Here is a 144179-nt window from a genome sequence, read left to right as displayed (position 1 = left end):
GCCAGCTCTGTGAGGTTAATTACGTCTCTTCCATAGAGATGACCTTGGAGAGTCACTTTTCTTCTAAAATGTTGTACCTGAATCCTCTCCCTCCATCCTTCCCTCTCTTTTCTCTAAATAAAATATTTATTCTATATCTACCACTTCTTACAATAAGGAACCAAAGTGAAAAATTCCTGAGTTTAGGGAGCTTATAACTTAGCTGGAGAAGCCCAGATATTTAACAACTAGTTTCTAAAATAGTCATACAAATTTTAAGTGTGATAACTGCTTCAGAGACAGATTTACCATAATGGAGAGGGGATGTTTTAGATAATATTTTATGCCCTTTTTTCCTAACTGTTATTTCCATGTATTAAAGGGAATGATTCAGCCTTTTATTTTCTTACTGCAATAAAAGAGATATTTAGTTGCTAAGGGGCCAAGATTTCTATAAAGAAAATAATACTTATAATGCAGTATACTTTGAACTCTTCTTAGACTAACTTTAGGACTCTTTTAAATATATTCTTTTAACAAAATTAGCTGCACTTTTCCTAAAAATTTCCTTTGCACTATTCTAGGAAATAGATTTAAACTTCTTTCAGTGTCATGTATTTAAGAATTTCAGATGTTAGCTATGAGTTGTTTTATTCATGAAGATGGTGAACTCAGAGGATTAGGTGAAATACTCTATTGCCCTAGATTTCTTATTTTTTATGTGAACTTTCTTCTCTGAATTTTAATCCAACTGAAAATATTTTTTTCACATAGCTTGTTGTAAAACAAAATTAAACAATGCAGTAGTATGTAAAATTAGAAAACTTTCCCCCTTCAAACAATCCAAATTCCCCATAATGGTAGATTTTCTTGATTTTTTTTTTCCTGCAGACATACATAACGTTTACATACATTTTTTAAACAGCAGTGTGATCTTATGATATATATTATTCAGTAATTTTGCATATTTTCCTTAATAATGTATACTAAGTATCTTTCTATGTTGTTACACAAATTCCGTTGCAGTCTAAAGCTATGTAATTACTACACTAATGTTCTGTAATTTATTAGTCAGATCCTTGGGTACTATTGGCTGGTTGTGTTATATCTAGCTTTCTGCTCTTATAATTCTCCACTGAAATCTTTCTGAATCTATATTCCCTTTTTTCTATAATTATTTCTGCATATCACTTATGAGAAGTTAAAAACTTGAATTTTCAAAAGGTATTTTGATAGGTGTTTCTAGTTTGTCCTCCAAAAATCTGTTCCAGTTTACCCTTCTTTATATAAATTTTATGCACTCCTGCCCTTCCCTTGGAGAAGGAAATGGTGACCCACTCCAGTATCCTTGCCTAGAGAATCCTGTGGACAGAGGAGCCTGGTAGGCTGCTGTCCTTAAGGTCACATAGAGTCGGACATGAGTGAAGCAACTTAGCATGCATGCATGCGTTGGAGAAGGAAGTGGCAGCCTACTCCAGTGTTCTTGCCTGGAGGATCCCAGGGACGGAGGAACCTGGTGGGCTGCTGTCCATGGGGCCGCGCAGAGTTGGACACGACTGAAGTGACTTAGCAGCAGCAGCAGCCCTTCCCTGCCTTCTGGCCAGTCCTGCATATTATTAACATTTGCTAAACTCATAGGACATTATTACACTATAGTTGCTTTATTTTTGCATTTATATGTTTATAAGTGATAAAATCTTTGTTAATGTTTATAATTCATTTATATATATGAATCCATTCATTCATATATCATTGAAGAAAGTAGGGAAAACCACAAGACCATTCAGGTATGACCTAAAATGCCTTGCAGTAGAAGTGACAAATAGATTCAAGGGATTAGATCTGATAGACAGAGTGCCTGAAGAACTATGGAAGGAGGTTCATGACGCTGTACAGGAGGCCATGATCAAGACCACCCCCAAGAAAAAGAAATGCAAAAAAGGCAAAATGGTTGTCTGAGGAGGCCTTACAAATAGGCGAGAAAAGAAGAGAGGTGAAGAAAAAGGGGGAAAAAAAAGATATACCCATTTGAAGGCAGAGTTCCAAAGAATAGCAAGGAGAGGTAAGAAAGCCTTCCTCAGTGATCAAGGCAAAGATATAGAGGAAAACAATAGATGGGAAAGACTAAAGATTGCTTCAAGAAAATTAGATACCAAGTGAACATTTCATGCAAAAATGGACATAATAAAGGACAGAAATGGTATGGACCTAACAGAAGCAGAAGATATTAAGAAGAGGTGGCAAGAATACACAGAAGGACTGTACAAAAAAGATCTTCATGACCCAGATAATCATGATGGTGTGATCACTCACCTAGAGTCAGACATCCTGGAATGTGAAGTCAAGTGGGCCTTAGAAATCATCACAAGGAACAAAGCTAGTGGAGGTGATGGAATTCCAGTTGAGCTATTTCAAATCCTAAAAGATGATGCTGTGAAAACGCTGCACTCAATATGCCAGCAAGTTTGGAAAACACAGCAGTGGCCACAGGACTGGAAAAGGTCAGTTTTCATTCCAATCCCAAAGCAAGGCAATGCCAACAAATGTTCAAACTACCTCACAGTTGCACTCATCTCACATGCTAGTAAAGTAATGCTCAAAATTCTCCAAGCCAGCCTTCAACAATACATGAACTATGAAGTTCCAGATGTTCAAGCTGGATTTAGTAAAGGCAGAGGAACCAGAGATCAAATTGCCAACATCTGCTGGATCATCAAAAAAGCAAGAGAGTTCCAAAAAAAATATACTTCTGCTTTATTGGCTACAACAAAGCCTTTGATTGTGTGGATCACAATAAACTGTGGAAAATTCTGAAAGAGATGGGTATACCAGACCACCTTACCTGCCTCCTAAGAAATCTATATGCAGGTCAAGAAGCAACAGTTAGAACTGAACATGAAACAACAGGCTGGTTCCAAATTGGGAAAGGAAAATGTCAAGGTTGTATATTGTCACCCTGCTTATTTAATTTATATGCATCATGTGAAATGCCAGACTGGATGAAACACAAGCTGGAATCAAGATTGCCGGGAAAAATATCATTAACCTCAGATACATAGATGACACCACTATTATGGCAGAAAGAGAAGAAGAACTTAAGAGCCTCTTAATGAAAGTGTAAGAAGAGAGTGAAAAAGGTGGCTTAAAACTTAACGTTCAGGAAATGAAGATTATGGCATCCAGTCCCATCATTTCATGGCAAATAGATGGGGGAAACAGTGGAAAAAGTGACAGACTATTTTTTTGGCTCCAAAATCACTCCAGATGGTGACTGATGCCATGAAATTAAAAGACGCTTGCTCCTTGGAAGAAAAGTTCTGACCAACCTAGACAGCATATAGAAAAACAGAGACATTACATTGCCAGCAAAGGTCCACCTAGTCAAAGCCATGGTTTTTTTTCAGTAGTCATGTATGGACGTGAGAGCTGGACTATGAAGAAAGCTGAGTGCCAAAGAATTGAAGCTTTTTTTTTTCCATAAATGGAAGAATTTATTTCAACATTAAAAAGAAGAAAAGAAATACCATTATAATAAAAGAGAGTCTCTGAGAATAAATCAAATTATATTCATGAAAAATTCATGTGTTACACTGAATTGTAACAATTGTAATTGTCAGGACTGATTTTGAACTGTGGTGTTGGAGAAGACTCTTGAGAGTCCCTTGGGCTGCAAGGAGATCCAACCAGTCCATCCTAAAGGAAATCAGTCCTGAATATTGGAAGGACTGATGCCGAAGCTGAAACTCCAATACTCTGGCCACCTGATGCAAAGAACTGACTCATTGGAAATGACCCTGATGCTGCGAAAGATTGAAGGCGGGAGAAGGGGATGACAGAGGATGAGATGGTTGGATGGCCTCACCGACTCGATGGGCATGGGTTTGAGTGAGCTTCAGGTTTGGTGAGGGACGGGGAAGCAGTCATGGGTTCTCGCAGAGTCGCACGTGACTGAGCAACTGAACTGAACTGAAATTTTCATATGGACATGGATCTTTGCTTGACTCTCGTGTTTCATTAATCCAATTAGTGAAACAGTGACATACTGTGACTGGGTCAGTAACATACTGTTTTACTCAGTGAATCTTTATCATAAATATTTATATCTGGTTGGACAAATGTATGGGCTTCCCTGGTGGCTGAGATGGTAAAGTATCTGTCTGCAATGCAAGAGACCTGAGTTCGATCTCTGGGTCAGGAAGAATCCCTGGAGACAGGAAGGGCTACTCACTCTAGTATTCCTGCCTGGGAAATCCCATGAACAGAGGAACCTGGTGGGTTTCAGTCTATGGGGTTGTGAAGAGTTGGATAAATGTATACTTATTATTCATTTTTGATAATTTCTTGCCTCTTTTTATTGACTACTTTCCCACATGGATTTAAGAATAAACTTAGTTCCTTTCTCTAAAATTAGGATTTTGATGAAAAATTTTATGTATTGGTTTGAGGGGAATTGATATCTTTCCATCAATGAGATTTCCTATCTAGGAATAAGATTCATTTCTGTTTTTAATGAGGACTTCTATGTCCAGTGGTACAGTTTTTAGTTTTCTTAAATAGGTTTACATGTTCCCAGTTAAATTTATTCCAAGGTAATCTGTAGCTTTTGTTGGTATTATTATGCAATCGTTTTTAGAATTACATTGTCAATTAAAGCTCTTAGACTATTGATTTTAATACATTGACTCAGTTTAATTGATTCTCATTTTATTTCTGTCTTTCTAAGTAACTATCTTCTTTGTGTGCATGCATGCTAAATTGCTTCAGTTGTATCTGTCTCTTTGCGACCCTATGGACTTTAACCAGCCAGGCTCCTCTGTGCATGGAATGCTCTGGGAAAGAATATTGGAGTGAGTTTGCAAGCCCTCCTCCAAGGGGCAGGTTCAATCCCTGACCCAGGGATCAAACCTAGTCTCCTGCATTGGCAGGTAGGTTCTTTACCACTAGTGCCACCTGGGAAGCCCAGCTATCTTCTTTAAATAATGATAATTCATTTCTGTTGTGGAGTGAAAATAGTGATAGAGTTCACTGCAAGTTGTGGAAGCATTTTTCTTTTCATTTGTACTGTATGGAGCAGGTCTGCGTGGGGATTCTCCTCTGTTTCTTCTTTGGCTCTGAGACCCAAAACCTGCTGCAACTTTGTCCAAAATAGAGTCTTCACAGTTGCCGCCTTAGTTCATTAGACAGACAAGTTATTTTGGTGAACCCCCAGAGTATTCTAAAAGCATTCTCTGTTCCTAAATTATTCCACTTAGCCTGTGGCTTACTCCTAGGCCTGCTCTTGTTTTCAGCCTCTGCTGTCTCTGAGGATGGGTATTTTCCCCAGCACTGATTCAGAAAATTGGTATACCTTCTTCTCTGGATACTACATTTTTTTTCTTTTGAATTTTTAATTTATTTTCCTTTTCATTGGAGAAGGCAATGAAAATGAAATGGCAACCCACTCCAGTATTCTTGCCTGGAGAATCCCATGGATGGAGGAGCCTGGTGGACTATAGTCCACGGGGTCGCAAAGAGTCAGACATGACTGAGCAACTTCACTCACTTTATCTCAGTGCTTTATTTTTATTATTCTTATATAATACTTGGTATATACAGTTATGTACATAATCTATGTGTAAATTGTGAAACAAAATAATGAAATGGTCATTGATGAATCCCCCCCTCTACTTTCAGAGCTATACCCAAGCTATTCTAAATACCATTGAATCTACCAATATGTTTCTTTCCTATCTTTCCTGCCTTCCTCTTAGAAATAAATTTTATCTTAGCCATTTCCTTTCCTAAAAAAGATTATCAATATGATGCATACCAAAACAGTACGTGTTTTAGTTTGAAGCTGTCTAAAACATTTGACCACAGGTTGGCATAAGTTAGGGTTTGCTCAGAAGCAGAACCCATATAAGTGATATAAAGTCAGGTATTTATCATAGGAATTAGAATTTAGGCAATTATGGATCCAAATAAGCACTGTCTGTAGGTCTTTTTTGCCCCACTCAGTTGGAAGTCGAGTAGATCTGTGAAAGTATTAGTGTTAGTTGCTCAGTCATGAGTGACTCTGCAACCCCATGGACTGTAGCCTGCCAGGCTCCTCTTTCCATGGGATTCTCCAGGCCAGAATACTGGAGTGGGTATTCGTTCCCTTTTCCCAGGGATCTTCCCATCCTAGGGATCGAACCCTGGTCTCCCACATTGCAGGGAGAGTCTTTACCATCTGAACCACTAGGGAAAACCTGGGTCTGTAAGTGAAACTATACATGATGTGGGAGAGACCAAGGACAAACAAGAAACGTCTTTGCTTCCCATGGCCTCCGATCTTGATAAGGCAGATGACCTGTAGGATAAGATGACTCTTCTGACCCTGGAGCTGAACCACAGTCAGAATCAGAGAAGCTGAACAAAACCTGGAGGGATTTGGGGGCGGGGGTGGGGCTGCAGGCCCAGCTGCTGTCCTTTGCCAAGAACAATGACAATGCTTGTGAATTGCAACTGCACTTGAATGTTCTGGGAGTTAAAAATTTCATCTTGCAAAGTTAGGAATAAGTTTGTCTTGTGGCAGTCTTAACTAAAAAGCAGAAACAGTATAATTCTGAGACACATAGTTTCAAATTGGTTGACTCGATGTAAAAAAAAATTATCCACTCTTTATAAATTTCTGTGACTTTTTTCTCTCAATATTTACTTTCTGAGGTTTTTCTCTCTTCTTTTGTATTAGCTATATATCCTTAATTTTATTGGTATATAATAGCCCAGTATGCATAAAAACCTCACAATTTATCCATTCTACTGTTTTATGGACATTTAATTTGTTTCCATGTACAATTGTTGTTATGAATTGTAATTCATAACAATTACATTATGATTTTGTAATGTATGTATGATTTTGTAATGTAATGTAATGTAATGTATGTATTTTGTAATGCTGCTGTAGACATTCCCCTGACATAATTATAAAAGCATTTTTCAATGGTTTGAAAATAGGAGGATGTAGAAAACATGAATATCTGGCTTGATAAAGATGACACCACCCTTATGGCAGAAGGTGAAGAAGAACTAAAGATCCTCTTGATGAAAGTGAAAGAGGAGAGCGAAAAGTTGGCTTAAAGCTCAACATTCAGAAAACAAAGATCATGGCATCTGGTCCCATCGCTTCATGGCAAATAGATGTGAAAACAGTGGAAACAGTGACAGACTTTATTTTGGGGTGGGGGGCTCCAAAATCACTGCAGATGGTGACTGCAGCCATGAAATTAAAAGATGCTTGTTCCTTGTAAGAAAAGTTATGACTAACCTAGACAGTATATTAAAAAGCAGAGACATTACTTTGTCAACAAAGATTCGTCCAGTCAAAGCTATGGTTTTTCCAGTGGTCACATATGGATGTGAGAGTTGGACTGTGAAGAAAGCTGAGTGCCAAAAAATTGATGCTTTTGAACTGTGATGTTGGAGAAGATTCTTGAGAGTCCCTTGGACTGCAAGGAGATCCAAACAGTCCATCCTAAAGGAGATCAGTCCTGGGTGTTCATTGGAAGGACTGATGCTGAAGCTGAAACTCCAATATTTTGGCCACCTGATGCAAAGAGCTGACTCATTTGAAAAGACCCTGATGCTGGGAAAGATTGAAGGTGGGAGGAGAAGGGGACAACAGAGGATGAGATGGTTGGATGGCATCACCAACTCAATGGACATGAGTTTGAGTAAACTTTGGGAGTTGGTGATGGATAGGGAGACCTGGCGTGCTGCAGTCCATGGGGTCGCAAAGAGTCGTACACGACTGAGCGACTGAACTGAACTGGCTTGATAAAATGAATTCAAATTGTTTGTTAGAGTGATTTTACCAAATTTATTCTCCTCCTGCTGCTGCTAAGTCACTTCAGTCATGTCCAACTCTGTAAGATCCCATAGACGGCAGCCCAGCATACTCCTCTGTCCCTGGGATTCTCCAGGCAAGAATACAGGAGTGGGTTGCCATTTCCTTCTCCAATTTATGCTCCTATCCATGCCATATAGTACTTTAATTGAACCACATGTTTGTCAACACTTGGCTTTATCATTCAGTTCAGTTCAGTCACTCAGTCATGTCCAACTCTTTGCAACCCCAATGGACTGCAGCACGCCAGGTCTCCCTGCCCATCACCATCACTCCTGGAGTTTACTCAAACTCATGTCCATTGAGTCAGTGATGCCACCCAACCATCTCATTCTCAGTTGTCCCCTCTCCTCTTGCCTTCAATCTTTCCCAGCATCAGGGTCTTTTCAAATGAGTCAGCTCTTTGCATCAGGTGGCTGAAGTATTGGAGTTTCAGCTTCAGCATCAGTCCTTCCAATGAACACCCAGGACTGATCTCCTTTAGGATGGACTGGTTGGATCTCCTTGCAGTCCAAGGGACTCTCAAGAGTCTTCTCCAACACCATAGTTGCCAAAAATTGATTTTTTGGCATTCAGCTTTCTTTACAGTCCAACTCTCACATCCATACATGACTACTGGAAAAACCATAGCTTTGACTAGACGGATCTTTGTTGACAAAGTAATGTCTCTGCTTTTAATATGCTGTCTAGGTTGGTCATAACTTTCCTTCCAAGGAGCAAGTGTCTTTTTAATTTCATGGCTGCAATCACCATCTGCAGTGATTTTGGAGTCCAGAAAAATAAAGTTAGCCACTGTTTCCACTGTTTCCCCATCTATTTGCCATGAAGTGATGGGACTGGATGCCATGATCTTAGTTTTCTGAACGTTGAGCTTTAAGCCAACTTTTTCACTTTCCTCTTTCACTTTCATCAAGAGGCTCTTTAGTTCTTCTTCACTCTCTGCCATAAGGGTGGTGTCATCTGCATATCTGAGGTTACTGATATTTCTCCCTGCAATCTTGATTCCAGCTTGTGCTTCCTCCAGCCCAGCGTTTCTCATGATGTACTCTGCACATAATTTAAATAAACAATATTATTTAGTGTGAAAAAGAAACAAGGTATCAAGCCATGAATAGAAATAGAGGAAATTTAAATGCATATTACTAAGTGAAAGCAGTCAATCTGAAAAGGCAACAGACTCTGTATGATTCCAATTAAATGACATTCTAAAAAGAACAAAACTATGAGAATAGTAAAAAGATCAGTCATTTCAAGGGGTTAGAGTGGAAGCAAGGGATGAAAAGGCAAAGAACGAGAACTTTTAGGGTAGTGGAAATTTTCTGTATAATAAATAATGATGTATACATGTCATTATACATTTATCCAAATCTACAGAATGTACAAAACCAAGAGTGAACCCTGAGGTAAACTGTGGACCTTGGATGATAATGATATGCTAATGTATTTTCATCAGTTGTAACCATTCTGGTGGGGGATGTTGATAATGGAGGAGGCTATACATGTACTTGGCAGGTCTATGGAAAATTTCTCTACCTTCCCCTCCATCTTACTGTGAGCCTAAAAGTGCTCTTTTTTTTTTTTTTTTCCAAGCACTTAGATAATCCACTTTGGTCAGAACAGTGGATCTGGGACCATTTTAGTCCTGTCCAAGGCCCTTCCCTGAAAAGTGAAAGTAAAGTCGCTCAGTCGTGTCTGACTCTTTGCGACCCCATGGACTGTAGCCTACGAGGTTCCTCAATCAATGGAATTTTCTAGGCAAGAGTACTGGGGTGGATTGCCATTTCCTTCTCCAGGGGATCTTCCTGACCCAGGGATCGAACCTGGGTCTCCTGCATTGCAAACAGGTGCTTTTACCATCTGAGCCACCTTTAGATTATTTTCTGTTTTGTTACTAGCCAGAATTCCCAGTGGTGATTTTTGCATTTGCCCTCAGGGCATCTCTGCCTCCTGAGGATTCTGTTTTGGCCTTCCTTTTGAATTTCAGCAAACTTTAAATATATATATGTATTTTAGTCATTTAGAGATTTTCCTCAGATTTTCAGCAGCACATGATAAAAATAATATTTTACTGAAGCTTTTTTTTCACTAGTGACAGTACTAGTGTACCTAACATGCAGTTCTTCCAGAAGTGCAAGGCTTCCAGTTTTCTTATGCTGCAAACGTAAAAACTCTGAGCTAAAAATGTCATAATTTAAGTTGACTGATGACTCCTGAAATGGCATTTTTTATTTGTGAATTAGGGTCAGTGAAAGTGACTACACACCTTAGCTTCTGCCATTAAAATCAACTGACCTGGATTCATATCCTCTTTCTCTACTGTATGTTATCACCAAAGTTGGAAATAATTGTGTACCTAGATAGCTGAGAACTCTCAACCTTCTTTCTCTCTTATTTAAAAACTATAAACCAGAGATTATTTGCTCTCCAGATGGGGATATATTAATCAATAAGAGTAAAAAACCATGCCGAAATGAGAGGAGCAGTCAAGAAAATCTCAATATTAGTAGTTTGAAAGTTGCTCAATCGTGTCCGCATATAGTCCATGGAATTCTCCAGACCAGAATAATGGAGTGGATAGCTGTTCCCTTTTCCAGGGGATCTTTCTAACCCAGGGATTGAACCCAGGTCTCCCACATTGCAAGTGGATTCTTTACCAGCTGAGGCACCAGGGAAGCCCAACAATACTGGAATGGGTAGCCTATCCCTTCTCCAGGGGATCTTCCCGACCCAGGAATTGAACCAAGGTCTCCTGCATTGAGGCGGACTCTTTACCAGCTGAGCTACCAGGGAAGAACTTTAGAAAAACAGTCCAGAAATAGATACATCTGGATCTATTCTTCCAAAACTAAGAAGTCTCTGAAGTAAAGACATAAAGCCAGATTATTTTGTTGACCTCTTATTCAATGTCAGGTTTCCTTATGACTCTAGGGTACTTCAAATTAATTTTAAAATTATGAATTGGAAGTCTGACACTTAAATTCTTAGCCAGACCTTACTATCAATATTTGTGCTTTCCATAATCATGCAGTAGCAGTTCACTAACATTTTTACATACTATAATTTGGATGTAGTTTGGCTTTTAGCTTTGAGATGTAGCTTTATAAGGCTGAAACAAGAAAGGAGTCATTTCCATGTTTCAAACAATGTCCTCACCAGAGAGACTGGGTAGAAGGATGCTAAGAGTACAGGGTTTGGAGCCAGACACCTCTGACTTCACCTCCCAATATACAATCTGAGGGAAATTCTTCTAGACCCTGTGAAACTCAGACAGCCCAGCTTCCAAAATGGAGATTACAGGTCCTTCTTTGCAAGGGCTGTGTGAAAATGAAGTGAAATAATATGTATTTTGTACTTGACAAATAATAGGCATTCATTAATAGTAGCATATATTCTCCACTATAATTATTAGTATGTACTTCCTAGTCTTGTGTAATTCAGGAGAAATGTACATCTTCTTAAAGATAATTAGCTAATAAAAGGAGAATGATAATTTTTATTTCATCTTAAGCAATATCTACCTTTTATTCAAGGAATGAAGAGAAGGAAGTAAAAGAGGATGAGCCTGGGGATCTCATTTACTAGGTTGGCCATCAATATGAATCAAATTTATCACTTAACTTTCTTCCTCATTTATTATTGGCATAGACTTCAAGTAAATAATTTAATCATCATGTAGAATGTATGAAGTTATATATGAACTGCTTTCCCTGTAGCTGAAGTTTGAATCCAAATATTATTAGCAAAGTAACTCAAGTGGAGCCAATCTATTTTAGACCACTTATAGTGAAGGTTGCTGCCAAACTAATCTTTCCTAAACAGTGAATTTATCAAGTCACTCTCTTTGAATTTATCAAATCTCATCTTTCTTATGTCCTGGTTCATCAAATCTAAACTTCTGCCAAGCTTGAAAGCTTGAATCTCTCTACACTGGCCCTGCACTTTCAAGCCAAATATTCTTAGTTCTTCCCTTACACTGCTCTCTGCTTTAGGGTGACCTACTCCCTGCCCACAAATAGATTCTTACCAGGCTTTCCTCCCTTCTCATTTCTCATACTGTTCTCTTTGCCTGATGCAACATTCACTAAGGCTTCTATCTACTTAGATCCAGCCCGGGATTCATATGTCCATTCAGTGCTTTTCCACCATGAGCATTCTCGTGTCTAACAATCCCAAAACTCTTGCAGAAACTTTTACATGGCTTAATTTAGCTCATAACTGAATGTTGAATTTTGTTTACAATATTATTTCATGTGAAATAAAGTGGTCTATCCAATTAGAATATGGAGTCTTTGAAAACTGATTGTCTTACAGTTCTGCATCTCTTACAATCCTTAGTATTGAACATCAAGCTTTGATACCTGTTCATTGATTAGCTATTCTATTATAACTAGAATTTTTATATTTGCCCACATTGTGACTTTACCCATGAATAATATCTAACTTACTCAGTTAGTTATGCTACAAGCAAATTAAGATCCTGATTGCAATTTGTGGTTTTTGAAATATTTTTTAAATCTTGGTGTTCAAAGCATGAAATTTGAGGGTGTAAAAGAAAATGCAAATTACATTTTGTTAGACAAAAGTATATTTATAGTATCTTAATTAATCTGAATTATTTAAGAAAAGGAATATATTCCCACTGAGTAAAAGTTCTCTCAGGGATAGGAGTCCCAATTTATCAGGCACAATCAGCTGATTAATCTTTGTGTGTGATGACTTTTAAGCACTGCTGTAGTTAACATCTATCTTGAGAATTTTAGAGCAGTGAGAGAAAATAAACCAGTTTCTTTTACTGGTTTATAATACTATAAGATAAATTTTTAGTATTTTTATGTCATCATGGCTTACCTTCATTTTCTAAGACAAAATCGTAACAATGTCTTCAAAATATTTGTTTTACACTTTTTTCTTAAATCATTGTCATTAACTATTCTAGTATTATGTACTTTCGAATAGCAAAACTTGTTACAGTATTTTGCTAGAGTTGTATGGTATACTTTAACTTTCAGTAGGATATTCCATTACACAAAGCAGGCTTCATGTAATTATATTAGGTGGCATTAGCAAAATTGTCTTGCTAGCCCAGATCTTGTTTCCAGATTCAGAGGGAAAATGCACTCCACTGACTCACTCATCATCTTTTTAAAATATGAATCTCTCATTGTGCTCATGCTGTGAAATTTTAATGGTTTAGTGACAGTCTGGGCAAACAGGATAGAGTGAAACAAGTATTATTTTGAAGGCTTGAACAGTGAAATATATAGTGACCAGCAGGTGTCGCTGTTACACAATGTAGTTGAGATTCTGGAGATTTTTTTTTTTTTCTAACGTTGACCCTATTTTACATCTAACTAAATCGTTTTCAATTTTTTATATTTAAATTTCCTTTCGTCTTCCATACCACTTAAAGAAAACCTTACTCCTTACATCTTTAATCTTGGCTAATTTTTATTTTCCTTAATATGCTCTATCCAAAATTCATCTTTAGTGCCCGACTTCTGCCTTCTTTCTCTAAGTTTGTCTTGTACATTTTTTTTAGAATGAGAATTGGATTAAGATCTTTAGAAGCCCTCTGCACTGAAAAGATTGTGTATCGCATCTTCAAGTATGTAATTAAATCAAAATACAGTAGATTGTAAATTATGGTAAGGAAGCTTGACTAAATTGCTCTTTAAAAAAAAATTAACTGTAAGTTCAATAATAACTATAACAATATGGCTACGTTTCCTTAATATATCAAATACATTTTTTTTCTTAAAATTTTAGGTCTATGTTGAGGGATTTCTAAATTAGGTCTGTGTTATATAAAATCCTATCATTGTGTAAAAGAAAAGGCCAAGATGAAACCTAAAATTGGGCAAAGGCCTCAGCCAGGAATTTTCATGGACCAGACAAACTGGAGTGGATAAGGGGGGACCAGGGAAAGCCATCTAAAAGCAGAGGAGGGGTAAATGCACACTGCCAAAGGGAATGTATTTTGTGCATTCTTTCAGATGAAAATCTAACATTTATCCATTATTTATTATGTTCTAAACTTTGATAGCTCAGTTGATAAAGAACCCGTCTGCAATCCAGGAGACCTGATTCAATTCCTGGGTGGGGAAGATCCCCTGGAGAAGGGATAGGCTACCCACTCCAGTATTCTTGGGCTTCCCTTGTGGCTCAGCTGGTAGAGAATCTGCCTGCAATGTGGGAGACCTGGGTTTGATCCCTGGGTTGGGAAGATCTGCTGGAGAAGGGAAAGGCTACCCACTCCAGCATTCTGGCCTGGAGAATTCCATGGAGTGTCTAGTCCATGAGGTTGCAAAGAGTCGGACATGGCTGAGCGACTTTCACTTTCAAAGTTTCTATGTTTCCCTCATTTTTTTCTTACTATAGCCCCAATCAGTGCTGATGAACATCATCCTGACATGAATGAACTGAAGCTTAGAGAGAGGCTTTGAGAAGTTCTGCGATGGGGTTTGCTAGCAGTCTTCACTCCTGTAGGTTTTCAGAAGGCAGTTTGATACGGCTGTTCTTGTGGCTCAGGTGGCAAAGAATCTGCCCACAGTGCAGGAGACCAGGGTTTGTTTCCTGGGTCGAGAAGATCCCCTGGAGAAGGGAATTAGCAACCCACTCCAGTATTCTTGCCTGGAGAAATCCATGCAACAGAGGATCCTGGCGGGCTACAGTCCCTGGGGTCACCTCACAGAGTCAGATGTGATTGACGTTTGACTATATATATATATATATATATATATATAACCTAAAATTTTGCATACTCTTTGGCTAAGGTTTAAAGACATAAAAGTAGATAGGTGCAAAATATATCTACAAGGTTTTTTTTTTTTTTTTTTTTTTTAGGGACTTTTATAACGTTGAAATTCTTAATGTTACAGAATCAGTTTTCCACAGAAGTTTGTATCCAAGGAGACTTCTTGGGCATCTCCAGAGGGATGGGAAGCTGATCTGATGGGGATCAAATTATCAAGAAGGAAGAGGGAGGAAGCACAGTTACCGTCCTGTGGCTGGCAGACCTGGTCCAGATGCCCTCACAACTCTAGCAGACATTACCACTGTTGGGATTAGCAATCTCTAGCATTTTCTTTCCACATTTAATTTAAAGTTCCAGTTAGGAAGGCCCAGGAGAGGGCCTCTCACTGACCAGATTTAAGTCACATACCAACATCTGGTTGTTTAACCAGGAGAGATCATGTCTTTCCTTGGGCTTCTGTAATAAAAGACAGTCTCCTAGAATTTTTCTCTCCTAAGACTTAGAACAAGGTAAAAGAGTTATTTCCAGAAGAGTTACTTCACTCTTCAGAAATTAGGAAGCTATTGGGGAGAGGGAATGAGGCTAGGAAGATTAAAAATAAAAAACAGACAAATGAACACAGGCTACTTTAAAAAGGAAATATCCAGCAGTGGAGGATTGATGGATTCATTATATCAGTCTAGTTCAAATGAAGTTGTTGAAAGACTATTTCTTGATACTGAATGATAATCATGATATACTGGTAAATTAAAATGAAAATAAAAACAATATGTAATGTATTAATCTTCTCTTGCAAAAACACATACAGAGTCATAATATGCATTTCTTTATTTGGAATTAGGAAACACTAATTCACAGTTAGTGGAACTTAGTACTTTCCTAAAATTCCCATCATCTTTTTCTTTTGCTTAGTAGTTGTACTTCCTTTTCTCGTGACCTCTTTAACAGATCTCCTATCACTGATCAGTTCCAGTTAATCTTGAGTGAAAAGTGTGGGGTGTGTGTGTGTGTCTGTGTGTGTCTGTGTGATCTTTTAGAATTATAACTTTTCCCTTCCCTTTGTCCTTTGGTTTATGTGTTTCTGTCTCTGTGTAAATAGGTGCAGAGGCCGATTAAAGCCATGTGGACTTAGCCAGGGAATCGTTTGAAAATCATTGAATAAAAATGATTATCATATCATTTGAAATAATTGGAAAATTTGGGTGGTTCTAATTTCTTTCCTTATTTCATAAATTTACATTACTTTCTCTAAGAGGGAGAAGTAATCATACTATTTACTGAACTTTATTGAAGGAGTACTGAGACAATGAATAAGAACATTTTTTAAATGTGTTTTAGGAAAATTTTACTATAAAAGCATTAGATAGTAATGATAAATTTCACTTGTAAAGATCACTAATTTTCCAGCATCTAATTTATAGCCATTTTTTTAAATATCATTTGATCTTGAAAACACATCTGAAAAGATCTTGAGACACAATCTGATGATCATGTGGGATCATGCCGTTGCTTGTTGAATGGCTCTTCTAAGGCAGTCTGGACTACTAATCACTGTAATGCCTCATCATTTAATTATCACCCCCATTGCCCTAACATGTGACTTGTAGCTGTCTAGGTGTCTGATTAGTGTAAAGAATTATTTGTTTGGAGTAAATATAATTTTGAGCCTTCTTGCTGTCCCTGCTCAGCTGAGAATGATCTGATTCGCACAGACTTCTTTAGTGCACTGTAAGTTGTTCCACAGGTTACAGCTGAGCATGTTTTGAAGTTAGATTATAATGTCAATGAGGTCAGGGATATAGACTTTATAGTCCAGTTAGTTTTGTTGTGTTCCTATCCCCAGTGCCTTAATTCCATATAATCATTTGTCAGATACCTACTCCAGGAGAAGTAGGTTGAAGTTTTCCTTTGGATTAGCAGAGATCAAGTACCTGTAATAGAAAAAGGAATCAAGATGCACACTAACTTTCTTATGCGAAGCTCAAAGCATTTTGTGAAACAAATTATTCAATAATTTTGAAAAAAAATTGCAAGAAAATCCATTTCTTGAAAATGTTAATACTGACTAAGAAGTGGCAATTTAAACAGTTTAGTTGTTAGAACATTTTAGAAACAATTTAAGAATGAAAAATCTAGAAGTTCTTGAAATCTCATTTGGGCCATATATTCCTTTGTCTGCCTGGAAGCAAGACAGAGGCAGCCATCCTAGGAATTTTCTCTCTCTTCCTTTATAATGCTCTCATACTTCCCTAATAATACGTTGCAGGAAAATAGATTCCTGTTTTTGTTTTGAACAGTTGCGATTAAAATAATGAAGAGGAATGAAATAGATTTTCACTCATTTTTGCATGTATGTTTCTTATAGTGTTTCAGTTTATCATTTTTTTCAAATTGCGTTTTTTAGGAACACGGTTAAATGAAATCACAGAGCACATATGTTATATACTTGAAAGTAGTTACTAGTTTAAGCTGGTCACTTAACCAATAATGTGTAACTATATGTTTCTATTCCAACTGTATTAATTAATATGTATATAAATGTATTAAAATAATTTATACCACCTTGAGTATGAATGAAATATTGGAACAAAATATATTTGAACACTTTTTTATTTTATTTAATTTGGAACATACTTTGTAGACTATAGCCTGCCAGGCTCCTCTGTTAAAGGAATTCTCCAGGACAGAATTCTGGAGTGGGTAGCTGTTCCCTTCTCCGGAGGATCTTCCCAACCCAGGGACTGAACCCAGTTCTCCTCCATTGCAGGCAGATTATCATCTAAGCCACCAGGGAAGCCCAAGAATACTGGTGGATTGAACCCAGTTCTGCTGCATTGCAGGCAGATTCTTTACCATCTGAGCCACTAGGGAAGTCCAAGAATACTGTTGTGGGTAGCCTATCCCTTCTCCAGGGGATCTTCCCAACACAGGAATTGGACCAGGGTGACCCAGAAATTGAACCGGGGTCTCCTTCATTGCAGGTGGATTCTTTACAAGCTGAGCTACCAGGGAAGCCCATTTTGTAGATAATTTCTGCAGTCCTTATTCTTTGCCTCCACATAAAATCCCTTCTTACAGTTATAGTAGTTTGTATTTCAGTGTGGAAATAGGGAATTAATAGGTATACCTCTTAAATTTCAATATGTAACAGGTAAGGAGGATGATTCCAGAAGGACTCCTAATTAAAATAAACAAATATGTGATTCTCCTCCTTTTGCAAACATCGATAAAATAATTTGTGAATGCACAAATGAGTTCAAAAGAAGAAAGGGAAGTGCCTAGGTGCCAAAACTCGAGAGGCAACTGATCATTACAGTGCTAAGTGCACTAATTCACCATGCACTTTATGGAGATCTTAATTCTTGTAGAAACCAATGAGTTGAATTTTAAGATTCACATGACAAATGGACATGAGGCCTGGGATCTTATAAGCCTTTTGAGCCAAGATCACTGCAAAAGCCAAGACCCCTGAAGAGCTATGCTATTGAGAGAAATAATATAATAAGGGGAAAAAAAATCCGTATCCAGCAGCAAAGGAGCTTTCTCTGAGACCTGAGTGAAAATAAAAGTGAAACACAGCAACAATAGTCTTTTCTGAGAAATCAGAATCCCTAGTTAATCATTTTACAAGTTAAGAAGTCAAATTTATACTCTATAGCTGACCCTGAAACTCCAAAATGAGAGATTAACATAAAAATCAGCCCCATGTGGGGATACTCTTGACTATCTTGTAGAAACCTTTGCAAAATCACCCTGGAATTAGACTACATAATCGAGGTCACACAGAAATCCACACAAAAATGACAAAACACAGGAGATGACTAATGAGAGGAGCAGAATCTCCAGAACTTTGTTTAATAGAACAATCTAAAAAGATTGAAAAAGAAATTACTTGAAATCATGAAAGAAATGGAAACAAAGAGAAAAAATATGATTTTAATAAAAATATGTTATATAATCATATATAATATTTATATATAAATAATAAAAGTTTATAATAATAGTAATATAATAAAATAATAATACCAAATTGAACTTTTAGGAAAAAACGCACTCCCTTGTTTGTAATAATAACAGACAGGTAAAAGAAACAATTCACCAGAACACTATAGCAATCTTGAACTAGTATGCACTGATAATATAGCCTCAAAATATATGTGTTTATTTCCTTTTTTGTGTCACATATAATGAAGAATATTAAGCCCCATTCAGTTAATAATATGTTAAGCCAATGAAACATTAATTAGACTGTAGAAGGCTTGAGCATTTCAATTAACCTTCTTAACCCATGGAATTTTACAGAACCTGTACTCAATATTTTAAAAATATATGTTCTTTTCAAGAAAACATGGAAAATACAAAAATTAATTATATTCTCATCCTGAGAAAGTCTTAAAGGTGCAAGTACATCAATATTATGCAGATAATATTCTCTGATCAGGTAAACAAAAATAATGAGGTAAATAAAAATTAATATCTTTAATACAAAAATATAATCAAAATACTTTATACATTAGGAAATTATCACAATGCATTTCTAAATTATTCATGGGTCAAAGTAGAAATCAAAATGTAAATTAGAAAGTATTTAGTACTGGATAACAATGAATACATTACATAACAAAACTTGCCAGATGCTGCTTAAACACTAAAGGAAATATTTGAGCTTAAATTCATTTGAAAAGGGATCAGAGTGATTAAAAATAATTGAGGCATTCAACTGAAGAAGTTAGAGAAAACTAAAATAGAAAGCAGCCTCATAGGATATAATAAAGATTAGAAAGCTAGTGAAATGAAATAGAAATAAATAATAAAGACCATTAAAAGTCATATACTGAGTTCTTAGATCTACACAGGTTTGTTTATATGAGTTCTAATGTTTTCTTCTTTTCTCTTTTTGATCTATCTCTGACATTGTATTAGTTGCACATTATTATAAAAGCTATTGTAAGCAAGACAAAGAAAGCATTCCAAACCAGTAGAACAAGGATGGACTATCAATAAATGGCACTGTAATGTTTCCATAGCTATACCTATAAAACTTCTCACCATGTACAAAAATATGTTCCAAGTATATATTGTTGCCCTGCTTATTTAACTTGCATGCAGAGTACATTATGTGAAATGTAAGGCTGGAATCACAACCTGGAATCAAGATTGCCAGGAGAAATATCAATAACCTCAGATATGCAGATGATATCACTCTAGGGGAAGAAACTGAAGAGGAACTGAAGAGCCTCTTGATGAAGGTGAAAGAGAAGCATGAAAGAGCTGGCTTAAAACATTCCAAAAACTAAGATCATGACATCCGGTTCCATCGCTTCATGGCAAATCGATGGGGAAAGGGTAGAAACAGTGATAGACTATTTTCTTGGGCTCCAAAGTCGTTGCAGGTGGTGACTGCAGCCATGAAATTAAAAGACGCTTGCTCCTTGAAAGAAAAGCTATGACAAACTTCACAGCATATAAACAAGTGGAGCCATCACTTTGCCAACAAAGATCCGTATCAGTTCAGTTCAATCGCTCAGCTGTGTTCAACTCTTTGCAGCTCCATGAACTGCAGCACCCCAGGCTTCCCTGTCTATCACCAACTGCAGGAGTCTATCCAAACCCATGTCCATTGAGTTGGTGATGCCATCCAACCATCTCATCCTCTGTTGTCCCCCTCTCTTCCTGCCCTCGATCTTTTCCAGCATCAGGGTCTTTTCAAATGAGTCAGTTCTTCGCATCAGGTAGCCAAAGTATTGGAGTTTCAGCTTCAACACCTTCCAATGAACACTCAGGACTAATTTCCTCTAGGATGGACTGGTTGGATATCTTTGCAGTCCAAGGGACTCTGAAGAGTCTTCTCCAACACCACAGTTCAAAAGCATCAGTTCTTCGGTGCTCAGCTTTCTTTATAGTCCAACTCTCACATCCATACATGACCACTGGAAAAACCATAGCCTTGACTAGATGGACCTTTGTTGACAAAGCAATGTCTCTGCTTTTAATATGCTGTCTAAGTTGGTCATAACTTTCCTTCCAAGGAGTAAACACCTTTTAATTTCATGGCTGCAATCACCATCTGCAGTGATTTTGGAGCCCAGAAAAATAAAGGCTACTCCATTTCTTCTAACGGCTTCTTGACCAAAGTAGTAGATATAATGGTGATCTGATTTAAATTCATCGATTCCAGTCAATTTTAGTTCACTGATTGCTAAAATGTTGATGTTTACTCTTGCCATCTCTTATTTGAGCACTTTCAATTTGCCTTGATTCATGGACCTAACATTCCAGGTTCCTATGCAATATTGCTCTTCATAGCATCAGGCTTTACTTCCATCAACAGTCACATACACAACTGGGTGTTGTTTTTGCTTTGGCTCCTTCTCTTCATTCTTTCTGGAATTATTTCTCCACTGATCTCCATAGCATACTGTGCACCTACTGACCTGTGGAGTTCATCTTTCAGTGTCCTATCTTTTTGCATTTTCATGCTGTTCAAGGGATTCTCAAGGCAAGTATACTGGTTTGCCATTCCCTTCTCCAGTGGACCACGTTTTGTCAGAACTCTCTACCATGACCCGTTCATCTTGGGTGGCCCTAAACAGCTTTGCTCATAGTTTCATTGAGTTAGTCAAGGCTGTGGTCCATGTGATCAGATTGGTTAGTTTTCTGTGATTGTGGTTTTCATTCTGTCTGCCCTGATGGATAAGGATAAGAGGCTTATGGAAACTTCCTAATGGGAGAGACTGACTGAGGGGGAAACTGGGTCGTGTTCTGATGGGCAGGGGCCATGGTCAATAATTCTTTAATCCAATTTTCTGTGGATGGTTGGGGTGTGTTCCCTCCATATTTTATATAGATATATAAAAGTGTATGTCTTTTATATACCCGCCCAAGTATATAGATATATAAAAACTCATTGATCTGTACACTTAAGATTTGTACACTTTATATTTCATGAAAAAATTAAAACCAAAATCTTTTTTCATTGGTTTCACTAAAAAACTAAAAATACAAGTGACAAAAAAGGTGACAATGTTTGCAACTATGTAAGCTGAGAAGATTGGTTTCAAAATTCTATAAAGAACTCCTAAAAATTAAAAAAAAAAAAAAAAGCACAAGCAATTCTGGAACAAGTAGGCAAAATATTCAAATGGGCAGTGATTAGCCAGGGACCATCAAACTGAAAAGCTGTTCAAACTAACTAGTAATTATGAAAGTGCAAATTAAATTGAAATATTTATAGATTGTAAAGAATTCACCAGCCAATACAATGCACAAGACGTGGGTTCTATGCCTGAGTTGGGAAGATCCCTGGAGAGGGAAGTGGAAACTTACTCCAGTATCCTTGCCTGGATAGTCTCATGTCCAGAGGAGCCTGTTGGGCAACAGTCCATGACTTAGTGAATAAACAACAACAATCCTAGAACGGTTTCTTCTAGGAACAGTACAGTAACTGGGACCAGAATCATCCAGCAGCTTCTCATTCACCTGTTGCCCCTGAGCTGGGAAGACTCTAACAGCTGAGGCTTTTCATGCATCTCTCTCTGTGTTCTTCTTGTTTCTCTTCAGTATAGAGTCTTCAGAAAGGTTGGAATTCTCACATGGTCATTCAGAGCTCTGAGTCCATGTTCCAATAAACAGCTAGGTGGAAGTCTTATCTCTTTGTGACCGAGACTCAAAATCCATGTAGCATCACTGATGATTCTGTTGTTTAGAAGAGTCACCAAAGTCAGTATATATCCAAGGGGAGAAGATATAGACTTTGCTTCTTGATGAGAACACTGTCAAAGAACTTGCTGACATGTTTTAAAATCACCAGAACTGCAGTCTGAACTGTGGTAATTTTGTTGCAGGAAGGGGGACCCCTTCCAGGGTCTGAAACGGGGCTCTCGTCTAACACTCAGAAATGAATTGTCCAAGGAGACACATGTGCTGACAAAGCAAGAGATTTTATTGGGAAAGGGTGCCCGGGTGGAGAGCAGTTGGGTAAGGGAACCCAGGAGAACATCTCTGTCACATGGCTTGCAGTCTCGGGTTTTATTGTGATGGGATTAGTTTCCGGGTTGTCTTTAGCCAATTATTCTGACTCAGAGCCCTTCCTGGTGGTGCATGCCTTGTTCAGCCAAGATGGATGCCAGAGAGAAGGATTCTGGGAGGGGGTCGGACATGTGGTGTCTCCTTTTGACCTTTCCCGAACTCTTCCGGTTGGTGGAGGCTTATTAGTTCCGTGTTCCTTACCAGGACCTCCTGTAGTAAAACAACTTATGCAAATGGTTACTATGGTGCCTGGCCAGGGTAGGAGGTTTTAACCAGTGTGCTTCCCCTAACAGTTTTATTTTATGAGGTAAATTCCTAGAATCCATTGGTTTAGAGAAAGACATCTGGTGGCGCCCTCTACTTCTGACAGCAGCCTTGTGGCCATTCTCACAAATAATTCTACAGATAGTCTCCTTTTTGGTACTTAAAGAGGCAAAATGCTCATTCTCAAAGTCCTCAAAACTTTGTCTCTCCTCCTCTAAGCCTACAGCACTCCCCAGGGACTGTTTTCTATGAGCTCAAAGCCGTTTCCATTCTGAAGTGGGGATAGAGTTTTTATAATAAAAATATTGTTTTTCTTGTTGTATTTTGCTCTTTCATCAATATTTACCATGAATTATTGGTGTTACTCATTATTGTGCTGAACACTTTTTGGCTCCTTATTCAGCATACCCAACATGTGGGTCTCTGGAGTGCACTTCCTTTCTTCAAAGCCAATGACAGAGGAAAGAATATAAATATCAGCACCATTGTTATCATACTGCATGGACAGTTGTGCCTGAAATAGTGCTCCTAAATGAAAACAGACTAAATACTGCTTACCTCAAAGTGGTGTGCACCAGGCCTCAGGGTGCATGCTGATCAACTATTTTTGTTTCTCCTACTGTCCCTTTGAACTACTGAGTGAAGTAGTTCAATTTTTTACCCTATCTCAGATTCGTCTCCTAATTCTATTCTTTCTGAGTATAAAAAAGCTCATGCTTTCAAACTGAAAAACTGCCTCACATCAGTGACAGATTCCATCCATTGTATTCATACATTTAGAGCTAAATCCTACATTTAGAGCTAAACAACCTCTCTCAGCTCTGGCGTGGTCAACAGGTAAGCCACAATGTGGAAGAGGTGAGGGCTCTGTTGGTGGAGTTTTCTCCCCTTTCCCGCGTTGAGCTTTGCTCTCTCCTCCTCTGGGTTGTCTCTGGCTCTTCAAGGTTGGGAGGAGGTAGGGAAGAAGGTGAGGAGGAGGAATACATGGGTACACTTCACTTTTGGGGTTTGAGGGTACTAGCGTTACACTCTTCCTCCTTGTATTCCTGTCACTGTTCTCATCTGAAATCTTCCTGACCTTTGTACACAACTAAGACATTTCACGTTGAGTAATTTGTGAAATGATAGATTTAAGGAAGTAGAACTTCTAGGCCCTGTGGACACGGTGTTCTCTAAGCACCTGGGAGTTTAGATAAACATGAAAGAGAGAAGAAAGCATAGGGTAAATTTTTTTTTAATTAAAATGTTTTAAATTGGGGTATAGTTTATTTACAATGCTGGGTTAGTTTTTGCTGTACCTCAACATGAATCAGTTCTCTCTCTCTCTATATATATATATATATATGTATATATATATATATATATATATATATATATACATATTCCCCTCTTTGATCCTCCACCCCCATCCCACCCCTCTGGGTCATCACAGAGCACCAGGCTGGGCTCCCTGTGGTAATACGGCAGCTTCTTTACTAGTTATCTGTTTTACACATGTCAGTGTATATATGTCAATACTACTCTCTCAATTTGTCTTACCCCTCCTTCCCCTGCTATGTCTACAAGTTCGTTCTCTATGACTGCACTTCTATTTCTGCCCTGCAAATAGACTCATCTATACCTTTAATCTAGATTCTATATATATGTATTAATACATGATATTTGTTTTTCTCTTTCTGACTTACTCTGTATGACAGATTCTAGGTTCTGACCACCACCACCCCCCCACTGTAAATGGGTTTGGATCACTGAGATATTGGGTTTTCGAGTAAAAGAATAACGGGTCCCTAGAGGAGAGGAAGCACAGGTCATGAAGAGTGGAGTCTGAGTAGGCCAGCCCTGGGTGCGGAAGTTGTGCACACTGCCTGGACCCACATATTCTGCTTTCTGTCAGCTCTGGGCTCCCTCAGTCATGGCCATAGTTTAATCTGGCTTCTGCTTATTTCCTCTTTCATGTAAGAGAAAAGATCATGAAATATGATGAGACTTCATCATTGCCAAGTTTTATATGATGCCTAAACTTAATGAGGAACAAAATATTTTTTACAAAACTTTTACACAATTAGAAGCAAGGCTTAAATGCAAATTTCCCAAGAACAATTATAACAAAGCCATTCATAGTCAAATGTCAACCATTAATATGCAATCATCCTTTGAAATGATGGTGGAAGGAGAGAAAGGCCACTGGACTTCTGACTTCCCCATGGGTGGGAGATAACAACGTCTAACATCTAGGTTGGAAAATGACTCACAGATGTTTAAGGAGACCAAGACTGGCTCCTTTTACCACAACTGCCTTTGGAGAAGTAAAAGCTTTTTTTCTGAGATATGTGATATTTTACATGGTTCATGCCCCCAAATGTTTTGTCTCAAAGTACACAGAAAAGGACTTAAAAGGAACAGGGGATCTGGATTCCCTGTGGACTGTAATTCTGATTCTGAAGAACACATGCAGTTGCTCAACCACACTGCTGGATTGAGAAATGAGGTCTTGAGAATTAACCAAAGAAGTGCTTTTCAGATAATAGAGCTTTGCAGTGTTCCATCGCCTGCAGGGGAACAGCAGGATGGATGGCTTTCCTCTACAGGACTAAACCTCTAAAACCCAACCATGATGGAACTGAGGCTTTGGAGTTGTTTCAGGGGAACGTTATAAAAAGTAAAACTCCTGTCACAGTTCACATCACTTGAGGCTTGACATTACTTGTGTGCATTTGTTTTTTATTTAGTTTTGGTGACGTTGGTACATATCACTGGAGGGATCGCACCTTCGTATCAGGAGAAAAGTAGAGAAGTGAAGTTACTACATGAAGAATTTGGCCAGATTTCCAGCTCCTGCATCCATTAGCACAAGCATTTCATTTCAAGAAGCTGGTAAGGCACTGACAGTGCTGAGAAACTGCTTTTGAAATACTTCGAAGTAATTTGTTCTTTTTTTTTTAAACCTCCAGACTTTTCATGATTATTGGTTTCTTTGTTATTTGTGATTTCATTAAAAATTTCGAAAATTGCAGATGTTGCAGCTCACTTAAACTTCTGAATTTTTTCACCTTCAAGTCAGGCCTCTTCTAATGTTTACTTACCTGATGGAAAAGCCAAACTTTAATTTAAGGGACATTATCTTTTGTACTCACCTCTGTTGCCAGAGCTGTTTTTGGTGGTCCTTTGGCCTTGGTCTGCTCTGGTCCCTGGATCCTGGCATAAATCTGTCTTGGAAACCATTCTCAAGTAGTTTCCCTCCCCCTCCCACTCAGTAAATAGGTATGGAAAATGGTGGTATTCCTATGTTTAGCACTAGGTGAGAATGTTTATATTTGATTTGGGAACTCCAGAATAGAATTTTGAAGCAAAGATAGATAGTGGTAGAAGTGGCAGATGAAATTACATAGAGTCCTACCTGCTGCCCCTTTAAACAATGACACAATTAAAATCATTATCCTCTTATTAGTTTTTAGAGGGGAAACCCGCTTCATTATTTCATTGTTTGGCTGTGATTTGTGGTTACCTAAAAAGACAGAGATTCTCATTCTTCATTTAAGGTAAGACTATAGTTGGAATAGTTGGAAAGAACTAGAAAATGGTCAGAGTATATTAACAAATCAATCATTTGGAATAAATGTCCAAACATGATAAGTAGGAGGTCTCCTGGAATCATCCAGATAACCTTTTCAGGATTCCACTTCTTGTTACGATGACTTGGCCTCATCAATTTGAGAATGTTACCAAACAAAACAAACAGGCATGAGAATGACTGTAGTAAAGCAAATTCTTTGTGTTACAGTTGTCACCTGTTTTATTAAAATCAGTAGAGGTAAAATTATGCTGAATTAAGTCTCTTTAAGATAGAATTATGAAAGGTGTTCTGTTTACTTGGTTTTTACTTCCTTTGGAGAATAGATTAGTGATCCTAATAGTTAGCAAAGATTTACCTGATCTGGGTTCCCTAGAAAAATAATTGTAAGATTTTCAGTTCAGCTCAGTCGCTCAGTCATATCCAACTCTTTGAGACCACATGGACTGCAGCATGACAGGCTTCCTGTCATTTACCAACTCCTGGAGCTCACTCAAACTCATGTCCATCGAGTCAGTGATGCCATCCAACCATCTCATACTATGTCTTCCCCTTCTCTCCTGTCTTCAATATTTCCCAGCATCAGGGTCTTTTCCCATGAGTCAGTTCTTTGCATCAAGTGGCCAAAGTCTTGGAGTTTCAGTTTCAGCATCAGTCCTTCCAATGAAGTTTCAGGACTGATTTCCATTTGCTTGCAGTCCAAGGGCAATGGCAAGCCACTCCAGTACTCTTGCCTGGAGAATCCCATGGACAGAGGAGCCTGGTAGGCTGCAGTCCATGGGGTCATGAAGAGTCGGACACAACTGAGCAAATTCACTTTCACTTTTCACTTTCATGCATTGGAGAAGGAAATGGCAACCCACTCCAGTGTTCTTCCCTGGAGAATCCCAGGGACAAGGGAGCCTGGTGGGCTGCCGTCTCTGGGGTCGCACTGAGTCGGACACGACTGAAGCGACTTAGCAGCAGCAGCGGCAGCAGTCCAAGGGACTTTCAAGAGTCTGCTCCAACACCACAATTCAAAAGCATCATTTCTTTGATGCTCAGCTTTCTTCATGGTCCAACTCTCGCATCCATACATGACTACTGGAAAAACCATAGCTTTGACTAGACAGTCCTTTGTCGGCAAAGTAATGTGTCTGTTTTTTAATATGGTGTCTAGGTTGGTCATAGCTTTTCTTCTAAGGAGCAAGCGTCTTTTAATGTCATGGTGGCAGTCACCATCTGCAGTGATTTTAGAACCCGAGAAAATAAAGTCTCACTGTTTCCGTTGTTTTTCCATCTATTTGCCATGAAGTGATGGGACCAGATGTCATGATCTTAGTTTTCTGAATGTTGAGCTTAAGCCACTTTTTCATTCTTCTGTTTTACTTTCGTCAAGAGGCTCTTTAGTTCTTCTTCGCTTCTTGCCATAAGGGTGGTGTCATCTGCATATCTGAGGTTATTAATATTTCTCCCAGCAATCTTGATTCCAGCTTGTGCTTCATCTAGCCTGGCATTTTGCATGATGTACTCTACATATAAGTTAAATAAGTGGGTGACAATATACAGCCTTGACATACTCTTTTCCCAATTTGGAACCAGGCCATTGTTTCATGTACAGTTCTAACTGTTGTTTCTTGACCTGCCTACAGATTTCTCAGGAATCAGGTGAGATGGTCTGGTATTCCCATCTCTTGAAGAATTTTCCACAGTTTGTTGTGATTCACACAGTCAAAGGCTTTGGTATAGTCAATAAAGCAGAAGTAGATGTTTTTCTGGGACTCTCTTTTAAAATTTTGTGTGTAACATGATACTTTGTGTTATACACAAAATTTTAAACTCACTCAGAATGTTTAACCATTAAAAAGCTTTTCTTTATCCATTCCCATCCCACTTCAATTCCACTTCCCTGTAATCACTGTAAATTATTTTGTGATTATATACTTTCAGATATTTTATTCAGAGGGTTTCTTTTTATTCTCATCAGCCTTTTCTTCTGGAAATCATACTAGATAGATGTTGGCCTCTTGGGAATTTTCCTCCCTGTCTTTTAATTCTTTTTTCTATTTTTAAATTTTAGGCACTTTTGAGTTGTTCTGGGAAAATTCTTCCATCTTTTCTTCTACTGGGTTTCTCTTCAGCTATGGCTATTAAGGGTATATATCAAGTTTTTTTTTGTTTATTTCAATAAATATATATTGTTTCTTTTTCATATTCACCTGTCCATACATCCTAGATGAAATACCTGCATCATATTAAGGGTAATTAAATTTTATTTTCAGTATCTTTTCTGATTGCATGAATAATTATTTTTACTCCACATCAATTCCTTTTGTGTTTTGTTATTTTCTTTCTCACATGGTGTTGGTTTTCATCAAAACTCATCTCTATGGTTGAGAATTCCAACTAACTTGTCAGTATCCAGCCTGGAATGAAGGGTAAAATCAGATGCCAAGGGCCTATAGTTCACTTGCTTTCAGCTAAAGTGAGGCGATGAGAATAATGTCCTAGGAACTGTTTTTCTGGCTCTGACATCTCCTAGTTCTCTATGGTGTCACCAGTTAACTGGGTTACTACTGTGTCTCTCGATCTACACACTGTTCATTGCAAACCTTACCGCAACTGCAGGGGCATGATGCCTGGTGACAGAGGGTGTGCGTAATCATCCAGTCTCAATGCTCTCCTTGCTGTAGCCTAGCAGTCATGTCAATGGGACCATGCTCTATGGAATAGTTGGAAGATTGCTGTTAGTATTTGACAGGATATTCATGGTATATTTCCAGGTTACCCACCTAACTCTTTTTAATGACTGCATATTATTACATTGTGGAGACACATTATGATTTAATTACAAACAAACAAGATGGTTAAATTGTGGATTGTGTAGTTGCTTCCAGTGTTTCCCTATTGTAAACAAATTTTTAACAGTGTATTCTTGCTATTATTTTTAAAGAATAGATTCTTAGAAGTATGATTGCTGGGTTAACATTTTTAACAGTTTATGCTTCCATAAACAATATAAGACAGTGTCTGTTTCTCCACTTTTAAATCAACCTTAAACCTTTTTTAAGGAAATGGCAACCCACTCCAGTACTATTGCCTGGAAAACCCCATGGACGGAGGAGCCTGACAGACTACAGTCCATGGGGTTGCAAAGAGTCGGACACGACTGAGTGACTTCACTTTCACTTAAACCATTTTAATTTTGTAGAACCAATAGATGAGAGTGGTATCTGACTTATTTTGACTCATATTGCTTCTGTTATAAAAAAGTTCTCCTATATTTTTTCTAGTATGGTTATAGTTCTGTTGTTTTCACATTTACATCTTAAATGATCTGTCATTTATTATGGTGCACATGTGATGTAATAATTCAACCATTGTTTTTCATATGACAATTACTTTAATACTATTAATTGAATAAAACATCATTTCTCCATTGATGTGAAATGCAAAATGTATCATATGTAGGTTCCAATATAAACTTGCATTATTTCCGAACTCCATTCTAGTCCACTGAACTACTTCTCAACTCTTATGTGCCTATGAGACTTTATATTTACAATAATAAGGAGATACATTTTAATATCTGGCAGGACACATCCTTTCTCATTTTCTCATTATCTTTTTCAAAATTTTCTTCATTTTTTTGTATCTACTTGTCAGATTGAAAAAAGAAAAAAATGTCAAACTTCTGTTTGGAATACTATTAAATTTATCTAATAATATTCCCATCTAGCAAAGTGGTATGTTTGTTCCTGTATATTCTTTAGTTAGACTTCATAGGTTTCTCCTTATAATTTTTATTATTTCCTTGTTAAATACATATTTAGGCATTAACACATTTTGTTGCTAACATTTATTCTTTTCTCTGATATTATTTTCCAACTTAATTTTTATTCATAAAACTATTAATTTTTGTGTTTTTCCCCATATAGAGCAACTTTATAGAACTTAATTGTTAGTTTTAAAATTATTTTAGCACAGCAAAGGGTAACATATTTACAAATCATACTTCTGAGAAGGGGTTAATAACCAAAATATATTTAAAAACTCACACAACACAACAGAAAGAAACAAAAGCCCAAACAAATAATCTAATGAAAAAATGGACAGAGGATCTGAATAAACATTTTTCCAAAGAAGACATAGACTAACAGGTATATGAAAATGTGTTCACCATCATTAATCATCAGGGAAATGCAAATCAAAATCACCATAAAATATTCTCATACCTGTTAGAATAGCTATTATCAAAAAGACAAGCAATAAGTGTTGGTAAGAATGTGGAGAGAAGGGAACCTTGTGTACTACTGGTAGAAATGTAAACTGGTATAGCCACTATGGAAAATAGTATGGAGGTTCCTTAAAAAATTAAAAATTGAGCTACCAAATGATTCAGCAATTCTGTTTCCGGATATTTATCTGAAGGAAATGAAAACACTGGCTTGAAAAGAGATGTGCACCTCCATGTTCATTGCAACATTATTTATAATAACCAAGACACAGAAGGCCTTCCCTGGTGGCTCAGACGATAGAGAACCCGCCTGGAGTGCAGGAGACCTGGGTTCTGTCACTGGGTCAGGAAGATCCTCTGGAGAAGGGAATGGCAACCCACTCCAGCATTCTTGACTGGAGAATTCCATGGACAAAGGAGTCTGGTGGGTTACAGTCTTTAAGGTCGCAAAGAATCGGATGTGCCTGGGTAACTGAATACACTTTCAAGACATGGAAGCTACCTAAGTGTCCATTAATGGATGAAAGGATAAAGAAAAAGTGATAAATGTGTGTGTGTGCATGTGTGTGTGTGTGTGTGGTATAAGTATATATATACATTTCTGTTTATAAATGTGTATATGTATATATATATATATATATATATATATATATATATATATCAGTTCAGTTCAGTCTCTCAGTCATGTCTGACTCTTTGTGACCCCATGGACTGCAGCACACCAGGCCTCCCTGTCTATTACCAACTCCCAAAGTCTGCTCAAACTCATGTCCATTGAGTCGGTGATGCCATCGACCATCTCATCCTCTGTCACCCCCTTATCCTCCTGCCTTCAATCTTTCCCAGCATCAGGATCTTTTCTAATAATCTGGCTCTTTGCATCAATCGCCAAAGTATTGGAGTTTCAGCTTCAGCATCAGTCCTTCCAATGAATATTCAGGACTGATTTCCTTTAGCATTGACTGGTTTGATCTCCTTGCAGTCCAAGGAACTCTTAAGAGTCTTTTCCAAAACCACACAGTTCAAAAGTATCAATATATATATCACATTTTTAAAATCCATTTATATATATATATGTTATATATATCATACAATGAAATACTTTCTGCTATAAAACAAGAATGAAATCTTGCCATCTGCAACAACATGGATGGTCCTTGGGGATATTATGCTAAGTGAAATAAGTCTGATAGAGAAAGACAGATACCATGTGATACATTTATTTGTGGAATTAAAGAAAATACAAAACTGAACTCGTAGATGCAGAGAACAGATTGGTAGTTGCTAGAGCTGGGAGGGTGGGAGTGAGCAAAATGAGTGAAGGTTGTCAAAATTTACAAACTTTGAGTTATAAAATAAGTCAATCCTGAGATAAGGGCTTTCCAGTTGGACCTAGCAGTAAAGAACCCATCTGCCTATGCAGGAGACATAAGAGACTCAGGTTCAGTTCTGGGGTTGGGGAGACCCCCTACAGGAGGGCATGGCAATGCACTCCAGTGTTTCTTGCCTGGAGAATCGCATGGACAGAGGAGCCTGGTGGGCTACAGTCCATGGGGTCGTACCGAGTCAGACACCACTGACGTGACTTAGCATGCACATACAAGATATAATGTATAGCATGGTGACTATCATTAACAATACTGTGTTGTGTATCTGATCGTTGCTTAGAAAGTAGATTTTAAAAGTTCTCACCATAAGAAAAATAATGTAACCATGTGTGGTGATGGAAGTTAACTCGTTAGATTCTGTGGTGATCATTTCATAATATGTACAAATATATTGTTATGTTGTACCCCTGAAACTAGTATAATATTTTATGTCCATTGTGTCTCAATTTAAAAAAAGTCAATCCAACAGCTGTGAGTATAATTGATTAGAAGGGAAAGAATGGAGTTGTGGCAGTAACCCAGAGAGAACCAGACTCATGATCCAGGTTAAAACTTTAAACTTTGATAACTCCTCCTCCCTTGCTACCAACATGCAATCAATCATGATAGGTTCTAACCTTTATACTTTCTGATACATGACATCCTATTTCTAAAAACAAAAAAATATTTTTAAAAAACCAAAAATATTTTAGTTATTTATTTTGGATTCCCTAGACATAAATTTATATCATTTGCAAATAACAATAGTTTTATCTTTTTTTCCCAAAATTTAATTAACAAATTATTTTCTGAAATTTGTTATATAAGCTTAACTCTCCAAACTATTGGTGCTCCTCAATCATCTTTCTCCTGGCTTTATTATGGGTGCTTTTAGTATGTGACCTTTTAATATTTTCTGTTAGTTCCTAATAAATGATATAATAAGTGCTTAAAGATATTAGGAAATTATCTTTTTTTATTTTCATATTAGAATAATTTTTTTTTTTTTTAATGAGAAGTAACTGCCACATTTTATTAAGATTTCTCTGTGAAGAACTGGGGATGGTTCTACATCATCTGGGGAAATACTTCTAGCTTGGCATGGATTCTTTTTCTGCGTGCCTAGTTTTTCTCTTGTCCCAAGTGAGCTTCACTGGAATATTTGCTACTTGAATTTTTATTATTATCTTTTATTATATGCATATGTATTTAATCAGAGTACACAATATATTGAATCATTCTCAACTGATTTTCAGCATACTTGCTTTTGTCCAAAAATCTCACCAAACCCTCTCTGAGGCCATGAGATAAACTGTCACTGTCTCATGCCTCAGTCTTCAATTTGGATCTATGCTCTCTGGCAATTCTGTTCTCTCGGTGGTAGCAGCAACCTCAGTGGCAACAGGAGAGGGGAGATTTTACATCGTCTTTGGCAAGAATAAACACTTCCTGCCTGGAGTCCAAAATGAGAATAAATTACCCACTGTGCAGAAACATGGAAGTCATGATATTCCCAGTGAAACATGTTTAGTCTCTGGGCAGTCATGTTTTGGGGCGTTACTGTTTACAATACCGTAGGGGTTACATTTCCATGAGATTTTGAATAATTTAGGAATAAAATACAAATTGTTCATTCTGTAATGTCTATCTTTATTTTACACTGTTTACACTTTAGCATTTTAATAGCTTTGGGGGATGGTGTCCAGGTAATTTGCATCTTTATTTCTGTCATTCATGGGGGGAAAGAAAGCATGGAAGTGACTTGGGCAAATCAAGCAAGTTGGCATTGTGGATGATTACAGTTATGATCCTCAAGATAATTCTTAAAAATGGGACCTTTCTGCACTCAAGTGAAACTGGATAATTGGTATGTCGCTGTGTATTTTCTTTTGTTACTGTAGGTTCTACCAGCAAGAGCTCTAATGCATTGTATTTTATCCTTTGCTTGCTATGTGAAATAGTTCTAAATTTACTATCTTCCCTTGACCTTTTACTGTGCTAGTTGTTTTGCTTTTCTCATAACTAAGATTTCCCCATCCTCCCAACCCTTCTTTATTTACTAAACTTTTTAATTTGGTAGCTATTCTCTGAATTTCTTCCAGTTTCTTGGTGTATTAATACTTTAACAAAGAAAACCCAGAACTCTGAATGGTGAGGGCTTTTAAATGCCAAGTAGGGCAGAAAAATTGCCTCATTTGTTTTCACATGTGATACTCCTATTAACAACAGTTCAATTCAGTGTTTATTTTTCTGGCAAGAATATTCATTATTGACTCATCCACTCTATTCCTCTCCTTATAACCTTGAGGGCAAAACACAATGAACAGAAAATAAAATTTAAAGCATGGAGCAGAGATTGGGGGTCATGGGAATGTGGCATTATGCTTTCTTAAAATTAGTTTAGCTTTTGTGATATTTGCTAGGCAAATAAACTTTGGGTATTAAATCAACAATATATTGGCAATTATACAAAATTCAAATGCCAATCTGTACCTACCTGACTTCAGCAGTGATGTAAATAGGATCCTATTAAACATTACCATTGCTGATGTTATAATGTTGATTTAGTTCCTACAGGTAGTTTTCTAGCTTTTATTTTTACACACTCAGCTAGTCAACTCCTATTGTCACTTTACTTTTATTCCAGATAGAAGTCTATGCTTCCTCACCATAAATATGAATTCAAGGATATTTTATAGCACTTCATAGTTTGCTTAAAAAAAAAAAATCTTTCATGTATATGATCTCACTTGATCTTATAGCTTTTTAAGGTGGACAGAAAATAAATTCTTATTCCATTTTACAGATTGAAAATCAGAGTTCAGATTACCAAGAAGCTCTCTGATGCATTAGCACATGTGGCTAGTTGCATGGATACTCATTAGCACTTGGGCTAGTGCACAAGCCTTTTGATTCCTGGTCCATCATTTGTTCAAGCTAGAGCTCTACCAGAAAAGTTCAGCTATTATTTCAACTCTGTTTTATAATTGAGCTTAGACTATGCCCACAACATATCAATGGCAGTACTCAAATGCAAATGGAATGACCATGGATCACAGAAGTTAAGAAGGAAGAAACAAAGAATGTGAGTCAAGAGAGGAGGTAGAGGAACTTCCCTGGTGGTCTAGCGGTGAAGACTCTTTGCTTCCACTACAGATGGACCGGGTACAATCCCTGGTCAGGAAACTAAATTCCTACATGCCCCAGTGCGCAAACAAACAAACAAAAAAAACCAAAACAACAAGAGAGGAGAGATGAGGTAGAGACAGTAGTGTCATGAAAATTGTCTCTGGACATTCCATGGTACTGTTGTTGTAGATCATCGATCCAAATTTTGTTTTTAAACAAAATTTTAAACAAAACATCTATCTGAGCCATTTAATATTGATTTAGGGCTTCCCAGGTGGCTCAGTGGTAAAGAATCTGCCTGCAGTGCAGGAGATACAGGAGATGTGGTTTCAATCCCTGGGTCAGGAAAATCCCCTAGAGAAAGAAATGGCAACCCACTCAAGTATTCTTGCCATGGATAATCCCAAGAGGAGCTTGGTGGGCTTCGGTCCATAGGGTCACAAAGAGTCAGACGCTGCTAAACACACACGCATACTATTCACACATGCTATAAATTATGCTAACAAGGGCATATATGGATATCTGATACTCATGTAACTAGTATTTCCAGTGTTTGTGTATGTGTGTGATTTGTGCTTGTGTTTGGAATAATAACAAAAATAACCATTGCTACAACAAATCCTTCTCTCTGAACTCTAGACCTCAGAGATCCCATCTCTTCTTTTCTCAAAGGCCTCACACTCACTTTGCTGCCTCAATGACAGTGTTCCTCCCCCTGGTACAGATGTTGGCAAATTTCAGCAATGAAGCTCTTGCCATGGGGCTTCATTGCTATGTGATAGACTGCCGAGCCTCACCCCACATAATCTTTCAGCTTACCTTGTCAGTACAGACGTTGCAAACTTGGAATCAAAAGGAAAGTCATGACCCATATCAGGTAGTGCTCTTATTTTTAAAAGTGTTTAGAAATCTGAATCCAGAAAGTCAAGTGCTGAGGTTCCCTGGAAGTAAATTGTAAAATGCAATAACAGAAATTTCAGGTTTTTAACTTTTCTCTCATTGCTCTTTAACTTCTAATCCTATGATAATTCCCTCAGAATATTCTAGAATTGTCAATGCATCTAATCTATTTCCCTAGCATCTCTAGCATTCTAGCATTGAATAAGTTAGAATTATGGGATACTGTGGTATTAGGCATAGACTCACCCTCCCTCTACTATCCTGGCTTCCATTTCTGGCTCACTGCCACTCTCTCCTATGGCAAAGACCCAGAAGCCTGGGAATGGAAGAAATACACTATCAGTTCTCATCACACCTACCTGGCTTTTTGCCACACTCAGCTGAGAGCACCTGAAAAATAACAACTAGGTTAGCTGCCATTTTATTGACTTGTGGAAAAGGAGGAAGCCAAATGGGCTTAGTATTCCTGATTTAAACTGAATTCAATTCAATGCATCACATATCTTTGAGAGCACCCTCTGTGACTGGCACAGAGCACACAGAAATGAATAGGAGTTTGTTTCAGATGAGGCAGACGATTACAATATATTGTGATAAGGGGGCTATTATTTGTAGGTATGAATAAGCAATAGCACTGGGTGGGAGGGCATTTATCGTCCCAATGAGAGGCTTACTCATCCATTTGCATTAGACCCCTCAGCCCCTAGCCTATCACTGAAGGTGGCAATGGACTCCAAGTGTTTGGTGCAACTCGCTAGGACTGACCACCCATGGGAAGTGGTGGACTGTTGTAACTATCTTTCCCCCTTGGAACAGCTGACAGCCAATGGCATTAAAAGGTATTAAAGGTCTCACCCTTTTAAGTTGTGACGTGGCAGGGGACCACTTTAATAGGACAAGCAACTAGCACAAAAACTTTTTTTTTTTTTAATTATCAGCAGCAAACCAGTGTTAAAACCTGTCATGGCAGTAAGACATCCTTGCAGACCAGGGAACACAGGAAGTAGACTGAAACATATCGAGATAATATTGTCGTATTGAATTACACCAGAGATAAAAGCATTGATTCATCCCAGAAGGATATTGTAAATAATGAACAGTTAATTGTTGCAGAAACTCTGAAAATAAATCGATGAAAATCAACAAGACAGATCTGGGTGACTCAAGGAATCTGGTTTTTTAGAAAGCTCAGCTGAGTCCTCTGTGGTCAGGGTTAATGATATATTTGCAGTTCTGTCTGCTAGGAGCTTTGAGAAAAATTGTGGTACTGTTGTGACCTGGGTGTGGACTCTCTGAAGTCTCTATGCTTTCTTCTTTGCTCATTGTTTGTTGCTCAGTTGCTAAGTCATGTCCAATTCTTTGCAACCTCGTGAACTGCAGCACACCAAGCTTCTCTGTCCTCCATTAGCTCCCAGAGTTTGCTCAAACTCATGTCCATTGAGTCCGTGATGCCATCAATCATCTCATCCTCTGTCACCCCCTTCTCCTCCTGCCTTCAATCTTTCTCAGCATCAGGGTCTTTTCCAATGAGGTGGCTCTTCATGTCAGGTGGCCAAAATATTGGAGCTTTAGCTTCAGCATCAGTCCTTCCAGTGAATGTTCAGGGCTGATTTCCTACTGAAACCTTAAAAACAACAAGGCTGACAGAAAAACACGTGTTAAAAACCTCACGGGAAAAAATATCCTTTAATATTTATTTTGATTGAGGAAACAACCAGAGGTCTCTGGTGATGAGGTGGGGAGCTGGGGTCTATCGGTTTAAAAAGTGACCAGGAGAGATCTGTTTTTCTGTCTCCTGCATAGCACTTCTGTAATTTGCATTTTCCTTTTCTCAAAATGCAAATCACATTCGTTGCCTTCTCTGACCCTCCAGCTCTGTTGTCACTCCTGTGGTCATGTTGAGAAAATGACATCTTTGTAAAAGGTCAAGTATTTGTCATGTAAGAAAACTGCATTCCTGTTTCCCAGAATTATGATTTCAAGAAACAAAGGCAAGAAGTTAGGTTACCACAGTCCTTCAGTCAAGTTTATTTGTTTGAGTCATAAGGAGTGTACCCACTTTATGGAAGCTTTAAATTACTTATGTGGAAGTAAACCTTTATTAAAAGTTTACATCCTTCTTTACTCTGTCATCTCTTTGATCCCCTAGTGTGGATATGAAACCTAAGCAGTTTTCCCCCTGCTTGAGATTGTTTTCAAGATATAGTGAAGTTATGAGGCAATTATTCCAAACAATTGAAAAATAACAGTATCTTCAAAAACATGTGGATGTAAGGGAAGGTGATGGTTCAAAATTAACAAATTACTACCCCTCCATTTTTTTTAAAACTCTAAATCAGAATGAAGATCTTCATCTTCTGGTCAATTTAAGAAAAAGAAAATGAAGTTGCTCGGTCGTGTCCGACTCTTTGTGACCCCGTGGACTGTAGCCTGCCAGGCTCCTCCATCCATGGGATTTTCCAGGAAAGAATACTGGAGTGGGTTGCCAATGCCCTCCTCCAGGGGATCTTCCCAACCCAGGGACTGAACCCGGAAGTCCCGCAATGCAGGCAGATTCCTTACTGTCTGAGCCACCTGGGCAATTTAGAATGACTGCAAATCATTTTGAAATGCTTATTCTTATATCTATCTTTGTGATAATAGCTTACATACATGGAATGCGTCCTATGTGCTCCTGATCGGCATTGTCTTATTTGATGCTCACCAGGAGCCTGGGCGGTGATCCTTCTTAACCCCTCATTTTACGGGGAAGTCAGCCATCCCTTCACCTCACTTACATCATCACCAGCCCTATTGATTTTATCCCCAGGATACAGTTCAAACTGTCCACTTAGCTCCTCATCCAGGGTCAACCTGCTAGTTTAAGGAACTATCATCCCTCACTTAGCCTCCTGCAAAAATGGTTCTCCTTTCCATTCTGGCTCTCATTCAACCTCCATAGTAGCCAGAATTACCTTTCAAAAATGCATATTGATCACATTGCTTCTCCCTGAAAAATCGTGGTCTCTGAAATGCTGTGGAAGCTGACTGCCCCCATACCCTGCCTGTTCTGAATCCACCTGCTTCCCCAGCTCATCTTTACCATCCTCTCCTTACTCATACCATCCATGCTCATGACAGTCTTTCTTTTCTCAACTTCAACTTCTCAACTTCCCAACATGCCTCAACTTCAAGTGTGCTGTTTCTACCTAAGCTGCCTAAGGAGGCTTTCCTTCAGAATCTTCCTGACTACTCCTACTCCTCACTTAGATCTCTGCTAAAACATTGTTCCTCAAATTCCCTCAACTCATCCATCTAAAGAACTCTTCAATTCTCTGTTCTTTTTTTTTTTTTTTTTTTTATTTTTATTTTTTTTTTCCAGTGGGTTTTGTCATATATTGATATGAATCAGCCATGGATTTACATGTATTCCCAATCCCGATCCCCCCTCCCACCTCCCTCTCCACCCGATTCCTCTGGGTCTTCCCAGTGCACCAGGCCCAAGCACTTGTCTCATGCATCCCACCTGGGCTGGTGATCTGTTTCACCATAGATAGCATACATGCTGTTCTTTTGAAATATCCCACCCTCACATTCTCCCACAAAGTTCAAAAGTCTGTTCTGTATTTCTGTGTCTCTTTTTCTGTTCTGCATATAGGGTTATCGTTATCACCTTTCTAAATTCCATATACATGTGTCAGTATGCTGTAATGTTCTTTATCTTTCTGGCTTACTTCACTCTGTATAAGGGGCTCCAGCTTCATCCATCTCATTAGGACTGGTTCAAATGAATTCTTTTTAATGGCTGAGTAATATTCCATGGTGTATATGTACCACAGCTTCCTTATCCATTCATCTGCTGGTGGGCATCTAGCTTGCTTCCATGTCCTGGCTATTATAAACAGTGCTGCGGTGAACATTGGGGTGCACGTGTCTCTTTCAGATCTGGTTTCCTCAGTGTGTATGCCCAGAAGTGGGATTGCTGGGTCATATGGCAGTTCTATGTCCAGTTTTTTAAGAAATCTCCACACTGTTTTCCATAGTGGCTGTACTAGTTTGCATTCCCACCAACAGTGTAAGAGGGTTCCCTTTTCTCCACACCCTCTCCAGCATTTATTGCTTGTAGACTTTTGGATAGCAGCCATCCTGACTGGCGTGTAATGGTACCTCATTGTGGTTTTGATTTGCATTTCTCTAATAATGAGTGATGTTGAGCATCTTTTCATGTGTTTGTTAGCCATCTGTATGTCTTCTTTGGAGAAATGTCTGTTTAGTTCTTTGGCCCATTTTTTGATTGGGTCATTTATTTTTCTGGAATTGAGCTGCAGGAGTTGCTTGTATATTTTTGAGATTAATCCTTTGTCTGTTTCTTCATTTGCTATTATTTTCTCCCAATCTGAGGGCTGTCTTTTCACCTTACTTATAGTTTCCTTTGTAGTGCAAAAGCTTTTAAGTTTCATTAGGTCCCATTTGTTTAGTTTTGCTTGTATTTCCAATATTCTGGGAGGTGGGTCATAGAGGATCTTGCTTTGATTTATGTCGGAGAGTGTTTTGCCTATGTTCTCCTCTAGGAGTTTTATAGTTTCTGGTCTTACATTTAGATCTTTAATCCATTTTGAGTTTATTTTGGTGTATGGTGTTAGAAAGTGTTCTAGTTTCATTCTTTTACAAGTGGTTGACCAGTTTTCCCAGCACCACTTGTTAAAGAGGTTGTCATTTTTCCATTGTATATCCTTGCCTCCTTTGTCAAAGATAAGGTGTCCATAGGTTCGTGGATTTATCTCTGGGCTTTCTATTCTGTTCCATTGATCTATATTTCTGTCTTTGTGCCAGTACCATACTGTCTTGATGACTGTGGCTTTGTAGTAGAGTCTGAAGTCAGGCAGGTTGATTCCTCCAGCTCCATTCTTCTTTCTCAAGATTACTTTGGCTATTCGCGGTTTTTTGTATTTCCATACAAATTGTGAAATTCTTTGGTCTAGTTCTGTGAAAAATACCGTTGGTAGCTTGATAGGGATTGCATTGAATCTATAGACTGCTTTGGGTAGAATAGCCATTTTGACAATATTAATTCTTCCAATCCATGAACACGGTATGTTTCTCCATCTGTTTGTGTCCTCTTTGATTTCTTTCATCAGTGTTTTATAGTTTTCTATGTATAGGTCCTTTGTTTCTTTAGGTAGATATACTCCTAAGTATTTTATTCTTTTTGTTGCAATGGTGAATGGTATTGTTTCCTTAATTTCTCTGTCTGTTTTTTCATTGTTAGTATATAGGAATGCAAGGGATTTCTGTGTGTTAATTTTATATCCTGCAACTTTACCCCTGAAATCAGGAACAAGACAAGGGTGCCCACTCTCACCACTACTATTCAACATAGTGTTGGAAGTTCTGGCCACAGCAATCAGAGCAGAAAAAGAAGTAAAAGGAATCCAGATAGGAAAAGAAGAAGTAAAACTCTCACTGTTTGCAGATGACATGATCCTCTACATAGAAAACCCTAAAGACTCTACCAGAAAATTACTAGAGCTAATCAATGAATATAGTAAAGTTGCAGGATATACAATTCTCTGTTCTTATAGCTGTTTATAGCTATTTATCTCTATACACATCTCTCCCTCGTTGCTGTGTTTATATCCATCTCTGTGTCTATCTGTGTCACATACCCTGTCCTTTCATCTGTGTGGATAGATTTTGTCTCAGACCCTTGCTGACTTTTATGTAGGTCACGACCTGTCATAATTTTTCACCAGTCCAAAATCACTTACCATTTATTGAAAATGAAACCAAAAAATTTATAAAAACAAAGCTAAACATTTTGGAAGTGCTTTTTAAGATTTGGAGGCCTTTCTCCTTGACTTGTAGTTGGCTGAGTTCTCTCTATATTTTCACAAGGTCTTTTTTCTTCAAGTGGTGTGTCCTAATCTCCTCTTCTGAGAAGACACCAGTCACACTGGATTAGGGTCCACACCAATGGCCTCACTTTTGGTTATAGGAGGCACAATTCAGTCCAAAACACATAGGTAGTGAATTAAGAGTCTGAAGTTCAAACATTGGACTTTCCGACTCCAAAGTCCAGGTCTTCCCTTCCACATCAAATCTGCCTCTGTGTCACTAATTCTCTTCTGCACTGCATACATTCCATCTTGTTAAACTCTGCTTCCCACCATCCCAAGGAGCTGCTCCTTGCTAGTAAGATTTTGAAGAAATTGAAGTCCTTCTTCACTAGAGAGAATGGAATGGGTGAGCTGTTAGGAAAAGAGCAGTCAGGAAGAAAAATGCTTGAAATATAGATTAAGGAGGTTGTATAATTATTAGCCTGAAAACAAGACACTTATTGAATGAATATGGATTATTTGCGAAAGATGAATTGAAATTATTCTCCACTAGTAGGAACTAGTTTCAGGAGAAGATAATAGGTTTTGTCATTATTTTATTTGCTCCTCACCATAACCTTGTTAGGTAAAGAGTTTCTTTATTTTTATCATTGTGGAGAGCAAGGAGTTGAAGTTCCAAGAGTTTGTGTGACCTGCCCAAGGGGTAGAACAGGACCCAACCCGCTTCTTTTGATTCACAGTGCGTGGCCTCCTACTTGTGTTGGCTGCCTCCTGTTCGGTGTACCCACAGGATGCTGTGTGAAGTTCTGCAGGTAACTTGTAGATTCACCGCAGGAAATGCTCTCAGAGAACTTCCTTTGCGAAAGATCAAACTATCAGACTCCATGCGCGCTCAGCCCTGTCCCCTCTACCCCAGAAGCCCAATGGCACACGACTGGATATGCTCATCCACACTCACAAAACCATATCTTATACTTATGAGGGTGCATTTTCTGAATGTGGAACTTACCCAAAGGGGAGTGGGCACTAACCATCACACGGTAGGATTGAAAAGTTCAAAAGCTCACATCTGCCCTCAGATATGTCTGTCCAGATTCTATCCTGCCTCCTCTTAACTGATTCTAACACCTCATCCATAAGAAGAGCTAATTTGGTAAAAGACAAAATGTTTCAACTGTCCCCATAACAGTGATTTTCACTAGTGAGTTATGAAATAAATTTTGTGGGTCAAGACCAGCATTTCCAATATGAAGTAGAATAAAATAAAATAGAGAATATCAGAATACACTGCATGAAAATGAGAGGAAATATTGTTTCATGAAAATTTGTTTCCATTTTTTTCTGTGTATGAGCCTGTATACTGGATCCTTATGAAATTTATTTCTTGATCAATGGCAGTGAAAAAAGAAAGAAATAGTTCTTTAAAAGAAGCATCTTTTTATAATTTTGAATTGAGGATTCTTTTGCTAATATGATAACAATATGGACTCTTTCCCAAGGTAAATGCACTCAAATTCATATACCTATGTTTTGGATGCCGTTTTTAAGGACCTATAGACCATATGAATCTCACCTACTGATCTCAGGTTAAGAACACTTGTTCTTGTTAAAATGGCATTCTTCCTGGAAAGGGGGAAATGGCCCTAGAGATTGCTTCTGTGCCCTTTTCTTCAATATTTCCATATTTTAGCTTCAATACCTTTAGCATTTTAGAGCTAAGAATCTAGCCTAAAGAGGATGAGAGAATTTATTCAATATTTAGTGCATTATCTTTTACTGAATAAAATAGGTCTGGCAATATAAGGGTTTTCAGGCCATACCATATCAGCTCCACCGAGCTTAAGTTCCAAAAGGGGAGAGAGCCAATACACAACTGAGTGTGATGAATTCAGATAAAGTTAAGTTTTAAAGGAAATGATTAGGGTGATGTGATGGAAACAGCTGGAGAGAAGATGGGAGAGATTGAGGAAGGCAGTTTATTTTTAATTGGGGTTCAGGGAAAGTGTCTCATTTATTAACTTGGATTGCTATACAAATATTTGTGGTTGTGCCTCCTCTATTATATTTCACTCATCAGAGTGCTTTACAATATTTCAAAGCACTTCATGAATATTGATTGATTGTTAATTTAATTTTTTTAGGGAGAGATGGAGAAAACAGCATATTTAAGAGTATGGATTCTGGCATAAGAGAGCCTGAGCTTGAATCCTTGCTCTGTCCTTTACTAAAAATGTGGTTATGGGCAAGTAATTAATCTCATAAACTTTAGCTTCTTCAGGTTTATCTCTAAAATGGGGCGAATAGCATTCTCTACATGCTTAGACTATTATGAGGCCTAAATAGGTTAATAAACATAAAGAACTTGCATATGATGTTTTCTGATGTCCATCTCAGCTCTTAGTGACTTTGAAAACAACCATTTTGTGGTAACTCACAATTTTGTGGGTCAGGAACATGGGCAGATCGCAGTGAGATAGCTCGTCTACTTTGTTCTGCTGATTCATCAGTTAAAGTCACTTGGTGATTTTTAGCTTGTGGATGAACTAGTCAGAAGCATGGAAGCAGGGAGTGAGTGTTCCAAGTGGCTTCACTCACATGTCTCTCATGTGGTGAGATGAGTGGAAGGCTGGACTCATATTACAGAGCTCCTATGTTCAGTATTTAGATACATGTCTTTCAGGATAATCAGATTTCTTATGTGGAGGCTCAGGGCTCCCAGAGAGAGTGTTCTAAGAAAGAAGAAATTGGACTCAATGGCTCCCTGGAGTCTGGGTCCAAAACTAACAGAGAGATGCTTTTGCCATATTCAAGTGGTCAAAGTTATCAAAGAAACAACTGGGATTCAGGAAGGAGGTATAGAGCCCACCTTTCTAGATATACCAAAGAATATGTAGCCTTCTTTAACCTATCACAGTATCCATAGCACCTAGAAGGTACTAGATCAGTCTAAGCTAAAAATTCTATCCTGTTACACACTTTCAGAAAGTATACTTTTATGTTTATTTCAGACTGTTGTAGCAAAATCAAACTTTAGGTTTGCTCCTTCTTCACCTTACCTTTTCATACTTCTTAAAATAGTCCTCATCAGTAGGTGGCAGTTGAGATTTAAAAATTAGTGCACCTACACAGACCATTGAGCATTAACTGTGGGAATTTCCCTCCCGTCATAGCAACGGTTTTTATATATGCCACAAGTCATACAGAACTCGGTTTCGGTTTATTCACTGGTTGCCCATAATCCCACTAATACCACCACACAGTTGTGTGTTTCCTCTCCAGAGGCCAAGGACTTCGAAAAAAGGGTGATATCGAAGTACATTAAAATTCATTGGTAAGCAATCATATTTTCCTTGATTGACCTACTACTAGGCTGAACCCCAATAGCTGAACCCCAGTAGTTCACCAACAAAATCTAATATATGAAAAGAGAAGAAATTAAAAAAAAACACATAAAAAGTTGGCCAAGTTCACAGTTTAAAATTTCTTGTAAAAGACCGATGTTGTGTGGCATTTATCTAAATAGACGTTTCCTGTAACCACTTACACTCAGTAACGAATCAGCAGCTTAATGGGGGTTGTACATTCTTATCTATTGGTTAGGCTGTCTTACTGAGAGTCTTTATTTGCTTTTTCCAACTCTGCCTATCCCACCCTGCTTTTTATTTACATTTTTTCCAGATTCAATACTTCCCCGAGGTACACAAAAGTACTTTTTGGTTTTCAAAGCTCAAGGTCAATTTAAAGACTGGTCTCTGAAGAAATGAGCATTTGTGATGGGGTCATCTATTTCCGTGAATCTGTTACAGCTTTTGAGATATGTTTGAGGAGGAGAAAAACAGATAAGCCAAATTGGTTTTTGAGACGAGGGGCACCTATAAATGGAGCGCTACTGACCATGAAAATGTAGCATACCAGTATTTATTTGGAGAAAACATCTGATCATTGTGTTCTCTGTCTTAAAACCAAAATGCTTATGTACTGTTTTTATTAAAAATGTCATCATAATGTAAGCCATCCCTACCCCCTTCAGCCACACCCCAAACCACTCAGCCCCAGTTCTGTCTATGAAATGCATTCCATTTTAAGGTCATTATTTTCCCTAAGATTCCCAGAATTACCACACACACCCCCTCCCAAAGCTGTTTTAATTTGTGTAGCCAGGCTCTTCCAGAAGGGATATTTGCTAGCAGGGATATTGATTCTGTAATGGAGTTGCAGTTCAATTGTGGTGACAAGAAGACTGATTTTATTTTTTTTTAAATTTCTTTAAGGATCATCAAGATAGGTAGTCTCCAGAGGATAAAATCTGTTCATAAAATCACCAGATCTTACTTGTGCCCTTTCTTTATACCACTTAGGCAATACACTTGTCTTAGCACTTTGCTGGAAGTTCACACATTTGCACCTTTGAAATACTTTCAAAAAGAAGGACGTCATTGCCTCTTTTGAAAATAAAAATTGCCTTCTAACAAGTGGGAAGTCAATATTCCCCCTGAGACCACCAGTCTCCTCATAAGTGACAATATTCCCATTGCCATGCTGGGACTCTTACTGACTTTATCTGAAGCGCAGTCTGCTGGAGGGAGGACTAATTAGGAGCCAGGAGGACTAGATCTGATAGCTGCTGAAATTGGACCTGTACTTAACCTTTGTAGGTATCCTCTTCCTCTGCCATTTGAAGCAGGAATGAGGAACCCTGTGGTCTTATGGGTCCATTTTAGTTCAAAATGCAAAAGTACAACAAGCCTAAAATGTTTAGCTTTGTTGTGAATTTAGAATGAACAGTGTCAGAGGAAATACTTAAAATCTTTTTTCTTCTGTTTAAATGTACTCCTTAATGTGGATTTATATGACTGATTTCTTTCATCTGAGATTTTTTTAACCAAGAGCTGGTCCTATCTGCCTTGCTTCTCTGATGGGCTACTCAGAGAACCTGCACAAGAGGTGAGTATGGGCAATGCTGAACTGCTATTCAAGGCTCACCTTCACTCCACACTGCGGCATTTCCAATCAGACTCATGTTCACAGTTCTATTTCTGGCAGCAAACTGCTTGGCTACAGGGTTTGTACAATTTTTCTCTTTTTTTCCCCTCAACACAGCACTTTCCCAGTTCATGTAAACTCTGTGTTAATTATTTTCGCTGTTAGCTGAGAAAGAAGACAAGCTCCACATTTGCTAAATCAAGAATGACGAAGTGGATTCAGAAGTGCTCGCTCTACAAAATGGTTTACACTCTGGAACTAATGCAGACTCTCTTTGTTTCAATGTGTTGCACACAAATATCGATTAATCATTTTTCTTTATTAGTTTATGTCTCCTTGGTAGTATAATGCATTTGACATTCCTTCCATCTTGTAGAAGGGGTGGGATGCTATCAACCCAGGCTGACACCGTCAGCAAAAGGATTTCAGCAGTTTCCAGAGGTGGGGAAACAGATAATTAATGCTAGTCTCCTCTGCTAAAAAGTAGAAATGTCAGAGAGGAATGGCGTTTTTTCCCATATCCTATAAAACTTCGTGTTGTGAATAAGTGACTTACAGAGAAGTAGGGGGCCCTAGTGGCATCATTCAGTTCAAGATTCGAATGTTTCTGTTAGTTCCACCCTGCTCCCTCCGCAAAGATTTCTGTGCCTTCTGAAGAAGGACCAGAGACGAGTCCTAAAATGTGCTCAGCTGTCAGAGGAACATAAGTGTCTAGGCAAAGGAGAGAGTTTTCATGAGGTCTTTCCTTTAACTACCTAAGAAAGGTGTATTTTTAGGTGCGAAGGAGAGAATTAAACTGCCTTTTTAGGTCCCAGTTGGTAAGTACAGTTTTAACAGTCAGAACTTGCTGGCTCTGAGTTTGGAAAAGTATTGAGTTAGTTTACACATATAAGAAGATGAACTTCGGAACCAGGAACTGGGATGTTATAAAGACCCGGGACGTATCTCTCTGTGCATCTGTTTTCTTCTCTCTTCTTTCACACTGACTTTTGTTATTTAGTCAACACTGTGGGGAATACAAACACCTCACAGCTCCTAGGATCCTGCTGTCTTACAAAAAACAAAAATAAAAAAAGCAACACCAATGAAAAACAGATCATTCTCTGCTGAGGGTCTTTTAGTCTCAACTCCGAAATAAGGAGAGAGGAGTTTTTTCTGTCTTAGCTCATGTTGGTTGAATACCCTTCTGTAAATTAACCGTGGTAAGGGGGGTTGGTAAGGAACACATATCTGGCTGTTTGGAATGTCCTCCCCCCGTGTCTTCACCTCCTCCTCCATCGTGCAGCAGAGAAGCCACTCAATGTAATTACCTAAGGACTTCTGACCATTGACAAAAACCTGAACTTACTCACACTTATGAAAATAAAACCCAATGTCTGTTCTCCACTGATGTGCTTATAAGAGGGGCTTTTCTTTTGTGGCCAAAAAAGAAAATAAAGCTGAAGACAAGACAAACTTCTATTACTATTTTTTTGAACTTTAGGCACTATTTATTGACCTTCCACTGTGGAGGAGGGGACTTCTGTTCTCTTTGACTCCCAGCCTCTCTACCACATAAACATATATGCCTCACTCGTGGACCCCACACAGCACTCTCACAAAACATATTTCCTATCCTTGCCATAGAGTTATAATTTTGGATAGAAGAATCATCACTGTTTTTATTATTATGAACATGCTTTCACACATGTTCATATCACAGTAATGGACAACACCAGAATCCTAATGGGTTTTGCTCATGCAAAGTCCATTCCAGGATTAAGTGACTCTCCCAGGTAGTTGTCCTTCACACACTTACAAGGCAGTCCACAGTGTCCTCACCTTGTAACTGTGCCAGCTCAGTTAACAGTCCAAGACAAAGAAGAAAGAATGGAGGAGAAAACCCAGGGGCTTTTCATTGCTTCAGACCAGAAGTGATTATGTTTTTAATGTATGCCACACTTGCTTACCTCCCTGGCTGAGACTAGTCACATGACCTGGTTTAACTGCAAGAATATTGGGATGAGGAATTATTTTTTTTTAGTTGAGTTATATTTGATTTACAATGTTTCAGATGTACATAACAGGCAAGTTTGGCCTTGCTTTAAAAATAAAGCAGGGCAAAGGCTAACAGAGTTTTGCCAAGAGAATGCACTGGTCATAGCAAACACCTTCTTCCAACAACAAATAGAAGACTCTACACATGGACATCACCAGATGGTCAATACTGAAACCAGATTGATTATATTCTTTGTAGTCAAAGGTGGAGAAGCTCTATACAGTCAGCAAAACAAGACCTGGACCTGACTGTGGCTCAGATCATGAACTCCTTATTGCAAACTTCAGACTTAAATTGAAAGTAGGGAAAACCACCAGGCCATTCAGGTATGATCTAAATCAAATCCCTTATGATTATACAGCGGAAGTGACAAATAGACTCAAGGGATTAGATCTGATAAGACAGAGTGCCTGAAGAACTATGGACAGAGGTTCATGACATTGTACAGGAGGCAGTGATCAAGACCATCCCCAAGAAACAAAAGTGCAAAAGAGCAAAATTCTGAGGAGGCCTTACAAATAGCTGAGAAAAGAAGAGAAGTTGAAGGCAAAGGAGAAAAGGAAAGATAAACCATCTGAATGCAGAGTTCCAAAGAATAGCAAGGAGAGAAAAGAAAGCCTTCCTCAGTGATCAATGCAAAGAAATAGAGGAAAACAGTAGAATGGGAAAGACTAGAGATCTCTTCAAGAAAATTAGAGATTCCAAGAGAACATTTCATGCAAAGATGGGCTCAATAAAGGACAGAATGGCATGGACCTAACAGAAGCAGAAGTTATTAAGAAGAGGTGGCAAGAATATGCACAAGAACTATACAAAAAAGATCTTCACGACCCTGGAAACCATGATGGTGTGATCACTCACCTAGAGTCAGACATCCTGGAGTGCGAAGTCAAGTGGGCCTTTGAAATCATCACTGCGAACAAAGCTAGTGGAGGTGATGGAATTCCAGCTGAGCTATTTCAGATCCTCAAAGATGATGCTGTGAAAGTGCTGCACTCAATGTGTCAACAAATCTGGAAAACTCAGCAGTGGCCACAGGACTGGGAAAGGTCAGTTTTCATTCCAATCCCAAAGAAAGGCAATGCCAAAGAAATGTTCAAACTACCACACAACTGCACTCATCTCACACGCTAGCAAAGTAATGCTCAAAATTCTCCAAGCAAGGCTTAAACAGTATGTGAATCGTGAACTTTCAGATGTTCAAGCTGGATTTAGAAAAGACAGAGGAACCAGAGATCAAATTGCCAGCATCCATTGGATCATCAAAAAGCAAGAGAATTCTAGAAAAACATCTACTCAGCAACCGGCTCCAGTACTCTTGCTTGGGAAATCCCATGGATGGAGGTGCCTGGTGGGCTACAGTCCATGGGGTCACAAAGAGTCAGACATGACTTATCAACTAAACAACAACAACAAGATTATAAGGAGGAAATTTGATTCGTTTTCAGATTTGTTCACTGCTACCATAGGATTTAGCTTCCTATGATTTCTAAAAATTAATTATGCATTCTGCTATTCCAAATTTTGTGGCTTTTTTTCATGTACTATGTTATTTGTGCATTTAAGCTTAAAAATTCTTATGTTGACACAAGAGTTTTATTACGGAATTTTCAAACATGTGCAAAAGTAAATATAATGTACAATAAACCTCCAACTTTCATCATCAGCTACAATAAATACAAATATTATAGCCGATGTGACCTCAGGTATTCTGTACTCTCTTCTCCCACTACTCCAGCTCCTCACTAAAATATACTAAAACAAACCCTGGATTCATATAATTTCATTTGCAAATGTTCCTAATGCTAATGTAACAGATGAGGACTTGAAACGTATTTGAAGAACAATTATCACACTAACCAAATTAACAATAATCGCATAATATAATCTAATGCCCAAATCTATGTTCAGTTATTTCTGACAATCAAAAAAAGTTGTTGTCCTCACATTTTTTGTTTGTTTTGAACAGAACTTGCATACTATTTGGTTGAACAGTAAATAAGCACAGTTGACTCATTCATCATGCATGAGGAAATATGACTGCACTATTTCTGCCTTTTCTGTGCAGGAGAGGCGGAGGTAGGCATGACCACATATCCATGATCACTTTAGACAGCCATGGCTTAAGCCTTTTATACAAGCAAAGTAATTATTAGTACCCACGCTCATGCTCCAGAAGTGTCCTGGTTTGGGCAAGAAATTATGTGGTCACCTTAAGCGAAGGGACGGGTCTTGTCACCAAAGGAGATGCCTATATTGAATTTCAGTCCTTTAATTATTTCCTCTACAAGTCTCAGGTCTTCAAAAGACTTTACTTAAAAAATAAGATAGGGGGTGGTGCTTAGAAGGATCACTCTGCGGGCTTTCCTCAAGATCTGAGTGGGGGATAGCATACACCCCTTATAATGAGTGCACTTGTTCTCCAAGGTACAAGACTCAAATTTTTCAGTCCAGAAGTTCAGTCTGGTTGTGGAATTCTCATTCTACCTCTCTGTACTTGGGAGCAGAGATTCAGTAATTTGGTGTTGGGAAGAATTCCTGGCATAGCGGTTTAAGCATTCTTTGTTTAATTATCCGGACAGCTCCCCATGGCCAGCACCGTCTCTCAGAATAGGCTCTTTGTTCTTTATGTGACTTGGTGCTTGGAAAAAACTCATCTATTTCGAGCTCCTCTGTGGCTGCCTAGGATTTATAGTTCCTCAGCTTTGTTAGGTTTGACTGTCAGTCTCTCCCCACTTGTTTTATAGTATCTTCCAGGGATTCTTCACTTTTCTGGTTTTTAGTAGCCTACCACCCAGCTTTCAAGTGCTGTTATGGATTTATTTTTATCATTTAAGTTCTGTGTTATTAGAAAAGGGATTTGAGGGAGCAGGGAAGTTAAACTCAAGAGCCTTTGGTAAGCCATCTTGAGTGAGAGCCTCTATGTCTTTTTTTCTTATTATTCCATATAGAATTCTTGAAATGCTTCCCTGCTTCCTCGTCCCCCTTTTCCCAAACATGATTTAAAAAAAAAAAAAAAAAAAACTTGCAGAGACAAATTTCTAATGTAAAATCTACTGAATATGGCAACAAATGTACATAGACCCAATCCATGACTACTCAAATTCCTCTGCTAAGGAGGAAGATAAATTGTGACTGTAGAGATAGGTTTATTCTTTGTTATTATAAGAAAGAAATTCTACCATAAAATTGAAGTTCTGCTCCTGGCAAGATAGGTACAAGTGATGTGATTCAGGAAAATGCAAGTAAAAATGGTAATGAATTGTACACACATCAAAACAACTAAAATGAGAAGACTGATGTTATCAAGTGTTGTCAAGGCTATGCAGCAACTAGAATTCCTTTACCACTCCTTTCATGATGATAATGAAAACTAATAAAAGCATTGGTAAAACTGGTATTATCTGCTAAACACGCACATACACAAACATATAACCTGGAAAATTCACTTTCAGGCATACATTCAGTAGAAATGTATATACAGCTACAGCTAAAGACCTTTAAGATAATGTCATATCAGTATTATTTTTGGTTTTTCCAAAACTGGAAACAACCTAAGGCCCAACAATCACCAGAATAATGTATAAATATATTGAAAATACTCATATTGGGCTTCCCTAGTGGCTCAGTTGTAAAGAATCCACCTGCCAATACAGAAGACATGAGTTCTCTCCCTGGGTCGGGAAGATCCCCTGGAGAAGGAAATGGCAACCCACTCCAGTTTTCTTGCCTGGGAAATCCTATGGACAGAGGGGCCTGGCAGGCTACAGTGCATGGGGTCGCAAAGAATTGGACATGACTTAGTGGCTAAACTAAAATAACAACTCATTTATTACTAGTGGTATATACAGCATATGATTCCTGTAGAGCAATGAAATTGGCAAACTGCTGTTACACACAGATCAGTTTCACAAAAGTTACAGTGGACAAAAAAAGTCAAATAGAAATGGATATGTATTGTATGATTTTATTTAGAGAAAGTTTAAAAGAAGCCAAACTAATCTATGGCATTCGATTTCAGTATGGTGATCACCTTTGGGGAAGAAGAAGATGAGTGGGTGATCAGAATGTGTATAAAGTGAAACTTAGATTGCTGGAAAGGTTCTATTTCTTGACCTGGGTGGAGATTTCATGTGTATGTTCAATTTTGGATAATTTATGTTGTACATTGATTAGTGCACTTTTCTGAGTATGTACAATACTTTGATTAAAAAGTTACAAAAGAAACCACCCTGCTTGAAATAAATTCCCAATGTCTAATATACATGAGCCAACCCTATCTCTAAATTATTATATTTCTATAGATACAGTAGTGATACTCTTCATTTGTATGATATTCAAAATTTTTTACAGAACTCTCAGATTATCTCATTTGACTTCATGAAATTATAGTGAAGTATCCTGCAAGTAATCTTTGACTTGTTGAGTTAGAATAACTCAGAAAATTGTCTTCTGCCACATGTGGCAAGTAGCAGAACTGAGACTGAAACCCAATGCTAATGGCTCTTCATTCAGTTTTCTTTCATTATATTTAAGGACTCCACCCTGGAATCTTGGGACCTTGGAAAGATTTTTTTTTGTTTGTTTGTTTGTTTTTTATTTTTTCCAGTGGGTTTTGTCATACATTGATATGAATCAGCCATGGAATGGATTTACATGTATTCCCAATCCCGATCCCCCCTCCCACCTCCCTCTCCACCCGATTCCTCTGGGTCTTCCCAGTGCACCAGGCCGGAGCACTTGTCTCATGCATCCCACCTGGGCTGGAAAGATTTTTTTTTCCTCATCTTTCATTCCCTAATGAGTCTTTCTGTTTCATAACTATTCGAAGAAACTAGACAATTTTTTTTAGTGATTGTAAGAGTTAACTATGTTTTAAAAGAAATCATAGAAAAATTTTCTCACTCACAGGTGAAATCAAGCATGATATTATTTGATCACAATCGTGAGGAGTACTGTGATTTTTGCTATGTTACTTCAGGTGTATGGCCTTACTAACACATTATAACAGTTAATGGTCATGTGTATGTGTAGACTCAGGTCTGCTTGTAGGGAGCAAATCATCCTCAAATGAATACCTTTGTTACTCTGAACGCTGTAAGGTACCTGACCTTTTCCACTCCAAACACCCAAAGTATAGAGTGAAAGAAGTCGTAGTCGTTTAGTTGCTAACTCATTTCTGACTCTTGAGGCTCTGTGGACTCTAGACTGCCAGGCTCCTCTGTCCATGGGATTCTCCAGGCAAGAATACTGGAGTGGGTTGCCATTTCCTTCTCCAGGGGATCTTCCCAACCCAGGGATCAAACCCGGGTCGGGAAAGAGGTCAAATACAGAGGTCCACATCTCTAGCCATCCTGCTCCAGGTATACTTGGACCTTAAAAAACCATTCTTCAATTTACATTTAAGTTAAAATATCTGATATGAGGTGATACTAAGAGAGGATAGAGAATATACATCCTAACTTGGGATGAGGTTGGGAATGCTTAGGAGGTGGGATATCAGAGAGCAGGTAGACATGAGGAGGCTGGGAGGCTATATGATACATAAGAGTTGAGGTTGATACATGGATACAAATAAATAGATTTATACTTATGCAAATAAACTAGGCCTATGGTGGGGGGTGGGGGGGGGCAGTGGGAAAGAATGTTCCTGCCAATGCAGGAGATGCAGGAGACTCCAGTTTGATCCCTGGATTGGGAGAAATCTCAAGTAGAGAATGGCAACACACTCCAGTATTCTTGCCTGGAAAATCCCATGGACAGAGGAATTTAGCGGGCTATAGTCCATGGTGTTGCAAAAAGTTAGGCATGACTGAGCAACTGAGCATGCACACAAAATAAACTAGGGTTTATAATTGTACCGATAACTCTTCTAGATATTAGGAGACAAGTACCATTGTCCTTTTCTTTACATTCCAAGTTCCTCTTCTCAAACTTCAAAGTGTTCCATCGTGTCCTGTTTTCCTCTTTAAGATTTTCTTTGATTCCTCTGTTTCATTGTCTTCATGTGCATGGTATGTCCCTGCTATAGTTGAATTTGCTTTAGACTCTTGGGAGATACCTGAATTTAACAGTATTTCTGACTTAGGAAATTTCCAGAGAAAGGCTTAAAGACAACTAGGCAATGGCTTAAGATGATCAAAACAAGTAGATGCATGGTTAGGCATTGGTTTGTTTTGTTTATACTCTTCTACCCCTCATCAAAAATTGTTTAAGGATCATTGTTTTATAAAAGAAATGTGAACTAACAGTTTTATAATGCTTTGTAAATTCTACAAACAGGAAAGACTTATTAGAAGTGTAATTCAGCCTGTAATATTCAGAATCAATGCCCATGTGATTTAGTCAGATTAATGACATAATCAGAATAACAGCCTACAAACTAAGGTGGGGCGTAGAAGAGGGTGGAGGGGAGGTTAAAAAGGAGGGGACTTATGTATACCTATGGCTGATTCATGTTGATGTATGGCAGAAACCATCACAATATTTTAGAGCAATTATCCTCCAATTACAAATTTTAAAAAAGAATGAATCTTAACCTTAAATACTACCTGAACCTTATGTTATCTGAAGCACATTTTTTACTGCTTTAATACTGAATGTTTTTTTTCTCAATCAACCTCTGAAGCTCTGAAGAAACCATTATAACTTTATAAGTAAAAAATGTTTAAATCTAAGTTCAATGTTTATTCTCAAATATAAATTTGAGTCTTAGCATCATCATTTTAGTCTGATTAAATGTGAATTTCTCATATTTAGTTCTAGATTAAGAAATACCTGTGAAATTGCTTTTTTCCCCTTAGTCTCTTCTCCCTTGTTAAATTATAGGAAAGCAATTAATTGTAATTTGTAAATAGTGATCATAGTGATTCAAAGCATGAGAAATTCAAACTACTCACATACCTTATTTCTATTTTGATTTCTTACAAATCAGCTTTATTTTAGTATCAAATTTAAAGATGAGTTTGAGTTTGTGCAAACTTCGGGAAATAGTGAAGGATGGAGAAGCCTGGCGTGCTGCAGTCCATGGGACTGCAAAGAGTCAGGCACAACTTAGCAACTGAAAAACAACGCTAGAGACTACAAAATAGAGGAAGCGGAAAAAGATGAAACTCCATGAACTGTACTTGCCTTCAAAACTTCTGCCAATGCTAGCCGCTCCAGAATCCTAAATTCCTTGGCAGTTTCCAGCCCTTCTGTGGGTTTTGTGCCTAATTCAGGACAGGAGAACAGAGATAAAAGGGTGAATTCTGCTTTGTTTGGCTCAAACTGTGGCAGACGAATCAATGAGAAAAAAATAGACAAGCTTATCTTTGAAAAATTATTCTTACTGTAAAAGAAATAGATGTTCCCATAGAAAAACTCAGAAAAGTCTAAAAAAGAAAATAAAAGAAATATCTATAACTTATGTCCTAGAGAACCACTGTTGACATTTTTAAAATTTCTGTGCAGGTTCTTTTTGTATGTGTGTATATATATATATATATAGTACATAATGTATCTATATTTCATATATATATATATATGCACATATATAGGACTTCCCTCATGGCCCAGATGGTAAAGAATCTGCCCACAGTGCTGGAGACCTGGGTTTGATCTCTGGGTCAGGAAGATGCCCTGGAGAGGGGAATGGCTACCCACTCCAGCATTCTTGCCTGAGAAATCCCATGGAGAAAGGAACCTGGAGGGCTACAGTCCATGGTGTCGCAAAGAGTCGGACACGACTGAGCGACTAACACACACATATAGGCACATATACACACACATATATGCATTTCTTCAACTATACATTTTTTATCATTTAAATAAATTATTAATAAATAATGGATATATTCCAATATTGTTATATACAGTCTAAATAAATTAGCTAACCATTTCTAATTGCATATTTTAGGTTATTACACATTTACTATGTGTTGGATCTTTACTCAGTGCTGAGGATACAATTTTTGCTCCAGAGAGCAATCAAATTAATAGAGTAAACAGACAATTTTGCAAGAGTGATACTTCTGTAGTAGAACGCCCCGGATTATATGAGAGCGCAAGGCAGGCGCTGTGATTTACTCTGAGGGTGTGCAGATTGTCCTTTCAGAGAAGGTTAACATCTGAGCTAAGTCTCAAAGGCTGAGTAAGAGTTTCAGTAAAAGGAGTGGGTGTGATATATGGAAGGGAAGTGGATTAGTTCAAAAAGTATGAGAAAAAACCACATTGGAAAAACTGAAAGCAATCTCCCAACACCAGAGGATTGGGTAATGAGGTGGGAGTGGTGGAGTGATGAATGAGAAGGCTGGAGAATTAGGTAGGAGCAGATAATTAAAAATCAGTTTAAATGTTTGAATTTCATTTGGAAAGTACTTGAGAGCCAGGGAAGAATTTTCAACTGGGGAGCGGTGTAATCAGATTTGCATTTTAGAATGTAGTCTGGGGAATGAATTGGAGGAGATCAAGTATGGAGTTAAGTTAGAATCCTGATGATAATAACTCTGTGAAAGGAGATGAGTCCAGGTCTGGAGGCAGTGGAAGTGGAGGTAAAGCGGAAGGAGGAAACTTGGAGAGTTATGCTTTGGCACTAATGTCGATGGGACTGGGTGACTGACTGTGTGTGAAATATGAGGGAGAGGGAAGAGTCAATGGTCTTTTCTGGATTTTTAAATGGATAGTGGAGCTCTGAGTAGAGGATAAGATTTTGGAGTGAAAATGAATTTAGTTTTGAACAGGCTGAGTTGGAGATTCATGTGAGACACTGAAAATAAGTCATTGGATAGAAAGTCTGGGCTGAAAATTTAGAGTGGATAGAATCACTGATATCAATGGAAATATTTTTTTCAATGTTGGATACATACCTAGGAGTGGAATTACTGAATCATAAAGTAACTCTATACTTAACTCTATGGGAACTCTTTTTGAAGAACTACTAAACTGTTCTCCAAAATAGCTACACCATTTCACATCCCCACTGCAATGCATGAAGGGTGCAGTTTCTCTGCATTCTTAACATTTTTATCTGTCCTTTTGATTTTAGCCACCTCAGTCAGTGTGAATTAGTATCTCAGTGTAATTTTGATTTGCATTTTTTGAAAACCAATGATATTGAACATGTTATCATGTGTTCATGGGCCATTACATATCATCCTTGGAGAAATGCGTGTCGAAATCTTTTGTACATTTTAAAAACTGAGTTGTTTCTTACATTGTTGAGTTGTGAGAATTCTTTGTATTTCATGGATACAAGTCCATTACCAGATATGTGATTTATAAATATTTTCTTCCAATCTTGGTGTTGTCTTTACGTTTTCTTCCTGGTATCCTTTGTAACACACAAGTTTTTGGTTTTGACGAAAACCAATTTATCTATTTTCATTTTAGTGTTTGTGCTTTTTGTGTCATATCAAAGAAACTATTGCCTAATTTAAGGTTTGGAAGATTTACTCCTATGTTTTCCTCTAAGCATGTTATAGTTTTAGCTCTTGCATTTTTGGATATGATCCACTTTGAGTTAGTTTTTCTACATTGTGTCTTGTAGATTCAGGCTCAATTTTATTCTTTCCATGTGGAAAGAATATATAGTTGTCTAGCATCATTTGTTGAAAGTAGTATTCCTTTCTTATTGTATTGCATTAGCACTCTTGTTAAAAATCAAGTGGCCATGAATAGCAGCTTCCCAGGTGGTGCAGTTGGTAAAGAATCCACAGTTGCTCAATGCAGGAGACACAAGAAATGCCAGTTCAGTCCCTGGGCTGGGAAGATCTCCTGGAGGAGGGCAAGGCAACCCACTCCAGTATTCTTGCCTAGAGAATCCCATGGGCAGAGGAGCCTGGCAGGCTACATTCCTTGGGGTTGCAAAGAGTCAGACACAACTGAACATGCACGCATGTGTGAATGTTCTGTTTGGACTCTATATTCTACTCCACTGTATATATATATATACAAATGTATATATGTACATATACATATGTACATATATATATGTATATATTCATATATATTATATATGAATATATAATCTTATGCCAGTGTTGTGAAGTCAGGAAGGGTGAGTAGCTCAAATCTGTTTTTTTTCAAGATTGCTTTGTCTATTGTGTCAAAGCAATAGATGAAGCAATTTTCATATGACTTTTAGAATCAGTATTTTTGCATGACTTTTAGAATCAGTGGGTCAGTTTCCCCCTAAATGGTAGAAGGTATACTGCTTTGGATTGCACTGGTTGCATAGATCATTTGAGGGGGGTTATTGCCATCTTAACCATGTTAAGTCTTCAAATCCACGAATGTCCATATATTTCCATTTATTTAGGTCTTAGTGTCTTTCAATGATGTTTTGTGGTTTTCAGTGTACCTATCTTGCACTTTTTAGAAATTAATTCCTAGGTATTTTATTCTTTTTCACACTATTACAACGGGAGTAGTTTTGTTAATTTCATTTTTAGATTGCTTATTGTTGGTGAATAGGAATGCAATTGGTTTTTAAATATTGATCTTGTTTGCTTCTACCTTGCTGAGCTAATAAGTTCATTCCAATACTTTTTAATTTTTTGGTAGATTTCTTCTGTGTGTACTCAGTCTGTCAGTCATGTCCAGCTCTTTGTGACTCTGTGGACTCTCTAGCCTGTCAGAATCCACTGCCCATAGAATTCTCCAGGCAAGACAAGTAGATTTCGTAGGATTTTCTGTATAGGAGAACAGGTCATAGGCTAATAAATACAATTTTACCCCTTTCAATCTGGATGCCTTTAATTTTTTTTCTTACCAAATTATCAAACTCCTATAATAATGTAGTATTGAACTGATATAGCAAGAGCAAATATCCTTGTCTTGTCTCTGATCTTACGAGGAAAGAGCCTTCTATCAGTATATGTTCAGTTCAGTTCAGTTCAGTTCAGTAGCTCAGTCGTGTCTGACTCTTTGCAACCCCATGGACTTCAGCATACCAGGCTTTCCTGTCCATCACCAGCTCCTGGAGCTTGCTAGATTCATGTCCATCGAGTCAGTGATGCCATCCAACCATCTCATCCTCTGTCATCCCCTTCTCCCACCTTCAATCTTTCCCAGCATCAGGATCTTTACAAATGAGTCAGGTCAGTTCTTTGTATCAGGTGGCCAAAGTATTAGAGTTTCAGCTTCAGCAACAGTCCTTCCAATGAATATTCAGGGCTGATTTACTTTAGGATGACTGGTTTGATCTCCTTTCAGTCCAAGGGACTCTAAAAAGTTTTCTCCACATCACAGTTCAAAAGCATCAATTCTTTGCGCTCAGCTTTCTTTATAATCCAACTCTCATATCCATACATGACTACTGGAGAAAACATAGCTTTGACTAGATAGACATCTTTTGGTAAAGTAATGTCTCTGCTTTTTAGTATGTTGTCTAGTTTGGTCATAGCATTTCTTCCAAGGAACAAGCATCTTTTAATTTCATGGCTGTAGTCACCATCTGCAGTGATTTTGGAGCCCAATAAAATAAAGTCTCTCACTATTTCCGTTGTTTCACCATCTATTTGCCATGAAGTGATGGGACTGTATGCTATGATCTTGGTTTTTTGAATGCTGAGCTTTAAGCCAACTTTTTCACTTTCCTCTTCTTTACCTTCTTCCCTAAGGGTGGTATCATCTTCCCTAAGGGTGGTATCATCTGTGTATCTGAGGTTATTGATATTTCTCCCGGCAATCTTGATGCCAGCTTGTGCTTCATCCAGCCCAGGATTTTGCATGATGTACTCTGCATATAAGTTAAATAAGCAGGGTGACAATATACAGCCTTGATGTACTCCTTTTCGTATTTGGAACCAGTCTGTTGTTCCATGTCCAGTTCTAACTGTTGCTTCTTCACCTGCATACAGATTTCTCAGGAGGCAGCTCAGGTGGTCTGATACTCCTATCTCTTGAAGAATTTTCCACAGTTTGCTGTGATCTACCCAGTCAAAGACTTTGGCATAGTTAATAAAGCAGAAATAGGTGTTTTTCTAGAACTCTCTTGCTTTTTCAATGATCCAACGAATGTTGTCAATTTGACCTCTAGTTCCTCTGCCTTTTCTAAATCCAGCTTGAACATCTGGAAGTTCACAGTTCATGTATTGCTGAGGCCTCCCTTGGAAAATTTTGAGCACTACTTTGCTAGCATGTGAGATGAGTGCAATTGTGTGATAGTTTGAGCATTCTTTGACATTGCCTTTCTTTGGGATTGGAATGAAAACTGACCTTTTCCAGTCCTGTGGCCACTGCTGAGTTTTCCAAATTTGCTGGCATATTGAGTGTAGCACATTACAGCATCATCTTTTAGGATTTGAAATAGCTCAGCTGGAATTCCATCACCTCCACTAACTTTGTTCATAGTGATGCTTCCTAAGGTCTACTCGACTTTACATCCCAGGATGTCTGGCTCTAGGTGTGTGATCACACCATCATTTTTATCTGGATCGTGAAGATCTTTTTTGTATATCTCTTGTGTGTATTCTTGCCACCTCTTCTTAATATCTTCTGCTTCTGTTAGGTTCATACTGTTTCTGCCATTTATTGTGCCCATCTTTGCATGAAATATTCCCTTGGTATCTAATTTTCTTGAAGAGATCTCTAGTCTTTCCCATTCTATTGTTTTCCTCTATTTCTTTGCATTGACTACTGAAGAAGGCTTTCTTATCTCTCCTTGCTATTCTTTGGAACTCTGCCTTCAAATGGGTGTATCTTTCCTTTTCTCCCTTGCATTTACCTTCTCTTCTTTTTTCAGTTATTTGTAAGGCCTCCTCAGAAGCCATTTTGCCTTTTACGTTTCTTTTTCTTGGGATGCTCTTAATCACTGCCTCCTGTACAATGTCATGAATCTCCGCCCATAGTTCTTCAAGCACTCTGTCTATCAGATCTGATCCTTTGAATCCTTTGACCTCTGGTTCCTCTGCCTTTTCTAAATCCAGCTTGAACATCTGGAAGTTCACAGTTCATGTATTACTGAGGCCTCCCTTGGAAAATTTTGAGCATTACTTTGCTAGCATGTGAGATGAGTGCAATTGTGTGATAGTTTGAACATTCTTTGGCATTGCTACACTCAATATGCCAGTAAATTTGGAAAACTCAGCAGTGGCCACAGGACTGGAACAGGTCAGTTTTCATTCCAATCCCAAAGAAAGGCAATGCCGTGTTGTTTTTGCTTTTTCTTTGTCTCTTTATTCTTTCTGAATTTATTTCTTCACTATTTTCCAGTAGCATATTGGGCATCTACCAACCTGGGGAGTTGAGCTTTCAGTGTTCTATCTTTTTGCCTTTTCATACTGCTCATGGGATTCTCAAGGCAAGAATACTGAAGTCATTTGCCATTCCCTTCTCCAGTGGACCACATCTTGTCAGAACTCTCCACCATGACCCATCCATCTTGGGTGGCCCTACATGGCATGGTTCATCATTTCATTGAGTTAGAGAAGGCTGTGGTCCATGTGCTCAGTTTAATTAGTTTTCTGTGATTGTGGTTTTCATTCTGTCTGCCCTCTGATGGAGAAGGATAAGAAGCTTATGGACCCTTCCTGATGGGAGAGACTGACTGCAGAGGAAACTGGGTCTTTTTCTGATGGGTGGGGACATGCTCAATAAATCTTTAATGCAATTTTCTGTTGATGGGCAGGGATGTGTTCCCTCCCTGTTGTTTGGCCTGACACCAAACTATGGTGGAGGTAATAAGGATAATGGTGATCTCCTTCAAAAGTTCCCATGCATGCACTGCCACACTCAGTGCCCCTGACCCTGCAGCAGGCCACCACTGACCCACACCTCCGCTGGAGACCTCTGGACACTCACAGGCAAGTCTGGGTCAGTCTCTTGTGGGGTCACTGCTCCTTTCTCCTGGGTCCTGGTACACACAAGGTTTTGTTTGTGCCCTTCAAGAGTCTGTTTCCCCAGTCCTGTGTAAGTTCTGGCAGCTCTATGGTGGGGTTAATGCAGACCTCCCCCAAGAGGGCTTATGCCACACCCAGGTCTGTTGCACCCAGAGCCCCTGCCCCTGTGACAGGCCACTGCTGACCCGTATCTCTGCAGAGGACACTTAAGCACTCAAAGGCAGGTCTGGCTTATTCTCTGTGGGGTCTCCAGGTACAGACAAGGTTTTGTTTGAGCCCTCTGAGCATCTCTGGCAGGTATGGGGTTTGATTCTAAACGTGATTTGCCCCTCCTACCATCTTTCTGGGGCTTCTCCTTTGCCCTCAGATGTGGGGTATCTTTTTTTGGTCTGATCCAATATTCTCCTGTTGATGGTTGTTCAGCAGTGAGTTGTAATTTTGGAATTCTCGCAGGAGAAGATGAGCGCACATCCTTTTACTCTGCCATCTTGGATGTGATGTGAAGTTTGCTGTGGGATTTATATAAATGCTCTTTTACCATATTGAAGAAGTTCCCTTCTGTTTTTAGCTTAATGAGTATTTTTTATCATGGAAGAGTTGGATTTTTTTGAATGCTTTTCCTGTTTTTGTTGAAATTATTGAAAAAATTTTTTTCATTCTATTAATTTGATCTGTTACACAGACTGATTTTCTTATGTTGAACCACGCTTGCACTACAGGGATAAATCCCCCTTGGTCATGGTGTATAGTCTTGTTTATATACTGCTGGGTTTGTTTTGCTAGTGTTTTGATTGAGGATTACTATCTCTATATTAGTAAAAAAAAAATAGGGCTGTCTTGTGGTACATTTTCAGCTTTTGGTATAAGAATAATTCTGTCCTTATACAATGAGTTGGGAAATATTCCATTCTTTTATTTTTAGTATAGATTTTGGGAATATTTGTATTAATTAGTCTTCAAACGTTTAACAAAATTCACTGGTGAAGCTATCCTATTGTGGACTTTTCTTTGTGGGAAATTTTTGGATATTAATTCAGTATGTTAGCTTGTTATAGGTGTATTCAGGTTTTCTATTTCTTCTAAAATCATGTTTAATAACTTGTTTCTCACTAGGAATTTTTTTTCATTATGGTCAGAGAGCATAATTTGTATTACCTTAAATTCTAAATTCAATCTAGTTTGTTTTACCACCTAAGTGTATAATGAAGAATGTTCTAACTGCACTTGAGAAGCATGTGTAGTCTGTTTTGTGTGGAGTGAAAATATATTTGCTCTGAGATTTTGAAAACCAGTTCAGTTGTCTCTGGTGCACTATTTACATGGTATCTTTTTCCATCCTTTTACTTTCAACCTGTTTGTGTCTTTGAACTTGCTGTCTTATAGACAGCATATTGTTGAATCATATTTTTAATCCATTCTGCCAATTGCTGTCTTTTAATTACAGTATTTTAATGATGTATTTAATAGACTGAAATACACTGATTTCAGTGATCTAAAAGGCACTGTGATCTTTGTTTGAGCAATTGCAGTGGTGGGTCAAATTCCTGACTATGGTGAGTTGTGCCATAATTGGAAAATAGAAAGGAGAAAACAAGTTTAGACAACTCTGAAGAAACTGGGCTGTGTAAGGAAAAAGAGATAATATAGGCCAGTCACTGGAAAAGAATGTGGATTCAAAAAAATTACTCTCATCCAAGATTCAGTTTAACCTCTTTATTTATTATTCACAGATTTCTCTTTTGTCTTCCACCTTAGAACACAGGGCCATCACTAGTGGTTTGGATTCACAATGAGAAGGATGACCTTTTTCACATGGGATATGGAAAAGAAATGTGATCCTACATAGAGTAATGATGCCTCAGATCCTCAATGAAACTGTATGACTTATATTGATGAAGGGCATTGAAGTGGAACATACATGAATTCTGAGAAAACTGATATTAAACCTCAGTTCCACCAATTTACTGATATTAACTATGTGACTGAGCTGAATTACTGTATTCTCTTAGCTTTACTTTCCTCTTATGGGTAATACCAGTCTTTCAAGACTGTGTATGGAATAACTGAGATAAAGCCAGGCAGTATTAGAGAATCCAAGTTCTGCCTCTTGGATGCTATTTGGAAATGGAAATGTTAGCTTTGGTTTTCTTATCCATAAAGTAAAATAGTTGGATTGTATAATCTCCATACTCCCTTCCAGCTCTAACCAAATAGCTGTTGTTCAGTCCCTAAGTTGTGTCTGACTTTTTGCAACCCCATGACTGCAGCACACCAGACTTCCTTATCCTTCACTATCTCCTGGAGTTTGCTCAAACTCATGTCCATTGAGTTGATGATGCCATCCAACCATCTCATCCTGTGTCACCCCCTTCTCCTCCTGCCCTCAATCTTTCCTAGCATCAGGGTCTTTTCCAATGAGTTGGCTCTTTGCATCATGTGGCCAAAGTATTGGAACTACAGCTTTAGCATCAGTCCTTCCAATGAATATTCAGGGTTGATTTCCATTAGGATTGACTAGTTTGATCTCCTTCCCGTCCAAGACACTCTCAGGCATCTTCTCCAGCACCACAGTTCGAAAGCATCGATTCTTTGGTGACGAGCCTTCTTTATGATCCAACTCTAACATCCATACATGACAAAAATCATGGCTTTTACTATATGGACCTTTCTCTAACCAAATAGGCTTCCAATATCTTTTAATTTAGTATTATTTTTCAGACACTTTGTGGGCTAGAATTGATCTGGAACTTAAACCAATCTGTGTAAGATAGTTTACGTTAGAAAAGACATCTAGAATTCCCAAGGATTGACTTACAAATAAACTTTGGAAGGTAGCTCTTCTGAGCTGGCATATACTTTTAAACAGATGAACTCATCCCAGAACATATAAGAGAACACTTAGCAAGGCATGTTTTAAGATCCCTTAGAAATGAGCTTTGAGGAGAGACACATCGATCATAACATCAGATCCCAAAGATTAGGTCTGTGTTTTGGGGGCTCTTAGATTGATTGTTCTGCCTGAAATATTTGTAAGGGTTTTGTAATTTCTGGGTTTTGGTGGCCAAGGAGACTTTGAAACAATAAACCACAAGGTGAAAGGCGGGCTGGAAATAAACCAGGTGGTGTTCAGGGAAGAGGTATACAGGGGAAGTGAGAGCAAGTCATTGGATGCAGGAAGATTGGTGAGACCAACAGAACATAATGAGACCAGGATTAGATAAGGGACTAAGAGACACAGGAAAAGGGGGAACTGGAGGCCAATTAAGGCTGAGCTGGGCTGGAAAGGAAGAACAGAACAAAAATTATTTTTCTCCTCAGAGACTGATTTCTTTGTCCCACCAATTCTCTCAGCTTGTTTTGTCAAATCCAATGATATATTTTGGTATAATTTATTTGGGTAGACATAGTCAGTATGAAATTTAACCTCTCATTTCAAGGTAAGAATCAAAACCTTGCACATTTTCTAATAGATTAGTGCTTTGAAAGTTAAGGAAAATCGGTTCTGTGTTTTAAAGACGAAATGATGAGGAAATAAGAATACTTGAATGTAAAATCATGTTTATTGTGACTTTATTAAAAATTGTTTTCCATACAACTTTTAACACATGGTGTCTCATCTGTGGTCTCTGCCAAAACTGTGAAAGAATTGTGAAAGAATTTTTTGCTCTGATTTTAAACTCCCCCTGCTTATTACTCCCAAGTGGCCTGTGCCATAACTTTATTTTTAAAGTTAAAAGTGAATGTGTTAGTTGCCCAGTCATGTCTGACTCTTTGTGACCCCTTGGACTGTAGCCCACCAGGCTCCTCTGTCCATGGGCTTCTCTAGGCAAGAATACTGGAGTGGGTAGCCATCCCCTTCTCTTGGGGATGTTCTTGACCCAGGTATCAAACCCAGGTCTCCTGCATTGCAGGAGGATTCTTTACCATCTGAGCCACCAGGGAAGCCCATTGAAGATGGTTGGCAAATTTTCCTTCAGGGATATTCCAGTTCCACAGTACTTGAGATAACTGGAACTGTCTAGAGTGACCTGGGAATCCCTCATCAAGATTGCCTGCTTTTAGAGGCTACATATCCACTCAAGATACTTTGCTCACTTTTGCCTTTTGGCACGAGAGGATGGCTGGCAGGTCATTGGACGGCCTGTTGTCTAAGTGGACTCGTTGGATGGGACCTTCATCACTGGGTGCTTTGTATGTAGCCAGGCAGCACTGCAGCTCTAGAGAGCTTCCTTTGCAACCTGCAAATGACAGTAATATTATGAAAGATTTCTCCAAAGACAGACATTTTCAATTAGCCAAATTACTCTAGCGGGGCGTAGCTCAGGAAGATTTGAGGCAGAGCTGGTTGCTGTGCCAGCCAAGAGGCCTGCTCTGCCAGTTGAAAGGCTAGCACATCCTCCCTGCCAGCTTGCAATGAAATGATTCTTGCAGTGACAGCAGATCTACTCTGCAGGTGTGATTTAGGGCCTTCGATTACCATACCTTTGTAATTATCATCAGGCCATGATGAATCCTGGGGAAAGCATGGGTCTTAAATGCAGGGATCCAGGAGCCTAATCAGAATGCAGTGTGTAGAATGAATCTTTCTTCTTGATGCCTCACCCCTTATCAACCAATTGTTCTTGGTTTGAGTAAAACTGTAACACAACTCTTTGCCAGTAATTGTGATTCATCTTCACTTTGCTAATCAAAATGTTATTTCACAGGCTCTGATGGTGTTCAAAACACCTTATAGGAGGTATGATATTTCTTTAAATTGGCTAGCATAGATCTAGTATTTTACATGAAGTGGTGGGAAAATTTTTAAAGCCTCCTGTAGCTCAAAAACCCTTTTATTCTGGCATAGCACACTCACAAGGATTCTAAAAGGCAAACATTATATTGCTGATATGTATATATATATATATATATATATTTAATTTTTCTGTTACTAAGATCAGTGATATCTGGACTAGTGATTCTATTTCCTTCCTACTTAGTGATCATGTCTTATTTAGGAAACACATTTCAGAGGGTTTGCAAGTACTAGAGAAGTTGCTTGGTACTGATGGGCCATAACTTCAAATAGCATATATATGTTAAATATATGTTAACATATATATGTTAAATATCCAACTTTGTCCAATGACCTGTGTTTCACCTCGGGTGAGGCAGAATAGTATGAAGGAAAGAGAGTGAACTTAGTTCCAGAAGATCACAGTGCAAATCTGAATTCTTCTTATTTGTGAATAGGTGTGACCATGGATCTATCTCTTCACCCCTCAAGGCCTCAGATCTTTTCTGTAATGTGATTACATTGGCATAGATCCTCTCCAGGACCTCTTCATCTCTGATATCTATGATTCCATGAAAACAGGAGTCCCTCTTCTTGACCATCAGCATTAAAGTACTTTGTATGCAATTTTTGGATGACAATTATCTATGATACTCAAGTTACTAATGCTTAGAAATTCTTTTCTCCCAGGATTTCAGCCTTGTCTTATATTATTGCAGATAATGGAAATTTGGGGAATTTGAAATCAGAGAAGGGTATGTCAGCATCATTCCAATGTTCACAGTCAGTGAAAAATGGAATTGATTCCTTGTTGGTTTGGGAATATTATAAACATTGGGACACCTAGTTCAACAGAATTCTTTGGCCACTTTGTATAAAGATACAATAATTCAAAGAATTATTATATTGCATTTAAATCCCGACTCCCCAGTTAAATGATAAGTCCCTGAAGGTCTAGAATTTATTTTTGGTCTCTAAATATCCCTAGCACCTACCGTCTAACAGGACTCTATAACTAATCACTTAATAAGTTATACAACATAATTTTTAAAACCTTATGAAAAAAATTATATAGGCTGAAAATATCCTAATTACTAAAAAGTAAGCAATTTTCCACAAAACTCAATGAAAAGGGTATATAGAAATGAATCGTTGATCTTCTATTGTAAACTGAAACTCATTCTGGTGTAATTAGTGGTTATTTGATTTTTAATTGACAGTACCTCCCATAAATCGTATTGTATACAGCTAAGTAGTTGTTACTTCAGAAATAGCTTAGCTAGTATATGATCATATTTATTACAATTTGACATATTCTGAATTTTTTTTTTCCAATGCATGCCCAAAGGTTTTCATTTTATTTTATTTTATTATTATTTTTATTTTTTTTTTCCAGTGGGTTTTGTCATACATTGATATGAATCAGCCATGGATTTACATGTATTCCCAATCCCGATCCCCCCTCCCACCTCCCTCTCCACCCGATTCCTCTGGGTCTTCCCAGTGCACCAGGCCGGAGCACTTGTCTCGTGCATCCCACCTGGGCTGGTGATCTGTTTCACCATAGATAGTATACATGCTGTTCTTTTGAAATATCCCACCCTCACATTCTCCCACAAAGTTCAAAAGTCTGTTCTGTATTTCTGTGTCTCTTTTTCTGTTCTGCATATAGGGTTATCGTTATCACCTTTCTAAATTCCATATACATGTGTCAGTATGCTGTAATGTTCTTTATCTTTCTGGCTTACTTCACTCTGTATAATGGGCTCCAGCTTCATCCATCTCATTAGGACTGGTTCAAATGAATTCTTTTTAATGGCTGAGTAATATTCCATGGTGTATATGTACCACAGCTTCCTTATCCATTCATCTGCTGATGGGCATCTAGGTTGCTTCCATGTCCTGGCTATTATAAACAGTGCTGCGATGAACATTGGGGTGCACGTGTCTCTTTCAGATCTGGTTTCCTGAGTGTGTATGCCCAGAAGTGGGATTGCTGGGTCATATGGCAGTTCTATTTCCAGTTTTTTAAGAAATCTCCACACTGTTTTCCATAGCGGCTGTACTAGTTTGCATTCCCACCAACAGTGTAAGAGGGTTCCCTTTTCTCCACACCCTCTCCAGCATTTATTGCTTGTAGACTTTTGGATAGCAGCCATCCTGACTGGCGTGTAATGGTACCTCATTGTGGTTTTGATTTGCATTTCTCTAATAATGAGTGATGTTGAGCATCTTTTCATGTGTTTGTTAGCCATCTGTATGTCTTCTTTGGAGAAATGTCTGTTTAGTTCTTTGGCCCATTTTTTGATTGGGTCATTTATTTTTCTGGAATTGAGCTGCAGGAGTTGCTTGTATATTTTCGAGATTAATCCTTTGTCTGTTTCTTCATTTGCTATTATTTTCTCCCAATCTGAGGGCTGTCTTTTCACCTTACTTATAGTTTCCTTTGTAGTGCAAAAGCTTTTAAGTTTCATTAGGTCCCATTTGTTTAGTTTTGCTTTTATTTCCAATATTCTGGGAGGTGGGTCATAGAGGATCTTGCTTTGATTTATGTCGGAGAGTGTTTTGCCTATGTTCTCCTCTAGGAGTTACATAGAAAACTATAAAACACTGATGAAAGAAATCAAAGAGGACACAAACAGATGGAGAAACATACCGTGTTCATGGATTGGAAGAATTAATATTGTCAAAATGGCTATTCTACCCAAAGCAGTCTATAGATTCAATGCAATCCCTATCAAGCTACCAACGGTATTTTTCACAGAACTAGACCAAAGAATTTCACAATTTGTATGGAAATACAAAAAACCTCGAATAGCCAAAGTAATCTTGAGAAAGAAGAATGGAGCTGGAGGAATCAACCTGCCTGACTTCAGACTCTACTACAAAGCCACAGTCGTCAAGACAGTATGGTACTGGCACAAAGACAGAAATATAGATCAATGGAACAGAATAGAAAGCCCAGAGATAAATCCACGAACCTATGGACACCTTATCTTTGACAAAGGAGGCAAGGATATACAATGGAAAAATGACAACCTCTTTAACAAGTGGTGCTGGGAAAACTGGTCAACCACTTGTAAAAGAATGAAACTAGAACACTTTCTAACACCATACACAAAAATAAACTCAAAATGGATTAAAGATCTAAATGTAAGACCAGAAACTATAAAACTCCTAGAGGAGAACATATTCTGAATTTATATATTCAATTTAAAGTTTTAATGCAGTGAAAGTGGGGACTACACAGCTACCTAGTATATTTATGTATGGCTTCCCCCTTTCCTCTGAAACTATAAATTGAGAACCGGAGTATCTCAGTTTAGAAGGTAAGTGTCCAAATCTTATAGTCTTAGGGATCCTTCCTTCTCTGAACTCTATAGCTACCACTCTGTCCTGGAGGTTTGGCCTTTTGTTAGAGGGCTGTTATGCTATTTTAGTCTACAGTATTTGTCCTACCTCCCCAGCCAGATTACAGATTTATTGAAAGCGTAGACCACATATCTTACAATTCTGTATTCCAAGAGTCTAACAGACTTTTACTTATTCAGAGAGTAATCAGTTAATATTTTCTGGACTCCTACAGGTAGGTCTATAGACACATTTCCTATTGTAAGCCCACAATAAAGGCAACAAGTGTAAGTTTATTTGTTGAATTTCCCAATTCACTAAAAAGGAAAAGGCAGAGGAACCAGAGATCAAATTGCCAACAGCTGCTGCATCATAGCAAAAGCAAGGGAATTCCCTCCAAAAATCTACTTCTGCTTCCTTGTCTATGCGAAAGCCTTTGACTGTATGCATCACAAGAAATTGTGGAGAAGTCTTAAAATAATGGGAATAACAGACCACCATACCTGTCTCCTGAGAAACTTATATGCAGGACAAGAAGCAACAGTTAGAACCGGACATGGTACAAACACACTGGTTCCAAGTTGGGGAAAGGAGTACATCAAGGCTGTATATTGCTACCCTGCTTATGTAACTTATATGCAAAGTACATCACACAAAATGCCAGGCTGGATGACTCATAAGCTGGGATCAAGATTACCAGGAGAAATATCAACAACCTCAGATATGCAGAGGATATGTCTTTAATGGCAGAAAGTGAAGAGGAACTAAAGAGCCTCTTGATGAAAGTGAAAGAGGAGAGTGAAAAAGTTGGCTTAAAGCTCAACATTCAGAAAACTGAGATCATGACATCTGGTTCCATCACTTCATGGCAAATAGATGGGGACAAAATGGAAACAGTGATAAGTTTTATTTTCTTGGTCTCCAAAATCACTGCAGACGGTGACTGTAGCCATGAAATTAAAAGATACTTGCTCCTTGGAAGAAAAGCTATGACAAAACTAGACAGCATATTAAAAAGCAGAGATTACAGTTAGCCCACAGAGATCTGTACAGTCAAAGCTATGGTTTCTCTAGCAGTCATGTATGGATGTAAGAGTTGGCCCATAAACAAGGCTGAGAGCTGAAGAGCTGATGCTTTTAAACTGTGGTGCTGGAGAAGACTCTTGAGAGTCCCTTGGACAGCAAGGAGATCAAACCAGTCAATCCTAATGGAAATCAACCCTGAATATTCACTGGACAGATTGATACTGAAGCTGAAACTCCAATACTTTGGCCACCTGATGCAAAGAGCTAACTCACTGGCAAAGACCCTGATGCTGGGAAAGACTAAGGACAAAAGGAAAAGAGGGCAACAGAGGATGAGATGATTGGATGGCATCACTGACTCAATGGCCGTGAGTTTGAGCAAACTCTAGGAGATAATGAAGGACAGGGAAGTCTGGTGTGCTGCAGTTCATGGGGTCACAGAGAGTTGGACAGGCTTAGCAATCAAACAACAACATTTCATGAAACAATCTTAATGCAGAAATAGCTATTTTTCTTTTATACTATTTAACTACTCTAAAAATATTTAGGTCTTTTAGTTACTGTCATAGAGTTTAGTCTGTGATCTTATGCAGATGTAGGCTATTCAAGATTTAAATTGCCTTTAGTTCATCTAAAATAAATTTGTTGGATAACTGAATTTGTTCTTTATCAAAATTTCAGTACACATTAAAATATGTTGGCTTTTAAAATTATTGAAAAAAGTATATTTTATTAATAAAAATTTATGTGTTGCCTGACTCATATCTCAGAAATGTACTTTTAATCCTTAAATTTATGTAGTTAGCCTATATTTTGAAGAATCTGGTGGCTTTGTTCAGGGGAACCTGTCCTAGAGCTCTAAAAGTATAGTAAATACAACATTTATAAAAGCTGTATAAAAGAAACACTTTGTGAAAAACTATAAATTGGGGTCAAGAGAGTCCTTTTTAAGACTTAGGATAAGGACATAATTTCTCTCATTAAACTCCTTTGGTATGAATATGATAGTTCAATATTTAATGAATTATTTCCTACAACTTTTGAGTGTGTGGACAATTGAAGTTTTATTTGGAATATAAGCCTAGCTTCTAGGGGAAATAGGTAACTATGAATGCTTGGCACTGGGTCTGGAAAACATCTGGAAAAATAATTTCTAAGTTTTAGAGAGATCAGGAAGGATGTTTAAGAGCATTCTTTACGGTATAAACTTGAGAGTGCCCAACAAGAGTACTTCTACATTCTGAATTCTTAAGTATTATTCTTATTAAAAATAATATCACTGACACAAAGAGTGAAAGTGACAGAAGTAAAATGTAGAAGTCATGCTGGGTGTCTTACTTGTTTAAGCTTGTTTCAGCTACAACTCTGCCTCTGCAAAGCGTTAACATCTTTTTGTGTTGTACATTGGAATAAACTAAAGCTTAGATGCCTAAAAATTGAAGCAAATAAGTCCTGAAACTAAGTCTGAACCTAAATCTCTCATATTTCGAAAACCCGTGTTCTTAATTGCTTCATGTTGATTTCCTGTGCTGAGGAAAAGCTATTTTCCCTCTTATTATCTACAGTATAGGTAGATCTTTGCATACTGGTTCTGGCACCATCTCACACGGGAGCTTCCTGCCAGTCACATGGTGACAATTATGCTTGATTAAGCAGATCCAGTAAGTACTTGATCGACTTTTTCCCATAAATACTGACATTCTGCAGCCAAAGGGAAAAGAACACTTGCCATTATTCTAAGCACCTTGGCCGTCTCCCCTTGTCCCTAACAATAATACCAGGCTCTGAGTTTCCTGAGAACAGTGTTCCCAGATTCTTGCCTCAGCCTGATTCCAGGGTGTCTATTTAATTTGAATTTCTGAGGTCTGTAAGTCTACCAGCAGGCAGGTGACGATTTATGAGGTTTGCGGAGATGTTTGACAAAGGGTCATTGTTGTTATTGGTCATTCTATCCCTGATAATTCATTTAGAATCCTCTAAAAATACGTAGGAAAGATGCTTTGAAAATTATGCATGCTAAGTTGCTTCACTAGTGTCCGATTCTTTGCAGCTGTATGGACTGTAGCCCCCCAGGCTCCTCTGTCCATGGGATTCTCCAGGCGAGAACACTGGAGTGGGTTGCCATGCCCTCATCTGGGGGATCTTCCTGACCCAGGGATCTAACCCGAGTCTCTTGCATCTCCTGCATTGGCAAGTGAGTTCTTTACCACTAGTGCCACCTAAGAAGTCCTTTGAAAATTATAAATGTATGCTATTATGAGAATCTAAACGACTTCACAACCCACTCCAGTATTCTTGCCTGGAAAAGTCCATGGACAGAGGAGCCTGGTGGACTACAGTCCATGATGTCACAGAGTCAGACACGACAGCACAGGGCAGGCAGGCAAACAACCTCAAAAGATAATACGAATAACACACTGACTTATAACCCACCAAAAAGACGACATTAGCAATGGTTTTCACAAGTTGTATCAGAATCTCTTAAAGAACTTGATACAGCTCTGGGCACTGTGCTCCCTGCCTCAGAATATTATGCTCTCAAACATAGAATATTAAGGGAATGCATGCATGCATGTGTGGTCAGTCATGTCCAACTCTTTGTGACCCCATGGACTATATAGTCTGCCAGGGGTCCTCTGTCCATGGAATTTTCCAAACAAGAATACTGGAATGGTTGCCATTTCCTACTCCAAGGGATCTTTCTGACCCAGGGATCGAACCCACATCTCTTCTGTTTCCTATGTTAGCTAGCAGATGAATTCTTTACCACTGTGCCACCTGGGTGTCCCCAGGGGAACATAAGTGGCTTACGATAGTATTTTATGTGGCACTCTAACTTAGACCAAAGCAGCATTCCTGAATGGCTCTCTCCAAGTAAAACTCAGTGGTTCAGACTTTTCCTATAGTCTCCACAATTCAGAGTTAATTGCTTTCAGGTATATAGCTGAAGGGGTAGGGAAGCACAGAAAGAGTGTGGAAAACCCAGTGAGGGAAGAACATGAACCTCAAAGAAGATCTTATGGTGCAAGCCCTAACTTTGCTCAGAACCGGTCGCATGGACTGAATTGAATGCAAGAGGGCTCATGATACGCCCAGGAGCCTAATAGGCATAGTTTGGTGAACACATGGCCTTTTCTCTGCCTTATAGATTATATGAGTAAGGCTGGATAGAACAGATAAAAGCAACATCAAGTAAGTATGGAAAACTTTGATCATAATAGAATTTTAATGGATGCCCAACAATGCCCTCATAGTTAATATAGGCTGGTGCAAAGACTATTTGATCATAATGTGACTTTTAGGCAGGTTATTTTCATTTTCATCACCTGTAGTATGGTCCTTGGGAGAATGCAAACAGAGACTATTGGTAAGGAATACCTGAAACCAGGGCTCGCTTTATGGGCATGTAACTTATATTGTTGCATAGAACTCTGTTCTCACAAAGCCCCCACATTCAGATTAATGCTCTGCTATTGCTGTCTTAAAATTCTTAGTAATTTTTAACAAGGGGCCTTGCATTTTCATTTTGCGCTGGGCCAATATTCTAAGCACTCTGGCCATCTCCCATTATGCAGCTAGTCCTATTTGAAATTCATGTCTAATCAGAGACTAGAACTAGGTTCAGTGATAAAATGAAGATACAATCTTTAAGATGAAGTTAATGCTAATCGACCTTTTAAAGAAGACAAGTTACAATGACAAAGCTGTGTGTATATGTGTGTGTGTGTGTGTGCATGCGCACACACATACACTGGCACATGTGAAAAAGTGCACAGGCAGAATGTATTTTCTCTTAGGACAAAGTTTATTGGGAGCAATTTGTTTTAATTGATATTCATTGAGCATCATTCCATTGTTTATTGTTAGCTACTCATGTGAAGAGTTGGTTGATGTCTATAGCACAAACATTTGTTTCAGATAAATGGGCGTTTCAGTTGGGTAAGTTTTAATTAAGCAACCTTTATTGGACAAGAAGTTGTTTTTGAAACTATGAGAAAATTACTACAGTTTGCTAATTCTGTTTTCCAGAATCTAAAAACATTGAATCTTATCTACTACAACCCTGAATATGATTTTGACTACAAATGACCCAAGTATTTGGCATCAAAATAAGGAATAAGATACTTTTCCAATGAAATGTGTTAAATTTTTTTTCTACCGCATATACCTAGGCACCATTTAACTGTTCTCAAGCATATTGAGCCATTGATTCTGAAATGAATGACTTCTTTTTAAATCCTACTTCCACACCACTTACCTATATCGCTATTCTAGCATATCACTTTTCATAGGTATTTATTTATTTACACATTTGCCAAAGGAGGACACTGGACTCTTAACTCTTTGGGAATAGAAGCTGTTGCCATTCATCTTGCTATTTATTCCCAGAGCTGAGTAGAGTTTCCAGAACTCTACTAGAGTTTCCAGGATCTAGAACATGTTTAATAAATATTTAATGAATAAACTAAGGAATAAATCATTATAACAATGTCATTTTTCTTTCAGCAAAATAAATATTTCCAAGGCTTAAAGGAAACTTCTGTTCTTAATAAAACCAATGTCAGGATGTTTTTGATTTGCAAGAACGTTTTAAACTTGCATTATGCTCTTAAGTCCATAGCAGCTATGTTCCATATTGGGATGAAAGAAAGCATATTCTTAAAAAGTGAGATCCTAAGACATCTTAAGGGTAAAAATAGCAAATACTTAACTGTCGTATTCAGAGGCTTCCCAGGTGTCTCAGTGGTAAAGAAACTGCCTGCGAATGCAGGAGATGCCGGAGACTTGTTTAATCCCTGAATCAGGAGAATCCCCAGAGGAGGAAATGGCAACCCACTCCAGTATTCTTGCCTGGAGAATCGGTGAACAGAACACCCTGGCGGATTACAGTCCATGGCCTTGCAAAGAGCTGGACATGAATTAGTGACTGAGCATGCATGTCATATTCAGAAGTTCATTATTTTATTGAAGGAGATTTTTGTCCTATTTAAAAAAAGGGTTTGCTTGAATACATTCACACAACACATGTATAAGTAAAGCATAATATATATATATATATATATACATATATATATATATATAGTTTTCAAAGGATTTATATGTTGGTATAGTTTGGTATTAAACTTGATGCTAATAATATAGTTTTTCCCATGGTCTACTAGTAATGACCATGAGTAGGGGTCACTATCCTTTTGTTTAAGGCTAAACCTGGTTTATTTATTGTATTAGTTTTCTGTGATTATAACACAAAATCCATAACTTAAAAAAACAGAAATTTCTTTCCTCCTAGTTCTCAAGGGCAAAAGTCCAGGACAATATCACTGAACCAAAATCCAAAGCATATCTGCAGGGTCACACTTCATTTGGAGGGTCTAAAGGAAAATCCATTCCTTGCCTCTTCCAGCTTCTGTTAGCTGCTAACATTCCTTGGCTTATGGACATATCCAGCCATCAGAGCCAGCATCCTCAAATCTGTTCTGTGTCTTCACATTGCCTTCTCTTTGTGGGTCATATATCCTTCCTCTCTTTTATAAGGACACTTGGATTGCATTCATTTAGGGCCCACTCAGATAATCCAGGATAATCTCCCTGTCTCTAGATCCTTAACTTAATGACATTTGCAAAGACCCTTTCCCCAAATAGGGATTCCCTGGTGGCTCAAAGGTAAAGCCTCTGCCTGCAATGTGGGAGACCCAGGTTTGATCCCTGGGTCAGGAACATCCCCTGGAGAAGGAAATGGCAACCCACTCCAGTACTCTTGCCTGGAAAATTCCATGGGCTACAATCCATGGGTTTGCAGAGTCAGACACAACTGAGCCACTTCATTTTTTTCACTTTTCCCCAAATAAGGTAACACTTATGAGTTTCTATGGATTAGGATCTTCTGTCTTTGGGGGCAGTTATTCAGCCTGCTACATTTGCTCTGTTTACTCTTGTATTAATGACTATGTAGTGGGATGCTGGCTGATGTAAAACGGTGTACTTTTCTCTATGCTCACTGACACAGGAATGAGGATGCTATATAGAGATTTATAAACTAAATAACACTTTAAGGAAAAATGCTGCCTAAAGAAGTAGGCTTTGGCAAGTAGGGCTCAGAGAGGGAGCTCATAACTTCATGATAATACCTCACATAAATTAAAGTAATGTTAATTGTCTCCCCCACAGCAAGGCCATTAAGCAGTTTATTGCTCCTACCTTCAGAATTTATTCTGGTATTTCTTGTGGTCCTACCTTTTCAATGGTATTTTACTTTTTACCCAGAAGGGATATAAACACTTCCTTGACAGTCCTTTCTGGTATATTTCACCTCTAAGTATAACAAGAGGAGGAAATAAATGACCAAATGGGTGCTGATAAGCTCCGTAGCAATCAAAGATAAAAGGCTCCAGAAAGACATCGGGATGTGGAGTTTCATTTTGAAACACAGTTCCTAACAACTGGAGAGAATAAGTGTGTCTGCATTCCCTAGTTATGAACAGCTAACCTGTCAGTGACCTTGTCACTAACCAGGGAGGAATTTTCTGTTTCATTTTCCCTCTGTGTTGAGGTAAGACCCTCAGCACCAGGAGAAAGGAGGTTGTATTTCTTCACCACATTTTATTCCTCTCCTACTATGTGTCAGATATTACGTACGAAGCCCTGGCTCATGCCACTCCCTTCTTTCCCTCTGGTGATAGCTTTCCATGTAATTTTCAAGTCTTCAGAACTTTGCCAGATTCTATGCTTGGACATTTACAATTGGACCAAGGTCACAAAAGGACAGCTTAGTTGGAAAGGGGGAAAAGGGAGGGGAAAAAAAATGCTAAGAAGTTACATAAATGTCCTCTAGCACATTCCCTGTTCCGAGGGCTAATGTACTGTAGCAATTCATCAGTCATTCTAATAGTCTTTTAACTTCTGTCTGAAAGCCTACTAAATGCTAACATCTTAAATGTTTAATATTCTAAAACATATTTTCATTAATCATGCAAATGATCTAGGCATCCATATTTTACAGTAACTCTCTTTGGAGATTGCAGCCTAAGGCTTTGTGTATGAGAGACCCACATTGGTGAATGATACTGTAGATGAAATATAACTTATAGAATTTTAGAAATGAAAAGTTGCTAGTAAAGTTTCAGTAGTTATGTGTTGTCACAGTTATTAAAAAAACAAAATGATATTAATGTCAAGTACTTCTGATTAAGTAGCAAGCAACTAAAATATGCACTAGCTTCATTCTATTCTATTACTTAGTTGGTGGATGGGTATTAATGGGGTAGATTTTTTCTTTTTTTTTGGTGAAGCTGTTGGTCGTGTCCGACTCTTTGTGATCCCATGGACTGTAGCCTACCAGGCTCCTCCATCTATGGAATTTTCCAGTCAAGAGTACTGGAGTGAGTTGCCATTTCCTTCTCCAGGGGATCTTCCTGACCCAGGGATCGAAGCCAGGTCTCCCACATTGCAGGCAGGCGCTTTACCATCTGAGCCACCAGGGTAGATCGTATATTGTCTTAATAGAAATGGCCCCATGTTTCATCACAAAATGGACTATGGACTCCGTTGTTATAAAAGGATAGAATATGAGTTCCTTGCAGTTGGGTTGGCCTGAACAGCACCATGACAACCTCCATTTATATACTGCCAGTCACCCCAATTCCAAGGATTCTTAGTTGCTTGGGAAAAGGAGACATATAGTGGTGGGCCCCCTGAAACAGATGAAAGAGGAATGGAAAGAATAAAGGCCATGAATTTTGGTAGTGTTAGTGGAAATGCTTTACCCTGAAACTGCTTGATTTCAGCAGGGATGGAGGCTGGTAGTGAAATAGAAATGGCCTGTGACCATGGAAATGTAGAGCCATGGAGGAGGGCTCTCTGGACTCAAGAACACGACCTAAGTAACTGGAACTGAGAGAGCTGTAGTGCATCAGTGCACTTGCCCATCTCCCAAGAGCAAACAGATGGCACGGTGACACCAGGACAGTTCAAAAAAGTCTTCTTTCTAGAGGCACTAACTACAAACACGTGGGCAGAGTGGAGAGGAGGGGAACCGTTTGTGGCCATGCAGGTAGTGAGGGCTAACAGCTGTTGTTCAATACAGGCCTTAGGAGATGAGAGAAAGGAGCAACTGCCAGAATTTGAAGGAAAGGGAGTCTTTATAAAAAGTCACCTTTGAGGGCTTATTGACCTTTAAGGGAGACGGCCAGCCCAAGGTGATCTCATGCAGAGAAGAAACACCCTGACTTCGCTCCCTTCTCTCCCTTCAGTCTTCTTGATGGGACTTTCCATTCATTGAGCCAAACAGGAACCTGAAAACTCAGATTAAGAATATGGTCCCCACAGATTAGCTTCCCTGAGTGGATACCAGGGCTTCACATATGGAGAGTGGGGGTGGTACAGGGAGTCAGAAACGTCTAGTTTCAGTATGAATACCACTTCTTTAGTAATGTGAACAAAACCATAATCTCTCTTTGAATGCTTTTCTTATGTTTATTTTCCTTAAGCATTTATTGTATGGTTAGTTTCTTTCACAGTATCACCTGATACTACATATTTGTTATCTTAACAAAATTTCTAGTAGCAGTGCTGCTTCCCCAGTACACAAGCATGAACTACCTTAGCCTCTGAGTAATCAGATATTTTAAGAAAACACATAGCTACTTGTCATCCAGACAGTTCTGAACTTTATTCTGAACATTACTTTACCGTTTGGTATATCACTGTGCTTCTAAATATCTGTTGTCTGTACCACTAAAGGAACTCTAAGGTCTTCACTTTTTTAGATTGTTGGCCTTCTCTCTTTTTCTTTTTTTCCCAGAGGTTTGGAAGGGCTTTACTGGGGCTACTCTGAGCCCCTCACAGTGTTCCAGGAACCCATTGGTCTTGCCGTTGCCTTTGCTCTTTGGGTATTTGGGAGGGAAGGCAGGAGCACCATCCTTCCCGGGAGAAAGAAGGCCCTTTTTGGGGACTGAGACGAGGGGTGGGAAAAGTAGAAAATTCATCAGGAGCAGAGTCTGGTGGGGCCCAGAAGTGGCCAGGGCTTCCTCTGGGAGAATGGAGGTCATGGAGTGTTGGCTTCATGAGAGAGAAGGTGGCAGTAGGAGGGCCTAGAGTCAGGAAGAGCAGATAGGTGATGCTTTGGGCCCTGAATGTGTGCACCAGTCAGGATGCGAGGGCCATGACCAGGTGTGGCCAGAGAGTGTGCCTGCGGATGTAGAGAAGGCTGAGCTGATGAGGGGAGCCCAGCCAGTCCAGGGGGCCAGCAGCTCCGTGGCCAGTGCAAGGCAAGCTAGCTTCTGGCCACATCCCAGGTGTACCCACCATACCTGGGCATGGCAGGGAGAGCTCAGGGTGACGCCCAGGCCCAGGTTCAGGGAGAAAGAGGGCTGGCTGTCCAAGTGTACCCACTTGGGCCGTTTATGCCACTTAGAGGCTAGGTTGATGGACCAAGAAAGATCCAGGCCCAGTGTAAAGAGAGTCCAATAGACATGGCTGGCGCCCAGCAAGAAGGCCAGTGAGGACAACCCACAGGAGGTTAGCTTCCACTCTGTGGGCACCTAGGGGACATCAGCCAGCCCAGGACAGCACCAGTTATTAGGCCAGTCAAGTCCTGGTGAGGGAAATATGCTAAGAGGAAGACCCAGGACAAGCCGACGGCCAAGGAAAGTCAATAAGCCAAGCTAGGTATCACCCTCACCCAGTGACTGTGGATCCAAGTGGCCAGCTGAGAAGAGACAGCCATTGTTATGGGCCAGAGGGCTGTTCCCACAGGAACAGTCTGGGAAGGGCTGCCTGGACCAGTTTCATAAGAAGAGGGGAACAGGTGAATAGCTATAGTGCCCAGACTCATGGGCCCACCAAAAGGGCCTGTCTCCAAAAAGAAAGCACTCGAAGAGGAGGTTGAGTCACTCGGGGAAGAGGCTGATCCATCCCACCATGATGCCCACTTGGAGAGAGGAATAGTAGGCCATGGGATGGAGAGCAGAAAGAGGCTCCTCGAGTGGCCCAGAAAGGTGATCCAGAGCCACACGTACTCCAACCAGGACAGCTGGTTTGCAGCACGTCAACTATCATGATCCCTGTGCCTGGCGTGGGCACCACGGCCACCAGAGAGCTGGCCTGGCCAGGGTTTGGTCTGAGGTGGTGCGTCCCTCCTTTGCTGCTGTGAAGATGGATATGCAATATCCAGGGCAAGATTCCTTCCAGACCAGACGTTTCTCCTCTGGTGCTGCTACCCTCCAAAGACATTTCGAGATCTCTTGGACAGAAAGCTAGGGGCTACTCCTATTCTGGGGAGCCAGGCATACCTGGCAGGTGCTGAAGTCGGACCCTAAATTTGCACACACAACTGGTTAATTGGTCCATGCCTTCCTCCCCCCAGCTCAAGACTCTCATGCTTGAGTTCATTCACTATTGATTTGGAAGCTGACAGATTTGGAAGCCTCTTAATTTTGAGGGGTTGTCCCTAAAGTCTTGAAAGTTCTTATATATAGCACAGAATAGTCACACTTCCTCCCAGTTCTCAGCTTGCTTGCTTTGCCCCTCTCCTTTCCATAGTTTGCTTCTAATTACATTTCTCTAGTAAAATACTTAACCATTTCTTCCTTAATCATGGATTCTAAGGTGCAATAAAAATCCAAAGGGAAATATATATGTTGTTATACAGAAAGACAGATTTTTTCCCCCCAGAGCATTTTCAGTGATTTCTGCAGGAATGAATGAGTAAAGGTTTCAAGAATGAATAGTGGCAGAAAAGCAACTTACTATTGTATACAAGTCTCTGCAGCCCCTGGGTACCAGTACTTCTGTATCTCCTTTTGTTGAGTTCTCTATTTTTTTATGAATATGCATATTGGGGAAAAAACTTCCATCTGCTCCCTTTTAGCTGATTCCATCACTTTTTTGAGCTGTGCATCATTATGAAGCTTCAGAGAAAAATGATCATTTACATTATATATGGATGTAAAGTAGAGAAGGAGTTGATGAATTGCAAACAAGTATAATCTATATGGACAAATTGTGCCGGAAGTGATTTCACCCCATTTTACTCTGCAAATGGAATAATTCTTGCCCAATCATTTGGCCAAGTGCCCACGAACTTGGAGAAGAAAACCATACTGATGGCCTGTGCAGCAGGATTTCACCTCTCCCCATGAAGAAACAGGGATTTCCCTGGTGGCTCAGACAGTAAGGAATCTGCCTGCAATGCAGGAGACCCAGGTTTGATCCCTGGGTTGGGAAGATGCCCTTGAGAAGGAAATGGCAACCCACTCCAGTACTCTTGCCTGGAGAATAGCCATGGATAGAGGAGCCTGGCGGGCTACAGTTCACGGGGTCATGAAGTCAGACATGACTGAGCACCTAGCACTATATGAAGAAACAGTGCTTTGCTCTAGGGCTCACCAGAGACTCCAGAGGTCAAAAGAAATCTCTGAACATTCTAATGTTATTCTTTATAGGTTCTTCTGTCATGGTTTCTTAATTTATAGTATCATGTAGACACATTGCTATACTGTGTATGTGAGAAATTTGCATGATGGAGTAAGAAATGTGAAGTAATGAAAATACTTTCCCAGTAGCCTCTCCCTCTGCACTTTGTTTCCCAGGGTAGATCATTTGCCTAAATGTCCAGGTAGCGCTAGTGGTAAAGAGCCTGCCTGCCAATGCAGGAGACATAAGAGCTGTGGATTCCATCCCTGGGTTGCGAAGATTCCCTGGAGGAGGGTATGGCAACTCACTCTAGCATCCTTGCCTGGAGAAATCCCATGGACAGAGGAGTCTGGCAGGCTACAGTCCAGGGGGTCACAAAGAGTCAGACACAACTGAAGCAACTTAGCACACATGCAAGCACCCTAAAAATTTAAAAATATATGCCTTACTTTCAGCATGTCTTTTTATAAGGGCTTTTCTGTTGGCTATATCACACTCAGCAGTGACCCTATACTGTATACACCAAGGCCTGAGGTGCAGCCGTAATCCCAAATCTTTTATTTATTTAATATAGGCATTCATTTCTATATTTAGTCATTTATCCTTAAGTGATCATTCCTATCATGTGCCAAGAGTGAAGAATCAGAGCTAAATGCAATGAAACCTCTTCCTAAACTAACAGGAGTAAACAAAGAAGTATTCTGTCATGACAGAATGGTCTTTGGCTGTGAAGGTCTGTTAAATCAGCTGACTCTCTCCTTGATGCTGGAGAACACAGTTGTCTTAGCCCTCAGGCACTTGTGTCTGAAGAATTTCAGATCACTACAGGACCAGGCCAGTGTTACAGTAGCATGTACACTGCTTTGATTTTATGTTCAGGCATCAGTTTTTACGCACATACTGCATGCCTTGTGCTGAGTGTTTTGAACAGATTATCTCACTTAATCGACAAAATGCTATGGAATATTAGTACAACAATTATGTATATTTTGCAATGGGAAGAAAATGAAGCTCAGAGGATAAGTGACCTGCCCAAAGTCACACAGTCCTCAAACCAGGATCTCCAGCTGATATGTTGAGGTCAACACAGGGTGTGATGAGATGAATTCAGTGTTAAGATAGGAGGTAGCATAAAGTGAAGGTTACTTCTATCTTCCATAGCCATAAAACCTGGTCAAATTTAGAAACTGCTGTTCTTTTGCCTATATTTAGTCCCTATTCATTTTGCTTTCAACCTTTACATAATTTTAGCATGACTTCCCACTTTATGAAGGAGTACTTGAAGTCTGCCTGCTGATTAGTTATACAATTTTATCGGCGGTGGCGGGGTGGGTGGGGATGGAAGTGCATGTGTGGGGTGATGGAGTATCTAAAATTTCATCATATTATTTTCTCAGAACTTATGCTTGTAACGGAAGTTTCTCAACATGAAATGTCATCAGTTTGGCCTCACTCAGGAAGTTGCAAGGCACTTGACTAACCTCAGTGAGTTGGACGTTATCTAAAACCTGAAAATCTTTAGCTGCCTGGCATTTTAGAACTTTCAAAAGTTATCTTATTTTTTTAATGAATTATTTTCTTAGTTTTGTTGATTAAAAAATTATGACAAAATACTTCAAGGTGAAGGTATATTCCTGTTTATGTAAGCAATAGAATGTGTGTGTGTGTGTGTGTGTGTGTGTGTGTGTTGGAGGTGGAGTGGGGGGAACCAGGATTTAAATCATCTAATTTTTGCTCTTTTCAAAATAGTATTGAAACATTTTATCCATTTATCTGAAATAAAATTTCTCTGACCATGCATTCTGTCAAAACAGACTTGAGTCTGAAAACACAGGCTCTCCCTGGGACCGGAATAATCATTGAATTCCAGAACATGAAAAAGTTTTACAGCCTTTCTATACTGAGAGATTCAGCTGGTTCCAGTGGAGAGGCTATAGTGAGATGGTGGTGTGTTTAGTCATGTCCGACTATTTTGCAACCCCATGGACTGTAGCCCACCTGGCTCCTCTGTCCATGGAATTTTCCAGCCAAGATACTCAAACAGATTGCCATTTCCTCCTCCAAGGGATCTTCCCTATCCAGGGAATGAACCCATGTCTCTTGTATCTCCTGCAATGGCAGGCAGATTCTTTACCACTGTGCCACCTGGGAAGCTCGTAGATTGAATAGATTGATTTAAATATAGATATGGAATGTGTATGGGAATAATAATTATATTTAATGTACTCCAGCAAACAACTCCTAAATGCCCACGCTGTACCTGGTTTTATACCAGGAATGAAAAAGACTAAATAAAATAATCTCTGTCACAAGAAGATCACTGTGTCATGGAAGGGCAAATGTGATAATAAATAAAGTATAATATGAAAAGTGTTTTAACCAACAGAGATACAAATTGGTATGGAAATACAAAGAGGAGAACACCAAAGGGAATCATGGAAGGCTTCACAGAACAAGTGATTTTGGTGGTGAGTCTCAAGACAGAAAACAGAGGGAGGCTTCTGCATATAGAAACTAGCAGGAGCCACTCCAGGAAAATAGATAATGTAAGACAAGTAAAAAAAGGAATAGTGAATTCAGGACACTGCAAGTGTATTGCTTTGGCTGGAGAGTGTAGAGTGAGAGATGGGAGAGGAAAGATATGACTCTTAGGGTAGGTTAAACATTGTTGGGGAGGATTTTATGTATCCCAGAAGGTTTAAATACTATACTAGAGACAATGAAAAGCCATCAAATGTTTTTAAGCTGAAAGTATGTGATTTAATTTTTGTGTTAAATCACATACTGAATTGTGCCTCCCCCATCCCCTCAAATTCATATGTTGAAGCTCTAAACCCCATCATATTGTATTTGAAGATGGGGTCTTTGGGAGATAGGTTTAGATTAGGTCATGAGGGTGAGGACATCATGATGGGATAATGAGAGCCTGCTGTCTCCCTCTGCCTTGTGAGAATACAACAAGATAGTTATCTATCTGCAATCCAGGAAGAGATATCTCAGCAGAACTCAACATGCTGGCAACTTGATCTTGGATTTCTAGCTTCCTAAACTGTGAGAAATGTTTCTATTGTTTAAGTCACCCAGTCTGTGGTTTTGTTAGGGCAGTCTGACCTGGTACATACAATTATTCGGGAAGCTGGCAAAAACAGATGTGGAGTTCAGGAAAGAGACTGAGGTAAGGTAATTGATTTGGGAATCATATATATATATGTTTTATAAGTGTATATACTGACGATAAAACCTTATCTGGTAGAAATTTTTTTGTCTGAAGTTCTAAGATGAAATATACTTTAACAACAGTCTGGAGATTACCAAATGCATACAGTTTTTTATTATTAAAATTAGGGTATTTCAAAATTAAAAATATTTACACTTAAAAATGAAAAATCTGTACAATTATTAAAATTAGTTTTACTAAGTCAGGATTGACAATATGTTTTTATCTATACTTCCATACAGAAAACAGTGATGAAATCAGCAAAAAATAATTACTAAAACTCCACTGTGGATTAGGATAAAATGTCTCCAATACTAACTCACACTTTCCCAGTAATTATAAAAATGAGTATAAATGCTGCTTGGGCAATTAAACAGACACACTCTGTTACTATTTACTCAACAACATATACAAATTCAAAACAGGCATGTATAAAAAAAGGGGGAGTCTTTTTGCAGAATCACTTTTGCACTTATAAAATAAAGCTAAATAAACATACTCCAAACCTACATTATCCTTCTGATACAGAGAAGTGAAATATTAACATTTTAGCATTTAAAGAAATAAATATACATATTATTTACAACAACTGGGAATATAAGAGATATGGATTTTTATTTACAATCATTCCCATTAAAACATTTTAACTTCAGGCAGTATCTGCAAATACTTCTCTTCCTCTCCTATTTGGTTTTTTAGCTCAGGAAGAGTTAAAATAGAACACATCTGTAGATACAGAGTTGATAATGTATATTCAGTCACTTGGCTCTCTGATAGTAATCTTCTGTACCATGTCAGACAGGTTTTCAGACTCCAGGTCTTCTTTACCATTATCTGAATTTTCTGATGAGATGTAACAACCAGAGTCCCTTGGGCAGTCATCTAACTGTGACTTATTTAAGATGTCTGGGCTTAAGGATAGGGGCATGGATTCACTTTCTGGCTCTTGAATAGCTGTAAATGGAAAAGAGAGAACTGGTTAGGCAAAGTCAAGAAAAGTTTTGTTCACGTATTCACTCATCTTCAAGTTATTTTAACTGTTTCAACTTCATACAGTGGAAACTTCTGTAAGTAAATGATGTACTTGTTCATCATAAATGAGATGTTTGCTCTCAAATATTCGAGCCACTATTTCCTTAGAAGATAAATTTTGCCCTTTGTTGCTCACTTGGAGTTTCATGGAATTCATGTGAACTGCTTACAGAACTGAAGATCAATATGGACTCTTCTTTTACATTGATGAAAAGTTGCCAAAGAAAGCAGATTGTAGCCACAGTGTGACTGATGCCTTGTCCAAATACTCCTTAAAGTAACATTAGAAGAAGTCATTTGTAGTTTAAATGTACAATCCTAGTCAATAGTCATTTTTGTGAGCAATTTGAGAATCATGATAATGTTGATTAATGAATAAAAGATCAATGTGAGCAACAACATACAATAGAATTCCAATAACTTGGAATTTAACTAATAGTTTCCATGTTTGGAAAGCATATGTTTGAATTCATCAGAAAAGTAGACATAAAATCAGACATTGCTTTTATCTTTTGGCTGTGCCCCATGGCTTATGGGGTCTTAGTTCCCCAACCAGAGATTGAACCCAGGGCGTAGCAGTGAAAAGGACTGAGTCCTAACCACTGGACTGCCAGGGAATTTGGGGGGTTGCTTTTAGATAGTATAACATTGTATCTATTGAATCCACCTTTTGTTGTTTGCTACATCTTTGTTTACATTTCTGAATAACAATTATATACATTCAGGTTGGTAATTCTATGTCATCAAACCAGTATTCTTAAAAAACAGGCATTGCCATTTTAGGTAAAAAATAATATTAGAGGTGTAATGAAAGATATTTCTAAAGAACCTAAGGAGCTCTATAGTTTTACTCTTCTCAAGAATTTTTATCATCAGTGTTCTCTTTGTCAATGTGAAGTTTCTTTCTTTCTTGAGGAGAGGAGATGGATCTTAAGCTGCTGTCTCTCAGCTATATGAGCACGGCTGGCTATTTCCCCTTCTGAACCCGGGACTGCTCTACTTTGGACATTGGAATAGACCTACATTGGAAGAACATACATTTCAGGGTGGTTTAAGATCTCTGCCTTCAGAGGTTATGCACTTCATCTCATTCCAGTGAGAAGAAAGTAGATCCAAACTTTGGAAGAAGGAAATTGTGTACTGGTGTAATTTTCCTCAATAGACTCAAGTAATTTATCTTTTGGAAATCCACACTTTATCTTGTCTACATGTCTCCTGCTTTTAAATGCATTTTATAGGCTTCTGATAAATTGTCAACATTAGTTTATGGTCCACTGAATATCTAATTGTTATCAACCTCTATTACAAGAGAGAATTGAGCCTAGCATCCTTGTATCTAATGAATTAAGTTTTTCTCAGTGTATCTACAATGGTTATGCCCTTTTCATGGAAGAACTGAGCAAAGAGTCACTTAAATTATTTCCATATTTTTTGCTTTTATATGGGAAACATAAGTTGAGAAAAGTTGGAAAAAATGATAAAAATAACTTCTTAGTCTACTCATTTTCAAAATGAGTCATAACAGTTCTTTTAACCTTTTTTTCAAAGTTTTTATTCACCACAATGAAACCACATTTATGCTAGTCTTCTGAATCTTCTCCACATTTGCCACAACTTTAACTGTGGGCTCAAGTATCAGAAATTGAAGTCTAGTGAAGTTATAATTAGTTCTTGGTATAAGGAGCTTCAACTTAATGTGAACCTTTTGTGATTATTGTTTTGAAATGTTGGCTATTGTGAAGCATTTTGTCTTTATTAATTGTAAGCCTTTTAGCTTTAGGGGAATCTACTTAATCTTGACTAGTCTTGATGAGTATCAGTCATCCACTTGTGGTTCCAAGCCCCTCTTTTGTGAAAAGGCAGCACTGAAATGGGACCTCAGTCTTTAAGGAATAACCTTCTCCTCTTCCTTTGTTTTTCTGTCTTATTGCCACTGAAATGAAAGAGATGGCTCTGTGTTCTGTTATCCAAGTGTTTCTGGAAAAGACCAGAGGAATTGGCCTTTTTGCAGTGCTTCCTGCCATATCAGCAGTGATCACCGTATTCAGAGTGTGATCCCCTTTGTCAGAATGGCGGTGGGGATAAGACCATATTTCCCCAGATATATCTGGGCTTATTACCTCAACACAAAATTGAAAGAACTGAGATCCCTTCCTCAGACTGCCATCCTAAAAGCGACTTAGCATAATTACTACTTCCAACACTGTATTCTGTTTAGGTTGATTACTGATTGTGGGACTCTTCAAGATATAAAACTTAGGCTTAAACAACTCTGAATTCTAAAATTAGCTCTTTTCCTTTCCAAAAAATAAGTACTTAGGTTGTTATTTCATCCTCTGGAAGTTCTATATGTTCACCTCAAAGGGTAACAAAGTAAAGAAACAATAAATTTAACTTTAAACAGAGAATATGCCATTTTTAATATTAGTAATAAAATGTATCTGTTTTTATTTCCACCTGAGAAATGCTGTATCACATTCTCCATATTCTAGGAATGGTTCATTTTAAATACAGGTTATTTATTGTAGAAACCTTTCATCTGCAATTTTTATGGAAAAAGGAAATAGTTTCTCACTATGAAAGTTATGCAGCACAGTAATTTACAGAACAGTAGTAATTTGCTAAATGATTTCCTAGTGAAATGAAAACATGACTAGGCCTCCTCAAAAGCTTCCCACCAGGCTTGCAATAATGTCAGGCAGGTGATCAGCTGGAACCCCTCAACTGTAACTATAAAAAGAAAAGGCAGGTCATTAAGTTATATAATGGAAAGGAAAGCTATCTAGCATTCAGTTTTTGTATTTGGAGGGTCAAGATTTTCCTCTTTTTTTTTTTTTTGTTGTTGTTGTTGTTTATTTATTTATTTATTTATTTTCATCTTGACACTAATGACTTAAGGATTGGCATAAATCTAGGTCTTATGCTATGGGTAGTTTTTCCAGCAGAGGAAATGAATTCACGCTAGTACATTCACATGTTCTTTCTAAGTCATTTAGTCTCTTCATGTGGTCATGAAGCAGAGTAAAGCTAACTGATCTACCTAGAAATTGAAACTATATCCTTCATCAGTTTTGTCCCATGGTCCAATCATCTGAGCTAACCAGGTAAGTAACACATTGGAATAAGAATCAGTTTGACTATAAAATTACAGACTTTCCTTAGGATATCCAAGTGCATCTTTTTATACAAAAACATTTCTGATAATACATGAAGTTAAAGAATTAGAATATATAACTTTTCTATTTTTAAAATTATGTAAAAACATATGGGCATCATATAGGTCACACATGAAAGTGTTAGAATTTTAGAGTTCTATATTTCTGAGATTGTTTACAATGTTTTGTATTTTATTTTAATAAAGAACAAAACATTAAAATGGTACCATTTTTTAATAAAGCCCCTGAATGGTTTGCAAATATCCCCAAAGCTGTACATTTGAAAATCTGAGTATACTGAAGAATTAGTAAGTAATCTGAAAGAGGGTATATCTTATTGCTACCAGCTGACATCAGGCATAAAGGAGTACAGAAAGCAGCTCCAAACAGTTCTGCACTCTATGTAGTAAAAATAAAATGATCATTTTAAGAAAAAATTATTTAGAAGATATTTTTTCATAAAGAACTAATTTGAATAATAAAATATTTCATTTCTTACCAAAATTTTTATGGAATTGTATAAAGCCCATGGTTCAACATAAGTCTGATCAATGGAGATAAAAAGTGACGTGGTGATTAGAATATGACAGCTAATATAATTATTCATAAAATAATTATATTTGTGACATTTAATTAAGTACAGGCAATCTCAATTATACTAAAACTGAAGAAAGCTTTAAGGAAATCAAACTAGGTCCTAATTCTGGGAAAAAGTTATCATGCCTGAAGAGAAAAATCTGTCCTATATTCACATATTAGAAATTTGAAGATTTAATAAAAAATGTAAACTACTAGTTTTTGCTTGACTTTCCCAGTTTTCTTTACTCAAATATTCCAGATTTTGTCTTTATTATCTTGTTTGCCTTAAGTATGAAGCTTCTGTCCTTTATACCATGTACTATCAAGTAATGCAATCCAGAGGGCATAGGAAAATAGCTGATCAATGAAAGTGCTTAATAAACAGTGTGTTTAATAAAAAGAATGCAATATTTAGGTTAATTAAAGGAAATACGAACTAAAGAAAATCGAGTAAGAAATTTTGTTGAAATTCAAATGAAGACACCTCTTGGGTCTTTGTATTATCCTCCTCTGTTTTCTCTAGTCCGGTACCATCTTCAGCGAGGAAAAACAAGGCTTATGCACCTTTGTCGTTTAGTCGCTAAGTTGCGACGGCCACGTTTGTGACACCATGTTCCCTAGCCCACAAAACTCCTCTGTCCCTGGGATTTCCCAGGCAAGAATACTGGAGTGGGTAGCCATTCCCTTCTCCAGGGGATCTTCCGGACCCAGGGATTAAACCCAGGTCTCCTATACTGCAGGCAGATTCTTTACCGTCTGAGCCACAAGGGAAGCATTTTGAGATGGCTCAAAATCTCAGCCTCCTTTGTAGCTCCACATCAGTTCCTCAAACCTAGACTCAAGCGTTCTCCAGATCACTGTGGCTATATTTATTTGGCCAGAGATAGCATTGTCCATGGAGGGAAACATTCGCTAGACAATATGGCATAACCTACTTGTTTCTGATTTCATCTTAAGCATGTCCTTAAATTACCTGAACATTTTAATTTTCTATTTAGTGAATATTTGGTATTTATTTTATTTGAATACTAGTCCACCTTTTGAAAAAAACAACAAGAACAAAGTGAATACAAGAATCTCTTCATGGGAAACCAACCAGTTACTGTTTTCCTGAGGCCATGAGAAACTATGGAGTTGAAATGACTCTCCCTCTGTTTGCTAACCCCTCTTTGCATTCAAGCATCATGTCTCCTCTCTAATGAGCTGTGTTCTGGAGAGTACATCTTTTCACTTACACTCACAACAGCTGCTCACTGTGCTGTCTCCTTCAGAGGCACAGAGTCATACTCTCTTGAGATCTAATTGCTCCACACCAATGGGGACCTCACATCAGGCTACCACTTCCTCAAGCACACATTCCCATGAAAAGCCTTGGTCCCAGAAGTATTTACCCTTGGTTGAATTGTTGTCCTAGTAGACTATTTTGATGATGACCAAATAATATAAAAAACTATTATCATACTGCTTCACTGGGGGCCTTGGGAAATCAATATCACATTTCTTAACAGTTAATTTAATCCTGTGTACTTGACATGGTGAAATGATAACTTAATTTCATTATTTTAAAATTTATTATATTCGGCAAAATGGGATTATGTTACATATTACTAATCTACAATTTGCTTTTACCATTTACTATGTTTCGGGCATCATTTCATGTCAGCCTGTATTTCATTCTCCTGATATCTTTATCCTGCTTTATTGTTTGCCTATATCTTAATTTGTTTATAACAAATTAATTGCTAATAGAAATTCACATTAGTTTTAGTTTTGAACTAAAACTCCTAGTAGTTTAACTAGTATTTTTATGCATTGTAGAATTTAATCAAATTCCTAAAACTTGGAATTTCTGGATTCAAAAGTATACCTATTTTAAACTTTGATAGTTTTTTATATTTCTAGAAATCTCCTCACACACTTTCACATGTACCTGCACATATGGCTAATGTATGCATGAAATGAATCTTAACAACACTTTCCAACAGCCAGCTGCCTGTTGCAAAAACTTTTATGTGTAAAGTGGGATTGCAGGGGACTTTAAACTTTATAACCTGAAAAAAAAGTTTTGCTTACTATTTGCAGTTCTCGTCATCCTCTCATTCAACATGTATGCATTCCACAAGCATTTGTTAACTATGGATTCAGTGCCAAGTGTGGCGCTAGGGACTTTGGGAAGGCACACGGTGATAGAGGATTGTGTCTTGTTTGACCAGGGTAATCACTACAAAGCCATGCCTAGTACACAATCACAGTGCAATATAAAGACAAGTACAGGAATGCCCTACATGTGCAGATGCTACCAGTTCTCTAAATGACTGAGGTGAAAATTCTATGAACTGTTTTCTCTGGAGGTGGTTCTCTGAAGCATAATGTTTTTATTTCATTTTTTTGTTCTTTATATTATATGGAATAGGGCATCTGTCATAATTTAAACTTTAGGGGATAAAACTAAAAAAAAAATTTGAAGAAACATTATATGAAGCAAAATGGCTATGACTAGAAATAGATATTAAATGCGTATTTATAAATACATAAAAGTAAAATGCCCACGTGCCTCCTCTGCTCTGCGGAGATAGTCAGCATATATTTTCTTAAAAGCTGCATGCTTCTTGACTCTCAATCCAAATCATATGGCAAGTGGGTTGGAAACAACAGGCACGCATGTCAGGGGCTAAGGCGCTAGGCAACCCTGGCACGCTGTCAGGCCAACTGCTGGACTGCTGCTTGGCATCGCTACAAACCTCCCCTGCTGGCAGCTCATGTTCCAGGCTCCTGGCTGGGCTTTGCCATTTGCCCTGCATCGTTGTGGGCAGGTAGGCAGGCAGGAAGGCACAAGTGGGGATAGTTGAGCAATGTGGGGCTGCTGTGACCACAGCTGGTGCCAAGAGCCTGGCACACAACCCACCCTTCCCCCTTCCTCCTCACGAGCACTGCAAACAAAGGGTGTGGGTAGTAAGTCCAATACGTTATATACAGGTTCCAATAGAGTTTGCTTATTCTGTTACGAGGTTGCTTTTTGTTTTCAATTTAAATTTTAATTATCCCTGGGCTATAGGGAGAACAAGATATTTCCATCACCCATTTTCCCCAAGGAGGATTGTACACATTCTCACAGGCACACTTTTAAGACACATCAAAGTGCATCTCAGAGTAGAAAAGAGAAATGAGTTCAGAATAAAAAGGAAATATTTACTATAAATAGCAGCTAACTATCTTATTATTTTAAAGAGGCATTTCTCAGCAAGGCAAAGGGGTCTTAAAGGTTGTGTTTATGGAAAAACACACACACACATATTCTCTATTCTCTTTTTTCCTTGCTGGGAATATTTATTCAAAGTAAACAAACCATTTTAAAATTCAGATGATAAATAGAGAAACTCTAAAGTGCAGAAAATAAACAGATTCCACTCATTTGCTCCTTCAAGAGCCAAGTAGTTTACCCTAGTTTTTTTTTCTCCTAACCTCATCTAGATTCCCAGCTGAAGGAGCCCGTAGTCTGATTCTGCTCAGTTCTAATGTGTCGTGAGAAGAAATTCAGAATATCTCTGTGCTAGTCTTGCTTGGAATTATAGAACCCAAAAGTTGCTCTTCTCCTCTCGAGGTCATACATACATCATACATACATACATACATCAGTCCTAACACCACTCGCCAGCCCTATTGTCAGTTTGTTGGAGAAGTGTCTTTACCTCCTGTCAAGCAATGACCTAAAAAAGTTTAATCTGGTTAACAATTTCAAGGTCAAAGTGGGTACAATGCTGTCTCTTTTGGCCTAAGAGAAAAGGGAAACTGCTTGTTCTAAGTCTAGATTTCTGTTTGTTCCTGTCCCATTCCCCAGGCTTTGGTCCCCCTAAATGTATTAAAGCCTCACATTGGAGTTTGTAGTCTTTTCTACATTATCTCAGAGCTTTAATTCCTGTGATCAGAGCTGGTGCCCTCTCTGCTCAATTTTTATACTGAATGATAAGCAAAGCAAAACTTTCCAAACTAAATAGCAATGAAACACTAAACTAGGAATTTATTGACGTTCCCTAAACTGACATTCAATGATCAAAATAAAATGCATACATAAAATCCTAGTCAATTTGCATACCCCGTTCTTCCACATAACAAAAAAAAGCTATTTTAAACCTATGACTGTGACATGCATTTGTTTTTAATAATGTCTCATTTTTAAACAACCATATATTCAAGGTCTTTATCATTCAAGGTACATGAAGGTTGTGCATTTAATCTTTAGCATGGTTGTAGAAGATATGATTCACAGAGTAGAGAATAGATAAAAATAAACACGCAGTAGCATGGTGCCGAATCATCAGAACTCACCATCTTATCAACAAATAGAAGTCATTCTTCTTTATTTCTTGAGCAAAGCAGTTTCATATAAGATAAATAGCTTTCAGTCAGAATAGCCTAACATGCAATATGCATCTTTTTGACATGTATATTCTAATACTACTTTAGACCATAAGATTAAAAGAGGAAAAGTCTCAGGGTTGTGTGTTGAGAACAAACACTGGTTGAATCTGCATTTTTTTCCATTTTTCATCTCCTAGAATTTGGCTCTGTATGGGTATGTTTGTACATTACTGGATTTTATTAAACGGTCAACCTCTAGTGACCTTCAAGTACTGTTTTCTAAACAGAAATAATTCAGAGAATTTTTATGCTTTTTATATCAAACATTGAAAGTCACATCATTGTTTGGAGAGATTGTCTTTTGTTTTCAGAGACCAGGGCATAGTTGAAGGTGTTTCTGATGGGTTTAGGAGACTGGGTTCTAGATATGTGACCTTGAGAAGGCTACTCTAGTTCTAGTTTCCTCATCTTGTAAAGGAAGAATTTGAGTCAGATGGTTTTTAAAATTATACCTAGCTCTAAGATGATATCATCTATAAATTATTGTACTTTTGTTAACAGAGAAAGTAGATGGGTGATGTGGAAGGCAGAATAAAGAAATTAAGTGGATACCTTAAGTGGCCCAGGCCTTTGGACTGGACTGATCATCCCTCTGTGGGTCTCCGCTGAGCACACTTTCATGACTTAAAGTCCTGTTTACCATGCCCCTCTGGCCCATTCCATTCACAAATCCTGCCTCAGTGTAGCTATACAAGCCTCTGAACCTTTAAGGGTGTCATGCTGTTACAAAACTTCCCTTCTCACTTAAATATTAACTTTATTAACTTCCACTTTCTGAGATGGGCAACTGAACTGAAGTTCTTGGGGAAGTTGACAAAACAGCAGAAAGCTTGCATTTTCAAATAGGCATTGTTCTATTCATATTTACTGGTTTGTATGTGTGGAAGAAAGAACTTGTTTTTTTTTTTAATTATTATTTTTTTAAGACCTTGGTTTTTTTGTAGTAGACTGCCTTTAGTTAAAACTCCAACTCTTTACTAATCTAGCTATTTGGCCTCTTTGAAATTCATCTCTGAAATATTTTCTCATCTATAAAATGGGCAAAATAGCTACATGGATGTTATTGTAGAAGAAAAGCAATTATTTACAAGTGTTCAAGAAATACTGTTTTTCCTCCCTCTATTTCAGTATCAGCTTATTTGGGAGAGTACTGATAATGATACTAAAAATCATCACTTTCAAGACAGAATCCATTTCTTAGTATAATATTGCATAGTTTTGAAATGTTTTGAAATGACGAGATGTGAAAGGAACTGCCTCATTTACTTGGAAGATATTCCTAGACCAGTTTACACTGATCAGTTTTGTGTTGGCTTGTAAATAGGTTACTTTCTTAAGTCTGACCTTTGTTTGCCTCTGGGACCTGATTCCTTCCTCTTCTGCATCTTCTAGCTGCCACAACTTCAAAGAAGGCATACAAACTCCTAAGCCTAAAGGATGAAATCAGTTCTGTGGGTGTCAAATGAGTGGTGCATGTGAAAACTCCTTGAAAAGGATGAGGACTTTGGCGAGTGCTCAAGACAGCAAGTAAGGATTCAGTAAGGTATGGTTTCTATAAAGTAAATTAATTCTTACTAGACAAAAGGCCCACGTATAATAAATATGTGTAGTTCAGCACTGCCATTTCGTGAGACATGTGAGGGAGAATGTAGGAAAGCTCACGAGGGGACCCTCAGGAGGCCTGGGTCCTATGTAGAACTTTTCACCTGACTCTCAATCTGGGCTATTACTTGCAATATAGGAAAGTCTAACAACATCACAAGCACTGGTCCTAGCTTCCTTATTCACCAGGCGCATAAGCTTGGACAAGTTTCTTATCTTATTTCTCATTATAAAAATAGGGATGATACCAACTCAGAGAGTTGTGGACAGCTTTAAAGAAGATGGTAAGTGTAAAGACCCTCATTCAAAGTTTTAGAGAACATGTTCAAAAAAATAATTAATGGTTATTATTAATATTACTTTGGAAAGAGAAGGTTGGATTAGGGGATATAAGTTCTTTTTCATCTTTAGAATTAGATACCGTCCCCCGTTTTTTTTCTAATGAAATACTCCTGACAGAGTTTGGCACTCCCTGAACTCAGGGTTTAGGGAGCCCAGTCAGATTTGGTAAGAATAATGGTCAGATCGGGCAGTTGTGAAAACAAAGGCTAGCTTATCTTTATAAACCCAGTTGGTGTGGCCAATATTCAAGTGAATCTGCATGTGTTACTCCATCTTTAGTTTATACTTACAAATACAGAGAACCACCTCAGATAGTAAAAGTAAGTGCTGAATATTTTTGCAAGCTATTATAGCGTTTTGAAAGAATACTATAACACATACAAGATGGGGCTATATGGTAATGAAATGAATTTTCTTGTGTGGTGCAAAGCCTCATTAGCTCAGAGCCATACTCTGCGCGGTTCTACAAAAGTTGCGTATGACAGTTCTCGCTAATGGCTCATGCTTCAGCTAAATATTTGTCTCTGACTTCCCCCAGTCTTAGGGAATGCAGACATCCTCTTGTGTGTAAATTAGTAGCTCTGCAGAATCTAAATGAAGTACCCAGTAAAGCCCTTTCATTTTCTGGATCCAGTAAGCAGCAAAAAAAAAAAAAAAGTCCTCTATTTATAGATCTGACCATTCGACTATTTATAGATTTGTTGTTTCCAAATGTATAAGAAACTACGTTTTTTATTGGAAAAAATGCTTTATATGATTCTCAGTAAATAAAACTGGGAATTTGTTTTTAATGATTTTACTATTTACATTTACCTTTGATTCTCAGTGAGGGAGACGAGCAGCTACGCATACTTACTTTCTTCACCAAGGAGATTTTCAGCAGCTGATAGTAACCGCATTCTGTCTTCTGGGTCTTTAATGTTTAATTCAATGAGATGACTCTCTTTTATATCCTTTAAATCTTCTAGGGTCTCGTAACCATTGAGCAAAAGTGTTGAGGTATATTCCTGTATGGAAGAAAAAACTTTGTATAATATAAGCTACTCAGATGCAAACATTTTATTTTTAATTATTTTTAGATTTTTAAAAAGTATAGAAATGGAAACAATGCATTGGAACCAAAAGGTGCCAACAGAACTTTCGCTTAATTTTATTTTATTTGTACTAGTTTTCTACAGATGAACGCAGGACCTTTAAACAGCATGCTGTACATTTCTCACCTTCTGGAAGGACAAATGTAAAGAAGAAATGATCACCTTAAGCTATGCAATGCTAAATCAGGAATCAATTAAATAGCTGGATCACTCATCCCATCTGGCACATTTTCACTTCTCAAATAGCAAAATTGATAAAGCTAGTGTTTTTTTAAGTCTATCAATAAAATGCCTCTCATAGAGTATATTATAATAATATTTCTGGAACTATATCTCTTCCTGTTTGCTTGATTGCAAAATCATCTACCCTCATTAACTTCTTGAGGCAGATCAAAAAACGAGTTTGAAAGAGATACAATTTATCTAAGTATACCTAACATTTTGGTTGAAAGATATTTTATAAACTTAGGGCATTCCAGACTTTCTATTTAATTAAAAGCTTTTATTAAGCATTAGAACACTGTGGTTGGTAAAAGTATTGTTTCCATTTCTTAGCATGTATATTTTGTCCATCATTTGCATTAATATATATTAGTTTAAAATTCATAGGCTTCTGATTTCAAAGTCTATATGTTATTTATGTAACCTCTGTTCTCTGTAACAGAATAAAAATGCAAAGTGAATTGAAATGCTTTTCAACTTCCTCAAATATTCCTCCCATTTTACTTGATAATTCCAATATACTTATTTTAGTTACTAAAATTGAATAAGAGGATATAAAAGTTTTAAGTAATCAGAAAGAACTTATTACTAGCCCTTTATTTATTTAGAAAAAGGAAAGAAGGAGTAGCAATTCTGTTTTAAAATAATGTATCCTAGAAGGATCACAGAATCAGAACAGGAAAAAAAAAAAAATCCCAATCTGATGTAACTGAGAGTTCTTGAGTAAGTTTCACTTCCTCAGACCTTGGTTTTTTCATAGGTCACAGAACAAACAAGTAGCTGAAGTAGGATTCAAACATGTGCCTCCTCCAAGGAGTATACCATTTAGAGGGCACCAACAGTAATACTGAAATGTCTATGTAGTGAATCTACAGATTGGAATACAACTAGGTGATTCAGGAAAAACAGTTAAGGAAAGATTAATGGTTATTTTCTTGATGATGAATTTTGAAAGCTATTAAAATACTGCTGTGTTAGTTTTAGAAGTAGATTGCAAACCAGTAAATCTAGTGAGGCTAGGCATAGTGTAGATACCTGCCATTTAACAACATAGAGATACTTCATAAAAATTTCTCTAATATAACAAGAAAATAACTGGATTATAACTATAGACAACAGTTTCCCTAACACAATCATTATGGGGCCTTAATGATCACTGTTTTCTAACAAATTTCTTTAAAAACAAATTTGGCTACCTTCTATTGATTTGCTTTTGATCTCTGCTCTATAGGAAATACAATTTTCTTGTCATTCTTCCTTTCAATTCTTTGAATTTTACCTTCACTCTTTCTATCCTCTTTATCATTCTCATTACCATGTTTTCTCTGGGTCTTTTATTCCCCCAAGTGTATTTCACTTTCCACTGTAATTTCTTGTTCTAATCTCTGGGTGCTACATACATGTTTAATTGCTCAGTTGTGTTTGACTATTTGCAACCCTTTGGATTATAGCCTGCCAGGCTTCTCATTCCATGGGATTTTTTAGGCAAGGAGTGGGTGGCCATTCCTTCTACAGGGGATCTTCCCGACCCAGGGGTCAAACAGGAGTCTCCTGTGTCTTATAGTGTCTCCTGCATGGCAGGCAGATTATTTACAAGCTGAGCCATCAGGGAAGCCCAATCTCTACTGAGACTGCTAAACATCGTTAGAATTTAGTCCAAGTGATGTTATATCAAGACCAGTCCATGCATAAAGAAGTGGTTATGGGTAAGTAAGAGCTGTCCTTGGAAAACAGATTTTCCCTTGCTGTAAGTCGTATATTTTTTTTAGCAATACAAACACTGATCCATTCTTCTCAATTATTCCATCTGTATGCCATCAAAATCAAACAGGCCATGGGTTTGCTAACCTGAAGGTGAATCCTCTCTAAAAACTCCTGCAGAGTCTCAGGCTTTTCCATTCCACTCCTTCTTTGTGTCTTCATCTTCTTGGGGGCTGCTTCTTCTTCTGATATGACATCCACATAAATGAATTTGAAGTTTCCCACCTTATTGTTCAACATTCCTGTCCACATCCCCATTGGCGTTTTGCAGATAATGTCTATGATATCTCCTTTCTAAAGACAAAGAAATATAAATTAGATTTCAGAGAACTCTGATGCTATGGCAATTGGTAAGAAAAAAAAAAAACTGGAATCATTTGAAAATTAGAATGAGGACATTCCACTAAAGAGGTTTAGAGTTAGAAAAAAATCTGAGAGGAAATTTATTTTAAAAGTTTAAGGAAGCTATTTGCTAGTAAAGTTGAAGAAAACGCCAACATTCTTGAAGAAAAACTCCTAAATGTATTGGATGATGTGTTTATGTTTTTGAAATCATATCAATTTATCAGCTTACATTTGTAGAGCATTCTGTAGTTTACAAAACATTTTGCATACAGTAAGCTATTTTATATCCATAATACATCTCTTCAACCTATATGCTAGGTATAATTATTACTATTACTCTAAATATTATGGAAAGAGAAAGGCAAGGATTAATTTCTCAAGAATTCACAGCAAGTTAGTGGAAGCACCAGAACTCAAGCCTAAGTTGTTTGAATTAAAAAATGATGCTGTTTTTATTTATCCTGTCAAAACAATACACATATAGCCTCATCCCTGGAGGGGCTCCCAAGTTGGGAAGGGGAAGAGAGAGAAGTCTGTGGCTCTGTCTGTGCTTCTAGTTCATCAGAAAAACTCATATACTTTGTGAAATGAATCTACCTAAAGTATTGCATCCATCTAAAATAATGAAAATGTTCAGAACTTTGTACATATAAAATATGTAACAAAATTATATATATATTAAGGATAAATTATGCTATTTATTCTAGATTAATTAATACTTAATCAACTAGTAGTTATTTAATTAATACTTAGATTGAGCTTCATAGCAATAGTTTAAAATATGAATGAAATGCATTGGGACTGACAGAATAATTGGTCTGTCTCTTTATTCACCTCTAAGACTAGGACTGCAGGAGTAATTGTTAAGAGTAAAAAACTTCACACGGGTATTTTTTTTGGTAAAGGAAGCTGATTTCTATGTAAATACAGTGTCTACATTTAAGAGTCATAATTACTCCTTTAAGACTTTTAGCTGCTACCTTAGAGATTACATTATAGATTCTGACATTTTTGCCATTTTAGACATTTACCCTCAAACAAAGTGTTAAATCTGCTACTAAAAATATTTTTTTTCTGTTGCTCTTGAATGTGCATTCTTCCATCTAATACACAAATTGTATTTGTAAAAGTAGAATCCAATGTGACTAAAAGATCTGGTCTTTCCAATTTATGGACAGTTTGACCTTCTGACCCTATGAGCTGCTCATCTAGTTTTTCCTGCCATTACTATAGGGAATCAAACCCTAGGCTAGATGACATCCATTAAGCAGACCTAGAAAATCCCCAGAAGCTCTAGGGGGTTGTCTCAAGGTATGGTGGGCCTATGCTGCACCCTTTAAACTTGTAGAAATCCATTACAGGTAAGCCCACAGGCTACAGGCACAAATCCAACTTCATTTTGGATTAGACCCTGGGTGGGGACAATGGTATTCAATACCCAGTGGTGTCTGTGGGATTCTTATTGTGTCCTACAAGAGCTCCACAAACGTCCCCTTGAGCAGCGCTAGGGGTAGTGTGCTGGCATGGTATTGTAGGGAAAGATGAAATCTATCCTGAATCAAAATATTTTCAATGTATTCTCTTCTGCTGCCCTCCCTCCACGATGGTTACTTGGCTATAATCCTCCTTTCCTCAAGACTTCAACTCATTTCATAGAAACAGGTAAGGAGCTAACTGTGGAAAGTAATGTTTTCCTCATTCTCCAGCTGAGCTTATTCTGATTTGATATCTTAGAAGGGATAAAAAAAAGGAACTGAGTGCCTTGAATGTTCAGTAATAATATTAACACTTCATAGCTTATAATATTTATAGTTAACATTGGTTCGGTATTGACAATATAGAAAATTAATCATTTCTACCCTTTAGCTATAGCGACTTTGTGTTACTAAAATAAATAATCCAACATCTATGAAGTATTTTACCACTAAATCTTCTTCTATTTGTACTATTGTAACACCGCCTCCCCTTGAGTATAAACAAAAGTATGAACATGATGAATTTCAAACAAATTTCATGATGTTAGTATGTTATATGACAGGAGTGGCTATGCAGATGTAATTAATACCCCAAATTTATTCATTTTGGAATTAAAAATAAGTTATCTGGATATTTCTGACTTAATCAGGTAGGATCTCTTAAAATAAAGAGATCTGAAGCATGAGTGAGTTTTCTGCTATAGCTCTTGAAGGAGTGAACTGCTGTATTAAAGAAAATCATGGCTGGCAACCTCAAGGGACTGAGAATGGCTCCCAGTTAATACCCAGTAGGAAAGCAGACAACTCAGTGCTACACCCAAAAGGAACTGAATTATGCCAACAGCCAGTGAGCATGAAAAAGGACCCTGAATCTCAGATATGATCACAACTTCAGCTGACACCTTGATTTTAGCCCAGTGAGACCTTAAAATGACCACCCAATTGAGCCCACATGTAAGACCTACAGAACTGTGAAATAATAATACATTTCTGTTGTTTGAAGCCCTTACAGCAAAAGAAAATGAATGTAGAAGGCAACAGTGACGAAAAGGGAATTCAGGAGGAAATATCATTGAGAGAAAATTGTCAGGTTACTCGTGGCATTTGCAAGTACTGACTAAAGTATTAAAATTGCCTGACCAATTCTGGTTCCTAAGGCATTTGCTCTCCTGGGCTCTTGCCTGATATTTCCACTTTCTCTCTGTCTCCTTGGGTTCATTACTTTTACTCCAACAAGTATCAAGTACAACTAGGCACTTCTAGTGACATGTGAGGCTTTTGGTAGTCAGAAAAAAAGTAGACAGTTCCTTCTTCCTTAAAAGGCTATGATTCTAGGAGGTGGGTCATAGAGGATCTTGCTTGATTTATGTCATCGAGTGTTCTGTAAAGCAATTATCCTTCAATAAAAAATAAATTAATTTTAAAAAAGGCTATGATTCTGCATTATATACAAAACACAACTTTTGTGAATAGCCTCAAAAGACTGATCGCCCTACCTTACCTCTCGTGTGTTGTTTGAATTCCTGCCGCAGTGCAGTCCTCAGTTCTCCTATTGGGAAGATATACTCACCCCTATTTCCCCATACTTGTACTTCCTGAAAGACATCATACACCCATCCCTAGACAAACCATTCAGAATGCACACACCTTGATTTTGAGGGAATCAGTGTCATAGGGACTTGGTGTGAAATCGGTATGAACTCGGGCACGGCCACAGAACGGTCCAGAGTAGGGGCCGTCGTCATCGAGTCGAAAGCTGTCTCGGTTACTTGTACCATCTGAGCAGCTTGTTATTCCACCTGATGAAAGCAAAGCAGACATTATCAGTTCTCACTGAAGGTTCATAACATTCTGAACCATCACCTGGACATAATTCAGCAGAAACAATGCTGAGAAACAATTGGATGCCAGCCTCTTGCGGGGGTTCTAAGTGACTGATTGCTGATTCTTCCTCCCAGTCCTTCTCCATCAGAGACTTCTGTCTTCTGAGCCATTTCTGATCTTTAGTCAGTCAACATGATCCTTCTTTCCTCAACCACCAGTTCAAGAGCTCTCTTACTTCAGCCTCTGTGATCTGATCCAGTAGCACAGTGCTTTGAGCATTGGCTACTTGCTAAAGAGACATGAAGTATATAGCCTTAATGCCCTGTACAAGGCAGATAATGAATTTTGTACATGTAAACAAAGACAGAAACCTATAATAACAGTTTGATTTTTTGTGTGCTATCGATCAGGAATGGTCAAAGCATAAGCCACAAGTTTTCCTACAACTTACTATGATGTAGCAAAAATGGTGTTTCAGACTTCCTCCTGTGTACCAAAAGCCATTCTGAGACAACACCTCTATGTATAAAAGGTAGCATTTTTGCTTGTAGTGTAAATGACAGGGAAAGAGGAAGTGTGTTACAGTGTCTGTACTCCTAAATGGTTCAAAACTGTTCTAAACTGGGCTTTTAAAACTGCTCCAAAACCTTGTTTTCTGGTCCTCTTCCTTTCTGATTTTGAACCTCAAGGGGGAAAAAAAAAAGAGAGATTCCATTTTTGCTGCCTAGGGGCAAGAATGGTTCACAGGGGTGGTTACGCTGAGTCTCCCTACCACTATCAGCCATCGCCTCTTTTTCTCCTTTAGTGTGGTCCTTCGGTGTTTCGTGAGAGAGCAGGCCTAGTATCTCTACCATTCATTCAAATAAGTGTAGAAATAAGATAAAGATCCCTAGGGATGCTTCATTTTTTATATAATGAAAGTCGCTCAGTCATGTCTGACTCTTTGTAACCCCATGGACTGTAGCCTGCCAGGCTCCTCTGTCCATGGAATTCTCCAAGCAAGAATACTGGAGTGGGTTGCCATTCCCTCTTCCAGGGGATCTTTCCAACCCAGGGATCGAACCCAAGTCTCCGCATTGCAGGCAGATTCTTTACTGTCTAAGCCACCAGGGAAGCCCTCATTTTTTATGTGGACTGGTGTAGAAAAGAAGGTGAGTTGCACCTAGTCACTGATATTAAGCTATGTTTGATAATGGCTAAGTGGACTCCCGTTTCCCTTATCCTCTCTTCCATGACCACTTCAGTCCCTGGCTTTTCATGGTATATTCAAGTTAATAAAATTCTACCCACATTTGGCATCACAGTTTTGAATTTTAAAACTTCCAGCAGAAATGAATACTAATGAAATCTGAATTTCACACATGCAAAATATACCCCTCAAATGTTTCTGTATTAGCTTTTACTTCACAAAATAGCTATTCTACAGCCAGTAGGAAAGCAGGAATAAAATTCAGGATATTTTCAACATCTGGTCTTTGTGATCCATCTTCAAATAACAGAAGCAGCTGATTTAGAATGGAATGGAAAATAAACTTTGCAAAAAACCATTTAAAAGCCCTGAAAAGATTCAAAGGATATAAAACAGTGTACATATAAAAAATTTAAAAGGCATCCTTTAGTATCAGTAGTTTGATTAAAACATTGTAGCAGGACATATGACTGAAGCTTGAGTGACTTCTTTGTTAGAAATGATATTTTTTTAAGAAAATTCTTATTGAACACATGCTGGTTCCTTTTTGTCACCTAATTGATATGTGCTCAGTCTCTCATTTGTGTCGGACTCTTAGGAACCCTATGAACTATATAGCCTTCCAGGCCCCTCTGTCCATGGGGTTCTCCAGGCAAGAATACTGGAATGGGTTGCCATTTCCTCCTCCAGGGGGATCTTCCAGACCAGGGATCAAACGTGCATCTCTTATGTCTCCTGCATTGGCAGGTGGGTTCTTTACCACTAGCACCACCTGGGAATCCCTACCTAATTGGTGATATTCCTACTATTTAGTATTTACATACCACTTCACTTTTTACTCACTATTGCTGGATGGATACCTAGAATTGATGCAAATTGTCCTGTTCTTTTCAGAATATTCCAGACAAAAAAAGGAAAGGAAGGAAACAGCGAGAGGGGGAGGATAGGGAAGAAATAAATGGAAAATGGGGAAAAAAATGAGAGAAAAAGAAAGAAAGAAAGGGAAGGAGGGGGAGGTAGGAAGACAGAAGGGAGAAAAGAAGGAAGAGAAAAGGAAAGGAAAGATTAAGTGGGGGATGGAGAAAGGGAAGGAAAAAAAGAAGAGAACAGGATTTTAGTTTTCTGAATATTTCAATTCTTTTAAAAAATCTGGATTCAAAATAATGCTAGTTCTATTGCATTTATTTCTGCCCTGATTTTTAAATGAGGTACCATTACACGCCAGTCAGGATGGCTGCTATCCAAAAGTCTACAAGCAATAAATGCTGGAGAGGGTGTGGAGAAAAGGGAACCCTCTTACACTGTTGGTGGGAATGCAAACTAGTACAGCCGCTATGGAAAACAGTGTGGAGATTCCTTTAAAAATCTGGAAATAGAACTGCCATATGACCCAGCAATCCCACTTCTGGGCATACACACTGAGGAAACCAGATCTGAAAGAGACACGTGCACCCCAATGTTCATCGCAGCACTGTTTATAATAGCCAGGACATGGAAGCAACCTAGATGCCCATCAGCAGATGAATGGATAAGGAAGCTGTGGTACATATACACCATGGAATATTACTCAGCCATTAAAAAGAATTCATTTGAATCAGTCCTAATGAGATGGATGAAACTGGAGCCCATTATACAGAGTGAAGTAAGCCAGAAAGATAAAGAACATTACAGCATACTAACACATGTATATGGAATTTAGAAAGATGGTAACGATAACCCTATATGCAAAACAGAAAAAGAGACATAGAAATACAGAACAGACTTTTGAACTCTGTGGGAGAAGGTGAGGGTGGGATATTTCAAAAGAACAGCATGTATACTATCTATGGTGAAACAGATCACCAGCCCAGGTGGGATGCATGAGACAAGTGCTCCGGCCTGGTGCACTGGGAAGACCCAGAGGAATCGGGTGGAGAGGGAGGTGGGAGGGGGGATCGGGATGGGGAATACGTGTAAGTCTATGGCTGATTCATATCAATGTATGACAAAACCCACTGAAATGTTGTGAAGTAATTAGCCTCCAACGAATAAAAAATTAAAAAAAAAAAAAATGCTAGTTCTCTCCAGCATACTTTATTGTAGGATTCAGATTTAATCACCAATGTGACCCTTTTTTTTCTTATGCCTTCACTTTATTTATTTATTTATTTTCATTTATTTTTATTAGTTGGAGGCTAATTGCTTTACCATACTATAGTGGTTTTTGCCATACACTGACATGAATCAGCCATGGATTTACATATGTTCCCCATCCTGATCCCCTCTCCCACCTGTGTGATCCTTTTAAGGCCTATCCCAAGAGCCCTGCTGACCACAATGCTAAAATTTTCAAAATATCCTATAATTCTAATATACTATGTATGATATTAAATAATAGCAATTCCATAGATTCAACATGCTAGTCAAGTAACTGGAAGCTTGTTGCTATTTTCACAGGCCTAAGAGAAATAGATCATTGTTTTTAGTTAACTCAACCCAGATGTCCCATCTTGTCACTTATCCTTACTTGATGAGCTCCGCCCGCTGTAGAGGCTGTCCAAGGAGTCACTGGTTTTGAGGGAGCTCTTCTCAATGTGGGTTCCAAGTGTGGGGTCACTGTTCCGGTATGGGAGGGTATCCTCTCCATCTTCCTCATCCTTCAGAAAATCATATCAGAAGTTTAGTGCAAAGAACCGATTTCCTTGGAGACTTTCACTGTGTGCATTGATTTAACAAACAAGACAATACTTTAGCAATAAAATACTTAGGAATACACCAGCATAAAATATGAGTGTCATTAATCCTTAGCTCAATTTCTAGCAAAACGTTTTTTGGTATTCTTGGAAAAATTCTTTAGCTGAAACAGTCCACATTTTGGAATTTAACTGAAATTATCCAGTTTATGTTTGTAATTAGAATGAATATCATACCAAGACTATTTAATCAGCAATGTTAGGTTTATTAACATTTGTGCTTTATCTGTTAAAGCGCTTTTATTTCTTCATACTCCCCTTATCATCTGTTTACCACCATTACTAATCCTTTGAGATCTGATATTACAAGTTTAAACTCTGCATAGTTGCTTCATGTCAGTTATTTGCACCCTACCAGATCACTAGATATGAATAAAACATGCACACTTTGCAATTCTAAAGCAAAGCTTATCTAAGAAGCTTTACAAATCTCATACGGTGCTTGCCACCTAGTCAAGTGAAAAGCAAATCTTGCATAAAATTAGGAAAGACAGACAATTTCAAAAGAAATTACATCTGCTTGAAAACATCTCACATGTTTTCCATATTTAGATAGTTTCAACAAAACCTATGAATTTCTTAATACTCATCAAAATGTAATTCAATATTCCTCATTTTTTTTAGCATTTCTAAACATTGATAAAACTTCAGAATAAACATATGATATATGCTTAGTTTGATTCTCTGCTTTTATCCATTCCTTTATTCATTTGTTCAATCATTCAATACAAGCCTATAGAACATCTTCTAAGTACCTGGCATTGTTTGGGGGAACTGAGGATACCATGGTAAACAAGATTCAGGGTCATACCTTTAAGAAGGTACATTTTAGGTACATTTTTAGGCTGTGTGTGTGTGTGTGTGTGTGTGTGTGTGTGTGTGTGCATGGGTGTGTGTGCATGTGTACTCTTTGGGGAGGTTTGTGTAAACAAAATGAACAAGACAATTTCAGAGAATAGGTGCTATGAAGGAAATAGAACTGGATGAAGTGAGAGGTTTAGCTACTCAGATTAGGTTTGGAGGAAGGTTGACTGATTTAGAGGGACCACCAAAGCCCTCCTCCACATGGTAACAGAGTCTGCATTATTGACCTGAATGATAAGATTATGTGACTTATATGAAGATTTGGAGATAGTATTCCACTCAAAAGAAATAGCAGGAATGAAATAGCTAAACAAAGAATTAACTTGAGTTTTGCAGAGGAAAGGGTTTCCCAGGTGGCTCAGTAGGTAAAGAATCCACCTGCAAAGCAGGAGGTGCAGGCAGACAGTTTCATCTCCTGGTCAGGGAGATCCGCTGGAGGAGGAAATGGCAACCCATTCCAGTATTCTTGCCTGGAAAATCCCATGGACAAAGGAGCCAGGTGGGCTCCAGTCCACAGGGTTGCAGAGTCAGACATGCACACACGCAGAGGAAAACAAGGCCAGCACAGCTGGAGCTGAGTGAGAGCGAAGAGAGTATTAGGGTATGAACTCAGAGAAGTAGACTGGAGCCAGGTCAGGAGGACTTTATAAGCCACTTGTAGTGACCATGCAAATCTCTTGCTGTTGGACCCTTCAGATACTCAGATCCCTTGCCATGGGACCCTTCTTTACTGACATCCCTAACTACCGGCCCTCTGTGTTCACTAACGTGTTCGAGAGGAAGCCAGGTACCAATGACTTAATTAGTGGGGCTACCATTTGAGTCCATCTGGTGGGATGCGGGGCTTCTTTAATGAAAACCTTGGGTTCGAGCACTTCCTGTCAATCTGGCCAAAGCTTTCTTAAAACAGTGCTGAAGTGTGAGATTTGAACGATCCTCCTTCTTTCTTTGTCTCCTTTTATAGTTATCAGACTTGCATTGTGTTCTAAAGGATTTTCTTGCTCATTTTTTCTTTCTCTTCTTTATCCTGCACAGGCATTTTCTCTAGTAAGTCTTTGATGTGTCTATTCCTTTCTTGGGGTCTACTTCTCAGAGGACTGTAATGAACACATCATGGTAAGGGAATGCATTTTGGTACTGTAAAGTTTTAACTGAGGGAGTGATATGTTCTGAACTTGACTTTTCAAATATCTTTCTGGCTTTCATGTGGAGAATGGTTTTTATGGAGCAAAGAGTGAAAGGAAGGAAACCAATTAGGTAATCTAGGCCTGAGAGGTTGTTTACTTAATCTAAAGCAGGATTAACTTACATGGAGGTGTTAAGAGTTTTTAGATATGCATTGGAGTTAAAACTAGAAGGATATGCTGATGAATTGCTATAAAGAGTGGGTGAAAGAATGAATTTTGAGTGATCTATAGGCTTTCTTCTTTTTTCTCCTTCTCTCTCTTCCCCTTCCTTTCTTTCCAACATCTACCATTAGTACAGTTTTGCTTTTACTTGGAAGACTGGACAAGAAACAAATTCTTTGTACAGCATAGAGAATCAGTAATTCCATTTTAGGGATCTCAAGTTCTAGATATCTATTATGCATCCAAGTGATAATATCAAATAAGCAACTGGTTATATAACAGATAAGTAAAGAGATCATAGCTAGAGATGCAATTGTGAAAAACAAAGTCATGAGACAAAATGAGATCCCTTAGAAGAAAAACTAAACTGAGCAAAGCATCTGGGATCAAGCCTCAGGAAGACTCAATATTTAGAAGGACAGGAAAGAAAGCATAGCCAAGACAGGAAACTACGAGAAAGAAGGAAAACCAGAATGCCCAAGAAATCATAAAAGGGAATGTTTCATATGTAATGAAGTCATCACTTGCATCAGACACAGCTGAGGAGTATGTAAGAAGAAAGAAAGGTGACCATTTGATTTGGCAACATAGAGGTTAATACTGATTGTGACTATTGTTTTAATGGAGTACTGGGGAGAGAAATCCTGTTGAAGTGGGTTAAAAACAGACTAGATATAAGACTAGATCAATGAAATAGAACTGAGCTCATAAATAAATCCATATATTTATGATCAGTTGATTTTTCAACAAAGATGCCAGGGCAATACAATGGGAAATAATTGTCTTTTCAATAAGAAGTGTTGGCATAACTGAATATCCACATTCAAATGAATGAAGTTGGACTCCTAACACATACCATGTAGAAAAATTAATGGGTGATATTCAAATTTTAATAGCTATAACTACAAAACTCTCAGAGGAAAACACAGGAGTAAATCTTTGTAACCTCAGATCAAGCAATGGTTTCTTAGATATAACACCAAAAGCACAGCTGATAACAGAAGAAATAAATTGGACTACTCAAAATTATAATCATGTGTGCTGTAAAAGATACCATCAAGAAAGTGAAAATACAATCCACAAATGGGAGAAAATATATCATATTGCAAATCATATATCTCGTAAAGGATTTGTATCATAATATATTGTTTTAAAAATCATAAAAGTCAACAATAAAAAGACAACCCAATTAAAAGAGCAGGTAAAAGATTTGAATAAACATTTTTCAAAAGAAGATATGCAAATGGCCAATAAGCGCATGAAAAGTTTGTCAACATCATTAGCCCATCAGGGAAGTGCAAATCAAAGTATAAGGATAATTCTCTTCCTACCCGTTATGAGAGGCTAACATACAAAAGACAGACAGTAGCAAGTGTTGACAAGCATGTGGAGAAACCGGAACTCTTGCACACTGGTAGTGGGACTGTAAAAGGATGTAATCACTTTAGGAGATACTTTGTCAGTTTCTCAAAGTATCAGACAGAGTTACCACGTAACCAAGAGAAAAGAAGAATTTTTCCACACAAAATCTTCAACAAAGATATTCATGGCAGCATTATTTAAAATAGCCCCCAAGTAGGAACAACCCACATGTTCACCAACTGATGAAGCGATTAATAAAATGAAGCCGATCTATAAAACAGTATCACTTGGTAATGAAAAGAAATGACGTATTACTGTTTGTTCCAATGTAAATGATCTATGTTCCTCACATACAACAGGTGGGATTTTTCTGAGCCTCTTCTTTCCTCTATTAAAATGTGAACAATAACTGTCTTCCACCCAACTTCTGGGCAAAATTATCGAGGAAAAAAGTATATTGAAGTCCTTCATAAGCTCCCAAGTACTTCTATATCTAGAAGAACCTGTTCCATCATTTAAGAAACACATTAATAGAAAAATACGAAACAATTAGCAGAGGACACTTACCTTTTCTTCAGAAAGGGCTTTGATGTATTTTTTGCCCACTTTCTTCTTCATTGTCCAGGAAATAGCTCTCATTTTTTTACCTAAACTTCCTCCATTATTTGAAGTTTTGTTTTGTTCTCCACTTTCATTTACGGGTTCCCCTTCATATACCTAATTAGAATTGTTTACAAAAGACAAAATAATGAAGCAATGAAAAGCATTGATCTGAAAACATCGTTAGAAGATTCCAAATTTGTGGGCTCCCTGTACATTCTGTGCAGCAGTGTTCAAAATTTCAAACCATCTGAAAATAACGCATGTTTTTAACATTGTCTAGGTCTGGTTACCTGTATTACAGACTCGGAAAATAAAACTTGTGTTATCGAAAGACATGAGCTTCACATCTGAAATTATTAAAGATCATTTTAGCTATATTTTAATAGCTGTATAGTAGAATTACTTTAGTCCTTCCTGTTTATGAGATGGACAAAATAGAAAAAAATGCCAGGCATGATGAGTGACTATCTACTTAGATGAGAGATATTTTTTGGAGGCCTTAGAAAGGCTATAGTATCTATCCATGCTGAACATTCATTAACATACTTTCTTGCTTCTTATAAATTGAAATGGTCATGGTTATTTTTTAAATTTTGGAGTTAATTAAATCCACAGAGAAACTGCAGTTTTTCCATCTTACAGGTGATGAATACTTGCACATTTCCAACATTCTCAAGTAACATTAATTATGAACTGGTTCCAGCCATTAAAACAGGGATCTTTATGTATTCCACATACTAATCAAATCTCTATTTAGGCTGCTTCTGATTTTTGCTTATTAAGAATTTTGTTAAACCAGTGATTTCTCATCTAACTCAGAATAAAACAATGTTCACAGCTCACAAGGCTCTATAACAACATAATATAATGTGATATAATGCAATTGTTATAATACATATTACAATATAATATTGTTGATATTTAGTCACTAGGTAGTGTCTGACTCTTTTGTACTACATGGACTGTGGTCCCCCAGACTCCTCTGTCCTTGGGATTTCCCAGGCAAGAATACTGAAGTGTTTTGCCATTTCCTTCTCCAGGGGATCTTCCTACCCAGGGATTGAATCCACATCTGCTGTTTTTGGCGGGCAGATTTTTTACCACTGAGACACCAAGGAAGCCCATGATATAATATATATATTACATTATATAGAGTGTATATGAGATAAAGAATTCAAATCATCTCACCCCTTGCTACTTCTCAGATTTTTCTTATTCACTATAGGAATGATTCTCAAAATGTGGTTCTAAGACCAATAGCAACAGAATCACTTGGGGACAATTTGTGTTTTAACAAACTCTACAAGTGACTTTGATACATGCTAACATTTGAAACAACTGCACTTGAGTACTGCCACACTAGTACCTCTGCTGTTTCTCTTTCATATTCCCAGCAATGTTTGTACTTGATTCAGCCATTGGCTTCCACCAGATATCCACAAATGTCTTCCTTCATTCATCCAGGTTTCCACTCACATGCCAAGTAATAGATGAGAAATTTTCTGACTGATCACCCCATTTGAAATAGCCCACAAGCGCCCACACTCCCTGTATGTTTACTATGATTTATTCTTCTCTTAAACACTTAACAATATCCAATAATATATTTGTTTGTTCTTTATATTTTACTGCCTGCATCTCCCACTCTGATATGTGCTCCATAAGACTAGAGATTTTATCTGTTCTATTCATCCTTAGTATCTAAATAGTTCCAAGAACATAACTGACCCTCAATATTTTTTGAATAAATAGAACTTCTTACGTAGAACTTTGGCATTTTTCCCCCTTGGAGGACATTTTTGGGTGACATATACTTAATACCCTAGATTTGCAAGAAAGGACCCTTGCAGGTCATCTAGTCTAGCACTGTCCACCATCTCCAATAGGTGGGTGGCCAGTCATTCCCTGAATATAAAAAATCAAGGGAAATGTCTCTTTAGTGAACTTGAATATTTTAATGTGAAGGTGTAATGACATAGTTAGCATCATTATTAATAAATATTATGTTTTACTTCATGTCTTACCCCAAATTGCCTATGATAAATATGAATGGACAGCCAGTTTAAGTCCTCATTGCACTTTATTAATGTCTACAATCAGGGTTATAAAGGCAAAGATTCTTTGCTTAATTTGAAAGCACTGAATAAAATATAACTTGAAACTACTTAAAAATTTTAGTGTTAGGCCTTTTCTTTTCTCTTTACTTAAACTTTTTCTATCTTCATTGTAAAGTTATAAACTAAAATAAGAAAACATATCAGTTTATTACTATCTGTGTTAACTTACCATTGCGTAAGTTTCAAAAAAGTGCCATAAATATTTTTAACTTCAGGCTTTTCTATAATTATTTACAGAAGCTTTGAGGAGACGATGTTGACATATTTTTAATTTCAATATTTTTCTGTGCTTTTCTCTTTCATAGCCTGAATCTCAGTTTATTTAGATACTTTTTTATGTTTTTGTTGCTGTTGTTTTAAAGCCTGTCTCCCCCTAGACTCTAGGCTTCATGAAGTAAGGATTTTCACCTGTATTGTAACAGTACTTTCTGAGTGCCTAAGGGAGATACTGTTGTAGAATAGATGCTCAATACATATTTATTGAATGAGTGAATGATGGTTTGCTAAACCATCTGCTTTATCAAGTTCACTAAATTCTCTCACAAATTGCTAGGCCACCATTACTAATCAATAAGTTTGAATGAGCCTGAGCAACTATTATAGGTCAACTCTAGAATAAAAACTTAATAACAGTAAATATATCTATGTAGGATTATAGAAAGTTGAAGGTTTACACAATATGGGAGTTTGGGGCTGACATGTACACACTGCTATATTTAAAATAGGTAACCAACAAAGACCTACTGTATAGCACAGGGAATTCTGCTCTATAACAATCTAAATAGAAAAATCATTTGAAAAAGCATAGATACTAATATATGTATAACTGAATCACTTTGCCCTGCATCTGAAACTGACACAGCATTGTTAATCAACTACACTTCAATATAAAATAAAGATTTAAAAAAAGATCAACAGGAAATCCCTCATGCTAAAAAAATTTTATAGTTCTTCTCACTCTATACTCTTGCCTGGAAAATCCCATGGACGGAGGAGCCTGGTGGGCTGCAGTCCAGGGGGTCGCTAAGAGTCGGACATGACCGAGAAACTTCACTTTCACTTTCACTTTCATGCACTGGAGAAGGAAATGGCAACCCACTCCAGTGTTCTGGCCTGGAGAATCCCAGGGATGGGGGAGCCTGGTGGGCTGCCGTCTATGGGGTCGCACAGAGTCGGACACGACTGAAGTGACTTAGCAGCAGCAGCAGTATACTATTTGTAAAAAAAATACATTTGGGTTCTCACTATTTGTGTTGCATAGGGCTTCTCACTATTTGTAAAAATTGTATAAGGTTTCTCACTATTTGCATTGTATTATTTGCAATTATGTAAATGTTGATAGACCATAAAGCTACATACAATTTTATATATTTATATCCATGTAGGTATAAAGGTTTATGTATAAGTTTTTATATATATAAATATGTAGGTGAATAAAATAGGAAATATGTAATATGTATATATAAAGGGATATAGTATGCACACGTGCATATATATGTGCCAACGGAGGTATTTATAAAGAAATAGTAGATGTCATTTTCTTTCTACTTTTGTCTACAATATCCATTGCTGAAATAAACATATTTAAAGATAATATAGATAGATACATATAGGAATCTGAAAGATATTCTGAGAAATTAGACATGATAAAGAAAATTCTTTGTAAAAAATAATAAGGCAATATCTAGAATGAATAAGATGTGCATAATATCTAAAGCCTATTGATCTAAAACAAATCTACCACATGAATAAATAGATCAGGTTACATGTAAATCCATGGCTAATTCAAGTCAATGTATGACAAAAACCACTACAATATTGTAAAGTAATTAGCCTCCAACTAATAAAAATAAATGAAAAAATAAATAAATAAAAGGTTTAATGATAAATATATACTTTCATTTTTCTCAGTGTATATCCCTCCTGTCTACTATTTTGTTAGTTGTTATACCTTCTTTAATCAGTTTTCACAGGTGGCCCATGATTAATGAGATAGTATAACAGAATAGCAAACTTTGAACAAGTTGTCGCTTTCTGCTTTTGTCATTTATGACACATATGATTTAGAAGTAATTTTGTTCAAACATATTTCTTCAATGATAAAATAAAAATAATAGTATTTCCTACTTACAGGTAGGTAAAGTGCTTAATGTTAATGTCGTGCTTACTTCCTGGTAAGTGCTCAATTAAATGTAGTGATGATGACGATGTCAATAAGCTTATAGGAAGCTTTTCTTAAGCTACATTTTAAAGTGTTCATGGTTTGTAAATGTATATATATGGGGCTTCCCGAGTGGCACTAGTGGTAAAAAATCTACCTGCAATGCAGGAGACATAAGAGACTTGGGTTAGATTCCTGGGTCAGGAAGATCCTCTGGAGGAGGAAATGACAACCCACTCCAGTATTCTTGCCTGGAGAATCTCATGGACAGAGGAGCCTGGTGGGCTACAGTCCATAGGGTCACAAAGAGTCAGACACGACAGAAGAGACTTAGCACAAACGCATTCATGGAATGGTCACCACTGATTTCAAGGTTGAATGTCCACCACCATTTCAATGTGTACAGAGGTGTGAAAGTGTAAATGAGCAGCCTATGCTCTCCTTAACTAATTTCCAGTTAAGCCATTTAATCACTTCCTAAATTAAAACAATTATAACTTACATACAGTTTAACATGTATGTCATTTCATATGTGTCACTTTAAATTATAATTCTCTTCTTAAATTGATGTTCTGCCGTCCCAAACATCTGTTAGGTTTCTCAGATAGCTTTTTACTCTTAATGCCCAGCATGGTGCTAGGTACTAACTAATTGTTCATTTGTCACAAAAAATGTATGCAAGGCTATGTTTTTGAAATATATATCTTTTGATTACTATAATTTGCAAAAGTTATATTGGCTTCATAATTTTTCATAATGTTTTGTATAACACTCATAAAAATGGAATGGAATACTAACCCCAGTCAAATCATCTGGTTTTGCTGTGGAATTATTCCGAAAACGATCAAAGTTCCCAAAACTGCTGCTGCGCTGTAAAATAGGAAAGAAAAAGCAAAAGAAACTTAGGATTTGTGACTTTCATTGATAAAACTGCTAAACATATTAGATTATGGCTTAATAAGCCCAAGTCTCTTGTGAATACAGGATTAAAAAGACTCTTCTTTCTGGAATATCTAAAGGTGCTGATGGTATGTTATTAACATTCTAATATTTACAGTTCATAAAATGTCTTTTTTGTTTATGATATAGTGTTAAGCACCTTGTAGAAAATCTATTAAATTATTTTGGACTCATAGTGTTAATTTTGCTTTTAAGAATGACATGTGTTGCTAGACAACCAGGCAACTAATAGAAAACAACAAAACAAGAAAACAAAAGCAAGCATTTGAGTAGATTCACCATTGTGCCTCATAAAGATCATATTTGTCAAAAAACTAATGCAAATGCATTTCCCATTGCTGACCCTTGATAATTTGAAACTCTCTACTAGATATCAGAAAGAGAAGGCAGCAGGTACACAGACCTATTAATAAATTGAAAAGAGCATTTAGGTATGCACGCTCTTAGGTTGGGAGTAAAACTGAATTTTTCCACATTTAACATGGAATTACAATGAGACCTCTAGGTCAATTTCATTCACTGGTTTTGAGAGAAAACTCAATATGTTAATAGAAGCCTTGTTCTCTTGGATACTTTTTGCCTACAAGGCTAAATTTTTATTCTTATGTAACTCATTCTAGGCAGGTAATTATAAGCAATTCCTGATTACTGCAAAGTAAATGATTCTTCTAAAGACATTTTTCAAAAATCTTTAGTCATGGAATCAAAAATTGATATTTTCTCACTATTTAATTTTATATGTTGTTTGAGATGGTGGATATCAGACATTACAGAATTTATGTATGTTCTGTCTTAAGAACATTATTTCATTTCAAGCTTATAAGATTTTCAAAATAGGCTGGTGGTACTGAAAAATAACCTGATAATTAGAAAAGTTAAAAATGGGAGTCAGTAATCTGTAAAACTTTGTATGTCCTTTAAAAGTCACAGACCATTTTAGTTCAAGACGGCTTCAAAGGTACTTAGTCCTTGCAAGCACTCTTATTCTCAGATCTTCCTACTAGCTATCTTTAAAACTCCTTGTTTCTCTTTTAAATGAGTTGAAATAAAAAGATCCTGGCATGTGACAAGGGGTGAGCTTGATAGACACTGTGGTACAGAACACTACCCCAAGGCTGATGGCTGCGTTAGACACAATTAACGCCTTCTGCTGACTTGCCACCCTTGCTGAAGAAGCCCTTCAACTTGTGGCAAGAGGAGAGAAAAAGAAGGACTGAAATTGAAAACTACTCTGGAAAATACAATCTTCTCATGCAGGGCTTACGGACCTAGAATGATTTCCGAGAGCATTAATCACTTCAACTTGCCTAGTAGGCATTTCTGCCAGGCCATCATTGCCCGGAAATCGCAAAAGGGAATTGAGTGTGTTCTTGTTCTGCGTATAAACAATCTGAACGCAGGGAAAGCTGTTACTTTTTTATACACTTGAAGCATTCTTATGGCCTATTGGAGCCTGTGCTTAGGGCACTTTTGTAGTCTATGCCCTGCCTATTAAATATTAATGAAGGTTACAATGTGTTATCCACCACTGGATAATGGGTCATGTTGCCCAGAGGGGCACAGAATAGGCTCACCTCAGCACTTCTTCATAGTATCTTCTGCCATTAAGTAATCAATAGTCGCCACCTTTTAAAATTAATTCTCCCCTCATTATATCAATAGAAGCAGATTGAGAAGTAGTGGTTTTCAGAACTATTACTTTGGGTTTTGTCAGTCATCTCATTACAAATCACTCAACAGATTCAAGTCAGAGGAGTAAAATATCAATCCATGCTAAGAAACCCTTAAGAAGCAAATCTAAGTATTTAAAATAATGTTTTTAAAATTTCATTATTCTCTTGTCAGAAAATGACTTTCTGAGATGGTTTCATAATGTATAGGCTATGGCTTATGATGAAAAAGGACTAATGTCTACTATGAGGTATGGATAATGAACAAATGTGTAATTTCTACTCTTGTTAACTTTCTAATGAAAAGGTGAATCATGTGGAGGTATGCCGGTTTCATAGATGATAGTCCTTTACAAATGAGAATATGTTTCAATACTGATAATTTTGCAGCGTATAATTGTAGTGGATTAGATTTGGCAAATATTATTTTGTAACAAATCTCCCATCAAGACAGAGCTATTATATAAACAAACAGGTATCAACAAAAGAGTAACTTAAATAAAAAAGCAATTCACATTTTAGATAATTCTTTGCTTCTGTTGGATTATATTTAGTCTTCAACTATAAATCTGTATAGTCTTTCCTTATGCAATTAGATATGTTTGTAAAATGACACACCTGTGTAAGATAATTTGGAAAAACTAACAAAATTACATGCAATTACCCTTTGACCCAAAATTTCATTTCTAGACAACTAAATCAGATACACTTGAATCTAAATTGATTTGCACATCCACATTCAATGGAAATTTTTTATAGAAAAGCTATAAACCTCAATGTTCACCAGGAGAGGACTGATTGAATAGTATACGGTAAATTCAAATAGTAGAAATGTGTGCATCTGCAAAAAACAGAAATATATCTCTTATCTGATGTGGAATGATCCCAGGATATAGTGTATGTGAAAAAAGTCAAACATAGAAAAATGTACATAATAAACTGCTTTTTATCTAAGAGTGGAAACACATCTGTATGTTTCAATACAGGCAAATATGTATTTCTTTCTTAGAGAAATTGGGTACAATAAACAAAGACAAGGAAAAGAAGGGAAAACAAACTTTTCTAAATATGCCTTGTTTCATCAATTTGACTTTAAAACTATGTAACTTTAAAAAATATTTATAAACAAATTTAAATAAAAATAAAGGCAATCCTTAACAATTCCAAATAAAGATAATGAATCTAATTTTATTTTGAATTGATGGCCTAGAGAGAGGAAATATTTTAAGCAACTAATAAAAAACAGTAATTTGATGGTTTAAAGAACAACAAAAATGACAAATTTAACCTGTTTTCCAATCCCATTTACAACTGCATCCAAGAAAAGTACCTAGAAATAAATCTAACTATGGAGGTAAAAGACATGTACTCAGAAATCTGTTAGTCACTCATGAAAGAAACTGAAAAGGACTCTTACAAATAGATAGACCATGCTCATATATTGGAAAAATTAATATTGTAAAAATTATCATATTACCCAAGGCAATCTGTGAATTCAGTGCAATCCCTATCAATATATTAAAAGTATTTTTTACAGAACTGTATGAGTTCACAAATAATTCTAAAAATTGTATAGAAACACAAAAGACATTAAATAGTGAAAGCAATCTTGAGAAAGAAGAACAAAATTGGAGTAATCACACTGGCTGACCTGAAGCTATACTACACAGCTACAGTAATCAAAATAGTATGGTACAGACAGAAAAACAGGGACATAGATTAATGTAACAGAATAGAGAGCCCAGAAATACACCACATAGTCAATTCCACAACAAAAGGAGCAAGCATATATAATGAAGAAAAGACAGTTACTTCAACAAATGGCATTGGTAAACTGGAAAGCTATATGCAGAAGAATGAATTTGGATTATTTTGTCACAGTGCATAGGAAACTAAACTCAAAACAGATTACAGACTTAGATGTAAGACCTGAAACCATAAAACTACTAGATGAAATCATAGGCAGTACATTCTTTGACATTAATCTTAGCAATGTATTTTTTGGATATGTCTCCTCCTGCAAGGGGAACAAAAGCAAAAATAAATGGGAATACATAAAGCTAAAAAGCTTTTTCATAGCAAAGGAAATCATCAACAATACAAAAAGGCTGTCTACTGAACAGGAGAAGATATTTGCAAATGATATATCCAAAAAGTGATTAATATCAGAAATATATAAAGGAGTCATAAAAGTCAGCATCAACTCCCCTCCTAGAAACCCAATTTAAAAAATGGAAAGAGTACCCGAGTAGATATTTTTCCAAAGAAGATATACAGATGGCCAACAGCACATGAAAAGCTTCTCAAGATCACTAATCATCAGGGAAATGCAAATCAAAATGATTTGACATTTAATAATGTCAAATGACTATTATCAAAAGACAGCAAATAGCAGGTTTTGGCAAAGATGGAGAGAACAGGGAACCATTGTGCACTTTGGCTGGAAATGTGAACTGGTGCAGCCGCATTGGAAAAGTTAGGAGGTTCCTCAAAAAATTTAAAAATAAAGCTATTATACAATCCAGCAATTTCACTCCTGGGCATTAATCTAAAATAAACATAAACACTAATTTGAAAAGATACATGCATCCCTTTGTTCACTGCAGCATTATTTATAATAACCAAGATATGGAAGAAACCTAAGTACACATTCATATGTTAATGGGTAAAGAAGATGTGGTATAAACACACACACACACACACACACACACACACACAGTGGAATAAAAAGGAAGGAAATCTTGCCATCTGCAACAATGTGGATGGACCTAATGGGTATTTTTTTAACTGAAATAAGTCAGACTGAGAAAGACAAATACTGTATGATTTCACTTACATGTGGAATCTAAAAATCCAGAACAAATGAACAAACACAACAAAATAGAAATAATCATACATACAAAGAACAAACAGGTGATTTCCAGAGGGGTGGGAATGGAAGGATGAGAGAAATAGATGAGGGAGATTAAGAGGTACAGATTTCCAGTTAAAAAAGAAATGAGTGAAATTGTGAAATAGAGTCAATCATTCAATAATAGCATAGCGTCTTTGTATGGTAACAAATGGTAACTAGACAGCCTGTTGATAATGTTGAAATATATAGAAATATTAAATCATGTTGTGCACCAGGAATTAACATAGAGGCGTAGGCCAATTAACTTTCCAAGTGGCTCAGGGGTAAAAATAACCTGCCTGTTGATGCAGGAGATGCAAGAGATGTGGGTTTGATCCCTGAATTGGGAAGAACCCCTAGAGGAGGAAATGGCTAGCCACTCCAGTATTCTTGCCTGAAAAATTCCATGGACAGAGGAGCCTGGTAGGCAACAGTTCATGGAGTTGCAAAGAGTGGGACGTGACGGAATGACTGAGCACGCACATGCACATAGGTCAGTTACACTTCAGAAGCTAACTCAGAAAAAGAGATCAGACTGTGGTTACTAGAGGTAGAAGGGGGAGGGGGAGAGGGGGAACTGGATGAAGGTAGTCAAAAGGCACAAACTTCCAGTTATAAGTATTAGGGATGTAATGTACAGCTTGATAAATATAATTAACACTGTGGTGTGTTATGTGCAAAAATTAAGAGTTCTCATCACAAGGAAACTATTTTTAAAATTTTTGTTTCATATCTGTATGATATGATGAGTGCTCACTAAACTTATTGTGATAACCATCTCATGATGTATGTAAGTCAGATCATTATGCTGGGTACTTTAAACTTACACAGTACTGTATAGCCAATTACATCTCAATAAAGCTGGAAGGAAAAAAGTTTTTAGTTTTAACCTGTTTTCAGTATTCACACCATTATTAATGACATAGGTATATATAAGTGGGTATGTTAAGGGACAATGAAGATAAATAATGGTGTTAATGATATTTGAAATCAGACTTATTAGTCTATATTCTCCAATTTTTGATCTTGTCATACCATAAAGCAAGGAAGCTTTCAAAGATTCTGGAGCCATTCCAAAACAACACAATGGCCATATTAAAAATATTGTCCCTGGGATAAATTGTATCCAAGTATGGGACAAGTGGAGTATCAATAAGAATAATAACTGAGGTACATTGAAATATATATGTCTGAATTCATGAGTTCATAATGATACTAACTAAAAAGAAAAACACCAGCTGTTACTTTTGAGATGTTGCAGCCAGATTATGAAAACTGACAAATAAAAGGAAAGACAAATATTTAATCTGTCCTTCTTGTATGAAACATAGTTTAGAGTAACAAGATACTTAATTAGGGAAATTTTTTCTCTCCACGTATATGTGTGTGTATAGTCTAGCTAATTAATTAAGTGATGAAATTACAAAAGTACCATTTTGTAAGTCCCTAATGCAATAATGGAACTTCCCAGGTGGAATGCGGTAAAGAATCCACCTGTCAATGCAGGAGACACAAGAGACAAGGGTTCCATCCCTGGCTTGGAAAGATCTCCTGAAGTAGGAGATGGCAATCCACTCCAGTATTCTTGACTGGAAAATTCCATGGACAGAGGAGCCTGGCTGGCTATAATCAGTGGGGTCACAAAGAGTTGGACATGACTGAGCATACACACCAGACAACCTATTTATCTATCCATTCAGTAGTATCACTATAGGAGGAGACAGAAACTAAATACCTAGGAAATTTTAAAAAATGAATGAGACAAGTGACTAAGTCTAAAATGAAGTGACACTAGAGATGACAGTGCAATAACGGGTCTAGGCAACGACCATCAATGGCTACTAAAAATCACAAAAAGAATGAACCAGAATATGTGCTTCATAATGGAAGCATCTAATATCATTAATGAAATATTCTTTTAAAAAAAAGTGCAATCACACCCAGCTTCTGAATCTAACTAGCAGATCACAACAAATAAGACAGAGGAGCATACTAAAGGACATAAAAAATACGATGTCAATCAGAAAAATTTAGGCAATGAGAAAATCTATAGGACAAATAACCTGGCTTCTTCAACTAATCAACAGAAAGAAATAAAGGAGGAGAAGGAAAGTATAAATTAAGAATCTTTAAGAATTGCATCAACTAAATACTGTACAATCCATGGATTGTGTTTAGATATAGATCATGTAAAGTATTTTAGCAAAAACATCCAGGAGACAACTGAGGAAATTTGTAAATAAGTAACTATATGATGTTATTAAGGAAGTATCTTTTTTTGTTGTTGTTGTAATTCAAAATAATCTAGTGAGGGGCAGGAAGTATGTGAGCATAAAGAAGACATGTGACCTCTTGTTATTTAATGATTAATTAGGTGATGCATATATGGGGTAGATTGTACTATACTGTGTTTACATATACTTCAAAGTTTCCAAATAAAATGTTGGGTTAATAAAAGAACCAAAGGTAAAAAATAATCTACAAAGAGTTAATAAGGTGTGGGAGTAAGGGGGGCACATGGGAAAATCGTATCTTCCTCTCAATTTGCTGTGAACCCAATACTGTTCTTTAATAGATAGTCTTAAAAGTTAATGGTTGCATAACTTTCTAAGGAGCCAATTTTTAAAGATATCATTAACATCGCTTAGGTCATGTTTGTTTAGAGGTATGGACAAATTTAAGGAGAGAATAAAGTTTTGGTTTCTAAATTTATTTTAGTACAACAAATGTTTCAGTATAAATGTGTATTGTGTTATCTTTTAAAGACTATCTGGTTGTGTAGCACAGATTACCCTCTTCCATATAGTCTACTTGGTGTACACAGAAATAGAGATGAATAAGTGACACTTGGGCTTCCATGGGGGCTCCGTGATCAAGAATTCACCTGCCAAAAGATGCAGGTTGGATCCCTGGGTCAGAAAGATCCCATGGAGAAGGAAACGGCAACTCATTTCAGTATTCTTGCCTGGGAAATCCCATGGACAGAGGAGCCTGGTGGGCTACAGTCCATGGGGTCGCAAAGAGTCTGACATGACTTAGTGACTGAACAACAACAAAAAATGGCATTTGGGGTGTTTAAACACATCTGTGTGTTTTGTGTTTGTGTGTGTCCCTACACAATGCAATGAACAATATGTAAGAACTTAAGAAAAGATTCTTTTTTGTTAGTCTCATTTCTTCTCTAGTTTTGTATAACAATTCTAATCATTATAGAATGTGAAGCTTCATATGAAGCTTGTAGCATTCTTGAAAATCATAGAGCCCTTCTCAATTAGGAAATTGTCATGGGAACCAGAACTTGCAAAAAAAAAATCCTTTTTTTTTTTTTCCCAGTTCTCCATCCTGCTGTACTCTCTATTATATCATTCAATTACAAAGTTTTAATCCTGTTTTCTGCTTTCAAAGAAACTTGCTACTAACCTGGATGAAAAGTATATAAACTTAGCTTGATAGATAGCACTAAACTGGTTTCTTAAAACAATGACCATCCCAAATTTATCAACATGAAGAAGAATTAGGGGGTCTCTCTTTTGGAATGTAAATCAACCTTTTGACCAAAACCAAAAGAACTGAACCCTTATTTTCATTTTTTAACCACTGTCCAACTTCTGGGATCTTCAAGTAAAATCTTATCTCCAGCATGACTTAATATTTGGGTAAGGCATCAGCGGAAAAGTTTCACAGTCTATTTCAAAGAAAAAATTTGCATATATGAGTCAGACATCCGCAGTATTTTGAAATACACTGGCAAATAAGAATTACAGAGTGCCAACGCGTTCTCATATCACCTAAATATCGCATATAGAGCCTTCGTTGGTGATATGCTTGTAAAGTTCAGGATTATGTTTCAGCACGTGCTTGTATGAATATTCTGTAATATGCCCAATCTCAATAAGCTTGTCAGCCTTTATCCAAAGGCATTCCAGGATCTAATTGTTCTCACTAACTCAGGTGCTGAGGTCTTTTGAAGAGTGTGAAACAAGTTTAACTCACTTAAAATAATCTGTTAGGATTGCCTCAGTGTTAAATAATTACACTATCATGTGGTGCTGACGGAAGACAGTTGTTTGGCTGCCGGGGCCCGAAGGCTGACAGACAAGCAGAGTGTGAAACATGACCTTCAACACTAACATTAACCCCAAGGAAAGGCAACTCAGTGCTCAAATATGTATCAAAGCTCTAAATATTTTTACATCTGGATTCTTAGAACAGAAGTTGGTCTATTTGATCTCTTTGGTTTAGTATTTTTCGTGTCAGCTGCAGACCATCTAAAGGAAGTGCAGATTCTGACTCCACCATAGTGTTTTAAAGTTGTGTCAAAATTTCCATGCTAGAGCTTTATTTTGAGAAGTTGGTGTGCCGAGAGATGTTTTCAGCAAATTGAAACTACCTCAAAGAAGATGACCTAAAGGAAACTATAACTAAAAACAAAAAAATCATTGTAGAATGAGCCATACCTGCAAAAGTGGTTATCATATCAGTCTATTTAATGTAATGAAAACAAGTTTTATAAATAGAAAGAACTCAAACTTTCAGAATTCGCAATCATACCGATGCATTACTTATTATCATGTCTCATGATTTGCATTGCATACATTGACTGTAAGTTATGATGCACTTTTAGGAATTGAATAAAAATTAAGATACTCTATTTCGTCTGAAAGGAATTCTTAAAATAAATAATACTGATATGTCTTAAATAACTTTTCAGGTAAAAAAGCATAATACAACAAAAGTTGTCACTTCATACTGCCAACTCTTTCAAAACCATATAGAATAAAAAGGAAATGGAAAACTTTAAAAAATGTGACCATTATCAGGTTATCTTAAATGTCTCAGCTCCTCATTTTTCCTACTGTAAAACTTCTGCTTGACTTACTCACTCCTGTATCATTATTATAGTACTTATTTTCTATTCCTTCTTTCTAATTGCTAAACCCGTAAGCAAGTACACTAAATGGTCCCTATTGACCCCTGCAGAAATGTTTCATTATGACCCTTCTTGGAAATCAGTTTCCCTAGGGTATCCACTTTTGTAGCTGCTCTAGTTTACAGTAGCTTCTCTGCCTGTCTTCAGGTTGGAAGGCACATGTGTGAACAAAAATCTCTCTCTACTTATGTCTTCTTACCCTTGAGGATCTGTGTTGATTCTGCCTTCCGAACCTTCCACCTAGACTGTTGGAAACGCATATTTGCTCACTCCTCTCTTTGGGGAGTTTGGCCACATAATGCAAAATAATGTAATATACCACACACACATTCTTTCAGCCTCCACATCTGCTCAATTCTTTCCCCAAATCTCTGTTGTTGGCATTTATTCTTATTGTTGTTCAGTCACTGAGTGGTGTCCAATTCTTTGCCACCCTATGGACTGCAGCATGCCAGACTTCCCTGTCCTTCACCATCTCCCCGAATTTGCTCAAACTCATGTCCATTGAGTCAGTGATGCCATCCAACCATCTCATCTTCTGTCGCTGCCTTCTCCTCCTGCCCTCAATCTTTCCCAGCATCAGGATCTTTTCCAATGAGTTGGCTCTTCACATCAGGTGGCCAAAGTATTGGAGTTTCAGCTTCAGCATCCTTCCAGTGAAAATTCAGAGTTGATTTCCTTTACCATTGACTGGTTTGACTTGCGTTTGTGTGCGTGCATTCTAAGTTGCTTCAGTCATGTCCAACTCTTTGTGACCCTATGGACTATAGCCTGCCAGGCTCCTCTGTCCATGGGACTCTCCAGGCAAGAATACTGGAGTGGGTTGCCATGTCCTCCTCCAGGATATCTTCCTGATCCAGGGATTGTACTTGCATCTCTTATATCTCCTGCATTGGCAGGAAGGTTCTTTACCACTAGCACCACCTGCCACCACACAAATATGTCATTCCTGCATCAATGAAATAATTTTCAGCCCCTTAGTCCCAACTCTTGACTCTCCAATCATCTAAAATCATACCACTGGACTCCTAAAGTACCAGTTTTTATCATTCCCTTCTTCTCAAAAAGCAAAGCTTGTTGCACATTGTTATGATGGCCACTGAGAGATTGCTCCATGCCAAGTGATTTATCTATAATCATTTCATTAAACAAATACAACTCTCCTTTGAGGTAGTTCTTGTTTTTTCCAGTTTACAGATAAGCAAAACTGAAGCTCAGAGAGTTTCAGTGACACTTCTTTAGTTATCAGGAAGCCCTAATTTGGCATGTTGTACATTCATGATTCCTCATAGGATCAGGTAATATTAGGCAATCTGATTAAGCAGAACTGACACTCCTTGCTGGCCAAAGTGGACACATTCAATTATGTTTCTAAGCTGCTTCTCATGCTATTTGTCTCTCAAGGAATGTTCTTCCACTTTTCTTCCTCCTACTCAAATCCAGCCCATTCTTCAAGGTCTGGATCAAGTTATACCTTCTCTATGAGACCACTTAACCAACCCTGCATCATTTTAGCACACAATGATTGCCCCTGGTCTTAAGTGATGTAGGACCGAAAGAGAAAATCCTACAGTTAGGAGGCTTGAGAAAACCACAGCAGATGACAAATTTCACACGTTTCTTGTGAAGTTAAATGACAAAAAACATACATTTCCCAGTTATACAAAAGCAAATTATGACATGTTATAGTCAAGGAAAATGACTTGCTGATGTTTAATTAAAGAGTATAATGTTTCTACATTATGAAATTTGGTGTAAATATACCAAGTGACTTCTATGGCTAATCTTTGTGCTTAGAGTCAGGGTTGTCTGTATGAATGAGTTAAGAATCTATCCTGGAAGAATTTACGCTCTATTAGTGCTATCAATTGATTTCTATTGAAAAAAACTAAACAGAGCCATTTTCAAATGAATGGCATACAAATATAGAAGCAATTCCTAAAAGCAGATTATATTCACACACACAATAAATTAATAATGTATACTATACGTCAGCTTGGAAATTTATATTCATCATTATTTATATTTGCACTGACTACTTAATACACAAAAGGCATTTTGTATGCATAAGTCTATACCTATATTATTGATAGTCTCAAAAAAAATACACTAACATGATCTCAGATTTTGGACATGAAATTAGCTGAAATCAATACAATTTGAGTTTGCTTAAACATCTTCAAAAATTATTTACTCTAAGAGGTTGTATAGTTCTTGACTGAGGAACAATTTAGACATTGCCAAGTCTGAAGACAATAATTGCTAAAATGAAGATAAAGTATTAGAACACATTGAACCACGCATTGTGTATTAAAAGGAGCAAAAGATGACAAACAACGTGTCTAGTGTGTCTGAACTCTTCACTTGAACATAATCACTTGGGGGCATTAGAGAAGTGTTGTATGTTCACAAGAATCATCACTAGGATTTCCCATTTTCTGGATGGACTATCTTTCCAAACCAAAATTGGCAGGAAGTTTTCAGTTCTTGCAGCAGCACGGATGGTTTGTTAGGACCTTTATGGAGAAGGCTATGTTGAGAAGCATTCTGAAGCTATTTTCAGGCCTAGAATTAGAGGTCATGATAACCATGTCTACCAAGTTTACAGAAGATGGTATGTGTTTTAGGGAAGATGGTGGGAAGAGGATGAGGAGTTACAGGTAATATATTTTATGTATTTATCATCCCTACTTAGTGATAAGTGTTTTCTGCATGAGAAAATTTCCTTTACTAATTTTGTTTGCTAGGCACCTTGATAGAGAGAGAAAATGGTATAAAAAAATTGCTTCAAATTTTCCAGTTATAAGAAAGATGTAAAATCCTCCCATAAATTTAGACATTGACTTTCTGTTGTGTACATATTAAACTTTTCTACTTATAGACAAATATTAAATAATATTTTAACTATGGTCACTTCATTGTCTGTTATTTTAATCTTATAATCATTGAAAGCAAATAAATAATTTTGCATAAATAGTTCTACAGAGTAGCGTATGGCTAACAAAAGAAGATAATACTGAATATCATGGTTAAGGAAGCCAATAGTTATTTAGGAGAAGAATAACTTTGAATTAATACTTAGGGCAAGCCTTATGATATTGATCATAATCTTAATGATCAAATATACTAACCTACTCTTTGATTTACCTACCAATGAAATGATATCATGTGTATTATGCATAGTATCATTAATCTAGAAGACAAACTATTGAAAGCATAAAAGTTATGCTTATTCAACTTTATCATCAAAGAAATTTTTAAAAAGCAAGAAAACTTTTTACTAGTTAAATTGAACTGAAGATTCTCTTTCAAGGATTTAGATTAAGTCTTTTTCCTTTTCAGTAATCAGAGGAAAAGTTGTGAAAAATTTTACTAGTTAACATGTGGTGGAAGAATGTAGAGTACCTTTAAGTCCATTAAGATACTTATTAACATATTTTTTTTTTAATTTTTTTTAATTTTTATTTTTAAGATACTTATTAACATATTTAACAGTTGACTGTGTTGACCCAAACTTTAGGTTCCTGAGAAATTTCCAAACCAAATTTACTAGTCAAATGTTTTTGCCACTAAATCCAATTACTCCACTTTTTAAAATAAAATAAAATCATCACAAAGAGGCAAACAGTCATAGTACCCATTGGTTTAAAATCACAGTTAAATAAAGGTGTGAAAATTAAGCTGGGAGAATAGAATCCATTCAATAAACTCTCCCATCAAATTCTCTGGAACAAAAACTCTCCTTTACCTCCATTAGTCTTCAGCTTCCACCACATTCACTTGGCCTCTGGGTACATAATAACCTTTCTAAAGTTCTCCCCGGGAGATATTTTAGTCATGCAGGGATCTCCTTGAACACAAGTAATGACAAACAATAAGCTAATTCTCAAAAAGTTTTTTTTTAAAGTCGTTTTTACTACTTTTATGAGTGTGTTTGATGCATGATTTTGGTCCCCTGATTAATGGACACCGCCAGCCCAGCTTCTGGAGTTGTAACGTTTCTGTGAGCTTCCCTCCAGCAGAGCTCGACCATTAATCCAGTGGCATATGTCAGCCCAGCAGAGCAAGGTCACTCTTCTGCTTCAAGGGGAACCTTTTTAGAAATAATAAAACTGACAGAAAGTTCTTTTTTGCATGCTTTATGCCACCTGAGGTTGAGTGCTGCAGTTAATATCATAAAGCTTATAAACATTCCCATCTCAGGCAGCACCTGCTGACACTATGCTTAGGGATTTAAACGTTTTTTTCTTAGTAAGAACAGACATGTTTATGTGGGGCAAATATACAGCGTGTAATCCCAAACAGGAAAAGAATAGGTAGAAAAAAAATCGCTGTAGGTTCATGCTAGGATATTTAGAAGAGACGTTTAGGTTCTATAACTTCTTCACTGTCAATTACATTTCTTTTCCTTTCATCATATTTGGATTTGGATATAAAAATATTTTAGTCTACTAAAAGATAAATAGTGGTGTTGGAAAGTAATAGTAGTCACAGAAATGAACTCAGTATATGATAACTATATGTTCTGATAACTGCAAAACATCTATCTTTGAAAGAATTTTATTTTTAAAATTGTTAATCTTTGTTTCATTGGTAGTGGGTACATTAAAATTGGTATATAATTATAGTGAGATATTTGTAGTCTTAAAGTAGATCGTTTGAAACTTATAGACAGCTTAGTTTAGAAAAGATGATGACTAGATAACAGCTAAAAATATAAATAATACATACCATAAGCATTACAACATTTATATATTGAGTTATTTTTCTATTACTCGTAATTAAAAAATCAAAGCTACCTAGTAAAACCATGTGATATTCAGAAAAAAAATTTAATATCCAGACTAATGTCATATCACTATGTATTGTTATACTGCTAAAGGTAAATCTGTCTTGAATCTTATTCTAGGAATTTAAATTGTTAAAATTATGAAATGTGTAGAAAAGAAATTTCATTATTTAGTTGTCTTTACTTTATGTGTATAGAGAAAATGCAGAGCCAGTTGACAACTGAGGCTAGTCCTTCCAAGAAGCCAGTGCCTTGGTTTGGTCTCCATGTCCGATGTCAAACTGTCACATTGACAGATACAAGAACTTCAAGCTTTCAAATATAAATGACTTGCAGGGGTACTTACTCATAAACTAAACTGATAGGATACCAAAAATAGCAATATCAGGTGTTGATTAGTTATGAGAAATTCAACTGCCAAGAATGCATATTCTTGTTGACTAATCAAACAGTTGTCTACCCTAGAGACGTGGAACACAAAATCATTGTTGGAAGTTTAATTAGTATAGTAGAGACACAGAAAAGTTGTATTAGATTATATTAAGGGCTAGAGATACAAAGTTATAATAGCCTGAAGTATATAGTTCACCTAAGTGAGCAAGTCTGCTGAGCCTAATGGAATATTTGCTTCTGCTGATATGCATTATTCTGCAGACTCAATGGTAAATTCTGTTCTCCCACTCCTTTCTAAGCACCCTGAAAGCAACACTCTTTGCAAATGCTTTTTTCCCTCCTTCAGACAGATTACATTACAACTTTTGATTACTGTTTTGCTCATTACATTCTGATGATAAGAATGGTTACTTTGTTTTATGTGGGTGTTGCCCAGATCTTTATCAGTGACCCATTTACAAACTATGTCTTGGAGTAGTGTACTACTTTAGATGACTTATATTATCCATTAGTCATTTCACAAGTATTGTGCATATATTGAGAAATCATGCCTATATTCCATATTATAAATATTTTTGATGGTAGTCAAAGTTTAACAGAAACCACATGGAGTTTGAAAGTTAGACAGAGTTCAACACCCTTTGTTCCTTACAGAAATTGCATAGCTACAGGTATGAATAAGATACATTCCTTGTTCCTAATGGTAACTCCATTTGGGAGGACATATTAGAATAAACTATGGTAAAAGAAACAATAGACGGACGTGTGGAACAAGTACTATTAAACTAGAAAGGAGGGAGAGATTATTAATCAAACATGGACATTATGCTAGGAATGTTACACATGGTAATTTACTTAATTCTCTTATCAATCTTCTGTGATGTGCTTTACCACCACCTCTTCTTGAGATAAGCACACGAAACCCAAAAGATGTTTAATAAAGTGTTCAACGTCTCATAGTTAAATAGGACCTCAACCCTGATCTACAAGACTTTAGTTCATATTCCCTCCTGCTCTGCCAGAATGCTCTCTTAATGTACTGCCTTGGGTTAACTCTTGGAGGCTTCCTTGAGGGAAGGTATTAAAATATAGATTTAAATTCACGAGTTGGGAAAGATAGACAAAGGCATTCTAGGCTAAGCGAAGCACAAACAGGAAAGTATGAGTGGTCAGAGCTTTTCAAAGATGAGCTCTGGATATACAAAGAGAGACACCAGGTTATGTGCACAGAAGGACTGAAGGGGAAGCAAGTAGTGGCCAACTGCTGGCCTAAAAGAAGCCTAGAGCAGATTCTTCCCTTACGACCCTCAAAGAAAACCAGATCTGCCTCACCTTGATCTTGAACTTTGAACAACCAAACTGTGAGAAAATAAATGCCTGTTCTCTAAGCCACCCAGCCTATGGTATTTTATTATGGAAGCCTTAGAAAACTAATACAGACTAGGTGAAAACTTCCAAAACTTTTTAAATGAGGGGAGAAATGGGACATGACCAGCTGTGTTGACAAATGGCTATCTTTAGAAGAATCACCACCAGACAACTTCAAACTCTCTTCTATTCTTATTAACCAATTCTTAATGGAGGACGTTTTTGTTCTCTACTAAGAAGCTAATTATAAATGTCTTATTTCTAAAAGTTCACCTAAATCCTTAACACTGGAAAGAAAGAGAAATGAATTAGTTTGGGAATGCTAAATTTGGAAACTTAGATATTTGGAGTATGGGCTTAATTCCATTATAACACACACACACACACACAGACACACACACACTGCACACACACATAATCTTCAGGGATAATGAAGCCATTTGTCTCCTTAGCAAGGCAAGGAAAGATTAAAGAGAAAAGTGTTTCATTAAATTGATTTTTAGCAAATCCAGTGCATTGGTAGTCAAGGTAATGACTTTGTACCTTCCTGTAGGATATAATACCTACATTTCCAAGGAGAGTCTACACTTCCATCATTTCTCTCAACCATTTATTTTCAGAACTTTCTATATACCATCTGGGCACAGTGGTTTTTCCAGGATAGCCAGTCTATTTGGTACTCAACCTTTGCTACTTGCCTGAATAAAACTTGATTAAAGATTCATATTCAATAAAATGGGAAGGCTAGAGTGAATTGGTACTTTGTTTGAAGATAATTTTCCAAGCCTGAAATTAGTTACCACTTTCAAACAATTAAACAAGCTGAGATAAGCAAATTATTAGTTCCTCTATTCTGATTCAAGGTGCCCTAGAAAGGAAAATCAAATCCAATAGAAAACTGTGTTTTGAGGAAAGAGGTAGAAACTTTTGGGAAGTGGAATATTCATATGGGCCTAAGTGTCTGGTGGCTATGAACAGAGGGATGAGGGCATTTCTCCTTGACATATGAACATGAGCTGGAAGCAAGAACAGGGCAGGAACATGGCAGCATTTCTGTTTACCACCATTAGAGTCCATGTGTAAGTTCATTTTTTATATCTCCAAATGTTTACAGTATGTACAAATAGATCTCCAACTCAACATCTTCTCAGCACCCACCCTGCCCCTTCTCTTGCATGAGTCACCATCATCCTTTCCTGGTTTCTGTAATAGCTTCCTAAAGGGTCTCTTTACCCTGCCTCCTCCCTCACTGTCTTCAGTGTGTGTGAAACACAAAAGCAAGAATAAGCCCACTAAGATGTAAGCCAGATTTTTCTCTTTTCTTCTCAAAATCTTTTAATACTAGCTCAAATCCTTATAATGACCTAGAGGACCCACTACATCCAACTGTTTGTAATTGCTCTTCCCTTTGTATATTCTGATTTATTGTTTCTCAAATACACCAGGGACACTTACTCGCACCTTCAGAATTTTGATCTTGCTCTTCCTGTGGCCTAGAATAATATTTCCTTATTCAGTGTCATGGTCAGCTCTTCATTTCCTTCAGATCCTTTTCAGATGTCCCATTTTCACCAAGTCTTCCCTAGTCCCAAATATTTCATATTCTTCCTTCTCTTCTTAGCACTTATCATTACTTAGCACACTATGTAGTTAACATATTTATCTTGTTTATTGTCTGTCATCTCTAATAAGTATAAATCCTATGAGGACATGAATTTTTCTTTTATTCACCACTGTATTCCCAGCATGTGGTCTATTATTGTCCATAGTAAACACTCAATAGATATATACTGCTTTGAAGAATGAATGAAAGAAAGAAAGAACGAATTAAATTCTAAGTGTTTTGAAGAGATTAGTAGAAAAAATTTCTCCAGATTGGAAAAACCTTAAACATTCTTGATGGCACATTCCACATTAGGTAAATCAGAATATTTGAAGATGGAACCCAATAATTGATATTTCTTAAAACTCTTCAGAGATTCAAATGGGCATCTAGGCTAAGAGACAACAATGTAGACATCATTTCCAAACTTGAAAGTCCTTACAGAATGTCTGGTTATCTCATTACAATGTATATTCTGATTTAATAGGCCTGGGGTAGGCCAGACAGTGCTTTTCTAACAAACTTCTAGAATGCCAATATTGCTAGTCTGTAGGACCACAATAAGTGGCAAGTACTTAGAATCACCTTCAACCCAATCTTGGTGGCTCAGTGATACTTTCTACCATGGTCTATCCTCTATCTTCTTCTGATTTATGCTATTTGTTTTTAGGTTTGCATTATAATTTACTTTAAATATTAATTGGAAAACTATGGCATAAATACCAACTAAATACATAAGTGAAGAGAACATTTTAAGAGATTTTTTTAGTTACACAGAGAAATAATAACCAAAAGTAAAAATAAACATTTATTTATACCCACCCTTTTTTAATGAAAAAAGTGGATTTAAAGTATTACCTACATTGTATATTGCATACCTTACTTGGAATCACGTTCTTTCAAAATCCAAAATGTTTAACTGAAAATACATAAATTAAAATCTGAAAAGTATACCTCAGATGCTGATGCAAAAAGAAGTGCATGTATGCTAGGTCACTTCAGTAATATCCGACTCTTTGCAACCCTATGGACCAACCCTATGGACTGTAGCCGCCAGGCTCCTCTGTCCATGGGATTCTCCAGGCAAGAATACTGGAGTGGGTTGCCATTTCCTTCTCCAGGGTATCTTCCGCATCCAGGGATCAAACTCATGTCTCTTAGTGTCTTCTGCATTGTGAGGCGGGTTCTTTACCACCAGGGCCAATCGGAAAGCCGCAAAAAGGAGGAGCAGATGGGAAACCCCCAGATTTAGAAGAAAAGAAGTTGTCTTGTATACGCTCACATCAACTTTTTTAATTTTTTTTTGCCAGCTATGCTATCTTGGGCAAAACTTTTCGTATCTACAGGGCTGTTTTCTTTTCTGTAAATTGGAGGTTAGAGGAAGGAGTTCCATAAGCCTTTGTGCAATTACTTGGTCTAAAGTAAGCACCAGTTCATATAAACACTTCACCTTTTTTCTTAGACTTGGTTAGATAAGAGTTAAAAATATATCTTAACAGTCTTGATAGGAAAAGCAATGAAGAAAGCTCTTTAATGCCACAACTATGTGTCATCCTTGTCTAGGAGCATAAATTTGCACAGCGGGCAGTGCAGTGAAAACAACTCATAATCAACTCATCACCTCTCATCATTGCTAGGATCAAATGCAAATGGGAAAGAATGCCACTTCAGTCATTGCTAGTGAAAATTAGCATCTGTGACACTAATGGTGTCTCATTTAGTATGCACTTTAGATTTTAAAAAATGGTAAAAAAAAAAAAAAAAAAAAGCGCTATTTCCAGAACTGCCATTATTCCAATGTTTTCCTTTAAAATAACAGTGGTATTTGAGTCTCCTTTACTAAAAGAAAAACCTCAGTTAAAATTTGTTAACACAGATCATTAATCCCAGCCAAATAGAGGTCAACTTGTTCTAATTACAGTGGCAGAGCTTCCTTTGTGGGGTCTACTCCTTTTCTATTTTCAAAGTTTCTACCTTATTTCCTGACCTGGAACAGTGGTCTACTTGTTATGTAACAATGGAACACTCTAGGGATTCTTGCACAACATATTGGAGCCTTTCTTAAAACTTAGAAATGAATTACATGTATTTACACCCATACGTACAAACTTTCTTATGTACACACTAACAGGCTTACAAACAGGAATAATGAAAATGCATAGTACTGGTCAGTATTCATATTTGAACCAGGTTGCACACAGGATATCAAGAAAATTCATTCCTTTTACAAATATTTATGAAGAGCCTCCTTCATTAAAAGTATGCTAGATTTAGGAGGGAAGTACATGCTTATACTTATCTTAATACTAGATCATGATATTTTTGACAATCTGAACACTTGAATACTAGCAAAGTTGTTCTTATTGTTGTTTTACAGTTTAGTTTTAAAGCCTGGGTGGGCATCTGGAGGGATTTGACAGGTGGAATTCTTGCATTTAATTAGACAGGAATAGAGAACCTCTAAATTCCTTTCCAACTTACAGGGGCTCTTAAAGACACATTGCCCTGGCTTTCCTTAAAATTCAGCTGGTACCTAAGACAGAAATATCTACAGTCTCTAAGCTTGTAATGGTGGCATAATAGTGAAGGAGTACTGGAAGTTGACATATGTATTTCACACTACACAGTTTGGCTTTTTTTCTGTGTATCTTCGTTTAAGTTTATTAACCTTCTCTATACCTTCTCATCTATAAGGCTAAAAAGAGATATTCTGTCACAGAAACCTTACAAATATTAAAAAAATTAATGTACAAAAAGTTCTAAACACAGTCACTGGTATGTAATAACCCCATAATAAACATAGCAAACTAGCACAGTTCAGTTGGAAAAAATAGTTAAGGAAAATCTTGTTTTATAATTTAAGCATTTATAGAATGTAATGAGATCAGGAGCTTCCCTGCTAGCTCAGCTGGTAAAGAATCCACCCACAATGCAGGAGACCCCAGTTTGATTCCTGGGTCAGGAAGATCCCCTGGAGAAGGGGTAGGCTACCCACTCCAGTATTCTTGGGCTTCCCTTGTGGCTCAGCTGGTAAAGAATCTGCCTGCAATGTGGGGGACCTGGGTTTGATCCCTGGGTTGGGAAGATCCCCTGGAGAAGAGAAAGGCTACCCACTCCAGTATTGTGGCCTGGAGAATTCCATGGACTGTATAATCCATGGAATCACAAAGAGTCAGACAAGACTGAGTGACTTTCACTTCACTTCACTAATGAGATTATATATTTTGAACTCTGAGTCCTAGATGTGCTTAAATTTTTTTACATCACAATAAATAGTAGATACTAGTGATGAGAAGGTAAAAACAAAATTCGAAAAGGAAAGTACAGTACCTTTCTAATATGTTAAGCAAGGCTATTTTGGACTGACTAATCTAAATGTAGACTAATTAATCATTTATCAAAAAGAAAATTATCAAATGTCTTTCTTAATTTGGAATTTACCTATACCCCATAAAGAGTTCCCTTGAAGTAGGAAATGGTAATCCACTCCAATATTCTTGCCTGGAAAATTCCATGGACAGAGGAGCCTTGCAGGCTGTGGTCCATGGGATCACAAAGAGTCAGACAAGACTGAGTAACTTAGCACGCGTGTGTGCACACACACACACACACACACAAAGAGAGTTGTGAGACATGAATTATAACAGTTCCACTTATGGAATATTTCTGGTCTCTCCTTCTTAACCTCCACTATGAATCTGTTATAATACATGTGAATGCAATCGGTCCTATTTATGAACTATTTGAAGAAAAGAGTCCATACCAAAACTGGAGAAATCGAGAAATAAAGGATGAAAAAGAAGACATACTAATCAATTATAGATGGTAAAACTGTACTTTAATGTGTTTTGATTTTTTTGATATATGGACACTGATAAATCTCATAAGAAAATAATAAATTATTTTGTATATAAGCTTGTAAAACCTATTGCTGCATTATATATCCATGAATGTTTTGAACCATCTTACAACCATAGGACATATTTTAAAATATTTTAAAATACTAATAACAAAGTCCTTCTCCATTATTTCCATTTTAGATGAACAGTTTCATAATTCATATTTAAAGAGTAGTGTTTGGTATAATATGCGTTCATGATTTGAATTGGGTATAGGGGTTTCCCCTATGGCCCAGTGGATAAATAATCCTCCTGCCATTGCAGGAGATGGGGGTTCCATCCCTGGGTCAGAAGGATCCCCTGGAGAAGGACATGACAACCCACTCCAGTATTCTTGCCTGGAGAGTCCTCATGGACAGAGGAGCCTGGTGGGCTACAGTCCACGGGGTCACAAAGAGTTGGACACAATTGAGCAAGTAAGCACAGCAGCACATTAGGTCACCCGGACTAGAAGCCACAGGAGTTAACATGAACTGCGTGACTAAATAATAGTTTCCTCATTTCTAATGTGGTTGCTTCTTACCTACTTTAGCACTTACAACTGAAAAACAAGGAAATCTCTCTCAGAAATTTTGAAAGAATACAGCACAAGGGGGCTTCCCAGATAGCTCAGTGGTAAAGAATCCGCCTGCCAATGTAGGAGACAAGCTTTGATCCCTGGGTTGGGAAGATCCTCTGGAGGAGGAAAAGGAAACCCACTCCAGTATTCTTGCCTGAAAAATCCCAGGGGCAGAGGAGCTGGGCAGTCTATAGTCCACAGGGTCGCAAAGTGTCAGACACGACTGAGTATGTATGCTAAAAACTGCAGCACAAAGAATGTACGTTTCTGGGTCAGGAGATGTGCATGATTGTCTGGATGCAGTTAATCCATGTAGACTATTGCCTATATTTCAGACTGGTTTCTTGATGGTTCTATTCTCTCTTTCTGGACACAGGCCCTATGTTCCCTCCTAGTCAATAAAGAATTTGAAATCCTCATTCTACTAGTCATTTATTTGTAGGAATCTCCACCATCTCTTCTGGATTTGGCTCTTTTTCCATAAAATACATAAAGAAAATTACCCAGTAAAATAAATATGAATTAAAGCAAAGTTGTTTCTAAGACAGAATTATAATAATTAGAAGAAAATATTAACTCCATATTAAAAGGAAAGGGTTTAGTTGGAATGTATGAACAATACTTTTTCATATACATTCACATACCTCTTTAAATTCATATAAAATGAAAACATCCATCTAAAGAAAACAGGAATCCATTCACAACAAAAAATGTTTTCAACATGACTATTTTCTGTGATATATTTTGCTCTCAGATATATACTTTATCAAATATATTTTTACTTTTATGAGTAAGAAACTCAGTAATATGAACAATATTCTGCTTCTATTACAATAGTCCCTGCAATTAAGGCAAAAGAGAATCATAGACTAAAATATCATTTTGAAAGTTGTTCCATGACATAAATATGATAGCTCACTACATAATAGGGTTCTTATGAGGTACTCTAACTTTAAATTGTAAATACTTGGATGGAAACCACTGCTTTGAATTAACTTTTGTGATTTCCCTAAAACCTAGTTTTGTCAACTCAATATTGGTTTCATTTAATCAAGCAAATTTTGTATAAAATTAATCTTAAATAGAAAGGTAAGCAATGCTCGTTGTACTCTTTGGGAAATGTTACCTTGCATTTTTATTCTACTAGGGGAAAAGACAGAAATCATGATATGCTTTCCAGCTATATTTAAGTAGAAATGCTTGCCTATCCTTTATCAGATCTTTTTTTTTCCCCAAAAAAAATTAATATTGGAAATCATTTATTCTCAGTTTCCAAATATCAGAAATCATTTATTTTTAGTTTCCTTCAGAGAGGTTTTGTGGTAACTTGCAAAGAGTTATAAAACCTAAAATATTGACTATTGTTCAATGCCATGACAATTCAAAAGTTCACAATCAATTACCAATTCCTTTCTCTCTGGAAGGTACCAAGCAAATAAATTCCAGTAATAGATAATAAATCAACCCTCTAAAAAGACATTTGACCACAGTTATTATTTATTTACAGGCATATTTAAAATGCTTACCTAAGAAACTAAACAAATGTATAGATTTTGGAAAAATTCACTGACACCAGTATTTCAGAGATATTTTCCTTTATGATACTAATGAAACTAATTTAGAGTCATACCATAGAATCCAAACTTTGTTATCTCATACCCTATTTTTAAGTAGTAGTTAGCAATTATTTTCAGGACAAAGAATAGAATAACATTTCAAATAGAATCAGTTCACAAATCTATACATATATGGAGCTTTGATGCTTCCCAAACAGCCCAGTCCCCTCTCAAGTAGTGGAGCTAGTTCAAGAGAGAAAGTAGCAAAAATAGCCACTATAATAAGCTGTAATATTTTAGTCTGAAGAAATGAAAAACATCAAGTATTCAATCAAAACATCTCCATTTTGTAACCTTCTCATAATGCATTATGAAAGCATGAGACTCTAAGAAATAAAATGTACTCGGTAGATTTTTAAATAGACTTTGCCACCTTTATAGTTATTAAGAATATACACAAAGATTTCATAATATCAGTCTTTCAAACAGAGATCACCAAAATGATTTCCATGGAGTTGACAGTATGAGCTCAGAGTTCAGTTACAGTTGTAAATAATCAAATATGCCCTATAAGATAAAATTACATAGACAATAATTGTCAGGTATCATTTAACAGCTAATGTTCGATTCAGTTTTTCCCATATTTGCCATGAAACTTTCAACCATATGGTTGAATTGATTTCTTACGGGCAGAAAAAAACCATGTGTCTCTGTGTGCGTTCTATTAAATAGCTTGGTTTTGTTTGAGTATGGATGAAATCACCATACCTTAGGCTTTTGATGTTTTTCCTTCTCTGAAACATTGGATGGTTTTCTCTTCAGCATTTTGAATTCACACTACTCCGAATGAGTGCACTTTCTGTTGCTACAGAAATGACTGACTGTCAGCAGTGCGCTGTCTATGATATACGGCCGCGGAGAAGTTTGAGTCTAGTAACCTGCCACTTCCTCTTTTTGGTCAGGATATGACTTCACATCTACATGGGTAAAGTTTTTTTTTTTTTTTTTTTTTTACAGAAATTCTTTGGTAACTTTCTAACATTCTGTTCTTGCTATATTCTATGAGGTAGATCCCTAAACCTCACACTTCAGCATGCCTACAGTTATAAGGGCCATGAAGATTTCAAAATAACACACATTTTTTCAGTTTATAAAAAAATAAAAATCTGTAACACATTCCGTGAGATAGAGAGATGATAGGTAGAGAGATAGGTAGAGAGATAGATAGAGATAAGTAGAGAGAAGAAAACATCTGAGCTAATAAATGAAGCAAAACTTGAGATGTGAACTTTATAGTATGTAAAAAATGAAGAGAATACTCAGGGTAGTCAACTTTGCATTCCTATGTAAACCTTATTGGAAGATGTAATAAACTAGATTTTAAAGAATACTAATCCTATTTAAAGCATATATGCACATTTTAAAAAACAGGATGGATGAAATTCATATAAATAGGAATATGAATCCAGAAGTAAATGATTATGCATATTGTTACTTTGTGAACACATTACTAGGCTGTAAAGTGAAAGTGAAAGGGAAGAAGCTCAGTTGTATCTGACTCTTTTCGACCCCATGGACTATAGCCTATGAGTTTCCTCCAGCCATGGAATTTTCTAGGCCAGAGTACTGGAGTGGGTTGCCATTTCCTTCTCTAGGGGATCATCCCCACCCAGGGATCGAACCTGGGTCTCCAGCATTAGAAGCAGACTATTTTACCGTCTGAGCCACCAGGGAAACTCCTTATGTTGTAAATTCCTGATTAATAAGAAAATCAATTAAACTGAACCCTCAATTAACCAGATGTCTTTCTGCTACAAACTGCATTGCCATATGTTGATAATTGCTAATAGAGTGGTGATCCAGTGGATCAATGGTACTTTCAAATGAAGCATCCCAAGTCCTTATTTAATAGTCCTGAAGTAGAGCTAATATGACTTAGAAAGTATTTCCCCATCAAACTAAAGGATTTAGCATTTTTATTATAATGTCAAAACCAACATACCCAGGAAAGTAAAAGCAAGAAGTTCAAGCTTTCTTATTAATTAGGGATTTACCAAAGGGAGACTTGGAAAATGTCTGAAACTCCACTTCTATTAAAATCAGCTTGTGAAGGGACTCAACCTAGATTTTGTTTATAAAACCCCTGAGTTGAAAAACAGTGTTACCATATTCTTAATGAGCGGCTTTTCTAGGTGAAAAATCAACTGACTCTATTTCTCAGTCTTTACTCATTCCTCTAAGCTCCTCCTCCTGGAAACGCAGTTCTAGTGTTCAAATTTCACTGATTCATTTACCAAATATTAAATTGTCTGTTCTGTGCTGTCTGATAATATATCAAGCCACCTGACTAGCTAAAATATAGTTTATGTTCTGTAACAGAATCGAAGGAATACACTTGTCAAAATTATAGTTACTATGCTTCTCCTACTGGATATTAAGAGCAAGATTATATTTTTCAAGAGTTATCAGGCTGCTGTTTTCCAAATAGTGACACAGAGTCTGACACTGAAAGACCTGAGTACTCTGAAATTGGGTAATTCCCTAAAACTATGCTTCTTTTCAAACTTTCTGTTGGGGCCTAATTTAAAGCAGTGATCTAAGTAAAACAAACAAACAAACAAACAAAAAAAAACCAAACTCTTCAGAAATTGAAAGTCATGAAAAAATTTATTCCTTACTGAAAATCTTGCAACCTTTGTGCCCCCATTTTTTCATCTGTGAATAGAAATTTAACTCAATTGCGGAGTTTTGTCAATAACATGGGAATAATAATGCGCTTACTACATGTTAGGGTTTTGGTGAGAATAAAAGGAAATGCCG

General features: G+C 37.4%; 1 protein-coding gene, 1 long non-coding RNA gene and 1 pseudogene across 2 annotated transcripts; 1 reads left to right on the top strand and 2 right to left on the bottom strand.

The window, feature by feature from the left end:
• Nucleotides 1-25620: 25620 nt before the first annotated feature.
• LOC133049885 (uncharacterized) lies at nt 25621-99448 on the top strand. The gene is made up of 3 exons (XR_009691487.1): nt 25621-25766; nt 97090-97240; nt 98810-99448. It is a non-coding gene; the product is annotated as an uncharacterized LOC133049885 (long non-coding RNA).
• LOC133050163 (glucose-6-phosphatase 3-like) lies at nt 81028-82113 on the bottom strand (annotated as a pseudogene).
• SAMSN1 (SAM domain, SH3 domain and nuclear localization signals 1) lies at nt 86598-142268 on the bottom strand. The gene is made up of 8 exons (XM_061133901.1): nt 142128-142268; nt 117538-117609; nt 112426-112575; nt 108058-108187; nt 104186-104337; nt 100806-101012; nt 98498-98648; nt 86598-87466 (listed from the first exon to the last, which is right to left on the bottom strand). The coding sequence occupies exons 1-8, from the start codon at nt 142182-142184 to the stop codon at nt 87267-87269; spliced, it is 1119 nt and encodes a 372-aa protein (XP_060989884.1). The 5' UTR covers nt 142185-142268; the 3' UTR covers nt 86598-87266.
• Between the last annotated feature and the right edge of the window lie 1911 nt (nt 142269-144179).

The sequence above is a fragment of the Dama dama genome, chromosome 31 (genome assembly GCF_033118175.1).
Source record: "Dama dama isolate Ldn47 chromosome 31, ASM3311817v1, whole genome shotgun sequence".
Lineage (NCBI taxonomy): Eukaryota > Metazoa > Chordata > Mammalia > Artiodactyla > Cervidae > Dama > Dama dama.
Note: the sequence above shows the minus strand (reverse complement) of the source record. Positions and strands in the feature narration are given on the sequence as shown.

Bases quoted from the DNA above. Each gene is read 5' to 3' on its own strand.
- SAMSN1 (XM_061133901.1), bottom strand. From the start codon at position 142,184: ATGCTGAAGAGAAAACCATCCAATGTTTCAGAGAAGGAAAAACATCAA. The intron at 101,013-104,185 runs GTGTGTGCATTC...CTTTGTCTTTAG, and splicing joins CTGATTCCCTCAAAATCAAG to AAAGGAGATATCATAGACAT. The intron at 87,467-98,497 runs GTAAGTATGCGT...TTCCATTTACAG, and splicing joins AAATCTCCTTGGTGAAGAAA to CTATTCAAGAGCCAGAAAGT.